This window comes from Amaranthus tricolor, chromosome 1, assembly GCF_026212465.1.
Source record: "Amaranthus tricolor cultivar Red isolate AtriRed21 chromosome 1, ASM2621246v1, whole genome shotgun sequence".
In the NCBI taxonomy this organism is placed as follows: Eukaryota; Viridiplantae; Streptophyta; class Magnoliopsida; order Caryophyllales; family Amaranthaceae; genus Amaranthus; species Amaranthus tricolor.
The window spans coordinates 37,367,697-37,511,875 of record NC_080047.1 but is presented as its reverse complement, the minus strand read 5'-3'; the positions used below and the strand labels follow the sequence as shown (position 1 = coordinate 37,511,875).

Sequence of the window (144,179 nt, the reverse complement as noted above, 5' to 3'; positions counted from 1 at the left end):
AAAGATACAGGTTTCCATTTTTCTTATCTTTTCTGGGTTTTCAGTTTCATGCTAGTTCTTTGCCGAATTCCTGTTGGTTTTGATTTTGTGCCCAATTGAATTCATTGCTTCTGTTGCTCTGTGGTGTTGTTTGATTTAGGTCTGATCTTTCAAAATTTGTTCTATGTTTGATTGAATGAACAAGAAGGTCATGCATGAATTGTTCCAACATTTTTTTTGCTGATTTCAATTTTGGGGGTTCTGAAGTAGGATCAGTTACTGCATATCTGAGAATCAGAGATCTATTTTCCCTCCATCACACGAAATTTACCCCACTTTTCTTTTTAATCTATCCCACCCAATTTATTCAATTTCATATCACAATAACTCAAGCTAAAGATGGGAGGATGAGGTGTACGAAAAGTCCCTCTAATCCATGGTGTAAAATCAAGGCTGCACTGCATTGCGTCGGCCGCGTTGTTGAGGTTTTTAAAAAATAGGAGATATTTCTCTTGTTGTGAAGGCGTAAAAATCACATTTTGAGCCGTATCAAGGGGATATTTTATGTTTTCGACCAATATTTAGGCATTACAATAACCACGTCACTCCCGTTACTGCATCATCGTTGTGTTACAACGATTGTGACCATTATCGCATTTTTACGCTATGCTCCAAGCCTCCCATGACTATGTGAGACAAATGAACATTAGAAAAGTTTTTGGAGCCTTCTCTCCCGCAGTTAGCATATCCTCTCTGTTAAGATATAGATGAGTAATGACTAGCAATGCATAAAGGCGTAGTGAAATAACAAAACTTTAAGGGAAAAGGACATATTGCGCTCTTGGGAAACACAACTAATGAGTAAAAAAAAATACTCTGGGAGTTAAGCTTCCGCTACTACAAAATGTAGATCGAAACAATAAAAAGATTTGTGGTAGCCTGGAACTGTCATTTGTCAAGAATTAAATTCCCTATTTTCAAATGAATTCTATGTTGCCAAACACTACTTTAAGTAATTATCACTTATGTACACACTATCATCCTTGTGATAACAAAGAGATTATTTCTTAATAATTCTTGGTAGCAAACACCATATGGAACTTCACATAAATTAAAAGTGGACATGAATTATTGAGCTATTTACCATAGATTTGTCCATCATAACCCTTTCCACTACCCACCTTTTATCTCTCTGTTTCACTTTCATATTTTCTGTCTTTCTTTACACCCTCTTCGTCCTCTCTCTCCAATGGAGAACCCACCATTGATGAATAAGAACTTCCAATTACAAAATCTTACCCTACCCAAATCTCTCTCCTTCATTCTCCTCTTTCTTTCAGGGTTTCCATTCTTTCCCATTTATATACTTTTCTCATTGTCATCTTGGCAAACCATTGATGAAATGCAAATTCCTTACCTCCAATTCACTCTTTTTATAGTTGTATGGTGATTTGCTCCATCAACGCAAGTGAACATGTCATAGGTGAATTTTGTAGTTGTGGAGATTTTAGACATTGGTTTATCAAGTTATGAAAACTTTGAGAATATCACATTACTCTACGCCATAGTGCAAAAATAAGGTAACGGTTGTAGTCACGGTTACGGGTAGGAATGTAGGATGATGCGGTATTGGGAGTAAATATTGGCCGAAAGTGTGAGATATCCCTCGAAACAATACAAAACACGTTTTTTACACCTTTACCACGCGGGCAACTTTGATTCTTTTTAATTTGAAACCCTTTACGAAGCGCTCTATGCTATGCAATGTGATCTTATTTTGAACTATGCTCTACGCATGCCTTCTTATCTGCATACGTATCCTCTTCCACGACTTTTGAATTGTTGTAGAACTTTACCGGTCCAATGTTGTGCAAAGGGTGACAGTGTCCATAAAATGTCAATTCACCATATTATGGAAAATTTGGACCGGATTTCTAATGGACCTAGGATATTTGGTTAAAGAGTTGATGTTTTTTTAAGTCATAGTTGACATTCTTTTTTTTCCTGTCAGTTTTACAAAATGAGTTGCTTGATTTCTTTTGAAATACTCAAGATTTGAAGTAATGACATGGATGTCAAATTTTTAGATTATAGAGGAATGATGGGATTTGGAGAGAATGAAGAGTTAGGATAGATTGCGGTTAGAGAGAGGAAGAAGGAGCTTGATGAGATAGGGGGGTGTGGAAAGAGGAGTGAATCAGAAGGAAAGAAAGAGGAGATGAGGTTGTGACTCATGCAAGGGAGAGAAGGGAAAGTGGTGGTTAAAGCTCTGGTGCCTCTCCCCTTCTCAAACCCAAAAAAATTTCTCTATCCAATGTTTTTAAATTAAAACCCATCAACGTGTTCCTCATGTTTTCTTGTGAATGTTGTTGGTCATGTCATATATGCATGTTTCAATGTACTACCAAGAAAAACATTTCTTTCATCCAAATTCAACAATATGACTGCGAAATCTCTTTGCCAATGACATTTGGACATTTCATCATCCACAAAGGTTGCAAGCTCTGCCTACTTCCAGATATGGTGCTTTTTTTTACAAGACCTGCTTGCAAAACCAGACTCCCAACCTGACTTAGTAGAGAAACATCCTCAAATTTGTAGATGTGCAAAATCAACTATAGAAAAGAATCTGGCATTATAAATTTTTACTTCGAGCTGTTAGAAAGACCATACTATAAACTGACTGGAACAGAATGAATTCAGACACCATTTGAAACTATTTTTGCACAATGAACAGAATTTCAGAAAGTTGTTAACTGGTGCCTGTATCACTCTCAGGTAAATTGTCATTGAGTTTGCACTACATGTGTTTTCTCCCCTTCTTTTGTGTGATTTTTGCAAAAAGTAACTCATGTCATTCGAGTTTTGTCGTTTAATATGCCTTCTACCACCAAATAGATGCAACTTTTGACCAATAAAGTTCTCATATATAAAGTCGAATGTAGCATCAATTTGATGACAAGACATACATGTTATCACGCTTTCATCTCCGAATCTCTCAAGCACGCACTATAGTATAATGGTATATATACTTTTGCACGAGTTCACCCTTCACTAGAGTATTATTGTTGTTGATTGCTTCTTTAGCATTTTCCATTATGGTAGCTTGATCAGGTTCCATATCATTTAGACGATAAGTTATGACTTATGTCTTTGAATTAAATGTTGGAAGATTTTTTGTACTAAAGTCATGGGGACATTCCATGTCGGTGTAACAGATCAGTCGGACCCGTTACCGAAACTTGATAGTTTGGACAATTTGAGTCTGCCCAATGACTCCCAAAAGATACTTCCTTATTTTTATTATTTCCAAAGCTAATTATTATTACAAAGGGTGGCCCTTTATATAGCCTAAGCCCCAAGAGACAACTACAAAGAATAACAACTAATCTAATCGACACAATACAAAGACTAATAATAGTGAAAAGACAATAATGCCCTTGGACCCTTTGACCTAAGTTATCATAGTTGGATATCACTAATGAATGTCTAATTACTTAAGTATTTCTATAAAAGAAGAGCATGATGAGCTATAAGTTGATTTAGGTCTATGCTTTTTTTGGTGCCATATTTTCTTTTTTTTATTTATATTACTTACTTAAAAGTTTTGCACTTTGTTGTACCACAGGAACCTTTCAGATGTTTTATGGGAAGCCATACATAATGGTCAAGTTCTTTCTCTATATCAGGGTTTAGGGACAAAGAACTTGCAATCTGTTATACAACAGTTTGTTTATTTTTATGGATACAGCTTTCTAAAGAGGCTTTACCTGAAGAGAAGTAATTCTAAGTCTATGGGCACAGTGGCAAACTTGATTGTTGCTGCTGCTGCAGGGGCTTGCACCAGTATTATTACACAGGTTAATTTCTCATATTTCTAGTTGATGAATAACCTTTATCATGTGCTACGTTATTTTAATTTTCTTGAGTTTCGTATGCATTCATGACATGTTGATCTAGAAGGCCTCTCGGGCTTCTTTTTTTTTCGCAGGGGGTGTATGATGTCAAAACTCTACTGAATTTTAGTTTGTTGCATAATTATCTAATGTTTATACTACATATCTAACCTTAGTCTAGAAGCTTCTATATATAAGTTACACCTTTTAATTAAAAAGAATTTCAATTCAAATGGAGAATAAGGCTTTGTTAAATACTTAGTTTTAAAAGGCGCAAAGCACACCGAGAAATAGAGGTGTTAGAGCCTAGAGGCTAAGCGCAAGGTGAAAACTCAAGCTTTTCGTAGGCAAGGATCACTTATTTGCTTAAATGCTTATAAAAAAGTATATTTGATATATTGCTTAAAGATTTGAAATTTTTTTCCATTGCACTATGCCACTAATATAGTGCAAAATGGTACTAGAGGGTACCTAAAACCCCATTTTAAAGCATTTTGCCTAATTGTTCTGTGTTTTATTGTGCCCTTTTGTGGGTTCCACATCGTTTTTCTCTTTGTGTTCTTTGATAACAATGTGATAAAAAACTAAGTGGTTTGATTCTCAACACCCACACGAATGATTGATTCCCTATTCCCCTTACTTGTATGGGTTTTCTAGCCTATTCTCAAATAAAAAAAACAATGTGATAAAACTAGAACTCTAGAAGAATTTAAAAAAAAAAGAGATAGAATTTATGAAATAAACTAGCTGAAAGCTGGAAAAACAAGAACAGGAAAATTGACAGAAGAAAAAACCAGAAGAAAGAAAACACTCAAAGTTTAAGTTGACAAAGGAAGAAAAGACAAGGTAATGAAGAATCTAGAAGGAAATAAAAAAAATGAAAAATCTTTTGCAAGACATTCTTGATATGGTTTACTCCTTGGCAAGTCTCTATTGCAATTGTGCGTTTGCAACTTGATCTAACAACTACATTCCTAATGTGATAATTGAAGTATAAAGTTGAGTAAAAATCGGATGATTTTTTAGTCATGTAGTTATTGAAACCACTATCAATTAACTATTTATTTGTTAATTCTTGGCCATCTTCATGCACACCAACCTACTTCTTCTGAAACTTGTGCTTGTGCTTGTGCTTGTTCTTGATTCCGCTTCCTTTTGCAAACTTTCTTTGTATGACCAAACCACTTGCAATGGTTGCATTGAGGCATACCTATTCCTCTACGATCACTTTCTAGGTGATTAGTTCTCTTACAAATTCCAAATGGAGGAAACTTACCTTTCTTTTCCAATTGCATTTCCTCCTTTTGCAGAATTACACTTGAAAATGTTTTTGACTTCTTGCTTCTCGTCATCTTGCTTTTATGACTGGTCTAAAATGATCCTTCTAGACTATAGTGCAAAAATACGGTCGCAGTAACAGGCGCGAAACAAATTTCACGACCAATATGGATGATTTGATTTCGCAATCAATTCGGCCAATATTTCAGCCGCTGTAAACTCAAAAACCTTTACGATACGGTCGCGATATGGTGATGCGGCCTTGTTTTTGCACTATTTGAATCCAGACTTGTGTTTGTTCTTTCGTTCAATCTTTCTTGTCATTCTTGCTTTTGTGGCCAAACCACCTTTGTGCTTTCAATCACACCAGTGCTCTATCATTTACTTCTGCGACGAGATTCAAGATTTTGTTGACAACATCTACTTCTTTATTTTAATCTCTTTACATCTTCATTTGATTAATTAAATTTGTGTCTTGTGTAATAATTGTTGATGTTTTCCTTAGACTCTTACTTAGATTTTCATAATTTCGTCTCACGTTGTAAGTATGATGGTTTTGATTTTCCCACTTCCTTGAAACTCTCTTTGCAAAGTACCTCATGCTTCTTTTGATGAAATTGCAATAATCATTCTCAGAAAAATGGTATTTGTCACAGATGATCTCCTCAGATGGAGCTGCACTTCTTGACGGTGTTAGCAACCTGAGAAAATGTTGCTTTGGCTTTCGAAGCGTTTTCTACTACTTCCCATAAATCTTTGTCTCTTAAGCTAATCTTTAATTAGCATCCAAAAATCACAATTTTCTCCATCAAATATGTGAATTATTTCTGGTTGAAGGTCCTTATTTGTAGAAGATGCATAAGCCATGTGTTTGGGGTTTTTGTATTTGGGTATTTTTTGCAGATATATGTGGAATTTATGCCTTGAACTTATGACTCTTGATACTAATTGTTGGAAGGGGAAGTAGGAAAAATTTGTGAGATGCTAGGAGAGATAAAGTAAGAGAACTTAATATTTTGCTTGTATATCTCTTTATTGATGTGGTATTACTCTCTTACAAATGATGAGTACAACCTTTGGTTTTTCACCTAATCATAACTCGTAACTATTCATACTTTCCAACTAAACTAGACTTAATACATGAACCTATTAGTTAAGCATACTAAAAGTTTTCTACCTTACAATGGTCTCATCAACTACGATGGGATTGTTTAGAATTAATTTTTCCATACCTAAAAAGTTTAGGTGAAGGTTTTTGTTGGATATGGCGATATAGCAAGGGTATGTTCTTGTCAGAGGGAAAACTGAAATTTGATTATACTTAACTGTCACATCTAAGTATTCCAAAGTAAATGAAGCATTTTTTTCCTCTCTCCTTTACTTGTATTGCATCGAACCTTTGGCTGATTGCTTTATTTCTGCTTTGAGTTTACAGCCTTTAGATACAGCATCATCCAAAATGCAAACGAGCGAGTTTGGTAAGTCTAAAGGGCTCTGGAAGACCCTCACTGAAGGCAAATGGAGTGATTCCTTTGATGGACTTGGCATCTCTCTTCTGTTGACCGCAAATCCGTCTATCCAGGTATGTGATTTCAACTCCTGTACCCTTGTCTGGTAAATTTCATGTTATAGATCTTTCTAGCGAACAGCTAAAAAAACTGACTTTGTTTTGTCTTGCTAGTACACAATTTTTGATCAACTCAAAAACAGACTCCTAAAAACCAATAGCAGAAAGTCGGACTCATCCCCACAAGCTCTATCTGCTTCTGCTGCATTTTTACTGGGAGCTCTCTCCAAGACTATTGCCACCTGCTTGACATATCCAGCAATTAGGTACGTGGTTCTTTTGTTCCTCAAAAACAGACACCTGAAAAAACATGTTGAATTGTCGTCCTCAAACTCGTGTAGTTGTGTCAAGGTGAGCCTTTGACAACTTCCCACCGCTACTTTTATGATTCTGCGAATTTCCTTAAAAAAAATACCCATGTTGAAATGTCAAGGTGCCAATAGGCAGACACAAGTACGTGTGTAATAGAATCCGAGTAATATAGGTCATGAACAAAATACCTATAATAATACAGTCTTTCATTAATTTCCCTACAGGCTACAATATACCAATTTTTGATTAACCATGAATAATACTATCTTAGGGGTTTTTTTTCTAGAATAATACCAACTTTAGTTTATCAACTAATTTCCTATTTTTTTTGTCATATAATCTTCTATAGTTTGATTTTTAGCATGTTAGGGGTATTTTAGGGATATTCTAGGGAAATACCCCTAAGTTAGTATTATTCATGGTTAATCAAAAATTGGTATTATTGTAGGAAAATAAGCAAAAGGTTGTATTATTCCTGATAATTTTCCTTAAATCAAATGGTTTAAGTTTTGTGCAGGTGTAAAGTTGTGATTCAGGCAGCAGAGACAGAAGAAGAGAAGCTGCCAGAAACACAAAAGAAAGCTCGTAAAACAATCTCGAAAGTATTCTACAACATTTGGAAATATGAAGGAATATCGGGATATTATAAAGGTTTACAGGCGCAGATTTTGAAGACTGTTTTGAGCTCTGCCTTACTTCTGATGATAAAAGAGAAGATTACAAAGAGTACTTGGGTTATAATGCTTGCTCTTAGAAGATACTTCTCCAAAACTAGTCCAAGATTGAAAAGCTCATAATTCTATCGCTCAATCATCGAAGTTTTTATCCGCTGGGATTATCGTGTAAAGAAAGATTATATTAGGTTTGCTATGCTCTGAAGAATTTTGTCAATAATGCAAAAAGAGCTTGCTTAAAGTAGGAGAGATTATCCTACTGGTCTTAGATTACATGAAGGGATTGATTGTTTGTTTTTCCTATACCTATAAATGAAATTGTATTTCTAGTTGTCATTTTTTTCCTTTGTATTTTATGGTAATGTCAAAATCAGTATGTATGCTTAAGAACAAGTGTTCATTCGGGTCATGGGTTGATTTCGGGTCATGGGTTTTGAGTTGGTTTAATATAGAGTCTTGTGTCCGCATTAATTTATGTAAATTTAATTGCATTTTAAAGTCGGATTAAGTCGAATTCGATTACAAAGTCGGGTAAATATTGGATCGTTGAATCTATTTTGAATAAACACGATAAATGAGCAATTGTCTTAAGTAATTACTGCTTTTCATAAAAGATCCTTTGTTAGATTTATTAACAATGTTATTTGCAACTGTCAAAACATTTATAATATCAACCAGGGGTGGATCTATGTATAGGCCTCCCCGGGCACATGCCCTATGCGAATTTTTTTAAAAAAATTTTTTAAAAAATAAAATTTCTGAATTTTGGGAATTAGGGGTCAGTTTTCTACCGCACCGCCTCATGCCCTCACCCCGCGGAGCCACCTCAGACGCTCACGGATGCTGTCTGCCTGCCGCTGCTGCTCGTTGCCTGCTGTGGGCTGTGGCTGCTCACAGCCTCTCTTCACAAAAACCCTAAAAAATCAAAATTTTGATTTTTTTTTTTTAGGTATTTTCACTCTTTATCTTAATCTTTATCTTGTAATCTTTAATTTTAATCTTAATCTTTATTCTTAATCTTGATTCTTGAATTTGTTAGAATGTTGTTTCTTGATTTTTTTTGTTTATGTTCTTTGAATAATTGAATATTTGTTAATGTTAATTTGTTTGTTTATCTTGAATAGTTAAATTTAAATCAAAATTTAAGAAACTAAATAATGAGAAAACCCAATTAATTCTACAATATTATTGAATTTTAGGAAGAAGCTGAGAGAAATAACTTCAAGAACAACAAATTTCTGAAATTATAATCACACAAAAGAATTTTTTTGTAGGATAAAGAACAAAATTTGTATTGAATAGAAAACATGAATGTTATAGAAGAAAACAGAGTTAATCTATAAAAAGGGGAGGGAAGAAGCACAGAGACTGTTGAAACAAACAAACATGATGAAAAACTACTTTTGTTTCATCAAATGGAATTTAAATACCACCAAACAAGAAAAGAATCTAAATTAAGTTATAAAAAATCTTAAACAAGAAATCAATTTTAGCTTCAGAATCTCTCGAATACCCATGAATTCTCATTTCGAACTTGTTTCTCTTCTTCAGGTGTAAAATCATTCTTGATTTGGAAATCTTCCCTGATTTTCTCCACAGACATACCTTTAATCATGTCGGCCACTGTTCGGCAAGTCAAATCAATCAAAGAATCCATAAGAAGATAATTAGCAGCCATAGTCAGATCAAACAAGATACTCCAATTACATTTGATGAATTCTTCATCCCATTTCTTGAGTTCTTCATCATTTATAGGTGGATCCTGTTTGGCGTGTTTTTTGCAGTAATCGAGAATGTGCGGCAGAATATCTGCATGAACTTTAAGCGGAGTAACACCATTGGTGAAGTTGTGACCCTTGATAAGGCTCTTGATCATCAGACTTTGCGATTCGACGATGTCGGATTCCACATCGAATGTCTGTCCATCCGAACTCATTAGGGTTATTATCTTCTCGGATGAAGACGATGCCATTGTTATGAAACATTGAGAAAACTAAGAAAACCAGAGACAGAGAATTGTATTGCGTTCTTCAGAAGGAGAACTGTAAATTGTTTCAAAAGAAATACGCTAGGAGAAAGAAATAGACTGAGAAAGTTCTTCAGAAGACAGAAAGAAACCAATTCATTTTTTTTATTTCATTATTTATTTTGACTTCAAAATTGAATTATATTTGTTCAATATACTCTTGTCAATATAAATATTAAAAAAATGAAATTACAATTTAAGTACAATGTAGAAAGAAAAAAATGCAAATGAAATTCAAAATATAACTTTATTTTTAATTTATTTTTAGAAGGAGAAATATATATAAATATAAAATAGAATAATATATTTTACTAATATATATATATATATATATATATATATATATATATATATATATATTTACACACACACACACACACACACACACACACACACACACACACACACACACACACACACACACACACACACACATATATATATATATATATATATATATATATATATATATATATATATATATATATATACATATATATATATATACATATATATATATATATACATATATATACATATATACATATATATATATATATATATATATATATATATATATATTTAAGATTTTAATTATTATTAACGTAATTATTACTATTAAAGTAATTAATATATAAAATATATAGAGAGATTTTCGTTAGTTATTAGTTAATAGAATAATTTTATTATTATTATTATTATTATTTTATAGTATTATTAATATTAAAATTATAGAAATATGATAGTGTATATATCGTATTTTAAAAGCGAAGTACAAACAAAAGGGATACGATGATCCCGTCGGATCTCACATAGGGGACTATTAAATTAACCGGCAGTTGAGTCACGCTAGCTAATCATAATATAATACTTTCTCTCTCTTCCTTTAAAATTACTGGTTCTGTTCTTCCTTTTCTCTCTTATAAATTCGCCTCTCTCATAACTTTATTTATGGGTCTTTTCTTGATTTGGGTAATCCATAGCTAAGTTTAATAGTGATGCAAGTTGAAGGTAATTGGCTATGGAGGCTGAAGAGCGACTATTAATGGTGGATATTAGGTTTTTATTGTGGAACTTTGGTGAGATAATGATGACAAACGAGTGAAAAAGTGTTGACCTTCATATCAAAGGATGAGTCTTTGAGTGAGTTGAATTGATAGGAAAGGAAAGGAGCAAAAAGATGTTTAAGCTATAGTAGTGGATTTAGAGTTTTGACAATGGAGGTTGTAATTGTGGGTTGATAATGGTCGTTTTGTTCTTGATGATTATAAATTGAAGTGATATAATTTTTGTGTCTATTAACCTAATCAAAATTGCTGCGATTTTTTGTTTCTCTCACTTAAATTTTAGAGATTGATTTCACCATTGTTTATCTGAGTTTTGTTGTTTTTTGTAACTGAGAAAATAGGAGAAGAATGTAAAATTTCACTAAAAAGGGAAGAAAGCCGAGTACATAACAAAGTTAAACAATAACAAATTAGAGACATGTGTCATTGTCCTACATGCTATTGGATCCTCTTGGAATATTATAAACTACTTCAAACAGATTTCTTCACTGTTTAAAATAGAGAAAAATCCATTTATCTTTTTGACCAAAATCCTTGTGCGCTCTTCATAACAACGAACAAACACTTGATTATTTTTAACCTACTCAATTGTTTGTTGTTATTAACAGCGAACAAACTCCAAACCTAGCATTGGAGCAACAAGTGCTTATTTTTGGAACAAAGTTTCCTCGAACCTTTTTTAAAATTTTTTTTGTCAATAAAGCTTATATTTTTCAAATTTTCGACAAGAAAGGAGTACAAAACTTGCTAAGAGTGGGGTAGAAGTACACATTGGAGATTAAGCAAAATTTGATGTTATGACAATTGGGACTATTAGTTCATCTTTGACTTCTAGTTTGATATTAGAGCTTAATAAATGTTATCATGTTCCCATTATTCATAAAATGTTATTTTATTTCTATGTTGGATGATGAAGGATATTTTATAAACATATTTTAGTTGGTCATCATGAAATGTTCTAAAACCCTTTTATGCAAAAGAAATTTATAAAAACAAATCATTCTCTACGAGTATTATATCAAGTAAGGGTCATCTTCACAAGGTCTGTTAGATTTGAGCTGGTGTAATGCTGTAAGGTAAAAAGGGTTAAGAAAGAGAGGCAAACAGATAAGTCAGAGCAAGCAAGCACAAAAAAAAAAAAAAAAAAAAAAGAACCACTAAGATAAGCAAGCAAGAATAAAAAGATTAGGATTTAAGCCTTAGGTTCTCTTAACATAATCAGAGGGCTAGTAATAAGGCCTCATGTAAACATTGTGAAAGGGAAAGTCAATTTAAGGATACATGATAGATCCTAATAACTCAAACTAGGTTTGACTCCATGGCAAATAGTTCTTTGGTCGGTGGAATCGACTTTATAGTTATCAAATGTTTTTTGGTCGATAAAACGATTACGTAGCTACCACCATTAGCTTGCCAACTATAATTAAATCTACCAATGCATTTGGTCGGTATGAGGTTTGATAAATTAGGCTGGACTTATTATGAATACCAACATATTAACGAGGAGACACGAGGTGCACACACTTTATAAGCCAAGGAGATACTTACCATCCCAAAACCATATGGCTATGGGAAAAAGGTCTCCAATAACTTATAAAGCGTGGACGCCATTTTCAATTTGTCGATGTGGGATAACCCATCCCAACACCCCCCTTACATCCGAACCCCCGTCAAGTTCGCATGTGAAAGTAATCAGTTAGGGTCAGAACGCCATTTTTTTCGGACCTACCATTTTAAAATCTTGATCGAACTATCGACTCTGATACCATGAAAAATAGAACTCAAGAGAGATTTCTGATTTTTAGAATTATATTCACATTACTAAGAAAAGAAATAACAAGCTCTAATTATACAAAACATAACTTAAAGAAAAAACTAGCTTTCCTAAAAATAATCTAATCCTAAAAATACCCTAATAATCTTCCTTAATAATAGGAAGTTATTAGTAAAAAAATCTAAATATTAACTGTTATTTTCTACAAGGTTGGTTTATTATCTAACCCTATCAATATCATAAATCGATTTCAATCTTGGTTGGGAACTCATTGTTTCTATAGTGATTGAAAAAAGAGAAGTGATATATAACCAGAATGCAAATGATTTTTTTGTCAAGTGTAATAATTAAATATAAACAACACGAATAATTGAGATATATCGATTATTTTAGGTGAATATAACGTTTTACTGGAAATCAACTTTGATCTATAAATTACCATCAATTATAATAGAGAAATTACACATATTAAGTATTGATCAGACAAAATTATGTCAAATAATATAAGATGCTCATTGGTATTATGGTGTGAGTTTTGTTGCATAGATTTGAGTATAGTATGAATGATAAATATGGTAAATAATACAGAAAGAAAGGAGTTGAGAGAATTTTGAAGGGAGAGGGGTAAACAAAAAAGTTTATAATAAAGGAAAAATAACATTAACGCTGTTGTTGCAAATAATCTCATCATTAGATTATTTTTTAATAATTTAATTTTTACCTTTAGTTCGATGTGAATAATCCAATATTTGGCTTAATTTACTACCAATATACCTTATTATTACACATTACTAATAATATGGTATGTTGTGGGCAAATGTATGAAAAATATTAGATTATTAGACAATCCAAAGTAGGATTATAATAAAAAAAATGGCTATACAATAATTAACAAATAAAGACAAATAAGAAGTGAAATAGTTTTTATTATAGGCAAAGGTGTTCAAATAGACTCGATGATCTGGTATTCCCCCGACTTTATAATCGAACGTCACAATTATGTCAAAACCAAACATGAACACAAGATTCAATTTTGAACCAACCCGAAATACCTAACCCAAAATCGATCCGATAACTCGAATGAATACTTCTAGGATAGATCGAGGGTTTTGAAAGGACTTGATGAAATCGAATCCAAGTGGTATTTGCTCTTCAACGAGTACACAATGCAATCCTCAAGAAGTATGTTTGTAAGATTTGGCTTCATTAGGGCATTATTTTGGCGTAAAATGGAAAGAAAGAAGTTTAGAATCCAAACCTCAGATTATTGAATGACTATTGAGAAGACCATGAGCCAGATAGGAGTCGTTGGTGGTGATTGAAGAACATCTAAAATCTGGAAAAACAATTCCAAATCTGAAAACGATGCGAAAATGACAGCAAAACCATGTGGGTACTGGGTGGGTCACTCTAATACTATTGCCTCTACTCCTTTGTCCTTCTTATTCAATTCCCTTCATTTTCTTCCATTCTCGATCGAACCCAAATCACAAATCACATCTGCCCTCCAACTTTCTCTGTTTTTTGTGAATGTTCTTTCTTGATTAATGTAATTTTCATAAACTAAGATTTGGGTTCTTTTTGTTTTATGTGTATCTCTAGATGGCTTTAAATTTCGAATCATTAACTGAGGCAACATCTGGAGCCATTGGTGCTTTGGTTAGCACCACTGTGTTGTACCCTTTAGACACTTGTAAAACCAAGTATCAAGCTGAAGCTCGTTCTCGACATCAACAAAGATACAGGTTTCCATTTTTCTTATCTTTTCTGGGTTTTCAGTTTCATGCTAGTTCTTTGCCGAATTCCTGTTGGTTTTGATTTTGTGCCCAATTGAATTCATTGCTTCTGTTGCTCTGTGGTGTTGTTTGATTTAGGTCTGATCTTTCAAAATTTGTTCTATGTTTGATTGAATGAACAAGAAGGTCATGCATGAATTGTTCCAACATTTTTTTTGCTGATTTCAATTTTGGGGGTTCTGAAGTAGGATCAGTTACTGCATATCTGAGAATCAGAGATCTATTTTCCCTCCATCACACGAAATTTACCCCACTTTTCTTTTTAATCTATCCCACCCAATTTATTCAATTTCATATCACAATAACTCAAGCTAAAGATGGGAGGATGAGGTGTACGAAAAGTCCCTCTAATCCATGGTGTAAAATCAAGGCTGCACTGCATTGCGTCGGCCGCGTTGTTGAGGTTTTTAAAAAATAGGAGATATTTCTCTTGTTGTGAAGGCGTAAAAATCACATTTTGAGCCGTATCAAGGGGATATTTTATGTTTTCGACCAATATTTAGGCATTACAATAACCACGTCACTCCCGTTACTGCATCATCGTTGTGTTACAACGATTGTGACCATTATCGCATTTTTACGCTATGCTCCAAGCCTCCCATGACTATGTGAGACAAATGAACATTAGAAAAGTTTTTGGAGCCTTCTCTCCCGCAGTTAGCATATCCTCTCTGTTAAGATATAGATGAGTAATGACTAGCAATGCATAAAGGCGTAGTGAAATAACAAAACTTTAAGGGAAAAGGACATATTGCGCTCTTGGGAAACACAACTAATGAGTAAAAAAAAATACTCTGGGAGTTAAGCTTCCGCTACTACAAAATGTAGATCGAAACAATAAAAAGATTTGTGGTAGCCTGGAACTGTCATTTGTCAAGAATTAAATTCCCTATTTTCAAATGAATTCTATGTTGCCAAACACTACTTTAAGTAATTATCACTTATGTACACACTATCATCCTTGTGATAACAAAGAGATTATTTCTTAATAATTCTTGGTAGCAAACACCATATGGAACTTCACATAAATTAAAAGTGGACATGAATTATTGAGCTATTTACCATAGATTTGTCCATCATAACCCTTTCCACTACCCACCTTTTATCTCTCTGTTTCACTTTCATATTTTCTGTCTTTCTTTACACCCTCTTCGTCCTCTCTCTCCAATGGAGAACCCACCATTGATGAATAAGAACTTCCAATTACAAAATCTTACCCTACCCAAATCTCTCTCCTTCATTCTCCTCTTTCTTTCAGGGTTTCCATTCTTTCCCATTTATATACTTTTCTCATTGTCATCTTGGCAAACCATTGATGAAATGCAAATTCCTTACCTCCAATTCACTCTTTTTATAGTTGTATGGTGATTTGCTCCATCAACGCAAGTGAACATGTCATAGGTGAATTTTGTAGTTGTGGAGATTTTAGACATTGGTTTATCAAGTTATGAAAACTTTGAGAATATCACATTACTCTACGCCATAGTGCAAAAATAAGGTAACGGTTGTAGTCACGGTTACGGGTAGGAATGTAGGATGATGCGGTATTGGGAGTAAATATTGGCCGAAAGTGTGAGATATCCCTCGAAACAATACAAAACACGTTTTTTACACCTTTACCACGCGGGCAACTTTGATTCTTTTTAATTTGAAACCCTTTACGAAGCGCTCTATGCTATGCAATGTGATCTTATTTTGAACTATGCTCTACGCATGCCTTCTTATCTGCATACGTATCCTCTTCCACGACTTTTGAATTGTTGTAGAACTTTACCGGTCCAATGTTGTGCAAAGGGTGACAGTGTCCATAAAATGTCAATTCACCATATTATGGAAAATTTGGACCGGATTTCTAATGGACCTAGGATATTTGGTTAAAGAGTTGATGTTTTTTTAAGTCATAGTTGACATTCTTTTTTTTCCTGTCAGTTTTACAAAATGAGTTGCTTGATTTCTTTTGAAATACTCAAGATTTGAAGTAATGACATGGATGTCAAATTTTTAGATTATAGAGGAATGATGGGATTTGGAGAGAATGAAGAGTTAGGATAGATTGCGGTTAGAGAGAGGAAGAAGGAGCTTGATGAGATAGGGGGGTGTGGAAAGAGGAGTGAATCAGAAGGAAAGAAAGAGGAGATGAGGTTGTGACTCATGCAAGGGAGAGAAGGGAAAGTGGTGGTTAAAGCTCTGGTGCCTCTCCCCTTCTCAAACCCAAAAAAATTTCTCTATCCAATGTTTTTAAATTAAAACCCATCAACGTGTTCCTCATGTTTTCTTGTGAATGTTGTTGGTCATGTCATATATGCATGTTTCAATGTACTACCAAGAAAAACATTTCTTTCATCCAAATTCAACAATATGACTGCGAAATCTCTTTGCCAATGACATTTGGACATTTCATCATCCACAAAGGTTGCAAGCTCTGCCTACTTCCAGATATGGTGCTTTTTTTTACAAGACCTGCTTGCAAAACCAGACTCCCAACCTGACTTAGTAGAGAAACATCCTCAAATTTGTAGATGTGCAAAATCAACTATAGAAAAGAATCTGGCATTATAAATTTTTACTTCGAGCTGTTAGAAAGACCATACTATAAACTGACTGGAACAGAATGAATTCAGACACCATTTGAAACTATTTTTGCACAATGAACAGAATTTCAGAAAGTTGTTAACTGGTGCCTGTATCACTCTCAGGTAAATTGTCATTGAGTTTGCACTACATGTGTTTTCTCCCCTTCTTTTGTGTGATTTTTGCAAAAAGTAACTCATGTCATTCGAGTTTTGTCGTTTAATATGCCTTCTACCACCAAATAGATGCAACTTTTGACCAATAAAGTTCTCATATATAAAGTCGAATGTAGCATCAATTTGATGACAAGACATACATGTTATCACGCTTTCATCTCCGAATCTCTCAAGCACGCACTATAGTATAATGGTATATATACTTTTGCACGAGTTCACCCTTCACTAGAGTATTATTGTTGTTGATTGCTTCTTTAGCATTTTCCATTATGGTAGCTTGATCAGGTTCCATATCATTTAGACGATAAGTTATGACTTATGTCTTTGAATTAAATGTTGGAAGATTTTTTGTACTAAAGTCATGGGGACATTCCATGTCGGTGTAACAGATCAGTCGGACCCGTTACCGAAACTTGATAGTTTGGACAATTTGAGTCTGCCCAATGACTCCCAAAAGATACTTCCTTATTTTTATTATTTCCAAAGCTAATTATTATTACAAAGGGTGGCCCTTTATATAGCCTAAGCCCCAAGAGACAACTACAAAGAATAACAACTAATCTAATCGACACAATACAAAGACTAATAATAGTGAAAAGACAATAATGCCCTTGGACCCTTTGACCTAAGTTATCATAGTTGGATATCACTAATGAATGTCTAATTACTTAAGTATTTCTATAAAAGAAGAGCATGATGAGCTATAAGTTGATTTAGGTCTATGCTTTTTTTGGTGCCATATTTTCTTTTTTTTATTTATATTACTTACTTAAAAGTTTTGCACTTTGTTGTACCACAGGAACCTTTCAGATGTTTTATGGGAAGCCATACATAATGGTCAAGTTCTTTCTCTATATCAGGGTTTAGGGACAAAGAACTTGCAATCTGTTATACAACAGTTTGTTTATTTTTATGGATACAGCTTTCTAAAGAGGCTTTACCTGAAGAGAAGTAATTCTAAGTCTATGGGCACAGTGGCAAACTTGATTGTTGCTGCTGCTGCAGGGGCTTGCACCAGTATTATTACACAGGTTAATTTCTCATATTTCTAGTTGATGAATAACCTTTATCATGTGCTACGTTATTTTAATTTTCTTGAGTTTCGTATGCATTCATGACATGTTGATCTAGAAGGCCTCTCGGGCTTCTTTTTTTTTCGCAGGGGGTGTATGATGTCAAAACTCTACTGAATTTTAGTTTGTTGCATAATTATCTAATGTTTATACTACATATCTAACCTTAGTCTAGAAGCTTCTATATATAAGTTACACCTTTTAATTAAAAAGAATTTCAATTCAAATGGAGAATAAGGCTTTGTTAAATACTTAGTTTTAAAAGGCGCAAAGCACACCGAGAAATAGAGGTGTTAGAGCCTAGAGGCTAAGCGCAAGGTGAAAACTCAAGCTTTTCGTAGGCAAGGATCACTTATTTGCTTAAATGCTTATAAAAAAGTATATTTGATATATTGCTTAAAGATTTGAAATTTTTTTCCATTGCACTATGCCACTAATATAGTGCAAAATGGTACTAGAGGGTACCTAAAACCCCATTTTAAAGCATTTTGCCTAATTGTTCTGTGTTTTATTGTGCCCTTTTGTGGGTTCCACATCGTTTTTCTCTTTGTGTTCTTTGATAACAATGTGATAAAAAACTAAGTGGTTTGATTCTCAACACCCACACGAATGATTGATTCCCTATTCCCCTTACTTGTATGGGTTTTCTAGCCTATTCTCAAATAAAAAAAACAATGTGATAAAACTAGAACTCTAGAAGAATTTAAAAAAAAAAGAGATAGAATTTATGAAATAAACTAGCTGAAAGCTGGAAAAACAAGAACAGGAAAATTGACAGAAGAAAAAACCAGAAGAAAGAAAACACTCAAAGTTTAAGTTGACAAAGGAAGAAAAGACAAGGTAATGAAGAATCTAGAAGGAAATAAAAAAAATGAAAAATCTTTTGCAAGACATTCTTGATATGGTTTACTCCTTGGCAAGTCTCTATTGCAATTGTGCGTTTGCAACTTGATCTAACAACTACATTCCTAATGTGATAATTGAAGTATAAAGTTGAGTAAAAATCGGATGATTTTTTAGTCATGTAGTTATTGAAACCACTATCAATTAACTATTTATTTGTTAATTCTTGGCCATCTTCATGCACACCAACCTACTTCTTCTGAAACTTGTGCTTGTGCTTGTGCTTGTTCTTGATTCCGCTTCCTTTTGCAAACTTTCTTTGTATGACCAAACCACTTGCAATGGTTGCATTGAGGCATACCTATTCCTCTACGATCACTTTCTAGGTGATTAGTTCTCTTACAAATTCCAAATGGAGGAAACTTACCTTTCTTTTCCAATTGCATTTCCTCCTTTTGCAGAATTACACTTGAAAATGTTTTTGACTTCTTGCTTCTCGTCATCTTGCTTTTATGACTGGTCTAAAATGATCCTTCTAGACTATAGTGCAAAAATACGGTCGCAGTAACAGGCGCGAAACAAATTTCACGACCAATATGGATGATTTGATTTCGCAATCAATTCGGCCAATATTTCAGCCGCTGTAAACTCAAAAACCTTTACGATACGGTCGCGATATGGTGATGCGGCCTTGTTTTTGCACTATTTGAATCCAGACTTGTGTTTGTTCTTTCGTTCAATCTTTCTTGTCATTCTTGCTTTTGTGGCCAAACCACCTTTGTGCTTTCAATCACACCAGTGCTCTATCATTTACTTCTGCGACGAGATTCAAGATTTTGTTGACAACATCTACTTCTTTATTTTAATCTCTTTACATCTTCATTTGATTAATTAAATTTGTGTCTTGTGTAATAATTGTTGATGTTTTCCTTAGACTCTTACTTAGATTTTCATAATTTCGTCTCACGTTGTAAGTATGATGGTTTTGATTTTCCCACTTCCTTGAAACTCTCTTTGCAAAGTACCTCATGCTTCTTTTGATGAAATTGCAATAATCATTCTCAGAAAAATGGTATTTGTCACAGATGATCTCCTCAGATGGAGCTGCACTTCTTGACGGTGTTAGCAACCTGAGAAAATGTTGCTTTGGCTTTCGAAGCGTTTTCTACTACTTCCCATAAATCTTTGTCTCTTAAGCTAATCTTTAATTAGCATCCAAAAATCACAATTTTCTCCATCAAATATGTGAATTATTTCTGGTTGAAGGTCCTTATTTGTAGAAGATGCATAAGCCATGTGTTTGGGGTTTTTGTATTTGGGTATTTTTTGCAGATATATGTGGAATTTATGCCTTGAACTTATGACTCTTGATACTAATTGTTGGAAGGGGAAGTAGGAAAAATTTGTGAGATGCTAGGAGAGATAAAGTAAGAGAACTTAATATTTTGCTTGTATATCTCTTTATTGATGTGGTATTACTCTCTTACAAATGATGAGTACAACCTTTGGTTTTTCACCTAATCATAACTCGTAACTATTCATACTTTCCAACTAAACTAGACTTAATACATGAACCTATTAGTTAAGCATACTAAAAGTTTTCTACCTTACAATGGTCTCATCAACTACGATGGGATTGTTTAGAATTAATTTTTCCATACCTAAAAAGTTTAGGTGAAGGTTTTTGTTGGATATGGCGATATAGCAAGGGTATGTTCTTGTCAGAGGGAAAACTGAAATTTGATTATACTTAACTGTCACATCTAAGTATTCCAAAGTAAATGAAGCATTTTTTTCCTCTCTCCTTTACTTGTATTGCATCGAACCTTTGGCTGATTGCTTTATTTCTGCTTTGAGTTTACAGCCTTTAGATACAGCATCATCCAAAATGCAAACGAGCGAGTTTGGTAAGTCTAAAGGGCTCTGGAAGACCCTCACTGAAGGCAAATGGAGTGATTCCTTTGATGGACTTGGCATCTCTCTTCTGTTGACCGCAAATCCGTCTATCCAGGTATGTGATTTCAACTCCTGTACCCTTGTCTGGTAAATTTCATGTTATAGATCTTTCTAGCGAACAGCTAAAAAAACTGACTTTGTTTTGTCTTGCTAGTACACAATTTTTGATCAACTCAAAAACAGACTCCTAAAAACCAATAGCAGAAAGTCGGACTCATCCCCACAAGCTCTATCTGCTTCTGCTGCATTTTTACTGGGAGCTCTCTCCAAGACTATTGCCACCTGCTTGACATATCCAGCAATTAGGTACGTGGTTCTTTTGTTCCTCAAAAACAGACACCTGAAAAAACATGTTGAATTGTCGTCCTCAAACTCGTGTAGTTGTGTCAAGGTGAGCCTTTGACAACTTCCCACCGCTACTTTTATGATTCTGCGAATTTCCTTAAAAAAAATACCCATGTTGAAATGTCAAGGTGCCAATAGGCAGACACAAGTACGTGTGTAATAGAATCCGAGTAATATAGGTCATGAACAAAATACCTATAATAATACAGTCTTTCATTAATTTCCCTACAGGCTACAATATACCAATTTTTGATTAACCATGAATAATACTATCTTAGGGGTTTTTTTTCTAGAATAATACCAACTTTAGTTTATCAACTAATTTCCTATTTTTTTTGTCATATAATCTTCTATAGTTTGATTTTTAGCATGTTAGGGGTATTTTAGGGATATTCTAGGGAAATACCCCTAAGTTAGTATTATTCATGGTTAATCAAAAATTGGTATTATTGTAGGAAAATAAGCAAAAGGTTGTATTATTCCTGATAATTTTCCTTAAATCAAATGGTTTAAGTTTTGTGCAGGTGTAAAGTTGTGATTCAGGCAGCAGAGACAGAAGAAGAGAAGCTGCCAGAAACACAAAAGAAAGCTCGTAAAACAATCTCGAAAGTATTCTACAACATTTGGAAATATGAAGGAATATCGGGATATTATAAAGGTTTACAGGCGCAGATTTTGAAGACTGTTTTGAGCTCTGCCTTACTTCTGATGATAAAAGAGAAGATTACAAAGAGTACTTGGGTTATAATGCTTGCTCTTAGAAGATACTTCTCCAAAACTAGTCCAAGATTGAAAAGCTCATAATTCTATCGCTCAATCATCGAAGTTTTTATCCGCTGGGATTATCGTGTAAAGAAAGATTATATTAGGTTTGCTATGCTCTGAAGAATTTTGTCAATAATGCAAAAAGAGCTTGCTTAAAGTAGGAGAGATTATCCTACTGGTCTTAGATTACATGAAGGGATTGATTGTTTGTTTTTCCTATACCTATAAATGAAATTGTATTTCTAGTTGTCATTTTTTTCCTTTGTATTTTATGGTAATGTCAAAATCAGTATGTATGCTTAAGAACAAGTGTTCATTCGGGTCATGGGTTGATTTCGGGTCATGGGTTTTGAGTTGGTTTAATATAGAGTCTTGTGTCCGCATTAATTTATGTAAATTTAATTGCATTTTAAAGTCGGATTAAGTCGAATTCGATTACAAAGTCGGGTAAATATTGGATCGTTGAATCTATTTTGAATAAACACGATAAATGAGCAATTGTCTTAAGTAATTACTGCTTTTCATAAAAGATCCTTTGTTAGATTTATTAACAATGTTATTTGCAACTGTCAAAACATTTATAATATCAACCAGGGGTGGATCTATGTATAGGCCTCCCCGGGCACATGCCCTATGCGAATTTTTTTAAAAAAATTTTTTAAAAAATAAAATTTCTGAATTTTGGGAATTAGGGGTCAGTTTTCTACCGCACCGCCTCATGCCCTCACCCCGCGGAGCCACCTCAGACGCTCACGGATGCTGTCTGCCTGCCGCTGCTGCTCGTTGCCTGCTGTGGGCTGTGGCTGCTCACAGCCTCTCTTCACAAAAACCCTAAAAAATCAAAATTTTGATTTTTTTTTTTTTAGGTATTTTCACTCTTTATCTTAATCTTTATCTTGTAATCTTTAATTTTAATCTTAATCTTTATTCTTAATCTTGATTCTTGAATTTGTTAGAATGTTGTTTCTTGATTTTTTTTGTTTATGTTCTTTGAATAATTGAATATTTGTTAATGTTAATTTGTTTGTTTATCTTGAATAGTTAAATTTAAATCAAAATTTAAGAAACTAAATAATGAGAAAACCCAATTAATTCTACAATATTATTGAATTTTAGGAAGAAGCTGAGAGAAATAACTTCAAGAACAACAAATTTCTGAAATTATAATCACACAAAAGAATTTTTTTGTAGGATAAAGAACAAAATTTGTATTGAATAGAAAACATGAATGTTATAGAAGAAAACAGAGTTAATCTATAAAAAGGGGAGGGAAGAAGCACAGAGACTGTTGAAACAAACAAACATGATGAAAAACTACTTTTGTTTCATCAAATGGAATTTAAATACCACCAAACAAGAAAAGAATCTAAATTAAGTTATAAAAAATCTTAAACAAGAAATCAATTTTAGCTTCAGAATCTCTCGAATACCCATGAATTCTCATTTCGAACTTGTTTCTCTTCTTCAGGTGTAAAATCATTCTTGATTTGGAAATCTTCCCTGATTTTCTCCACAGACATACCTTTAATCATGTCGGCCACTGTTCGGCAAGTCAAATCAATCAAAGAATCCATAAGAAGATAATTAGCAGCCATAGTCAGATCAAACAAGATACTCCAATTACATTTGATGAATTCTTCATCCCATTTCTTGAGTTCTTCATCATTTATAGGTGGATCCTGTTTGGCGTGTTTTTTGCAGTAATCGAGAATGTGCGGCAGAATATCTGCATGAACTTTAAGCGGAGTAACACCATTGGTGAAGTTGTGACCCTTGATAAGGCTCTTGATCATCAGACTTTGCGATTCGACGATGTCGGATTCCACATCGAATGTCTGTCCATCCGAACTCATTAGGGTTATTATCTTCTCGGATGAAGACGATGCCATTGTTATGAAAGATTGAGAAAACTAAGAAAACCAGAGACAGAGAATTGTATTGCGTTCTTCAGAAGGAGAACTGTAAATTGTTTCAAAAGAAATACGCTAGGAGAAAGTTGTATTTATAGTGAGGAAAAAACAAGGGCTACGGAATTTTTTTTTTTTTTTTCGAAGTAACACAAATTTTCGAGAGACCGGTGTCTTTGATAAACTATCTTTAATTGAGTTGATCCAATGGATTAAGGGTCGGGTCACATTTTAATAGGTCATTAGCGGGTCACGTTAATTGCAAAAAAAAATTTACCCCTTTTTTTTATTATATTTTTAAATGATATTAATATTTACATAAGTGGGTCGATCCAAAAGGCCATAAAGTATAATAAAAAAAAATATTTTATGAACTTTTAAACATCGGGTCAAAGTGGGTCAAACGGGCTTTGCTTTGCCTCGACCCGTTTAAGATTTGACATGACCCACCCCTACCCTACCCGCCTCGACCCGCCCCAACCCGTTGAACACCTCTAGATAGGAATAGTTGGAGACACCAAATTCAGACTCTAGACTAATAATACTTTTTTTAGTTGTCTTTCTTGTCCTCATGTCTTGTTGTTTAATTACCTACCCTTTTCTACTTTTTCCTCAACTAGTCTATTATATCATCTCATTCATTATTTCGGCTGTGTTAAAAGGTAGGGAGAATATAAGGAGAAAAGTAGTATAAGAGATAAACTTATATCGGTTTATCTTCTATTGCATTCACTATCAAAGTATTGTGGAACTTGCACATATGTATAGTGCAAGATGATAAAGGGATACAAAAGTGTTACTATTAAAAGGGATAGAAAAACCCACAATCCAATGCATTCAATGTGTTGTCCCATTAATCACAATACTCCCCCTTGAATGCATTACATATATGTAGAAATTTTATTATGACATTTATGATCCTAAAACTGTCTCATTAAAACCCTTTATCAGGAAAAACCCGGTGGGAAAAAAAAAACTAATTAAAGGAAAAAAGAGTACAGTGATCATATTTCTCCCCCTGAAGTTAACATATGTCTCGAAATCGTCACATTCCAATCTTGCGTACCAAATATTCGAATTGCTTTGACGGGAGTGACTTTGTGAATAAATCAGCAGGGTTTTCACATGATTGAATTTCTTGGACTTTTATCTTTTTATCTTTCTGCAAATCATGTGTGAAGAATAATTTTGGTGACAAGTGTTTTGTTTTATCTCCCCTGATGTATCCTTTTCTGAATTGGTTGATACATGCATCATTATCTTCATAAATTGTAGTTGGTACCCTAGTTGTATCGTTTAAGCCACAATCCTTTTGGAGTTGGCTGATCATGGATTTCAACCATACACACCCTCGGCTGGCTTCATATAAAGCTATCAGTTTTGCATGATTTGAGGATGTAGCTGTTAGAGTTTGTTTTGTTGATTTCCAAGATATTACGGTTCCTGCATATGTAAATGCATATCTAGTTTGTGACTTGGCCGTATGTGGATCAGATAGATACCCTGCAACAGCATATCCAGTGAGTATGGCATCATTTCCTGACTGGAAAAATAATCCAAGGTCTATAGTTCCCTTTAGGTATCGAAATAGATGTTTTATCCCATTCCAATGTCTTTCTGTTGGTGCATTGCTATACCTAGCTAATAAATTTACAGAAAATGCTATATCAAGTCTTGTATTATTTGCTAAGTAAATTAAAGCACCAATGGCACTCAAGTATGGCACTTCCGGACCTAAAATTTCTTCGTCTTCTTCTTGTGGGCGGAACGGGTCATCTTTTATATTTAGTGATCGTACCACCATTGGAGAACTTAGTGGATGAGCCTTGTCCATGTAAAATCGTTTCAAAACTTTCTCAGTATAATTGCTCTGATGGACAAATATTCCACTTTTCAAATGTTCAATTTGTAGACCAAGACAGAATTTAGTTTTTCCTAAATCCTTCATCTCAAATTATCTCATCAAATATTTAGCTGTTATCTCAATTTCTCTTGGGGTTCCAATCAGATTTAAGTCATCTACATACACAGCAATTATTACGAAACCGAATTGAGATCGTTTGATGAATACACATGGGCTAATTTGGTCGTTTTTGAATCCTGCTTTCACAAGGTATTCACTCAAACGATTATACCCCATTCGCCTGGATTGCTTTAATCCATACAATGATTTCTTTAATTTTATAGAAAACATCTCTCTACGTACATTCTTTATTGGTAAGTTTAGTCCTTCAGAGACCTTCATATAGATGTCTGTGTCGAGTGACCCATATATATACGCAGTTAGGACATCCATCAATCTCATGTGTAGGCGTTGAGAAACTGTTAAACTTACCAGAACTGAGTGTGGTTGCATCAACTACTGGGGAATATGTTTCTTCATAATCAATTCCTGACATTTGAGAAAAACCTTGAGCTACAAGTCTTGCCTTGTATTTGACAATTTCATTTTTCTCATTTCTTTTTCTTACAAATACCCATTTGAAGCCTACGGGTTTTATGCCGTTTAAAGTTTGTAAAATTTGCCCAAAAACTTTCCTTTTTTCTAATGATTTTAATTTGCCTCAATTGCTTCTTTCCATCTTAGTCAATTAGGTCTTTTTCTGCATTCATTTATCGATATTGGCTCAAGATCATTTTCATCATTAATTATTTCAATAGCTACGGAATAGGCAAAGGATTCATTTGGAATGATTCCTTTCGATTCCATTTTTTCTTGAAGAAAATATAATTCATTGAGATTTCATAATTTTCATCCTTTTCATTATCGGAGATGTCTTGATTTTCTCCTTTATTTTCATTTACATTTTGAATATTATTTGGTGCACCTTCTAGTTTTCTCAATTTTCTTGGTTTTAAATCTTTTGATCCAAGTGGCCTTCCACGCTTTTTTTGCACAACAATTTCATCACTTTTTGCCTTTTCATCAGGAATTTCTATTTGAGCTGGAGTATTTGCTGCTGGTATATGTGATTTTGTAACTCTCTTAGTATCTGTGAATGCATCAGGTAATTGGTTAGCAACACTTTGAAGGTGAAAAATTCGTTGTACTTCTTGTTCACATGATTTTTTTTTTGGTCTAAATATTCTAAATGTGTTGCTTTCCAAATAAGTTCAATATTTTTTTTCTGTAAGTCCACATTCTCCCCCTAAGGATGGGAATATTGTCTCATTAAAGTGGCAATCAGCAAATCTAGCTTGAAATTGATCACCAGTTAATGGTTCAAGATACCGAATGATTGATGGAGATTCAAAACCGACATATATTCTCATTCTTCTTTGTGGACTCATTTTTGTATGTTGAGGGGGAGCAATGGGTACATATACAGCGCATCCAAAAATTTTCAAATGTGAAATATTTGGTTCATGACCAGCTACTAATTGCATTGACGAATATTTATAGTGAGGAAAAAACAAGGGCTACGGATTTTTTTTTTTTTTTGAAGTATCACAAATTTTTGAAAGAGATCGGTGTCTTTGACAAAATATCTCTAATTGAGTTGATCTAATGGATCAAGGGTCGGATCACATTTTAATAGGTCATTAGCGGATCATATAAAATGCAAAAAAAAAAAATTTACCCCTTTTTTTATTATATTTTTAAATGATATTAATATATACATAAGTAGGTTGATCCAAAAAGCCATAAAGTATAATAAAAAAACTATTTTATAAACTTTAAAAAATCTGGTCAAAGTGGGTCGGATTTAAACGTGCTCTAATCTGCCCCAACCCGTTTAAGATTTGACATGACCCACCCCTACCCTACCCGCCCCAACCCGTTGAGCACCTCTAGATAGGAATAGTTGGAGACACCAGATTCAGACTCTAGACTAATAATACTTTTTTAAGTTGTCTTTCTTGTTAAATGTCTTGTTGTTTAATTACCTGCCGTTTTCTACTTTTTCCTCAACTAGTCTATTATATTGTCCCATCCATTGTTTTGGCTGATGTTATTTTTCTAAAAGGTAGTTTTGATCTTGAGGCAACGTTAATCACATTCTTCTCTATGCACGGCTTTATCTATTAGGGTAAAATTAACCGTTTTTCTCTAGTACTCCCTCTCAAAAAAATACGAGTATGGATTGAGCGTCACCTTCCCTCCCCCAGACCTAGTTTTCGAGCAGGATATTGGGTTGATGATGATGAACAAAAAAAAAATTCATAATATCAAGATCCAATATATCAAAACAAAACCATTTCTATATACAGAGAGAATTGAATTTTATTGTGACAATCAGACATGAATCTTGCATTTATTAACAAGAACAAGAAATCAATCTTAGCTAGAATCTACTAATTCGATTACCCAATCAACAAGAACTGGAAACCAATCTTGGCTACAAAATCAACTAATTCAATCACCCAATTCACAAGAACTAGAAATCAATCTTACCTACAGAATAAACTAATTCAATTACCCAATTCACAAGAACTAGAAATCAATCGTAGCTACAGAATCCACTAATTCATTTACCCAATTGATAAGAACAAGAAATCTATCTTAGCTTCAGAATCACTCGAATACCCATGAATTCTCATTTCGAACTTGTACCTCTTCTTCAGGTTTAAAATCATTCTTGATTTGGAAAACTTCCCTGATTTCCTCCACAGACTTATCTTTAATCATGTCAGCCACTGTTTGGCAAGTCAAATCAATCAAAGAATCCATAAGAAGATAGTTAGCAGCCATAGTCAGATCAAACAGATACTCTGATTACATTTGATGAATTCTTCGTCCCATTTCTTGAGTTCTTCATCATTTATAGGTGGATCCTGTTTTGCGTGTTTTTTGCAGTAATTGATAATGTGCGGCAGAATGTCTGCACGAACTTTAAGCGGTGTAACACCAAATTGGAGTCGATGTGATTCTCGATAAGGTTCTTCATCAATGGACTTTGCGATCTGACGATGTTTGCTTCCACATCAAATGTCTTTCCATCTAAACTCCTTAGGGTTATTACCTTCTCGGATGAAGGCGATGCCATTGTTATGAAAGATTGCCAAAGTTGAGAAAACGAAAGAACATTAGAGACAGAACTGTATTGTTTATCTTCAGAGGGAAAACTGTAAAATGTTTCAAAGAAAAAAGTAAGAGAAAGTTGTATTTATAGTGAGGAAAAAACAAGGGCTACAGGATTTTTTTTTTATTTTGTATAAAGTAATACAAATTAAGAAATGGTTTGTTTGAGAGTCCGTCTCTAATTGGGTGTAAGAGTATACATTTGAGCTGTGCCTGAGAGACGTTTCTAGAGATAAGGTCTCTCAAAAGACTGGCTAATTTTATCCTGAACAATGCATAGCAACGAAATCTATCTAACGATCCGCTAATTGAGTAAACTAATAAATTCATTTAATTTATATTAAAAAATAAAATAAAATCAAGAAATAAACACCGATATTTTAAAGTTGCATTCTCTTCAAGTGTATGAGTTGTCACCTTCTTTTCCTCCTTAGACCCTAATCATAGTTTATATGAACGAAATACATAGGATATAATGATAGAGATGAATTGTGATATTTTGAAAAATTACAATGGATTTGTATGCTTATCAATGATCATGAAACAAATACTTGATTGATAATAAAAAAAATATCAAATTTATTTGAAAAATGATGTATACATACACTAAAGTCAACTACAAAAGTTGCTTTGATTTATATTTCGATGATTGCAAACAATGCAAAATTGAGATAAAGTTTTGCACCAAATTGAACCCAAAGATCAGGCCAATGAATTCGAGAATTCAATTTAGGTAATTGTTAATAAGAAATGAAAAGATATGATCAGATTTTACTAATCTCAAACACGACTCTAAATAGCTTCACTCACCTTCAAGCTATTGTCCTCCTACCCTTAATCAAAGCTTCACTCACTTTGATCTTAGTAGAATCTTGCTATGATCTTTTCTTGTTTCACTTACAAGGGAAGAACATAGGAAAAAAAAATGCGAAAGCATTTTCTCTTAGAAATCTTATTAATCATCAAAAGTCAAATACAACTGAGCCTAGATGCCTCCTTATATAAGAGGACATAGAAAGATAAGCACATGACTAACACATGACGTTTTAATATAATTAGCTCATGTGTCTAAGTAACTCCTAACAATACCTTACGATTTATTTATCAAACAACAAAGTAAATAAACAAACATAACACGATTATGTTTGTATTATTAACTACTGTGTGTCCTCATATAATTGTCAAAATGAGAGTCTTCACACCAAGACTTGTAGTTGATCGTACATATCATTGTAAACCAACAAGCATATATGAATCCTCCATCTTAATTTGCATTATGAGCCATAACCATATATTAAACAAGCTCACCGAGTTCGGTAGTTTGAGACTGTTTTCATTACCCCATTCAACCTATTGCAAGTTTGCACCAGGTTGTGCTTAATAGATGAGGTGAATTTCATACCAGTTTGATATTAATCGAGCTACTATTTTGTCGAGCTAATTACGATTGATACTCTCGAGCTCAAAGTGTAGTGACAAACATGTTATCAAGAAGGAAAAAAAGACAGAGACAAGATATGACAATAAACACTTCCTACATTAAGAAAAAATTAGAGGAAAAGCTCTTCACATTGAAACTTCAGTTCATGTTGAAAGCGTTTTAAGACAAATTGTTCCTCACGAACTATTAAACTCGTCACAAAGCATTTGTCTTCTGAGAACGGCTTCCTACCTGTCCTCCCAGCTCGATGTAGATAGTGAACGGCACTTTTTGGCAAATCAATGTTGTAAATATGAGTCGTCTCCGCTAGGTCGACTCCTCTTGCTGCTAGATCCGTTGACACAAGAAGATACCGCCTTTTCTTTCTAACCTCCTATATTTCATATATGAATACTTTCATCAGTTTCACATCAGAACATGGAAAACTTAAACTGAGCAAAAATGTTATGAGCATGTGTTTGGTAACATTGACTTATTCCCAATACTACAGCCGATCTTGTTTTGGTTATTAACGGATTTAAATAGCCTACTGTACTGTCTTTCTGAGGTCGTGAAATAAGATTGCCAGTTTTTAGTGTCTTCAAAGTTTGTAGTTCGACCACAATATCAGACCACCATATACGGCAGATTTTGGTTTTTTGAGTGGCTTTTCTTTTGATATCTCAAGACACTAATTCAACAGAACAGATAAAATCATAAAATACATAGATTATAAATTTACTAGAGTAACCAGGTACATGTCTAACCAAACAAAACTTAATAGACGTTGGAATATACCAAGAGAGAAGCTGCTCGCGAATTGAAATTCTGATCTTCCTCTAGAAGTGCAATATCGGAAAATCCTTCACAAGAGCTTTTTAAAAAGTCAATTAGCAGAGTAGTTGTTGGCGTATCCCCTGCCCTTTTTGACTTCTCTGACTGTGGACAAAAATTCAGCACCTTAGAAACCTCGATACATCATAGATATCTATCTCATTTGCAACAAAACCATGTATCAACTCACTTCATAAGGGCAAATAATTTTCCAAACTTCTACAGCATTACATCAAAAAAATAAGATTAAAATTTCTCATATCTATTGCAGCGTAATAACAATAAAACTGATATTAGTTTTTATTTTTATTATCAAAGTAACAATTAAAATCCAATCTAACACAGTCCTTCGCAGCACAACTATCACACAAATCTGACGAGTTAAAGCAGAACTCTGTCTTGGCGCGGGTGGGCAAAGACTAGTGAGCCATATCAGCTAGGCTCAAATGAGGGCAGCAACAAAGACCCAAGAAACAATCCAAGAAAAATGGAATACAACAACAACAAGAGCAACAAACACCACCATGTTGATGATTCTGATGGAGTTTGTATGGATTCTGACTTTATGCATTCTACACATAATGATGAATCAAGTACAAGCCAAAACAATAAAGAAGAGAAGCAATTAATTATGGGAAAGCAAGAACAAAAGCTTAGAAACAAAGAAGACCAGCAGCAAGCCAAGATCAGAGGCATTCAAGGCCATCAGCAGCCCCTGAACAGCTCCACTGACCAGGCCACCTTGGCGGGCCTACCCAGACATGACCTGAGCCCAAGGAATGACGTGGAGGGCATATTTGGAATCTCCACACTAGGACCTAGCTACCATGGTCCAAGGGTCCTACTCATGATCATTGAAAGCACATGGAAAAGTAAGGAAAAGGTTGCACAGTCATCATGGACAGCAAGCCAAAACATACAGCAGCCTCTGACCACTGACCAGGCCATCTTGGCAAGCTCGCCCAGACGTGATCCGAACCCATTGGATGACGTGGAGGGAAGGGCTGGAATCTCTGCACATGGACCTAGCTACCATGACCCAAGAGCCCTCCTGGAAGTCAACGGAGGTGGACTGAAAACAGAAGCTAAGGTCACCCAGTTGACAGAAGAACCAACAGCTGCTGCATAGTTTGATTGTTCTGTAAGTTTCTTAGGCGCGTGTATAGGCACGTGTTTGTAAATAGCCGTTAATAACCGTTAGGCATTCATATAGATAGCCTGCCTCTCATTCCTAACTCTATATATAGTTGATTCATTCATTGTAAAAGTCGTTGATTGTTGAATAAAATTCCAAATTTCAGAAAACTTCAAGAGTTTGAATTTTTCTTCAATTGCTTGCAATTGGGTTACTTGGGCCAGTTTGCCCTCCATTGATTGTGCAACCTCTTGATCAGCCTTCAAGATTGCACTTCATCCTATCCAAGAACATTGATAATTCCATTGATTAATCAAAGGAACTCTTCATTGTTGCGTTGAAAAGGGGCTTGGCAGTCCACCCTTTGACAAGGCACTGTGTTTCAGTCTTGGAATATCCTCCTTTATAAGCCTCTGTGTTTCAGTTTCAATCCATTCCCATCACTTTGCTTGGCGCACATACATCAACTAGGCACAAAGTTTGTCCAGAGTTTTCCCAGCTTTATTGCTGCTTATTGCCTGGCAACAAGTTGACGTTTATAATGCAATGACTCGGTCCGTAGTATGTCTAATCCAAGCAGCTCTTCACTACTTTATGCCCCACTTTACTTGCTGGCTCTTCCTTGTGCACTCCTTCATGCATGAGCTTGCTCACATGACCACTCTGGTACGCAAGGTCCAGTACATTTTCATTGCACTCAGTCATACTAGCCATTAACAAGTATTGCGCAACTCGAATGAAAATTTGAGAAGAACAAACATATCCTTACTTTGGGTTAATCAATGAAGGGCAAAAGTATGCACTCATGACCTCTGTTGGTAAAATTTTTAAATTACCATCAAGCCAACTATCATATGATTTGAGAGGGTGTCATTATATAAAATGAGAATACATACAAAAATTGAAACCCCCTCCTGCCCTAGCCATCTTTCGCCACTGTTCAGCATTTACGACCCATCTTATGTGCAAATTTATACCCATAGATTGTACTATTGTATACTAGAGAATGACCAAATCCATGCACCATTTCACGTGTACCCTCTTTCCATGCACCCATGAAATTCGTTGCATAACGTTACAAAAAAAGTGTATCCAAAAAAGTAAACAATGAATCACAAACAGCTACTCTGCCTATTGATAGCTCCCATTTAACAAGGATCATATCATTCATTTTGTGTCCTTAAAACACAGCATGCAACACAAGATGAAAAATCTACAACTAAAGTCAGTAAATATATGTAGCTCACTGTTACAATTTACATAACACAAACACAGACAGAAAGTAAAAACACCAACCTGTTCATTGACAAAAAGTATTGCAGAATCAGGCTTATCCAATTGTAACAAGGATAAAATAGCTTGAAATTTCTGGTTTCTCGAACAAATCTATAAAAACATAGAGATTTAAATCACATACTTGAAAAGGTAAATCAATGCACAAAGCAGAAAACGAGAAAAGTAGATACAAAATAGAAGGATTCCACATGTTCAGTAAGGCGTGGTCTAGTGGTTAGGTTTGTTACTCAATTATTCTCCAAAGCTCAAGGTTGAGGGATCAAGCATCAATAGAGGCGACGGGGTTCCTCTTACCCTTCTACCTACTTCTAAAGAACCTTGCCCATTGTAACTGAGTCACGTCTAAGCAAGGTTTCTACCCGATACATGTATCCACTAATCGCTAGTCATAGTATAGTTCTTATTTTATTCTATAGTCATTTGACTTTAGCATCAGCATGTAAAAGTCATTCACTACTGACAAGCCGAAACAATATGAGGTAACTATCATTACAAAGAAATATATAAATTAAAATAAGTGACACTATTGTTTTTATGTAAACACCTAATTCAGGTGCATTGTGGAGACTTCTAACTAAAATTAACAAATTTTGTAATTTTTAGGCTTAAGAATAACAAGATTCTTTCTTTTTATATGTATATCTTCATTTACCTACAAATAACAAGGGTCCTCTTTTTCTCCCTCTTTCTTTCTCCAATCTCTGATTATCGAGAAAATTCATGTGTTCAAAGTTTAAATTTAAACCTTCAAAATCCAATTTACCTCCCTTGATACTTTGTCACATGTCTTCATTGAATCAACGAGAACCACGTGCAGGTTGTCGCCACATCAGATAAATTGTTTTCTTCTTCCATATTTTTATGGTGTGGCTCATAAGCTTAATACGGAAGTACTATAGTATTTATTATACTTCAGAAAATCCTAATTTATCACGTCATTCTTAACTCACGATATCCATGTCATCTTCGGCCTATCTTTTCCTCTTCCATCTCCTTAAAGTTCCAACCTCTAACTATTCCAATGGTGCATTTTTTAATTTTTGCACATGATGAAACCCAAGTAAAATCTTTCTATGTACATGACCAAACCAATGTGAACCTAGTAGCTAAAATAATATTTCTTTCTTATTGTTTTGTCATGCCCAAGGTCTATCACAACAATTTTGAGCTAGAATTCTAAATTTGTTCTTGTATATGTAAGTTTGCATGTAATGTGTGTTTGTGCATATGGTCCTTTTGCCTCATGAGAAGTTTACCCACCATCATACTATAAGTTATAACATATACATATAGATAGCATATTGATAGTGCATAACATATAAAGGGCCTCTTTTCGTTTAGTTGGTTCCTTGACATGGTATCAGGTTATGAGTTCAAGAAACCAACTCAACCAAAGCTTATGATGTTGCTTGAGGCCCTAGCGTATGTTATATACTCTACCACATATCTTTTATGAAAGTTGCATCCCTCCATGAAATTTCAGACTATTGATCATCACATTATTGGCTATTATCACAATAGAAGCAGTGAAGCACCACACAGCTTAGTTGAACAAATGACTAAACTATCACCACATTAATTAACTGTATTCCATTCTGCTTATCCCACGGAGAACACAAAAGAAAATGTTTGTCATTACCATAAATCTATGATGCAGGCGTGCAGGCATCGGTTCAACTGGATTAACATGGACATGGACAACATTGCTCTGCTTACAAGAAAAACCCGAAAAAGGAGATACGTTAACTGTAGCTGTTAGATCAATTTTTAAATCAGAAGAGTGTAAATCTAGAGTAATTCACATGGATTACAGAAACTAGATTTGCATACTTTGGTCCATTTCTGCTGTACACACTCATGCAGAAAGTGCCTATGCTGAGGAATCGATGCACTGGCAAATACAGTTTGGCGAGATTGACATGATGAATAAGATGTTAGCAATTTTCGCAGGGAACTAACTTGTCTGGCGGAATTAAACATGAAGTCAACCTGAGATAATATATATATGTATATATATATATAAGCAACTATTTGGAAGATAAAAAACAATTCAACAACTGAAATAAGCAGAAAGCATTCTCAATCACGTTACAATATATAAGAAAATTGTAGCATTAAAGTATTGCTGCATTTTAATGCATGAGAACATCACTGTTTTATACGTACCACTAGGGGGTTGAAGTGATTCAAAATAAGGTAGGCTGGTCCAACAATGGTATCAATCATGGATGTCCAAATACTGTCAAACTAATTAATGTATCGCCAGAAGACTACAGCAAATGCATTATTGAAATATATGGTGGAATCAATAGTTCAATTCCAAACTTCATTATGGCAGCTCATTAAATGTGATAATCAGTAATCAACAGTCCCGATAAGCTTCCTGCAGTTTATGACTAGTTGACAACTAAAACAAGGCATTAATTTTTTGGGAACTCAGAAGAATGTAATTATGGTAATGGCAAGTGGCAACTGATTATTTCCACAAGCCTAGATTAAAAAACTACAGGTTATAGAAGTTAAAAAAAATATCATCCACTGAGTTCCAGACCTGTGCAAAAGAGGGAAGAATAAATTTTTAAAAAATCAATTACCTCATCAATTACGAGAACTCTCATTGCGCCAAGATCTAAAGCATGTTTCTCAAGCATTTGACACAAACTTGTCACAGTAGCCACCACAATGATTGGAGGATCTGCCTAAAATACAGAAAGATATAAGACCTTTTGCTACCAAACCATATACATAATGTTTTTTTTGTTGTAGGAAGTAAACATACAATTGAAAAATCAAGTCACAAAACTGAATACCACCATTCAATATATACCAATGCTTAATAGAAATACGTCAATGAAAAATTTTTCTGTTATGCTCAAATGTAAAATGGTTAACCAAAAATGTGGATAGAACCTTTAGCCACATTCTGTGCCTTTTCAACATTCCTCCATCTAATAGGGCCATGACCGTGCATGATTTCTGCTGCTCTGATCCATTATCTGTGGGCTTTGCTGCCAACATTCGTGCAACTTTTGTAACCTTAATTATCAACAAAAAGCAAAATCAGCAAAGCCCAAAAGGAATAGGTAGGTAAACATCATCATGAAACCACATCTACTTCCTCTTCTTGGACAAACAGATATTGTGTAACAAAAGAGTAAGCGTAAAAAACTTCTTACTTGCATACCAAGTTCCCTTGTTGGCACCACAATTAATGCTTGAACAGAAGCTTTTTGGGTATTGATTGTTGAATATACTAAAAGTAGATATGTCAAGGTCTTCCCAGAGCCTGTCTAGAGACAAACAAAGATATTAAGTTTTTTTTTGTTTTTTGAATAGAAGATATTAAGATAATTGATCTAAATATCAACAGATAAATATATGAATTTTCTGTAACGAAGATGATAACTACTTGCTGGTTGAAGAAATTCAACAGTTACTGCAAGGTTAAGGGAAAAATTCCCTTTATGTGAGAGATTTTCTAGAGCATCATTGAAATTACAAAATAAAAACGAGGGTAATATTTTAGACACATAAAATAGGTTATCTTAGCTTTGTTCTTAATATAAAACTCCCAACATAGATCTGGTTATAGGTACACGGTACACAGTACACGGTACACCTCACAATAACATCTCTGCTGCTTAATAACTTATAGAAACAGTCTAGTGATAGAATATTAAAAATAGCGATATTTTGTTTGTAATTATGGCCATAACAAGAGCAAATCTATTAGTTTCCACGGCCTTCTATCTTAACTGTGCTTGTAACATAATCCATAAGAAATGAAACTTACTTTCAATATGTGAGTTTATACAATTATGATATGAATATAGTTTGAAGTAATTAATGGAAGTCAATAATATCAGTATCAGAATACATGATATCAATATTTTGTAAAATCGATAATTATATCACTAAGCCACTTCCCCGGCAATAAAAGTGAAGTAGATTGTCAAGATTGATATCGAATTGAAGATATGACAAGGCTAAATAGTGACCTGAGCATGCAGCACACAATCACATCCGGAAAAAAGTACTGGAAGACCTTGTTGCTGCACCTCTGCTGGTGTGTGGAATCCAATTTCTTCCATCCTTGGACATTCAGAAGAAAAATCAAGTCAAGCAACAATAAATGAGTGATGGTACACAGAAAAAATATTTCGTTCTCCTACTGGTCTCAGTGACCCAAAAGGATAATGTAGGACACATAATAATAGTAGCTTGGTTGCGTACCCAAAATTAGATCATTTTTCCATCACCTTTCTGAAGGGTATGGTTTTCACTTTCAATAAAAAGTTAATAAGCAAACTTGATATAACCATATCAAAAGATTACAAGCAACATAAATTTCAAATTCAAAAACCCTGACTTAGCAAAGGGATCCTAACAAGTTCTAATAGTATAAGTATAGTATAAGGTACTTATTAAGTAATAGTCCTTCTTCATGCTCTCTTATTCTGTGTATTTTTGGTGCGTTGATTTCCAAGCCTAAGGTCCCCTTCTTATTGTCTTCTAGTTTTGACACCTTCCCTAGGATCCTTTCCATGTACATTTCTGCTATGCATTATGCTTTATGCTTTTGTCTTCTAGTAAAAGGAACATGAGTCCTCTTGTTAGTGGTTAAGGTTTTGTCCTTCCCCTTGTATATATTGCACAACTGCCGCCTCTTGCTTGATAGAATTAATGAATACCATTTCCTCTACATTTGCGTAAATTATTATGGTATCGAAGCCATTGATGTAAATTGCAGCAACTTTGAAATTTTTAACCCTAAAAAGTTCATCTCTTCCCCTCTTCTCTCATCCATTTCTTTTCTCTACTTTCTTCCTTTCTTTCTAACTTTCTTGATGGAAAAAATAAATAAACCCTCAAAACCCTCTTTTATCTTCATGCATCTAATGGTCAAAACATTGTAAGTGTAGAAAACCTTGAAGGAATCAGTAATTATAGTAGATGGAAAAGGTCATTGGAAATACCTCTATCTTTAAAAAAAAAGATAGGTTTCATAAAAGGGACACTAGTGAGAGATAAAGTAGACAAGTTGGTATAAGCATCATTGAGTATTATATGATAATAAGAAGAAAATGGGAAGAACTAGAATCCTTGAACCCACTCCCTCAAATCATATTCACCGGATAGAGGAGAAAAAGTTGTTTCAGTTTCCGAATGGTGTGGATGAAATTTATGGACCGCTATTGTTAATGATGCCTACTCTTCCTACTGTTGAAGTTGCTTAAAGTAGTGTATTAAATGATCAACAGCAACAAACATTGGAGTCTTCAGCAGATGATTAAATGATGTTGAGGTGTGCTCAGCACGTGGTGTAAAAGGGCACACAAATGAGAGATGTTGGTCAGTTATTGGATACCCTAAATGGCATCCCATACACAAGAAACCATTCAAAGGAAGCGGAGGAGGAATAGGGTTCACTACCAGCAAGAGAAGCAATCAATCCTTCAATAACTAGGGAAGGAACAGAAGATATGTTCCAAACAAAGCAGCAGTAAATCCCCAAGGTGATAGTGAATCTCTAAATGCATCAGGAATCATAGTACAACAACTAGAGCACCTCCTAAAGAATCTTCCAGGAGGCTCAAATGGTGGCAAACAAACAACCACAGAGACAAATGCTGAGTTTTACAATGCTATGATGACATGTTATAATGTTTATGCTAAAAATCCGAAATGGATCATAGATTCAAGAGCCTTGGACCATATGTGTGGTAAGGTAAATAGAATGGTGAATGTTGTAAATGTAGACAAGGAACTAAAATCAACGTCCGATATTAAAAAACATCAAATATTTCTACATTTGGGAATGTTGCTCTTCAAACTAGGATGTGTTTGAGTGATTTTTCAATTTTTCTGGAGTTTAAGCATAACTTACTCTTTGCGAGTAAACTTACTCTCTGAGTAATTTGGCTAAAAATGATAAATGTAAAGTAAATTTTTATGATGGCTATTGTGTGATTCAAGATAACGTGACTCAAAAAATAAGGGGGTTAGGAGAAAGCAAAGATGCGTTGTACTATCTCCTTGATGGAAAAATTAATGTCACCATCAAAACGTTGAGTGAAATCTCAAGACAATTTTCTACAGTACAATCTTTGAAAATAGAAAATGGTGTGGTGCAGCAACACACTCTCAGTAACAATACCCTATGGCATAATGACTTGGGCATGCTCCATTAAAAAAGTTGAAACAGATAGGTTGTGTAAAGCAAGATGGTACATAGAATACTTGCTTGATATGTCCAATGAGCAAAATGACCAAACAACCATACCCTATCAGTACGTCACATGCTACCTATCCCTTTAAACTCTTGTATATAAATATATGAGCCCCTGCTGAGTGGAAACAAAGGGGATGTATAGTTTTTTCCAAATAGTTGTAGATGACAATATAAGAACAACTTGGGTAACTCTTTATAGACACAAGTTATATGCATTTCAAGCACCGCAGAATTTTGTGAAAATTACTCACACTTAGTTTGGAATGCATGTGAATATGGTGAGATCAGATAATGCCTCGAGTTTAGGAATGATCAATGCAAAACACTCCTTACAGATTATGGCGTTGTCACCAAACATCTTGGCGGATAGGCCTTAGCAAAATGAAAGGGTTAAGAGGAAGCACAAAAATGTGTTCGAGATGACTAGGTGCCTCAGGTTTCAAACAAGATTTCCAAAAAACTTTTTGGAGAGATTGTGTTCTTACACATGCCTATATCATATAAAAAAAATAAAAAAATAAAAAAATAAATAAAACTTACCTACCCCAATCCTAGCCAATAAAACACCTTTTGAAACCTTACACCACAAACGTCCAAACCACAACACTATGAAAACCTTTGGTTGCTTTAGTCTTGCTTACAATCCTCAAACCAACATAGATAAACTAAGCCCCAGGGAGCGCCATGCATCTTTCTTGGATATCCTTCTCACAAAAAAGCTTATAAATTCCTCAACCTTTTCACCAATCAAGTCTTTACTTCTAAGGATGCGAAGTTCTATGAACATATATTCCCATACACTCTCTCCAACGAACTCTTATCAACTCATTCCTCCCTCTCAAGAACACAAAATCACTCATCCAACTATATGATGATGAAGAAGCCTCACCCGCAAACTCACCTATTTTCCCACCATTATCTACAACATCAATTGCATCACCAACAACTTTACCCTCCCAGCCACAAATTAAAACCTTTCCTTCTCAAACCCAAAGAAAATTTAATAGGCCCCCTCAACTTCCAACTTGGCTACAAGATTACATCACAGACTCACCGCCTAGCCCAACAAACACAATTACAAATCTGTCCAAAACAGCCTACCAAATAAATAACAAGATTCTTACCTCTGTCAACCCTCAATTCTCCAATTTTATGATTAACCTTCATCATAATCGAGATTCTCAAATGTTCAAAGAAGCTATTGCATATCCTCATTGGATTATAGCTATGAATGAAAAGCCTGCCTCACTGCTCGAAATCAGAAATGGGAAATAACCAACCTTCCAGCTGGTTAAAAGCCTATTGGTACTAAACGGTTGTTTGAAACCAAGTACCAACCGGATGGGAGCATTGAAAGGAAACAGACAAACTCAAGACATTGATTATAAAGAGACATTTGCCTCAGTTGCTAAACTCACCACCATCATACCTCTCCTTGCCATTGCAACAATCAGTATATGGGAATTGTCATAAATGGATATTAAAAATGCCTTCCTCCATGGAGAAATTGATGAAACCGTCTACACAAAAACCCCTACTAGTTATATTGGGTCAGGCATTCCTATTTTTGCCCATGAACCAGACAACAATCCTCAAACCTTTAAAGTATGCAAACTCAAAAAACCTTGTATGGCCTCAAACAAGCACCAAGAAAGTGGTTCTCCAAACTTTTTCTTGCCCTCAAATCATTTGGCCACACCCGATCCAAAAATGATTACTCTCTCTTCTACAACCACACAACTCATTCACATATACTGTTGCTTATCTATGTTGATGACCTTATTCTTGCTAGTAGTGATTCACTCGTCATCCAAAAAACCAAGCAATTTCTCTCCTCTAGGCTTCATATAAATAATTTGGGGATTCTAAGATATTTCTTGGGGCTAGAGATCGATCACAATGCAACAGGAATATTCCTCTCTCCGCATAAATATCAATATCTCACTGACCTTGTGCAAGAATGCCACAAGTCTACATCCAAACCTCTAAAACTACCCCTAGACTCCAACATCAAGCTTAAAACTAACAAAGGAGACCCTCTTCTAGCTCAGCCCATTGGCTAGCTAATATATGTCACAATCACTCGCCCAAATCACTTACAGTGAGTTCATGCACAAGCCAACCACCGCGGGCGGCAAAACAGCTCTTGAAGCACCTCAAGAAAAATAAAGCACATATCCTTCTTGCCTCAAATACATCACCGACTCTAGCAGCATATTGTGATAGTGACTCGAGAGGTTGTCCTTTCACTTGGAAAAGCACCACTAGTTTTTGCAATCTGCCTAGATCTTCTCCTATCTCCTGGAAGTCCAAGAAACAGTCTGTGAGTTGCTTGCTCATCTGCAAAAGCTGAGTATCGAGCTCTTGCTCTTACTACTACGTGAAGTTTTGTGGTTAAGGAAACTCTTAAAAGACCTAGGCTTATGAACATTGGGTCCTAGACTTATTTGATTTGATAATAAGGTTGAACTCTCTAATGTTGCTAACCCTGTGCACCATGAGCGAATCAAGGATGTGGACTTGGATAGTCATTTCTCATTTCAGGAGGGAAAGCAATCCACTGGTGCCATCAAGAAGACATACATTCCCTTGAAGCAACAAATTGCAGTTATCTTTATCAAACAGCTCTCAGTCAATCAGCACAATCATCTTCATATTAAGCTTGGAGTTCACTCTAACACTCCACTCCAAGTTTGAGGGGGAGTATTGAGGAATATTCCCTCTTCATGCTCTTTTATTTTGTGTATTTTTTGGTGCCTTGCTCTCGAAGCCTATGGTCCCTTTCTTATTGTCTTCTGGTCTTGACACCCTTTTTAGGATCCTTTCCATGTATATTTTTGTTACGCTTTATGATTTTGTCTTCTAGTAAAATGGGCATGTTTCCTCTTGGTATTGGTCAAGGTTTGGTGCTTTTCCTTGTATATATTACACAGTTTCCTCCTCTTGCTTGATAGAATGAATGAAACATTGAAAGAATCATTCTCTACCATTTCCTCAGCATTTGCATGAATCATCGGTACTCCTTAGATGTGTTCATTCCAATCATGGAATGGTTTCAGGTCAGGTGTTTCGAATTGGGCAAAAAATAAGTCTTGTGTCCACGTTGGTTTTTACATTATTGTAAATCTATTTTTAAAGCGAGTAAAATAGAATTTGGTTATGTAAGTTCAGGTATATGTCAACTCGGATCCTTACGACCGAGAAAATGGTTATAAGTGGCTTTTTATGACATTCAGGAAAAATTATAATTGCCTTTGGCATTCCAAGCAGAAAACACCCATGTTGTTGAGTATGGTGACTCCAACTAGTAGCACCATTGAGTGGTGAAGCACATGAATCAAGAGAAGAGTCATGAAAGAGCTGCAGTGTGAGTCCGCAAGGCGGAGGGGATGCTATCCAGGTCCGCAGGGCGCGGAGTGCGTTCTGTCTTCATTTCGCGGCTCGCGTAGTTGTACACGGCTCGCGAAATGGCGGTTTATTTTCACGGGAGGTGTCTTTTGGGCAGGTTACTTTGTGTTTATTATGTAATAACTTCCTTTTATTGGGAATTAGTATATAAACTCTCATTTTAGGGTCAATACATTATGATTTACAAATTGAGAGAGATCACAAAAGAGCCATTATAATTTGGGAGTGTGATTGTAATTCATCTTGTAAATTCTTTACGATCATAGTGAAATTATTCATTCTCGGTGCCGGTGGACGTAGCTATCACATTGATAGTAAACCACGTTAAATCTCTTGTGTCATTTTCTTATTGTTTGCATTAAATTTCTTATTGTTTCATTATTGTTCATCAACCTTGCTTCCGCTGTCGCACAACAATTGACATCAAGAGCTCAGGTTTAAGTCCTTAGAGAGTTTTTGAGTGAAACAATGGCTGGAGATTCTACAATAAGAATCAAGAAATTTACCGGGAAAATAGCTTCGTGCTATGGCAAAAGATGAAGGCTCTGTTGAAACAGCAGCAAATCTGGCGTCCGGTGGCTCCAAAGACTACTACTGCGGGGTCAGAAGACGGATTAACTGACGGGCAATTAGCAGTAATGGAGGAAAAGGTTCATTCTACCATTTTTCTATGTTTGGATGATCATATCATCACGGAGTTCGCTGATCAGGCTACAGTTACGGAATTATGGATGAAATTGGAGTCATTGTATATGACTAAGTCACTGACCAACAAATTATCGCTGAAGCAGCGGTTGTTCAGCCTCCGAATGCAGTCAGGTACTCCCTTACGGGAACATCTTGAAAAACTTAACTCTAGTTTACTGGATTTGCGTAACTTAGATGTCAAAATAGATGATGAGGATGCTGCGTTGATTTTACTTGTGTCTCTTCCGTCTAGCTATGAGGATTTTGTTGAGTCTTTTGTTGTTGATAAAGACTCTCTGACCCTAGAAGAAATGAAGGCAGCACTTCATACTAGCGAACTTCGTCAGAAAGCTATAGGTGACAACGGGGAGTGGCAGTGGGTTGTTTGTTAAGTCCGAGAAATCTAAAAGGAAGAAGGGGGTTAACAAGGGCAACTATACTGGGTCGGGTGCTGGAAACGGCAATGAGGGATCTGGTAGGACTGCGGGGAAGACCTGTTATTACTGTAAGGAACCGGGTCATTTTAGGGCTAATTGTCCGATGAGGAAGGGCAAGTCCCAAGCTGCTGTAGTTGAAGAAAAACCGAAGGAGAACTATAATTCAGAGGAAGACTTGGCATTAGTGAGTTCTGCTAACTCTAAGGATCTTTCTAATGATTGGGTTCTAGATTCGGGGTGTTCGTTCCATATGAGTCCGTGTCGAGACTGGTTTGACACATATGAGTCTAGCAATGGGGGTAAAGTTATTGTAGGTAACAATGCACCTTGTAAGATTACCGGTATTGGGTCCATGAGATTGAGGACTAGTGATGGGCGAAAGTTGACATTGACTAGGGTGCGGCATGTCCCTGCTTTGGAGAAGAATCTGATTTCATTAGGTACCTTGGATGATTTGGGGTACAACGGAGTGTTTTCGGATGGGGAGCTGCCCATTTATCGAGGTTCGGAGCTGGTACATAAGAGTATCAAGAGGAACACCCTTTATGTCTTTGAGGGTGTCACACTGTCTAATTCTGCGATTTGCGCATCGATGTCTCACCAGAAGATGACCAAGATTTGGCACATGAGGCTTGATCATATGCGAGAGAAGGGGATGCAACAATTGTCTAAGAAGGGTCTACAATCCGAGATCAAGGTTGCCAACCTTGAATTTTGTGAGCATTGTGTCTTTAGGAAGAAACACATGTCAAAGTTCAGCAAGGGTGCTCACATTACTGATGATTGCTCGATTATATCCATTCAGATTGCTGAGGTTCATCTAGGGTTGAAGGTATGGGAGGTTTTCACTACTTTGTGTCATTTGTAGATGACAAGTCCCGATACACATTGCTTGGGTTGCTTAAGTCAAAGGATGAGGCCTTCAAAGCTTTTAAGCAATGGAAAGCTTTGGTGGAGAATAGACAGGGTAGAAAGATTAAGAACCTACAAACAGACAATGGGCTAGAGTTTTACAAAGAGGAGTTTAATCAGTTCTGTGCAGATGAGGGTATTGGTCGGGATCATACCGTCAGGATGACACCACAGCAGAACGGTGTTGCAGAGCGGGTTAATCAGACACTGCTTAAGAGGTTCGATGCATGCTCTCTAATGCAGGGCTTGGGAGGAGGTATTGGAGTAAAGCTGTGATGACAGCTTGTTATATCATCAATAGAGGTCCTTATTCGGGAATTGAATTCAAAATCCCATTTGAGATCTAGAGTGGTAGGTTGCCTAGTTTCTCTAATTTGAAGATTTTTGGCTGTGTTGCTTATTATCATGTTAGTGAGGGTAAGCTGGATCCACGAGCCAAGACGAAGTGTTTTGTTGGGTACGATGATGGTGTGAAGGGGTTTAGGATCTATTCACCTTCGAAGGGTCGGGTCATTCTTAGTAGGAATATCACTTTTGATAAGAGCAACATGTATTCCTAGAAGAGCTCGAAGTCTTCTAATATGGGGAAGGAAGAGGAGAACATACTACAGACAGATAGGGTGCTTGAGGTACATCAGTCATCCATTGCTAATTTACCTCGAGTACAGTTTATCGATGATGATGCTGAGGTTCTAGTGCCGAGTACTCCTGAACCTAAGGTTGTTCCATCTTCTCCTAACTCTAAGAGGAGGTGGAGCAGTCTAATCAGGGGTCATCTAGTCAATCTGACACCATTCTTGAGAGACCTAGACGAGTTATCAAGAAGCCTGTTAGGTTGATTGAAGAGATGGAAGGAAGAAATTGCTTTGTTGAGAATTTAGCAGGTTATGCATTGAGTGTAGCTGATGATGTAGAGTCATATGAACCTGCCACGTATAAACAAGCAATTAGTAGTAGTGAGTCGGCGCAATGGCGTGCTACAATGGGTGAAGAGATGTAGTCTCTTTATAAGAACAGAGTGTGGGAACTTGTGAAGGTACCAGAGGGGAGGAAGCTTGTAGGGTGCAAGTGGATTTTTAAGAAGAAAGAAGGGTCATCTGAATCTGAGAAAGTACGATTTAAGGCTAGGCTAGTTGCAAAGGGGTTCAGTCAGGTAGAAGGGGTTGACTTTGTGGAGATATTCTCACCGGTGGTTCGACATACTTCTATTCGTGTGCTATTGTCAATTGTAGCACATTATGACCTTGAGCTGGAGCAGCTGGATGTTAAGACGACTTTCCTCCATGGTGATTTGGAGGAGGAGATTTTGATGAAGCAGCCCGAGGGATACGAAATTCCAGGGAAAGAGCACTATGCATGCAGATTGCTAAAGTCATTGTATGGACTTAAGCAATCCCCTCGGCAGTGGTACAAGAGGTTTGATTCTTTTATGGTTTCGCATTGCTTTGATAGGAACTCGTATGATTGCTGTGTGTATCATAGTAAGTAAGATAACAGTTCCATGATTTTTCTGTTGTTATATGTTGATGACATGCTTGTTGCCACAAAGAATAAATTCGATGTTGCTAGACTTAAAGAGTTGCTTAGCTCGGAATTTGACATGAAAGATTTGGGTCCAGCTAAAAAGATTTTAGGTATGGAGATCTATAGAGATCGAGCTAGGGGTAAGCTTTTCTTGACTCAGAAAAGTTACATCGAAAAGATTTTGTCTCGTTTTGGGATGGAGAAACCTAAGCCTATAAGTACACCAACATCTGTAAGCTGCAAATTATCTTTGTCTATGTCACCTCAAACTGAAGAGTTGGCGTATATGTCTAGGGTCCCTTATTCCAACGCAGTTGGTTGTTTGATGTATGCTATGGTCTGTACTAGGCCGGATATTGCGCACGTTATTAGAGTTGTGAGTAGGTTCATGGCTCGACCTAGGAGAGAGCACTGGCAGGGGGATTTTTCGCTATTTGAGAGGGACAACTGATATTGGTCCTATGTATGGGAATGGTAAGGAGTGTTTGGTAACTGGGTATAGTGATTCTGATTATGCAGCTGATGTAGATACCAGGAGGTCGGTGACGGGGTATGTGTTTACTTTGGGTGATTCTGTAGTTACTTGGAAGTCTACATTGTAGTCTTCGGTTACGTTGTCAAAGGCCTTGTAGGAGAACTGGGTATTGCGCTACGGTGTATTGTAATAATCTAACTGTCATTTGCTTAGCTAAAGACCAAGTACACCATGATCGGACAAGCATATTGATGTCAGTTATCATTTCTTGCGTACTGACAAGAGAATAAAAGTAAAGAAGTTCGGGACCGCTGACAACCCAGCTGATTTCTTTACTAAGTCTGTTCGATTTAGTAAGTTTAAACATTGCTTAGACTTGCTAAATATTGATTGCTATGTGATGTAGTAGGCACTTAGGGGCCGTGTTGGGGAGCCCCTGTTGTAGGCATGTTGGCCTTAAGGTGGAGCTTGCCCGGGGCTTGTGATGCAGGTGGAGCATTATGAGTTGTTATACTTGGTGATGAGTATGTGATGGGTCTTGGTCGGAGAGTTGTCGGGATGAGTCTTGGTTGAAGACTTATCGGAATGTACGGCTTATGCATGAGCTTTGCATCGGGTTTTGGCTTGAGATATGTTCACTATGTGTTGGTGAGATCGTTTGTTGTGGAGATTGTTGAGTATGGTGACTCCAACTAGTAGCACTATTGAGTGGTGAAGAAGATGAATCAAGAGACAAGTCATGGAAGAGCTGCAGTGTGAGTCCACAGGGCGGGCGCGGAGTGCGTTCTGTCTTCATTTCGCGGCTCGCGTAGTTGTACACGGCTTGCAAAATGGCGATTTCTTTTCACGGGAGGTGTCTTTCGGGCCGGTTACTTTGTGTTTATTATGTAATAACTTCCTTTTATTGGGCATTAGTATATAAACTCCCATTTTCGGATTAATACATTATGAGTCACAAATTGAGAGAGATCACAAGAGAGCCATTATAATTTGTGAGTGTGATTGAAATTCATCTTGTAAATTCTTTGCGATTATAGTGAAATTATTTGATCTCGGTGACGGTGGACATAGCTATCACATTGACAATGAACCACATTAATTCTCTAGTGTCATTTTCTTATTGTTTGCATTGAATTTCTTATTGTTTCATTATTGTTCATCGATGTTGCTTCTGCTGTCACACAACACATGTAGTCATATACTATATGCACAATCAAGTAATGGGAAAAATGAAATGGTCCAAGAAATATGAAGATAGCATGTCCCTAAGGCTCGGATTGATAGTGGGTCATAAATGGTGGTAATTAGAATGAATTTAAACATCAATTTCATAAAAATGTGTCATCTTTAAACATGTGTGAAACCATGCATGAAGAAATTAGGTTAAATTTTATATCAGTTTTATCATTTAAAACCCATAAACAAACGGACTGTAAATATGTAGAGCTGGAAGAGCATGGAAAATGATATTCAGTGGAAGAACAGAAACAACAAAAAATTATGCAACTCTAAAAAGAAATCAGTGGAGCCATACATAGAAATAAACTTTTTAAAATTCAAAAAATGAAATTGAAGATATTTTTAGAATGGAAGTATTACTCCTAAAAAGAATAGTGAAAACATACCTTTGGAGGACGTGGTCAGGTACATGACCTTCACACAATTGACGAAGTGTTGCTGAAGTCCGGAGTTGAGCAACAAAAGATCCAATGGCGGTGAAAGCATTAACAAATTTAGAATGATTTGTTGGAAAGAATTGATTGGATCTAAGCTTAAGGCTACCATTTTGAAAGGAAAGACTTGGTGAAAAAGAAAATTGTAAAAGTAGATGAGATGAAGAGAAAAAAGCAGCCATTGTTAGAGCTTGAAGAAGGATAAGACTTAAGAGAGCCAGGCAAATCTTAGAAAGTTTACAAGAAGGATATACAAGGGAGGACACAAGGCCTCATAACAAAGCATATACAATCAAAGTTTACAAAAGATAAACAAGAGCTACAAAATCGAAAGATAACGGTATGACACGGGTTATGCTTCACCTTCATCACTCTCCCCCAATGCAATGTAATGCAAAAGGAGCTCCAAAACCTGCTACGCTTGTTTATGATCTTCCTGCTGCTCGACATTAGACCAAAGGTCAATGTGTCATAGCAGGACAATCATAGAAAGTCATCAACAATCAAACATAAACACAAACACGTACACGTCAGTAACTAGCATCAAATATAATAAGGCCAACTAGTAGATAACATTATGTTATACAACAACATAAGATAATTTCATAAGACACAAGCACATATAGTAACCATTTATCGTCCACTTGTACTTCTTAATCTCATTACATCATTTCCAACCCGAACCATGTGTTCTTGGGTAGAATGCAGGTCTTCACACTCCTCTTCTCAAAACATAAACTCTTGCAAAACACGCGTAGTATCAATTCAACCAAGGCATTAACAGACTACCTAACACATGACCTTATAGAGCTTGTCTATCTTAAAGTAAGTGTGATCATAGTTTATCTTTGGGACTGGTAACTCCCTTGAGGTAACTTAACTTAGGCGCACTTCTCACTAGCATAAACTACTCTATCATTGAATAAATTTTCTATCAATGAGTAAACGTTTCATCAATGTGTAAGCTTTCTATGAATGAATAAACTTTCTATCAATAAGTAACATTCTATCATTTCACCACTTCATGGCATAGTGACATGACCATAAGCGTTATCGGCCACCCCGCACCCATGGCAAAGTATGAGCTCATACCCCCTCCAGCTGACCCTCTCGGGTCCTACCTTCGAGAAAAACTAACACATTGGGGTACCAATCCAGAAGAGGCCACCATATTGGGATTTGCAAGGCCCGGACGGTAACACCTCGGTCAAGGGGCGGTATCAGCCACCCAGCGCCCAATGACAAAAGTATGCTCATACCGAAAAAGAGATATGTTATGTAGATACAATCGAGATAAAAATAAAATGAATTGGAATCAAAACTTTGAATTAGCAAGAAATCGAAACAAAAGTTGCTAATTGAGTCAGAACTTAAAACCAACCAGATCCGATGACAATACAAAAATATTTTAGAGAAAATACATTTTTAAAACAAATATTCTCCATTTTTTGGATACAAATTATATATCGCAAAAAATTCAACCTATTTATTGGGCGGAAGACAGAAAGAAACCATTTCATTTTTTTATTTCATTATTTATTTTGACTTCAAAATTGAATTATATTTGTTCTATATACTCTTGTCAATATAAATATTAAAAAAATGAAATTACAATTTAAGTAAAACGTAGAAAGAAAAAAATGCAAATGAAATTCAAAATATAACTTTATTTTTAATTTATTTTTAGAAGGAGAAATATATATAAATAGGAAATAGAATAATATATTTTACTAATATATATATATATATATATATATATATGTATGTATGTATATATATATATATTTTAAGATTTTAATTATTATTAACGTAATTAATATTATTAAAGTAATTAATATATAAAATATATAGAGATTTTCGTTAAATATTAGTTAATAGAATAATTTTATTATTATTATTATTTTATAGTATTATTAATATTAAAATTATAGAAATATGATATTGTATATATCGTATTTTAAAAGCGAAGTACAAACAAAAGGGATACGGTGATCCCGTCGGATCTCACATAGGGGACTATTAAATTAACCGGCAGTTGAGTCACGCCAGCTAATCATAATATAATACTTTATCAAATGGGAATAACTCCCGCTTTCGACTATTAAAGAGTGCCCTGGGATAGTAGAACGCCGAAACTCATTGAGCAAATCACACAAAATATGAAATTTACATATAAAGGAGTCATTCTAACTCCAAGTAAGGCATAATCCAATTCTTAAATAAGTAAGGGGGTGGTTTCAGCCTTCTACTAACACTCTCATTCTCCAAACTATTCTAAGCGCAAGGATTTCATAGTCGATAACTCTTCATATAAAGTGTATTCACTATACCTCATAGTTTTGATACAATGCATATTATCACAATAAACAATAATGTCTTAAAGCAAATTATATATAAGGGTTAGTTACTGCGTGTACGTACCTGTAAGCGTCACTGCACGACCAAAATGTCACAAAAATCACCCAATTAAAGTTCTACCTTCCTCTTATGAAATGGGCACCTATATAAATAGAAATAATAAGTTCACTTATCTACTTTGTCATACCAACTAAATGCCAAACCACTTTCATCCATTCAAGATAAGTCTCTCATTACTCTAGCACGCAGACATCTCATTCAACATAATCATAATCATCAACTTAACAAAGACGCAAGTCTTTCCATGACTTTAAGAATAGAAGTATTATGTGAATCGTTCCTTTACATCAACTAAATGGGAGTTATATGATTCACGTTACTTTAAAAACATAAAAATTCACACTTAAATCTTACAATGTTAATATGACACTAGTATGACGATAATGACAAATCTTAAGTTATCGAATCGCGAAATCATTCGCTACATTCCCCATGGTTAGAAAAACTACCATCAAAGAATCACAACAAGTAACTTTAGCAACCATCAACAATAAGTTGACACAATACGCATGATCTTATTTATAACTTTAATAACAACCTAACAAGAGTAGTTGTAATTAACAACAATCAAACAACAACCATTAACAACTATTACTCTTAATTAACAACCAAAATTACTCCCATAGTCAACTACAATCATAACCATACCAACTATCACTGTAATAAAAATAATCAACCAAACTAAGCCTTAAAACAACTTGTAAGGTTATCCAATCAATCATCACACCACCAAAATATAGCATAAGAACACACACCATTAATAATTTCAACTCTAAATCAAACCCTAATCCATTCATGTTCAAAGACAACACCTTTAACTACATTCATAATAAGATTCATTAGAAAAAAAATAATATACAAGCAACACAAAGCTCATAAACTTTATAAAATTTCAATTAGAAACTAGAAAAATTAATTAGGGTGGAAGAAAATAGCTTACAATGGTGAAACTACTAAAGGGGGTGAAAGACAAGGGGTTGATATGGTAGCCGTGACCCAAGGACCGTGTGGAATGGTGGAGGAAGCACCGAGTGCGGCTGCTACTGCTGGCGGCACAAAGCAGCCAGGCTGCTGATGGGAGGAGAACACGCAGCCAGCTGTTGTGAGGAGGCAACGCAGGCTGCTGCTACTTGTGGCTGCTCGTCGGGTGGCTTGTACTGCTCATAGGTGACTGGTGCTGCTCGTGGAGGCGCCAAAACAGTGGGCTACTTTTGTGGAGGCGCAAAAACAGTGAGGGAGAATGGAAAAAAGGGAAAACGTGATATTTGTGAAGTGAAGGCAATGAGTGGTCTCAACTTAAAAACCCTAATTTCTCTTTTCCTAGGGTGAATTTTCTAGTTTGGCCAAAATAAAATAAAATAAAAACCCCATTTTATTGTGCTCAATAATTTTTAATGCAAGTATAACTTTAATTTGAACCTCTTTATTTTAGTAATAGCAAATCGATTTTTAATATAAATTTGTTAGCCTTTTTAAATTTATATATATAAGTAATCAATTTAACTGATTTTAAATAATTTAATATAATTATAAAATTTTCAAAAATTATTATGATAGTAAATAATAATGTCATAAAATGACATGGTGTTACACTTATCCCTCTCCTCATCATATTCATCTTCCTCTTCTTCAACACCGAGATCACATTCATTTTGACTAATGCTCAAACCTCCTACAAGTGTTGAAGCCCTAACATGAGGTAAATAACGATCAAACTGCATACCCCAACTGCTAGGTTCATATTTTCCCATTTGAGAAATTCCGTACCCTGCAGAATAGTGAGAATTTTGAGGGTTTTGGGACATTTGAAGCCATTGCATAGAATAATTTGGTCGATATATCTGTTGAGTCATGGGAATTTGAGTGTTTGGGATGTTTTGTGGATATGGTTGGGGTGAAATTGTGTTATAAATAAATTGTGGCTTTGGTAACCAATTATGTGGATTAATTTGAGGGATTTATAGTGGATTTGTGATGTTTTGAGCTTGTTTTTTCTTATTTTTTCTCCTTAATTGAGGATTATTACAATAATTTTGATTTTTAGAATCCTTATTTATATTTTGAGAAATTTATGGAACTTTTTAGATTTTTAATGAATTATTTTTGAATAAATTGAAAATAGCTTAAATAATGATGGATTTTTTTTGTGATAAAATGTATCAAAATTGGTCCCTATTTATAGAGAAAAAAAATTCTGGAATTTTGGTGAATTTTTTTAATATAAATTATCAATTTTTTGTATGCTCCATATTAAATTAGTAGTAAAAAGTAGAAGGGTCACTATCACAACACTGCCGTTGCGACACGTGTCTTAGCAGTGGCAGATAGATTTCTGTTTTTTTACTGTTCCTGTTGCAAACGCCATCATTTAGCTTGTTTTTAGAGCTGTTCATGGGCGGGCTACCCGCCAGGCCCGACTCGAAAAACGGGCGGGCATGGACAGCGTTTTTTTAAAAAAATTTAAGTTTGGACGGGTAGTACCCGCCCGCCAAGATAAATTGGGCGGGTAGCGACACTAAAAAAATACCCGCGGGTATCCCCGTCCGCCCGCTTAGTTTAATATATATTAAATTTTTAATAATTAATTATATTAAGTTACCCAAAAGAAAAAATAAAAAAGGAAGTAAGGAACCGCCTCTTTTAATGTTTTAAGTTACCTTAAAATTTCAAAACCTGCTTTTCAGTTCTTGCCTTCTTCATTTTTCCCTCACGGGCACACGGCTTCACAGTTCTTCATTCCTCCCTCACGGCTTGTGTTACCATTGACCAAGTTTTTTGAAACTTTTTATGTATTTTTATATACATGTAATTCGAGTATTTTGAAACTTTTTATGTATTTGGAGTATTTTGGACAATGTATTGTATTTTAATTATTATCAAAACCCAACTTTATATTTTGTATTATATTTTTGATATTTATGTAATAAATACCCGCGGGTTCCGCCCGCTTTAAAAATGGGCGGGTAGCGACAAAAAAGTTATGCCCTCAAATGCGGGCGCGGTTTTGTATATTTGTGCCCGCGGGTAGATTTTATAGCAAATACCCGATCCAATACCCGCCCAAGCCCGCCCATGAACAGCTCGACTTGTTTTTGTTCTGATTTGCATTGTTTTATCTTGTTTTTTGCCAACTCATTTGTTCAAGAAAATATTGTTGTCAAGCTTATTTTAAATGAACATGCTCTTGGTGAACAACTTTTTACCACCATTAAGAGCATTTATTTGTATTTCATGGATTGATGAACAAGTAAAATAACTCTATTAAGGATACTCTAAGGTCAGTGTTAGTTCGTTGTTATTAAAAGCGAACAAGAGAAAAAAAATATATCACAGCTTTGTTTGCTATACTAACGGCGAACAAAAGAAGAAATTGTCATAACGGTCGAATGGACAAAAAAATAAAAATAATGTTTATTCGTTGTTGATAACGGCGAACATACTATTTGATTTTTTTGTCTCTTTAAATGTTATAATATTTGTCGTTAGTAACAGCAAACAACGTCGTGGTAATAGAGATACTTATTTTGGAAATAAAAATTTACCGAAACATATTTTGGAATTTTTTTTAAATGGCTACTATATTCCATTTTTCGAAATGTGCAAAGGAGCAAGAAAATAAATAGGCGTATCGTGGGGCTATTGGATGTGTGGGTTGAGTTTGGGAGTCTATAGTCGCTAAATATGGAAGGACTAAAAAGAAAATTTGAAACAAATAAGCTTTATTGACAAAAAAAAATTAAAAAATAAGCTTCGGAGAAACTTTGTTCCAAAAATAAGCGCTTGTTACTCCAAAGCTAGGTTTGGAGGTTGTTCGCTGTTAGTAACAACAAACAATGAGCAGGTCAAAAATAGTCAAGTGTTTATTCGCCATTAATAACAGCGCACAAAGACTTTGGTCCAAAAAAAAATAAATGGGTTGTTCGCTGTTTTAAATAGAAAACCAAGTTATGTGGTGTTTGTGGAGTACTATTCAACAGCTTTATATGTGGATGGCAACAAAACTGATTAAATACTTATGTGCTTTACTGTAATTGTGTAAGCTTTTAATTAATTTTGCTTTATTGCATAATTCTTATTTTTACTTTCTCATTACTGGTTCTGTTCTTCCTTTTCTCTCTTATAAATTTGCCTCTCTCATAACTGTATTTATGGGTCTTTTCTTGATTTGGATAATCCATAGCTAAGTTTAATAGTGATGCAAGTTGAAGGCAATTGGCCATGGAGGCTGAAGAGCGACTATTGATGGTGGATATTTGTAACGGTCCGGTTTAAGCGACCCGGAAATCCATATAAAGATACAAATTCCGGTTCACTCTTTGGACTCTAGAGAAGACTTCTCTGTAGGACCGTCAAACGTTTCGTCGATAAAGAAATACAGTTAAAGTAGAAACAGTACCAATGGAAAAAGGTAATAAGTCAGCGGAAGCTCTAACGTACAACTCGAGAGCCTAAAGGCCTCTTAACAAAACTAATTGAAATAGCGGAAGCGAAAAGAAAACTACACTATCTCTTGTTACTTAATTACAGAGATTCTGTCTATTCATAATCTAATATAAAAGATAATACATAGTCTTACTTATTATGGGTTCTACGTCGAGATCTCACTCCAGACCCCACTTGCAATCAACCTACTAGTCGTCATAAGACAACACACAGTAGGTTCTAAAGAAACAAACCAATACACGTCAGAGACTTCATACAAATATCAAACAGGTTAAATACAAGCAGAATGTTCATCCTAACATGCATAGGCTCTAATACATTTATTATTAATTAATCCCAACTTGTAAAGTTGCCCGTCCTGTTCGGGTCGCTCAAGTATAAACCATTCTTTATTAGATAATTCCAACTTGTAACGTTGCCCGTCCTGTTCGGATCGTTCAAGTATAAATCCAAATCTTTTGGAGGAATACACTTGGGAGAGCTAATCCCAAGGCAACCACCGACCTAAGACGTTGCCCGTCCTGTTCGGGTCGCCAAAGGCTAAAGTATGCATACCCCCATGGTGACCGTAATGATCCAAAACTGTCATGGGAACAATAATTGTAATAATCCAAACCAATACGTTAACCCCTTTGGGTAACAGAATCTAACCAAACGTCAACCCCTTTGGGTGACAAACACATAAATTCTCAATTTCCAATTAATTTCTTTCAAATTATTTGAAGTGTCTAATCCTTATGTGATTTACAATGCCTTGATTAGAAATAAAACAACACTACTTGCACAACCACATAAACAGTATGGTCTAAGCGTGTACCTTTAAGCGCTGCAAACAACAATGCTCAAGCACAACTGAAATTTCGCCCTCTTATAAATTGAGGTCCTAAATAACACACACACAAAACGATCACGTATTAGGACGTGTTTACACATTTAATCCACTCCATATGCCAAAATAACACTAAGACTAGATAATTTTTAATTGTTTACATCCAATTCCCAAAGGTTCCAAATTTCACATTCTGACCAGAAACTTTAAGGGCCATTTCGGACATATTAGAAAATTCAAATGAAAAATCCGACTTCGCCATTGCGTTCGGAACGCGTCAATTACCTTGGGTACCAATTTTCGTAATTTCTAACCTTCATTTACTATTTTTAATTATTTTAAGCGTTTAACGAGTTTTTAACGCAACGGTGCTCAAAACAACGGAAAACAACTAACGTTTCCGAGTCGGCACCTTTAACGAGGCAGATCAGCCGCTGCCCGAATACATATACATATATATTTTTTTAAAATCCTCATTATTATTATTATTTTATATATACATTATCAACCCCCTTTTCTTTTAAAACTCATGACCAAAATAATTCTAACAAGAACACATCCACAAAATCCTTCAAGAGACTTGAAATTTCATAAATTATGATAACTAAATTAAATAACTTAATTCTCTTAGCAAATTAAATTTTGTAGAGAATTATAAAACCAAATCACCCTTTAAAAAAATATCAAGACACATATATATATAAATATAACACAATCCTTCTAACAAATCAAATTTTGCTAAAGGATTATTAAACCCTTGGATGACTACATAACCTAATCCATACCAACTTAATTTCTACTAACAAATTGAAATTTAGTTAGAGAAATTTAAACCATAAAAGAAATTTATTTGAATATAACAAAACTCAATTCTTATAACAAATTTAAACTTTGCTACAGAATATAAATCAAGAACATAACTTAATCCTTTTAACAAAATTAAGGTTTATTAAAGGATTGTTAAAGAAAATTACATAAAAAAAATATATACTCAATCCTCCTCAAAGTCATAGGATATCATCATACATAAAAATATAATTCATCTTAGAAAACCTTGTATATAAAATCTATAACTAGCAATTTCAATTAAACTTACCCCTTTAATCAAAAGATTGAATGGAAGAACAAGAGAACAATTTTTTTTTTCGCTTTGAAATGTCGAACCAAAGAGGCAAAGGTTCAATTGGAAGCTTAGAAGAGTGAAGAATTCAAATGGTGTTCAAAAGGATTAATAGGCAATTAAGGAGTAAGCTTAATGTGTCATAATACCCACTTATGAGAGGAGTTACAAGACTCCTCCCGTTACACTACCTAACCGGCCACCCTTCCTTTTCCCTATTTTTTTTGTTAATTAATTAATTAATTAAGTGATTGTTTTATTTTTTTATTTTATTTTTTTGAAAACAGAAAAGAAACGCTACATGACAACAGCGTACGCGATAAAACGCGTTACCGTTAAAATTTTAACTTACTTTATTTCTTATAATTAACTATGTATAATAGTATAATTCAATATTACTTATTTATTTTATTTTATTATACTCTATTTTATTATATTTTATTTATTTTCAATCCCGATAAATTACGGGGTGTTACAATATTAGGTTTTTGTTGTGGAACTTTGGTGAGATAATGATCACAAATGAGTGAAAAAAGTGTTGACCTTCATATCAAAGGATGAGTCTTTGAGTGAGTTGATTGATAGGAAAGGAAATGAGCAAAAAGATGTTTAAGCTATAGTAGTGGATTTAGAGTTTTGACAATGGAGGTTGTAATTGTGGGTTGATAATGGTCGTTTTGTTCTTAATGGTTATAAATTGAAGTGATATAATTTCTGTGTCTATTAACCTAATTAAAATTGCTGCGATTTTTTTTCTCTCACTTAAATTTTAGAGATTGATTTCACCATTGTTTATATGAGTTTTGTTGTTTTTTGTAATAGAGAAAATAGAGGAAGAATGTATAATTTTACTGAAAAGGGAAGAAAGCCGAGTACATAACAAAGCTGAACAATAACAAATTAGAGACATGTGTCATGGTCTTACATGGTATTGGATACTCTTGGAATATTATAAACTACTCCAAACAGATTTCTTACTTGGTTCACTGTTTAAAACAGCGAACAATCCATTTATCTTTTTGACCAAAATCCTTGTGCGCTCTTACTAACAACGAACAAACACTTGATTATTTTTAACCTACTCAATTGTTTGTTGTTATTAACAGCGAACAAACTCCAAACCTAGCATTGGAGCAACAAGTGCTTATTTTTGGAACAAAGTTTCCTCGAACCTTTTTTTTAATTTTTTTTGTCAATAAAGCTTATATTTTTCAAATTTTCGACTAGAAAGGAGTACAAAACTTGCTAAGAGTGGGGTAGAAGTGCACATTGGAGATTAAGCAAAATTTGATGTTATGACAATTGGGACTATTAGTTCATCTTTGACTTCTAGTTTGATATTAGAGCTTAATAAATGTTATCATGTTCCCATTATTGATAAAACGTTATTTTATTTCTATGTTGGATGATGAAGGATATTTTATAAACATATTTTAGTTGGTCATCATGAAATTTTCTAAAACCCTTTTATGCAAAAGAAATTTATAAAAACAAATTATTTTCTACGAGTATTATATCAAGTAAGGGTCATCTTCACAAGGTCTGTTAGATTTGAGCTGGTGTAATGCTGTAAGGTAAAAAGGATTAAGAAAGAGAGGCAAACAGATAAGTAAGGGTAAGGGCAAGCAAGCACAAAAAAAAAAAGAACCACTAAGATAAGCAAGCAAGAATAAAAAGATTAGGATTTGAGCCTTAGGTTCTCTTAACATAATCAAAGGGCTAGTAATAAGGCATCATGTAAACATTGTGAAAGGAAAAGTCAATTTAAGGATACATGATAGATCCTAATAACTCAAACTAGGTTTGACTCCATGGCGAAAAGTTCTTTGGTCGGTAGAATCGACTTTATAGTTATCAAATGTTTTTTGGTCGATAAAACGATTACGTAGCTACCACCATTAGCTTGCCAACAATAATTAAATCTACCTATGCATTTGGTCGGTATGAGGTTTGATAAATTAGGCTGGACTTATTATGAATACCAACATATTAACGAGGAGACACGAGGTGCACACACTTTATAAGCCAAGGAGATACTTACCATCCCAAAACCATATGGCTATGGGAAAAAGGTCTCCAATAACTTATAAAGCGTGGACACCATTTTCAATTTGTCGATGTGAGATAACCCATCCCAACACCCCCCTCACATTTGAACCCCTGTCTAGTTCGCATGTAAAAGTAATCAGTTAAGGTAGGAACACCATTTTTTTCGGACCTGCCATTTTAAAATTTTGATCGAACTATCAACTCTGATACCATGAAAAATAGAACTCAAGAGAGATTTCTGATTTTTAGAATTATATTCACATTACTAAGAAAAGAAATAATAAGCTCTGATTATACAAAAAATAACTTAAAGAAAAAACTAGCTTTCCTAAAAATAACCTAATCCTAAAAATACCCTAATAATCTTCCTTAATAATAGGAAGTTATTAGTAAAAAACTCTAAATATTAACTGTTATTTTCTACAAGGTTGGTTTATTATCTAACCCTATCATAAATCGATTTCAATCTTGGTTGGGAACTCATTGTTTCTATAGTGATTGAAAAAAGAGAAGTGATATATAACCAGAATGCAAATGATTTTTTTGTCAAGTGTAATAATTAAATATAAACAACACGAGATATATCGATTATTTTAGGTGAATATAACGTTTTACTGGAAATCAACTTTGATCTATAAACTAATAAGATTATTTTACCATCAATTATAATAGAGAGGTTACACATATAAGTATTGATCAGACAAAATTATGCCAAATAATATAAGATGCTCATTGGTATTATGGTGTGAGTTTTGTTGCATAGATTTGAGTATAGTATGAATGATAAATATGGTAAATAATACAGAAAGAAAGGAGATGAGAGAATTTTGAAGGGAGAGGGGTAAACAAAAAATTTTATAATAAAGGAAAAATTAACATTAACGCTCGTTGTTGCAAATAATCTCATCATTAGATTATTTTTTAATAATTTAACTTTTACCTTTAGTTCGATGTGAATAATCCAATATTTGACTTAATTTGCTACCAATATACCTTATTATTACACATTACTAATAATATAGTATGTTGTGGGCAAATGTATGAAAAATATTAGATTATTAGACAATAATCCAAAGTAGGATTATGATAAAAAAAAAAATGGCTATACAATAATTAACAAATAAAGACAAAAAAGAAGTGAAATAGTTTTTATTATAGGTAAAGGTGTTCAAATAGACTCGATGATCTGGTATTCCCCCGACTTTATAATCGAACGTCACAATTATGTCAAAACCAAACATGAACACAAGATTCAATTTTGAACCAACCCGAAATATCTGACCCAAAATCGACCCGATAATCCGAATGAACACTTCTAAAATAGACTGACTTGATGAAATCGAATCCAAGTGGTATTTGCTCTTCAACGAGTACACAATGCAATCCTCAAGAAGTATGTTTGTAAGATTTGGCTTCGTTAGGGCATTATTTTGGCGTAAAATGGAAAGAAAGAAGTTTAGAATCCAAACCTCAGATTATTGAATGACTATTGAGAAGACCATGAGCCAGATAGGAGTCGTTGGTGGTGATTGAAGAACATCTAAAATCTGGAAAAACAATTCCAAATCTGAAAACGATGCGAAAATGACAGCAAAACCATGTGGGTACTGGGTGGGTCACTCTAATACTATTGCCTCTACTCCTTTGTCCTTCTTAATCAATTCCCTTCATTTTCTTCCATTCTCCATCGAACCCAAATCACAAATCACAAATCACATCTGCCCTCCAACTTTCTCTGTTTTTTGTGAATGTTCTTTCTTGATTAATGTAATTTTCATAAACTAACATTTGGGTTCTTTTTGTTTTATGTGTATCTCTAGATGGCTTTAAATTTCGCATCATTAATTGAGGCAACATCTGGAGCCATTGGTGCTTTGGTTAGCACCACTGTGTTGTACCCTTTAGACATTTGTAAAACCAAGTATCAAGCTGAAGCTCGTTCTCGTCATCAACAAAGATACAGGTTTCCATTTTTCTTATCTTTTCTGGGTTTTCAGTTTCATGCTAGTTCTTTGCCGAATTCCTGTTGGTTTTGATTTTGTGCCCAATTGAATTCATTGCTTCTGTTGCTCTGTGGTGTTGTTTGATTTGGGTCTGATCTTTCAAAATTTGTTCTATGTTTGATAGAATGAACAAGAAGGTCATGCATGAATTGTTCCAACATTTTTTTTGCTGATTTCAATTTTGGGGGTTTTGAAGTAGGATCAGTTACTGCATATCTGAGAATCAGAGATCTATTTTCCCTCCATCACACGAAAGTTACCCCACTTTTTTTTTTTAATCTATACCACCCAATTTATTCAATTTCATATCACAATAACTCAAGCTAAAGATGGGAGGATGAGGTGTACGAAAAGTCCCTCTAATCCATGGTGTAAAATCAAGGCTGCACTGCATTGCGTCGGCCGCGTTGTTGAGGTTTTTAAAAAAATAGGAGATATTTCTCGTGTTGTGAAGGCGTAAAAATCACATTTTGAGCCGTATCAAGGGGATATTTTATGTTTTCGACCAATATTTAGGCATTACGATAACCACGTCACTCCCGTTACTGCATCATCATTGTGTTACAACGATTGTGACCATTATCCCATTTTTACACTATGCTCCGAGCCTCCCATGACTATGTGAGACAAATGAACATTAGAAAAGTTTTTGGAGCCTTCTCTCCAGCAGTTAGCATATCCTCTCTGTTAAGATATAGATGAGTAATGACTAGCAATGCATAAAGGCGTAGTGAAATAACAAAACTTTAAGGGAAAAGGACATATTGCGCTCTTGGGAAACACAACTAATGAGTAAAAAAAATACTCTGGGAGTTAAGCTTCCGCTACTACAAAATGTAGATCGAAACAATAAAAAGATTTGTGGTAGCCTGGAACTGTCATTTGTCAAGAATTAAATTCCCTATTTTCAAATGAATTCTATGTTGTCAAACACTACTTTAAGTAATTATCACTTATGTACGCACTATCATCCTTGTGATAACAAAGAGATTATTTCTTAATAATTCTTGGTAGTAAACGCCATATGGAACTTCACATAAATTAAAAGTGGACATGAATTATTGAGCTATTTACCATAGATTTGTCCATCATAACCCTTTCCACTACCCACCTTTTTTCTCTCTGTTTCACTTTCATATTTTCTGTCTTTCTTTACACCCTCTTCGTCCTCTCTCTCCATAATGGAGAACCCACCATTGATGAATAAGAACTTCCAATTACAAACTCTTACCCAACCCAAATCTCTTTCTCCTTCATTCTCCTCTTTCTTTCAGGGTTTCCATTCTTTCCCATTTATATACTTTTCTCATTGTCATCTTGGCAAACCATTGATGAAATGCAAATTCCTTACCTCCAATTCACTCTTTTTATAGTTGTATGGTGATTTGCTCCCATCAACGCAAGTGAACATGTCATAGGTGAATTTTGTAGTTGTGGAGATTTTAGACATTGGTTTATCAAGTTGTGAAAACTTTGTGAATATCACATTACTCTACGCCATAGTGCAAAAATAAGGTAACGGTTGTAGTCACGGTTACGGGTAGGAATGTAGGATGATGCGGTATTGGGAGTAACTATTGGCCGAAAGTGTGAGATATCCCTTGAAACAATACAAAACACGTTTTTTACACCTTTACCACGCGGGCAACTTTGATTCTTTTTAATTTGAAACCCTTTACGAAGCGCTCTATGCTATGCAATGTGATCTTATTTTGAACTATGCTCTACGCATGCCTTCTTATCTGCATACGTATCCTCTTCCACGACTTTTGAATTGTTGTAGAACTTTACCGGTCCAATGTTGTGCAAAGGGTGACAGTGTCCATAAAATGTCAATTCACCATATTATGGAAAATTTGGACCGGATTTCTAATGGACCTAGGATATTTGGTTAAAGAGTTGATGTTTTTTTAAGTCATAGTTGACATTCTTCTTTTTCCTGTCAGTTTTACAAAATGAGTTGCTTGATTTCTTTTGAAATACTCAAGATTTGAAGTAATGACATGGATGTCAAATTTTTAGATTATAGAGGAATGATGGGATTTGGAGAGAATGAAGAGTTAGGATAGATTGCGGTTAGAGAGAGGAAGAAGGAGCTTGATGAGATAGGGGTGTGTGGAAAGAGGAGTGAATCAGAAGGAAAGAAAGAGGAAAGGAGGTTGTGACTCATGCAAGGGAGAGAAGGGAAAGTGGTGGTTAAAGCTCTGGTGCCTCTCCCCTTCTCAAACCCAAAAAAATTTCTCTATCCAATGTTTTTAAATTAAAACCCATCAACGTGTTCCTCATGTTTTCTTGTGAATGTTGTTGGTCATGTCATATATGCTATGTTTCAATGTACTACCAAGAAAAAAAAACATTTCTTTCATCCAAATTCAACAATATGACTGCAAAATCTCTTTGCCAATGACGTTTGGACATTTCATCATCCACAAAGGTTGCAAGCTCTACCTACTTCCAGATATGGTGCTTTTTTTTTACAAGACCTGCTTGCAAAACCAGACTCCCAACCTGACTTTGTAGAGAAACATCCTCAAATTTGTAGATGTGCAAAATCAACTATAGAAAAGAATCTGGCATTATAAATTTTTACTTCGAGCTGTTAGAAAGACCATACTATAAACTGACTGGAAATGAACGAATTCAGACACCATTTGAAACTATTTTTGCACAATGAACAGAATTTCAGAAAGTTGTTAACTTGTGCCTGTATCATTCTCAGGTAAATTGTCATTGAGTTTGCACTACATGTGTTTTCTCCCCTTCTTTTGTGTGATTTTTTGCTAAAAGTAACTCATGTCATTCGAGTTTTGTCGTTTAATATGCCTTCTACCACCAAATAGATGCAACTTTTGACCAATAAAGTTCTCATATATAAAGTCGAATGTAGCATCAATTTGATGACAAGACATACATGTTATCACGCTTTCATCTCCAAATCTCTCAAGCACGCACTATAGTATAATGGTATATATACTTTTGCACGAGTTCACCCTTCACTAGAGTATTATTGTTGTTGATTGCTTCTTTAGCATTTTCCATTATGGTAGCTTGATCAGGTTCCATATCATTTAGACGATAATTTATGACTTATGTCTTTGAATTAAATGTTGGAAGATTTTTTGTACTAAAGTCATGGGGACATTCCATGTCGGTGTAACAGATCAGTCGGACCCGTAACCGAAACTTGATAGTTTGGACAATATGAGTCTGCCCAATGACTCCCAAAAGATACTTCCTTATATTTATTATTTCCAAAGCTAATTATTATTACAAAGGGTGGCCCTTTATATAGCCTAAGCCCCAAGAGACAACTACAAAGAATAACAACTAATCTAATCGACACAATACAAAGACTAATAATAGTGAAAAGACAATAATGCCCTTGGACCCTTTGACCTAAGTTATCATAGTTGGATATCACTAATGAATGTCTAATTACTTAAGTATTTCTATAAAAGAAGAGCATGATGAGCTATAAGTTGATTTAGGTCTATGCTTTTTTTGGTGCCATATTTCCTTTTTTTTTATTTATATTAGTTACTTAAAAGTTTTGCTTTGTTGTACCACAGGAACCTTTCAGATTTTTATGGGAAGCCATACAATATGGTCAAGTTCTTTCCCTATATCAGGGTTTAGGGACAAAGAACTTGCAATCTGTTATACAACAGTTTGTTTATTTTTATGGATACAGCTTTCTAAAGAGGCTTTACCTGAAGAGAAGTAATTCTAAGTCTATGGGCACAGTGGCAAACTTGATTGTTGCTGCTGCTGCAGGGGCTTGCACCAGTATTATTACTCAGGTATTTCTCATATTTCTAGTTGATGAATAACCGTTATCATGTGCTACGTTATTTTAATTTTCTTGAGTTTCGTATGCATTCATGACATGTTGATCTAGAAGGCCTCTCGGGCCTTTTTTTTTTTCCCAGGGGGTCTATGATGTCAAAAATCTACTGAATTTTAGTTTGTTGCATAATTATCTAATGTTTATACTACATATCTAACCTTAGTCTAGAAGCTTCTATATATAAGTTACACCTTTTAATTAAAAAGAATTTGAATTCAAATGGAGAATAAGGCTTTGTTAAATACTTAGTTTTAAAAGGCGCAAAGCACACCGAGAAATAGAGGTCTGAGAGCCTAGAGGCTAAGCGCAAGGTGAAAACTCAAGCTTTTCGTAGGCAAGGATCACTTATTTGCTTAAATGCTTATAAAAAAGTATATTTGATATATTGCTTAAAGATTCGAAATTTTTTTCCATTGCACTATGCCACTAATATAGTGCAAAATGGTACTAGAGGGTACCTAAAACCCCATTTTAAAGCATTTTGCCTAATTGTTCTGTGTTTTATTGTGCCCTTTTGTGGGTTCCACATCGTTTTTCTCTTGTGTTCTTTGATAACAATGTGATAAAAAACTAAGTGGTTTGATTCTCAACACCCACACGAATGATTGATTCCCTATTCCCCTTACTTGTATGGATTTTCTAGCCTATTCTCAACTAAAAAAAACAATGTGATAAAACTAGAACTCTAGAAGAATTTAAAAAAAAAGAGATAGAATTTATGAAATAAACTAGCTGAAAGCTGGAAAAACAAGAACAGGAAAATTGACAGAAGAAAAAACCAGAAGAAAGAAAACACTCAAAGTTTAAGTTGACAAAGGAAGAAAAGACAAGGTAATGAAGAATCTAGAAGGAAATAAAAAAAATGAAAAATCTTTTGCAAGACATTCTTGATATGGTTTACTCCTTGGCAAGTCTCTATTGCAATTGTGCGTTTGCAACTTGATCTAACAACTACATTCCTAATGTGATAATTGAAGTATAAAGTTGAGTAAAAATCGGATGATTTTTTAGTCATGTAGTTATTGAAACCACTATCAATTAACTATTTATTTGTTAATTCTTGGCCATCTTCATGCACACCAACCTACTTCTTCTGAAACTTGTGCTTGTGCTTGTGCTTGTTCTTGATTCCGCTTCCTTTTGCAAACTTTCTTTGTATGACCAAACCACTTGCAATGGTTGCATTGAGGCATACCTATTCCTCTACAATCACTTTCTAGGTGATTAGTTCTCTTACAAATTCCAAATGGAGGAAACTTACCTTTCTTTTCCAATTGCATTTCCTCCTTTTGCAGAATTACACTTGAAAATGTTTTTGACTTCTTGCTTCTCGTCATCTTGCTTTTATGACTGATCTAAAATGATCCTTCTAGACTATAGTGCAAAAATACGGTCGCAGTAACAGGCGCGAAACAAATTTCACGACCAATATGGATGATTTGATTTCGCAATCAATTCGGCCAATATTTCAGCCGCTGTAAACTCAAAAACCTTTACGATACGGTCGCGATATGGTGATGCGGCCTTGTTTTTGCACTATTTGAATCCAGACTTGTGTTTGTTCTTTCGTTCAATCTTTCTTGTCATTCTTGCTTTTGTGGCCAAACCACCTTTGTGCTTTCAATCACACCAGTGCTCTATCATTTACTTCTGCGACGAGATTCAAGATTTTGTTGACAACATCTACTTCTTTATTTTAATCTCTTTACATCTTCATTTGATTAATTAAATTTGTGTCTTGTGTAATAATTGTTGATGTTTTCCTTAGACTCTTACTTAGATTTTCATAATTTCGTCTCACGTTGTAAGTATGATGGTTTTGATTTTCCCACTTCCTTGAAACTCTCTTTGCAAAGTACCTCATGCTTCTTTTGATGAAATTGCAATAATCATTCTCAGAAAAATGGTATTTGTCACAGATGATCTCCTCAGATGGAGCTGCACTTCTTGACGGTGTTAGCAACCTGAGAAAATGTTGCTTTGGCTTTCGAAGCGTTTTCTACTACTTCCCATAAATCTTTGTCTCTTAAGCTAATCTTTAATTAGCATCCAAAAATCACAATTTTCTCCATCAAATATGTGAATTATTTCTGGTTGAAGGTCCTTATTTGTAGAAGATGCATAAGCCATGTGTTTGGGGTTTTTGTATTTGGGTATTTTTTGCAGATATATGTGGAATTTATGCCTTGAACTTATGACTCTTGATACTAATTGTTGGAAGGGGAAGTAGGAAAAATTTGTGAGATGCTAGGAGAGATAAAGTAAGAGAACTTAATATTTTGCTTGTATATCTCTTTATTGATGTGGTATTACTCTCTTACAAATGATGAGTACAACCTTTGGTTTTTCACCTAATCATAACTCGTAACTATTCATACTTTCCAACTAAACTAGACTTAATACATGAACCTATTAGTTAAGCATACTAAAAGTTTTCTACCTTACAATGGTCTCATCAACTACGATGGGATTGTTTAGAATTAATTTTTCCATACCTAAAAAGTTTAGGTGAAGGTTTTTGTTGGATATGGCGATATAGCAAGGGTATGTTCTTGTCAGAGGGAAAACTGAAATTTGATTATACTTAACTGTCACATCTAAGTATTCCAAAGTAAATGAAGCATTTTTTTCCTCTCTCCTTTACTTGTATTGCATCGAACCTTTGGCTGATTGCTTTATTTCTGCTTTGAGTTTACAGCCTTTAGATACAGCATCATCCAAAATGCAAACGAGCGAGTTTGGTAAGTCTAAAGGGCTCTGGAAGACCCTCACTGAAGGCAAATGGAGTGATTCCTTTGATGGACTTGGCATCTCTCTTCTGTTGACCGCAAATCCGTCTATCCAGGTATGTGATTTCAACTCCTGTACCCTTGTCTGGTAAATTTCATGTTATAGATCTTTCTAGCGAACAGCTAAAAAAACTGACTTTGTTTTGTCTTGCTAGTACACAATTTTTGATCAACTCAAAAACAGACTCCTAAAAACCAATAGCAGAAAGTCGGACTCATCCCCACAAGCTCTATCTGCTTCTGCTGCATTTTTACTGGGAGCTCTCTCCAAGACTATTGCCACCTGCTTGACATATCCAGCAATTAGGTACGTGGTTCTTTTGTTCCTCAAAAACAGACACCTGAAAAAACATGTTGAATTGTCGTCCTCAAACTCGTGTAGTTGTGTCAAGGTGAGCCTTTGACAACTTCCCACCGCTACTTTTATGATTCTGCGAATTTCCTTAAAAAAAATACCCATGTTGAAATGTCAAGGTGCCAATAGGCAGACACAAGTACGTGTGTAATAGAATCCGAGTAATATAGGTCATGAACAAAATACCTATAATAATACAGTCTTTCATTAATTTCCCTACAGGATACAATATACCAATTTTTGATTAACCATGAATAATACTATCTTAGGGGTTTTTTTTCTAGAATAATACCAACTTTAGTTTATCAACTAATTTCCTATTTTTTTTGTCATATAATCTTCTATAGTTTGATTTTTAGCATGTTAGGGATATTCTAGGGAAATACCCCTAAGTTAGTATTATTCATGGTTAATCAAAAATTGGTATTATTGTAGGAAAATAAGCAAAAGGTTGTATTATTCCTGATAATTTTCCTTAAATCAAATGGTTTAAGTTTTGTGCAGGTGTAAAGTTGTGATTCAGGCAGCAGAGACAGAAGAAGAGAAGCTGCCAGAAACACAAAAGAAAGCTCGTAAAACAATCTCGAAAGTATTCTACAACATTTGGAAATATGAAGGAATATCGGGATATTATAAAGGTTTACAGGCGCAGATTTTGAAGACTGTTTTGAGCTCTGCCTTACTTCTGATGATAAAAGAGAAGATTACAAAGAGTACTTGGGTTATAATGCTTGCTCTTAGAAGATACTTCTCCAAAACTAGTCCAAGATTGAAAAGCTCATAATTCTATCGCTCAATCATCGAAGTTTTTATCCGCTGGGATTATCGTGTAAAGAAAGATTATATTAGGTTTGCTATGCTCTGAAGAATTTTGTCAATAATGCAAAAAGAGCTTGCTTAAAGTAGGAGAGATTATCCTACTGGTCTTAGATTACATGAAGGGATTGATTGTTTGTTTTTCCTATACCTATAAATGAAATTGTATTTCTAGTTGTCATTTTTTTCCTTTGTATTTTATGGTAATGTCAAAATCAGTATGTATGCTTAAGAACAAGTGTTCATTCGGGTCATGGGTTGATTTCGGGTCATGGGTTTTGAGTTGGTTTAATATAGAGTCTTGTGTCCGCATTAATTTATGTAAATTTAATTGCATTTTAAAGTCGGATTAAGTCGAATTCGATTACAAAGTCGGGTAAATATTGGATCGTTGAATCTATTTTGAATAAACACGATAAATGAGCAATTGTCTTAAGTAATTACTGCTTTTCATAAAAGATCCTTTGTTAGATTTATTAACAATGTTATTTGCAACTGTCAAAACATTTATAATATCAACCAGGGGTGGATCTATGTATAGGCCTCCCCGGGCACATGCCCTATGCGAATTTTTTTAAAAAAATTTTTTAAAAAATAAAATTTCTGAATTTTGGGAATTAGGGGTCAGTTTTCTACCGCACCGCCTCATGCCCTCACCCCGCGGAGCCACCTCAGACGCTCACGGATGCTGTCTGCCTGCCGCTGCTGCTCGTTGCCTGCTGTGGGCTGTGGCTGCTCACAGCCTCTCTTCACAAAAACCCTAAAAAATCAAAATTTTGATTTTTTTTTTTTAGGTATTTTCACTCTTTATCTTAATCTTTATCTTGTAATCTTTAATTTTAATCTTAATCTTTATTCTTAATCTTGATTCTTGAATTTGTTAGAATGTTGTTTCTTGATTTTTTTTGTTTATGTTCTTTGAATAATTGAATATTTGTTAATGTTAATTTGTTTGTTTATCTTGAATAGTTAAATTTAAATCAAAATTTAAGAAACTAAATAATGAGAAAACCCAATTAATTCTACAATATTATTGAATTTTAGGAAGAAGCTGAGAGAAATAACTTCAAGAACAACAAATTTCTGAAATTATAATCACACAAAAGAATTTTTTTGTAGGATAAAGAACAAAATTTGTATTGAATAGAAAACATGAATGTTATAGAAGAAAACAGAGTTAATCTATAAAAAGGGGAGGGAAGAAGCACAGAGACTGTTGAAACAAACAAACATGATGAAAAACTACTTTTGTTTCATCAAATGGAATTTAAATACCACCAAACAAGAAAAGAATCTAAATTAAGTTATAAAAAATCTTAAACAAGAAATCAATTTTAGCTTCAGAATCTCTCGAATACCCATGAATTCTCATTTCGAACTTGTTTCTCTTCTTCAGGTGTAAAATCATTCTTGATTTGGAAATCTTCCCTGATTTTCTCCACAGACATACCTTTAATCATGTCGGCCACTGTTCGGCAAGTCAAATCAATCAAAGAATCCATAAGAAGATAATTAGCAGCCATAGTCAGATCAAACAAGATACTCCAATTACATTTGATGAATTCTTCATCCCATTTCTTGAGTTCTTCATCATTTATAGGTGGATCCTGTTTGGCGTGTTTTTTGCAGTAATCGAGAATGTGCGGCAGAATATCTGCATGAACTTTAAGCGGAGTAACACCATTGGTGAAGTTGTGACCCTTGATAAGGCTCTTGATCATCAGACTTTGCGATTCGACGATGTCGGATTCCACATCGAATGTCTGTCCATCCGAACTCATTAGGGTTATTATCTTCTCGGATGAAGACGATGCCATTGTTATGAAACATTGAGAAAACTAAGAAAACCAGAGACAGAGAATTGTATTGCGTTCTTCAGAAGGAGAACTGTAAATTGTTTCAAAAGAAATACGCTAGGAGAAAGTTGTATTTATAGTGAGGAAAAAACAAGGGCTACGGAATTTTTATTTTTTTTTTCGAAGTAACACAAATTTTCGAGAGACCGGTGTCTTTGATAAACTATCTTTAATTGAGTTGATCCAATGGATTAAGGGTCGGGTCACATTTTAATAGGTCATTAGCGGGTCACGTTAATTGCAAAAAAAAATTTACCCCTTTTTTTTATTATATTTTTAAATGATATTAATATTTACATAAGTGGGTCGATCCAAAAGGCCATAAAGTATAATAAAAAAAAATATTTTATGAACTTTTAAACATCGGGTCAAAGTGGGTCAAACGGGCTTTGCTTTGCCTCGACCCGTTTAAGATTTGACATGACCCACCCCTACCCTACCCGCCTCGACCCGCCCCAACCCGTTGAACACCTCTAGATAGGAATAGTTGGAGACACCAAATTCAGACTCTAGACTAATAATACTTTTTTTAGTTGTCTTTCTTGTCCTCATGTCTTGTTGTTTAATTACCTACCCTTTTCTACTTTTTCCTCAACTAGTCTATTATATCATCTCATTCATTATTTCGGCTGTGTTAAAAGGTAGGGAGAATATAAGGAGAAAAGTAGTATAAGAGATAAACTTATATCGGTTTATCTTCTATTGCATTCACTATCAAAGTATTGTGGAACTTGCACATATGTATAGTGCAAGATGATAAAGGGATACAAAAGTGTTACTATTAAAAGGGATAGAAAAACCCACAATCCAATGCATTCAATGTGTTGTCCCATTAATCACAATACTCCCCCTTGAATGCATTACATATATGTAGAAATTTTATTATGACATTTATGATCCTAAAACTGTCTCATTAAAAACCTTTATCAGGAAAAACCCGGTGGGAAAAAAAAAACTAATTAAAGGAAAAAAGAGTACAGTGATCATATTTCTCCCCCTGAAGTTAACATATGTCTCGAAATCGTCACATTCCAATCTTGCGTACCAAATATTCGAATTGCTTTGACGGGAGTGACTTTGTGAATAAATCAGCAGGGTTTTCACATGATTGAATTTCTTGGACTTTTATCTTTTTATCTTTCTGCAAATCATGTGTGAAGAATAATTTTGGTGACAAGTGTTTTGTTTTATCTCCCCTGATGTATCCTTTTCTGAATTGGTTGATACATGCATCATTATCTTCATAAATTGTAGTTGGTACCCTAGTTGTATCGTTTAAGCCACAATCCTTTTGGAGTTGGCTGATCATGGATTTCAACCATACACACCCTCGGCTGGCTTCATATAAAGCTATCAGTTTTGCATGATTTGAGGATGTAGCTGTTAGAGTTTGTTTTGTTGATTTCCAAGATATTACGGTTCCTGCATATGTAAATGCATATCTAGTTTGTGACTTGGCCGTATGTGGATCAGATAGATACCCTGCAACAGCATATCCAGTGAGTATGGCATCATTTCCTGACTGGAAAAATAATCCAAGGTCTATAGTTCCCTTTAGGTATCGAAATAGATGTTTTATCCCATTCCAATGTCTTTCTGTTGGTGCATTGCTATACCTAGCTAATAAATTTACAGAAAATGCTATATCAAGTCTTGTATTATTTGCTAAGTAAATTAAAGCACCAATGGCACTCAAGTATGGCACTTCCGGACCTAAAATTTCTTCGTCTTCTTCTTGTGGGCGGAACGGGTCATCTTTTATATTTAGTGATCGTACCACCATTGGAGAACTTAGTGGATGAGCCTTGTCCATGTAAAATCGTTTCAAAACTTTCTCAGTATAATTGCTCTGATGGACAAATATTCCACTTTTCAAATGTTCAATTTGTAGACCAAGACAGAATTTAGTTTTTCCTAAATCCTTCATCTCAAATTATCTCATCAAATATTTAGCTGTTATCTCAATTTCTCTTGGGGTTCCAATCAGATTTAAGTCATCTACATACACAGCAATTATTACGAAACCGAATTGAGATCGTTTGATGAATACACATGGGCTAATTTGGTCGTTTTTGAATCCTGCTTTCACAAGGTATTCACTCAAACGATTATACCCCATTCGCCTGGATTGCTTTAATCCATACAATGATTTCTTTAATTTTATAGAAAACATCTCTCTACGTACATTCTTTATTGGTAAGTTTAGTCCTTCAGAGACCTTCATATAGATGTCTGTGTCGAGTGACCCATATATATACGCAGTTAGGACATCCATCAATCTCATGTGTAGGCGTTGAGAAACTGTTAAACTTACCAGAACTGAGTGTGGTTGCATCAACTACTGGGGAATATGTTTCTTCATAATCAATTCCTGACATTTGAGAAAAACCTTGAGCTACAAGTCTTGCCTTGTATTTGACAATTTCATTTTTCTCATTTCTTTTTCTTACAAATACCCATTTGAAGCCTACGGGTTTTATGCCGTTTAAAGTTTGTAAAATTTGCCCAAAAACTTTCCTTTTTTCTAATGATTTTAATTTGCCTCAATTGCTTCTTTCCATCTTAGTCAATTAGGTCTTTTTCTGCATTCATTTATCGATATTGGCTCAAGATCATTTTCATCATTAATTATTTCAATAGCTACGGAATAGGCAAAGGATTCATTTGGAATGATTCCTTTCGATTCCATTTTTTCTTGAAGAAAATATAATTCATTGAGATTTCATAATTTTCATCCTTTTCATTATCGGAGATGTCTTGATTTTCTCCTTTATTTTCATTTACATTTTGAATATTATTTGGTGCACCTTCTAGTTTTCTCAATTTTCTTGGTTTTAAATCTTTTGATCCAAGTGGCCTTCCACGCTTTTTTTGCACAACAATTTCATCACTTTTTGCCTTTTCATCAGGAATTTCTATTTGAGCTGGAGTATTTGCTGCTGGTATATGTGATTTTGTAACTCTCTTAGTATCTGTGAATGCATCAGGTAATTGGTTAGCAACACTTTGAAGGTGAAAAATTCGTTGTACTTCTTGTTCACATGATTTTTTTTTTGGTCTAAATATTCTAAATGTGTTGCTTTCCAAATAAGTTCAATATTTTTTTTCTGTAAGTCCACATTCTCCCCCTAAGGATGGGAATATTGTCTCATTAAAGTGGCAATCAGCAAATCTAGCTTGAAATTGATCACCAGTTAATGGTTCAAGATACCGAATGATTGATGGAGATTCAAAACCGACATATATTCTCATTCTTCTTTGTGGACTCATTTTTGTATGTTGAGGGGGAGCAATGGGTACATATACAGCGCATCCAAAAATTTTCAAATGTGAAATATTTGGTTCATGACCAGCTACTAATTGCATTGACGAATATTTATAGTGAGGAAAAAACAAGGGCTACGGATTTTTTTTTTTTTTTGAAGTATCACAAATTTTTGAAAGAGATCGGTGTCTTTGACAAAATATCTCTAATTGAGTTGATCTAATGGATCAAGGGTCGGATCACATTTTAATAGGTCATTAGCGGATCATATAAAATGCAAAAAAAAAAAATTTACCCCTTTTTTTATTATATTTTTAAATGATATTAATATATACATAAGTAGGTTGATCCAAAAAGCCATAAAGTATAATAAAAAAACTATTTTATAAACTTTAAAAAATCTGGTCAAAGTGGGTCGGATTTAAACGTGCTCTAATCTGCCCCAACCCGTTTAAGATTTGACATGACCCACCCCTACCCTACCCGCCCCAACCCGTTGAGCACCTCTAGATAGGAATAGTTGGAGACACCAGATTCAGACTCTAGACTAATAATACTTTTTTAAGTTGTCTTTCTTGTTAAATGTCTTGTTGTTTAATTACCTGCCGTTTTCTACTTTTTCCTCAACTAGTCTATTATATTGTCCCATCCATTGTTTTGGCTGATGTTATTTTTCTAAAAGGTAGTTTTGATCTTGAGGCAACGTTAATCACATTCTTCTCTATGCACGGCTTTATCTATTAGGGTAAAATTAACCGTTTTTCTCTAGTACTCCCTCTCAAAAAAATACGAGTATGGATTGAGCGTCACCTTCCCTCCCCCAGACCTAGTTTTCGAGCAGGATATTGGGTTGATGATGATGAACAAAAAAAAAATTCATAATATCAAGATCCAATATATCAAAACAAAACCATTTCTATATACAGAGAGAATTGAATTTTATTGTGACAATCAGACATGAATCTTGCATTTATTAACAAGAACAAGAAATCAATCTTAGCTAGAATCTACTAATTCGATTACCCAATCAACAAGAACTGGAAACCAATCTTGGCTACAAAATCAACTAATTCAATCACCCAATTCACAAGAACTAGAAATCAATCTTACCTACAGAATAAACTAATTCAATTACCCAATTCACAAGAACTAGAAATCAATCGTAGCTACAGAATCCACTAATTCATTTACCCAATTGATAAGAACAAGAAATCTATCTTAGCTTCAGAATCACTCGAATACCCATGAATTCTCATTTCGAACTTGTACCTCTTCTTCAGGTTTAAAATCATTCTTGATTTGGAAAACTTCCCTGATTTCCTCCACAGACTTATCTTTAATCATGTCAGCCACTGTTTGGCAAGTCAAATCAATCAAAGAATCCATAAGAAGATAGTTAGCAGCCATAGTCAGATCAAACAGATACTCTGATTACATTTGATGAATTCTTCGTCCCATTTCTTGAGTTCTTCATCATTTATAGGTGGATCCTGTTTTGCGTGTTTTTTGCAGTAATTGATAATGTGCGGCAGAATGTCTGCACGAACTTTAAGCGGTGTAACACCAAATTGGAGTCGATGTGATTCTCGATAAGGTTCTTCATCAATGGACTTTGCGATCTGACGATGTTTGCTTCCACATCAAATGTCTTTCCATCTAAACTCCTTAGGGTTATTACCTTCTCGGATGAAGGCGATGCCATTGTTATGAAAGATTGCCAAAGTTGAGAAAACGAAAGAACATTAGAGACAGAACTGTATTGTTTATCTTCAGAGGGAAAACTGTAAAATGTTTCAAAGAAAAAAGTAAGAGAAAGTTGTATTTATAGTGAGGAAAAAACAAGGGCTACAGGATTTTTTTTTTATTTTGTATAAAGTAATACAAATTAAGAAATGGTTTGTTTGAGAGTCCGTCTCTAATTGGGTGTAAGAGTATACATTTGAGCTGTGCCTGAGAGACGTTTCTAGAGATAAGGTCTCTCAAAAGACTGGCTAATTTTATCCTGAACAATGCATAGCAACGAAATCTATCTAACGATCCGCTAATTGAGTAAACTAATAAATTCATTTAATTTATATTAAAAAATAAAATAAAATCAAGAAATAAACACCGATATTTTAAAGTTGCATTCTCTTCAAGTGTATGAGTTGTCACCTTCTTTTCCTCCTTAGACCCTAATCATAGTTTATATGAACGAAATACATAGGATATAATGATAGAGATGAATTGTGATATTTTGAAAAATTACAATGGATTTGTATGCTTATCAATGATCATGAAACAAATACTTGATTGATAATAAAAAAAATATCAAATTTATTTGAAAAATGATGTATACATACACTAAAGTCAACTACAAAAGTTGCTTTGATTTATATTTCGATGATTGCAAACAATGCAAAATTGAGATAAAGTTTTGCACCAAATTGAACCCAAAGATCAGGCCAATGAATTCGAGAATTCAATTTAGGTAATTGTTAATAAGAAATGAAAAGATATGATCAGATTTTACTAATCTCAAACACGACTCTAAATAGCTTCACTCACCTTCAAGCTATTGTCCTCCTACCCTTAATCAAAGCTTCACTCACTTTGATCTTAGTAGAATCTTGCTATGATCTTTTCTTGTTTCACTTACAAGGGAAGAACATAGGAAAAAAAAATGCGAAAGCATTTTCTCTTAGAAATCTTATTAATCATCAAAAGTCAAATACAACTGAGCCTAGATGCCTCCTTATATAAGAGGACATAGAAAGATAAGCACATGACTAACACATGACGTTTTAATATAATTAGCTCATGTGTCTAAGTAACTCCTAACAATACCTTACGATTTATTTATCAAACAACAAAGTAAATAAACAAACATAACACGATTATGTTTGTATTATTAACTACTGTGTGTCCTCATATAATTGTCAAAATGAGAGTCTTCACACCAAGACTTGTAGTTGATCGTACATATCATTGTAAACCAACAAGCATATATGAATCCTCCATCTTAATTTGCATTATGAGCCATAACCATATATTAAACAAGCTCACCGAGTTCGGTAGTTTGAGACTGTTTTCATTACCCCATTCAACCTATTGCAAGTTTGCACCAGGTTGTGCTTAATAGATGAGGTGAATTTCATACCAGTTTGATATTAATCGAGCTACTATTTTGTCGAGCTAATTACGATTGATACTCTCGAGCTCAAAGTGTAGTGACAAACATGTTATCAAGAAGGAAAAAAAGACAGAGACAAGATATGACAATAAACACTTCCTACATTAAGAAAAAATTAGAGGAAAAGCTCTTCACATTGAAACTTCAGTTCATGTTGAAAGCGTTTTAAGACAAATTGTTCCTCACGAACTATTAAACTCGTCACAAAGCATTTGTCTTCTGAGAACGGCTTCCTACCTGTCCTCCCAGCTCGATGTAGATAGTGAACGGCACTTTTTGGCAAATCAATGTTGTAAATATGAGTCGTCTCCGCTAGGTCGACTCCTCTTGCTGCTAGATCCGTTGACACAAGAAGATACCGCCTTTTCTTTCTAACCTCCTATATTTCATATATGAATACTTTCATCAGTTTCACATCAGAACATGGAAAACTTAAACTGAGCAAAAATGTTATGAGCATGTGTTTGGTAACATTGACTTATTCCCAATACTACAGCCGATCTTGTTTTGGTTATTAACGGATTTAAATAGCCTACTGTACTGTCTTTCTGAGGTCGTGAAATAAGATTGCCAGTTTTTAGTGTCTTCAAAGTTTGTAGTTCGACCACAATATCAGACCACCATATACGGCAGATTTTGGTTTTTTGAGTGGCTTTTCTTTTGATATCTCAAGACACTAATTCAACAGAACAGATAAAATCATAAAATACATAGATTATAAATTTACTAGAGTAACCAGGTACATGTCTAACCAAACAAAACTTAATAGACGTTGGAATATACCAAGAGAGAAGCTGCTCGCGAATTGAAATTCTGATCTTCCTCTAGAAGTGCAATATCGGAAAATCCTTCACAAGAGCTTTTTAAAAAGTCAATTAGCAGAGTAGTTGTTGGCGTATCCCCTGCCCTTTTTGACTTCTCTGACTGTGGACAAAAATTCAGCACCTTAGAAACCTCGATACATCATAGATATCTATCTCATTTGCAACAAAACCATGTATCAACTCACTTCATAAGGGCAAATAATTTTCCAAACTTCTACAGCATTACATCAAAAAAATAAGATTAAAATTTCTCATATCTATTGCAGCGTAATAACAATAAAACTGATATTAGTTTTTATTTTTATTATCAAAGTAACAATTAAAATCCAATCTAACACAGTCCTTCGCAGCACAACTATCACACAAATCTGACGAGTTAAAGCAGAACTCTGTCTTGGCGCGGGTGGGCAAAGACTAGTGAGCCATATCAGCTAGGCTCAAATGAGGGCAGCAACAAAGACCCAAGAAACAATCCAAGAAAAATGGAATACAACAACAACAAGAGCAACAAACACCACCATGTTGATGATTCTGATGGAGTTTGTATGGATTCTGACTTTATGCATTCTACACATAATGATGAATCAAGTACAAGCCAAAACAATAAAGAAGAGAAGCAATTAATTATGGGAAAGCAAGAACAAAAGCTTAGAAACAAAGAAGACCAGCAGCAAGCCAAGATCAGAGGCATTCAAGGCCATCAGCAGCCCCTGAACAGCTCCACTGACCAGGCCACCTTGGCGGGCCTACCCAGACATGACCTGAGCCCAAGGAATGACGTGGAGGGCATATTTGGAATCTCCACACTAGGACCTAGCTACCATGGTCCAAGGGTCCTACTCATGATCATTGAAAGCACATGGAAAAGTAAGGAAAAGGTTGCACAGTCATCATGGACAGCAAGCCAAAACATACAGCAGCCTCTGACCACTGACCAGGCCATCTTGGCAAGCTCGCCCAGACGTGATCCGAACCCATTGGATGACGTGGAGGGAAGGGCTGGAATCTCTGCACATGGACCTAGCTACCATGACCCAAGAGCCCTCCTGGAAGTCAACGGAGGTGGACTGAAAACAGAAGCTAAGGTCACCCAGTTGACAGAAGAACCAACAGCTGCTGCATAGTTTGATTGTTCTGTAAGTTTCTTAGGCGCGTGTATAGGCACGTGTTTGTAAATAGCCGTTAATAACCGTTAGGCATTCATATAGATAGCCTGCCTCTCATTCCTAACTCTATATATAGTTGATTCATTCATTGTAAAAGTCGTTGATTGTTGAATAAAATTCCAAATTTCAGAAAACTTCAAGAGTTTGAATTTTTCTTCAATTGCTTGCAATTGGGTTACTTGGGCCAGTTTGCCCTCCATTGATTGTGCAACCTCTTGATCAGCCTTCAAGATTGCACTTCATCCTATCCAAGAACATTGATAATTCCATTGATTAATCAAAGGAACTCTTCATTGTTGCGTTGAAAAGGGGCTTGGCAGTCCACCCTTTGACAAGGCACTGTGTTTCAGTCTTGGAATATCCTCCTTTATAAGCCTCTGTGTTTCAGTTTCAATCCATTCCCATCACTTTGCTTGGCGCACATACATCAACTAGGCACAAAGTTTGTCCAGAGTTTTCCCAGCTTTATTGCTGCTTATTGCCTGGCAACAAGTTGACGTTTATAATGCAATGACTCGGTCCGTAGTATGTCTAATCCAAGCAGCTCTTCACTACTTTATGCCCCACTTTACTTGCTGGCTCTTCCTTGTGCACTCCTTCATGCATGAGCTTGCTCACATGACCACTCTGGTACGCAAGGTCCAGTACATTTTCATTGCACTCAGTCATACTAGCCATTAACAAGTATTGCGCAACTCGAATGAAAATTTGAGAAGAACAAACATATCCTTACTTTGGGTTAATCAATGAAGGGCAAAAGTATGCACTCATGACCTCTGTTGGTAAAATTTTTAAATTACCATCAAGCCAACTATCATATGATTTGAGAGGGTGTCATTATATAAAATGAGAATACATACAAAAATTGAAACCCCCTCCTGCCCTAGCCATCTTTCGCCACTGTTCAGCATTTACGACCCATCTTATGTGCAAATTTATACCCATAGATTGTACTATTGTATACTAGAGAATGACCAAATCCATGCACCATTTCACGTGTACCCTCTTTCCATGCACCCATGAAATTCGTTGCATAACGTTACAAAAAAAGTGTATCCAAAAAAGTAAACAATGAATCACAAACAGCTACTCTGCCTATTGATAGCTCCCATTTAACAAGGATCATATCATTCATTTTGTGTCCTTAAAACACAGCATGCAACACAAGATGAAAAATCTACAACTAAAGTCAGTAAATATATGTAGCTCACTGTTACAATTTACATAACACAAACACAGACAGAAAGTAAAAACACCAACCTGTTCATTGACAAAAAGTATTGCAGAATCAGGCTTATCCAATTGTAACAAGGATAAAATAGCTTGAAATTTCTGGTTTCTCGAACAAATCTATAAAAACATAGAGATTTAAATCACATACTTGAAAAGGTAAATCAATGCACAAAGCAGAAAACGAGAAAAGTAGATACAAAATAGAAGGATTCCACATGTTCAGTAAGGCGTGGTCTAGTGGTTAGGTTTGTTACTCAATTATTCTCCAAAGCTCAAGGTTGAGGGATCAAGCATCAATAGAGGCGACGGGGTTCCTCTTACCCTTCTACCTACTTCTAAAGAACCTTGCCCATTGTAACTGAGTCACGTCTAAGCAAGGTTTCTACCCGATACATGTATCCACTAATCGCTAGTCATAGTATAGTTCTTATTTTATTCTATAGTCATTTGACTTTAGCATCAGCATGTAAAAGTCATTCACTACTGACAAGCCGAAACAATATGAGGTAACTATCATTACAAAGAAATATATAAATTAAAATAAGTGACACTATTGTTTTTATGTAAACACCTAATTCAGGTGCATTGTGGAGACTTCTAACTAAAATTAACAAATTTTGTAATTTTTAGGCTTAAGAATAACAAGATTCTTTCTTTTTATATGTATATCTTCATTTACCTACAAATAACAAGGGTCCTCTTTTTCTCCCTCTTTCTTTCTCCAATCTCTGATTATCGAGAAAATTCATGTGTTCAAAGTTTAAATTTAAACCTTCAAAATCCAATTTACCTCCCTTGATACTTTGTCACATGTCTTCATTGAATCAACGAGAACCACGTGCAGGTTGTCGCCACATCAGATAAATTGTTTTCTTCTTCCATATTTTTATGGTGTGGCTCATAAGCTTAATACGGAAGTACTATAGTATTTATTATACTTCAGAAAATCCTAATTTATCACGTCATTCTTAACTCACGATATCCATGTCATCTTCGGCCTATCTTTTCCTCTTCCATCTCCTTAAAGTTCCAACCTCTAACTATTCCAATGGTGCATTTTTTAATTTTTGCACATGATGAAACCCAAGTAAAATCTTTCTATGTACATGACCAAACCAATGTGAACCTAGTAGCTAAAATAATATTTCTTTCTTATTGTTTTGTCATGCCCAAGGTCTATCACAACAATTTTGAGCTAGAATTCTAAATTTGTTCTTGTATATGTAAGTTTGCATGTAATGTGTGTTTGTGCATATGGTCCTTTTGCCTCATGAGAAGTTTACCCACCATCATACTATAAGTTATAACATATACATATAGATAGCATATTGATAGTGCATAACATATAAAGGGCCTCTTTTCGTTTAGTTGGTTCCTTGACATGGTATCAGGTTATGAGTTCAAGAAACCAACTCAACCAAAGCTTATGATGTTGCTTGAGGCCCTAGCGTATGTTATATACTCTACCACATATCTTTTATGAAAGTTGCATCCCTCCATGAAATTTCAGACTATTGATCATCACATTATTGGCTATTATCACAATAGAAGCAGTGAAGCACCACACAGCTTAGTTGAACAAATGACTAAACTATCACCACATTAATTAACTGTATTCCATTCTGCTTATCCCACGGAGAACACAAAAGAAAATGTTTGTCATTACCATAAATCTATGATGCAGGCGTGCAGGCATCGGTTCAACTGGATTAACATGGACATGGACAACATTGCTCTGCTTACAAGAAAAACCCGAAAAAGGAGATACGTTAACTGTAGCTGTTAGATCAATTTTTAAATCAGAAGAGTGTAAATCTAGAGTAATTCACATGGATTACAGAAACTAGATTTGCATACTTTGGTCCATTTCTGCTGTACACACTCATGCAGAAAGTGCCTATGCTGAGGAATCGATGCACTGGCAAATACAGTTTGGCGAGATTGACATGATGAATAAGATGTTAGCAATTTTCGCAGGGAACTAACTTGTCTGGCGGAATTAAACATGAAGTCAACCTGAGATAATATATATATGTATATATATATATAAGCAACTATTTGGAAGATAAAAAACAATTCAACAACTGAAATAAGCAGAAAGCATTCTCAATCACGTTACAATATATAAGAAAATTGTAGCATTAAAGTATTGCTGCATTTTAATGCATGAGAACATCACTGTTTTATACGTACCACTAGGGGGTTGAAGTGATTCAAAATAAGGTAGGCTGGTCCAACAATGGTATCAATCATGGATGTCCAAATACTGTCAAACTAATTAATGTATCGCCAGAAGACTACAGCAAATGCATTATTGAAATATATGGTGGAATCAATAGTTCAATTCCAAACTTCATTATGGCAGCTCATTAAATGTGATAATCAGTAATCAACAGTCCCGATAAGCTTCCTGCAGTTTATGACTAGTTGACAACTAAAACAAGGCATTAATTTTTTGGGAACTCAGAAGAATGTAATTATGGTAATGGCAAGTGGCAACTGATTATTTCCACAAGCCTAGATTAAAAAACTACAGGTTATAGAAGTTAAAAAAAATATCATCCACTGAGTTCCAGACCTGTGCAAAAGAGGGAAGAATAAATTTTTAAAAAATCAATTACCTCATCAATTACGAGAACTCTCATTGCGCCAAGATCTAAAGCATGTTTCTCAAGCATTTGACACAAACTTGTCACAGTAGCCACCACAATGATTGGAGGATCTGCCTAAAATACAGAAAGATATAAGACCTTTTGCTACCAAACCATATACATAATGTTTTTTTTGTTGTAGGAAGTAAACATACAATTGAAAAATCAAGTCACAAAACTGAATACCACCATTCAATATATACCAATGCTTAATAGAAATACGTCAATGAAAAATTTTTCTGTTATGCTCAAATGTAAAATGGTTAACCAAAAATGTGGATAGAACCTTTAGCCACATTCTGTGCCTTTTCAACATTCCTCCATCTAATAGGGCCATGACCGTGCATGATTTCTGCTGCTCTGATCCATTATCTGTGGGCTTTGCTGCCAACATTCGTGCAACTTTTGTAACCTTAATTATCAACAAAAAGCAAAATCAGCAAAGCCCAAAAGGAATAGGTAGGTAAACATCATCATGAAACCACATCTACTTCCTCTTCTTGGACAAACAGATATTGTGTAACAAAAGAGTAAGCGTAAAAAACTTCTTACTTGCATACCAAGTTCCCTTGTTGGCACCACAATTAATGCTTGAACAGAAGCTTTTTGGGTATTGATTGTTGAATATACTAAAAGTAGATATGTCAAGGTCTTCCCAGAGCCTGTCTAGAGACAAACAAAGATATTAAGTTTTTTTTTGTTTTTTGAATAGAAGATATTAAGATAATTGATCTAAATATCAACAGATAAATATATGAATTTTCTGTAACGAAGATGATAACTACTTGCTGGTTGAAGAAATTCAACAGTTACTGCAAGGTTAAGGGAAAAATTCCCTTTATGTGAGAGATTTTCTAGAGCATCATTGAAATTACAAAATAAAAACGAGGGTAATATTTTAGACACATAAAATAGGTTATCTTAGCTTTGTTCTTAATATAAAACTCCCAACATAGATCTGGTTATAGGTACACGGTACACAGTACACGGTACACCTCACAATAACATCTCTGCTGCTTAATAACTTATAGAAACAGTCTAGTGATAGAATATTAAAAATAGCGATATTTTGTTTGTAATTATGGCCATAACAAGAGCAAATCTATTAGTTTCCACGGCCTTCTATCTTAACTGTGCTTGTAACATAATCCATAAGAAATGAAACTTACTTTCAATATGTGAGTTTATACAATTATGATATGAATATAGTTTGAAGTAATTAATGGAAGTCAATAATATCAGTATCAGAATACATGATATCAATATTTTGTAAAATCGATAATTATATCACTAAGCCACTTCCCCGGCAATAAAAGTGAAGTAGATTGTCAAGATTGATATCGAATTGAAGATATGACAAGGCTAAATAGTGACCTGAGCATGCAGCACACAATCACATCCGGAAAAAAGTACTGGAAGACCTTGTTGCTGCACCTCTGCTGGTGTGTGGAATCCAATTTCTTCCATCCTTGGACATTCAGAAGAAAAATCAAGTCAAGCAACAATAAATGAGTGATGGTACACAGAAAAAATATTTCGTTCTCCTACTGGTCTCAGTGACCCAAAAGGATAATGTAGGACACATAATAATAGTAGCTTGGTTGCGTACCCAAAATTAGATCATTTTTCCATCACCTTTCTGAAGGGTATGGTTTTCACTTTCAATAAAAAGTTAATAAGCAAACTTGATATAACCATATCAAAAGATTACAAGCAACATAAATTTCAAATTCAAAAACCCTGACTTAGCAAAGGGATCCTAACAAGTTCTAATAGTATAAGTATAGTATAAGGTACTTATTAAGTAATAGTCCTTCTTCATGCTCTCTTATTCTGTGTATTTTTGGTGCGTTGATTTCCAAGCCTAAGGTCCCCTTCTTATTGTCTTCTAGTTTTGACACCTTCCCTAGGATCCTTTCCATGTACATTTCTGCTATGCATTATGCTTTATGCTTTTGTCTTCTAGTAAAAGGAACATGAGTCCTCTTGTTAGTGGTTAAGGTTTTGTCCTTCCCCTTGTATATATTGCACAACTGCCGCCTCTTGCTTGATAGAATTAATGAATACCATTTCCTCTACATTTGCGTAAATTATTATGGTATCGAAGCCATTGATGTAAATTGCAGCAACTTTGAAATTTTTAACCCTAAAAAGTTCATCTCTTCCCCTCTTCTCTCATCCATTTCTTTTCTCTACTTTCTTCCTTTCTTTCTAACTTTCTTGATGGAAAAAATAAATAAACCCTCAAAACCCTCTTTTATCTTCATGCATCTAATGGTCAAAACATTGTAAGTGTAGAAAACCTTGAAGGAATCAGTAATTATAGTAGATGGAAAAGGTCATTGGAAATACCTCTATCTTTAAAAAAAAAGATAGGTTTCATAAAAGGGACACTAGTGAGAGATAAAGTAGACAAGTTGGTATAAGCATCATTGAGTATTATATGATAATAAGAAGAAAATGGGAAGAACTAGAATCCTTGAACCCACTCCCTCAAATCATATTCACCGGATAGAGGAGAAAAAGTTGTTTCAGTTTCCGAATGGTGTGGATGAAATTTATGGACCGCTATTGTTAATGATGCCTACTCTTCCTACTGTTGAAGTTGCTTAAAGTAGTGTATTAAATGATCAACAGCAACAAACATTGGAGTCTTCAGCAGATGATTAAATGATGTTGAGGTGTGCTCAGCACGTGGTGTAAAAGGGCACACAAATGAGAGATGTTGGTCAGTTATTGGATACCCTAAATGGCATCCCATACACAAGAAACCATTCAAAGGAAGCGGAGGAGGAATAGGGTTCACTACCAGCAAGAGAAGCAATCAATCCTTCAATAACTAGGGAAGGAACAGAAGATATGTTCCAAACAAAGCAGCAGTAAATCCCCAAGGTGATAGTGAATCTCTAAATGCATCAGGAATCATAGTACAACAACTAGAGCACCTCCTAAAGAATCTTCCAGGAGGCTCAAATGGTGGCAAACAAACAACCACAGAGACAAATGCTGAGTTTTACAATGCTATGATGACATGTTATAATGTTTATGCTAAAAATCCGAAATGGATCATAGATTCAAGAGCCTTGGACCATATGTGTGGTAAGGTAAATAGAATGGTGAATGTTGTAAATGTAGACAAGGAACTAAAATCAACGTCCGATATTAAAAAACATCAAATATTTCTACATTTGGGAATGTTGCTCTTCAAACTAGGATGTGTTTGAGTGATTTTTCAATTTTTCTGGAGTTTAAGCATAACTTACTCTTTGCGAGTAAACTTACTCTCTGAGTAATTTGGCTAAAAATGATAAATGTAAAGTAAATTTTTATGATGGCTATTGTGTGATTCAAGATAACGTGACTCAAAAAATAAGGGGGTTAGGAGAAAGCAAAGATGCGTTGTACTATCTCCTTGATGGAAAAATTAATGTCACCATCAAAACGTTGAGTGAAATCTCAAGACAATTTTCTACAGTACAATCTTTGAAAATAGAAAATGGTGTGGTGCAGCAACACACTCTCAGTAACAATACCCTATGGCATAATGACTTGGGCATGCTCCATTAAAAAAGTTGAAACAGATAGGTTGTGTAAAGCAAGATGGTACATAGAATACTTGCTTGATATGTCCAATGAGCAAAATGACCAAACAACCATACCCTATCAGTACGTCACATGCTACCTATCCCTTTAAACTCTTGTATATAAATATATGAGCCCCTGCTGAGTGGAAACAAAGGGGATGTATAGTTTTTTCCAAATAGTTGTAGATGACAATATAAGAACAACTTGGGTAACTCTTTATAGACACAAGTTATATGCATTTCAAGCACCGCAGAATTTTGTGAAAATTACTCACACTTAGTTTGGAATGCATGTGAATATGGTGAGATCAGATAATGCCTCGAGTTTAGGAATGATCAATGCAAAACACTCCTTACAGATTATGGCGTTGTCACCAAACATCTTGGCGGATAGGCCTTAGCAAAATGAAAGGGTTAAGAGGAAGCACAAAAATGTGTTCGAGATGACTAGGTGCCTCAGGTTTCAAACAAGATTTCCAAAAAACTTTTTGGAGAGATTGTGTTCTTACACATGCCTATATCATATAAAAAAAATAAAAAAATAAAAAAATAAATAAAACTTACCTACCCCAATCCTAGCCAATAAAACACCTTTTGAAACCTTACACCACCAACGTCCAAACCACAACACTATGAAAACCTTTGGTTGCTTTAGTCTTGCTTACAATCCTCAAACCAACATAGATAAACTAAGCCCCAGGGAGCGCCATGCATCTTTCTTGGATATCCTTCTCACAAAAAAGCTTATAAATTCCTCAACCTTTTCACCAATCAAGTCTTTACTTCTAAGGATGCGAAGTTCTATGAACATATATTCCCATACACTCTCTCCAACGAACTCTTATCAACTCATTCCTCCCTCTCAAGAACACAAAATCACTCATCCAACTATATGATGATGAAGAAGCCTCACCCGCAAACTCACCTATTTTCCCACCATTATCTACAACATCAATTGCATCACCAACAACTTTACCCTCCCAGCCACAAATTAAAACCTTTCCTTCTCAAACCCAAAGAAAATTTAATAGGCCCCCTCAACTTCCAACTTGGCTACAAGATTACATCACAGACTCACCGCCTAGCCCAACAAACACAATTACAAATCTGTCCAAAACAGCCTACCAAATAAATAACAAGATTCTTACCTCTGTCAACCCTCAATTCTCCAATTTTATGATTAACCTTCATCATAATCGAGATTCTCAAATGTTCAAAGAAGCTATTGCATATCCTCATTGGATTATAGCTATGAATGAAAAGCCTGCCTCACTGCTCGAAATCAGAAATGGGAAATAACCAACCTTCCAGCTGGTTAAAAGCCTATTGGTACTAAACGGTTGTTTGAAACCAAGTACCAACCGGATGGGAGCATTGAAAGGAAACAGACAAACTCAAGACATTGATTATAAAGAGACATTTGCCTCAGTTGCTAAACTCACCACCATCATACCTCTCCTTGCCATTGCAACAATCAGTATATGGGAATTGTCATAAATGGATATTAAAAATGCCTTCCTCCATGGAGAAATTGATGAAACCGTCTACACAAAAACCCCTACTAGTTATATTGGGTCAGGCATTCCTATTTTTGCCCATGAACCAGACAACAATCCTCAAACCTTTAAAGTATGCAAACTCAAAAAACCTTGTATGGCCTCAAACAAGCACCAAGAAAGTGGTTCTCCAAACTTTTTCTTGCCCTCAAATCATTTGGCCACACCCGATCCAAAAATGATTACTCTCTCTTCTACAACCACACAACTCATTCACGTATACTGTTGCTTATCTATGTTGATGACCTTATTCTTGCTAGTAGTGATTCACTCGTCATCCAAAAAACCAAGCAATTTCTCTCCTCTAGGCTTCATATAAATAATTTGGGGATTCTAAGATATTTCTTGGGGCTAGAGATCGATCACAATGCAACAGGAATATTCCTCTCTCCGCATAAATATCAATATCTCACTGACCTTGTGCAAGAATGCCACAAGTCTACATCCAAACCTCTAAAACTACCCCTAGACTCCAACATCAAGCTTAAAACTAACAAAGGAGACCCTCTTCTAGCTCAGCCCATTGGCTAGCTAATATATGTCACAATCACTCGCCCAAATCACTTACAGTGAGTTCATGCACAAGCCAACCACCGCGGGCGGCAAAACAGCTCTTGAAGCACCTCAAGAAAAATAAAGCACATATCCTTCTTGCCTCAAATACATCACCGACTCTAGCAGCATATTGTGATAGTGACTCGAGAGGTTGTCCTTTCACTTGGAAAAGCACCACTAGTTTTTGCAATCTGCCTAGATCTTCTCCTATCTCCTGGAAGTCCAAGAAACAGTCTGTGAGTTGCTTGCTCATCTGCAAAAGCTGAGTATCGAGCTCTTGCTCTTACTACTACGTGAAGTTTTGTGGTTAAGGAAACTCTTAAAAGACCTAGGCTTATGAACATTGGGTCCTAGACTTATTTGATTTGATAATAAGGTTGAACTCTCTAATGTTGCTAACCCTGTGCACCATGAGCGAATCAAGGATGTGGACTTGGATAGTCATTTCTCATTTCAGGAGGGAAAGCAATCCACTGGTGCCATCAAGAAGACATACATTCCCTTGAAGCAACAAATTGCAGTTATCTTTATCAAACAGCTCTCAGTCAATCAGCACAATCATCTTCATATTAAGCTTGGAGTTCACTCTAACACTCCACTCCAAGTTTGAGGGGGAGTATTGAGGAATATTCCCTCTTCATGCTCTTTTATTTTGTGTATTTTTTGGTGCCTTGCTCTCGAAGCCTATGGTCCCTTTCTTATTGTCTTCTGGTCTTGACACCCTTTTTAGGATCCTTTCCATGTATATTTTTGTTACGCTTTATGATTTTGTCTTCTAGTAAAATGGGCATGTTTCCTCTTGGTATTGGTCAAGGTTTGGTGCTTTTCCTTGTATATATTACACAGTTTCCTCCTCTTGCTTGATAGAATGAATGAAACATTGAAAGAATCATTCTCTACCATTTCCTCAGCATTTGCATGAATCATCGGTACTCCTTAGATGTGTTCATTCCAATCATGGAATGGTTTCAGGTCAGGTGTTTCGAATTGGGCAAAAAATAAGTCTTGTGTCCACGTTGGTTTTTACATTATTGTAAATCTATTTTTAAAGCGAGTAAAATAGAATTTGGTTATGTAAGTTCAGGTATATGTCAACTCGGATCCTTACGACCGAGAAAATGGTTATAAGTGGCTTTTTATGACATTCAGGAAAAATTATAATTGCCTTTGGCATTCCAAGCAGAAAACACCCATGTTGTTGAGTATGGTGACTCCAACTAGTAGCACCATTGAGTGGTGAAGCACATGAATCAAGAGAAGAGTCATGAAAGAGCTGCAGTGTGAGTCCGCAAGGCGGAGGGGATGCTATCCAGGTCCGCAGGGCGCGGAGTGCGTTCTGTCTTCATTTCGCGGCTCGCGTAGTTGTACACGGCTCGCGAAATGGCGGTTTATTTTCACGGGAGGTGTCTTTTGGGCAGGTTACTTTGTGTTTATTATGTAATAACTTCCTTTTATTGGGAATTAGTATATAAACTCTCATTTTAGGGTCAATACATTATGATTTACAAATTGAGAGAGATCACAAAAGAGCCATTATAATTTGGGAGTGTGATTGTAATTCATCTTGTAAATTCTTTACGATCATAGTGAAATTATTCATTCTCGGTGCCGGTGGACGTAGCTATCACATTGATAGTAAACCACGTTAAATCTCTTGTGTCATTTTCTTATTGTTTGCATTAAATTTCTTATTGTTTCATTATTGTTCATCAACCTTGCTTCCGCTGTCGCACAACAATTGACATCAAGAGCTCAGGTTTAAGTCCTTAGAGAGTTTTTGAGTGAAACAATGGCTGGAGATTCTACAATAAGAATCAAGAAATTTACCGGGAAAATAGCTTCGTGCTATGGCAAAAGATGAAGGCTCTGTTGAAACAGCAGCAAATCTGGCGTCCGGTGGCTCCAAAGACTACTACTGCGGGGTCAGAAGACGGATTAACTGACGGGCAATTAGCAGTAATGGAGGAAAAGGTTCATTCTACCATTTTTCTATGTTTGGATGATCATATCATCACGGAGTTCGCTGATCAGGCTACAGTTACGGAATTATGGATGAAATTGGAGTCATTGTATATGACTAAGTCACTGACCAACAAATTATCGCTGAAGCAGCGGTTGTTCAGCCTCCGAATGCAGTCAGGTACTCCCTTACGGGAACATCTTGAAAAACTTAACTCTAGTTTACTGGATTTGCGTAACTTAGATGTCAAAATAGATGATGAGGATGCTGCGTTGATTTTACTTGTGTCTCTTCCGTCTAGCTATGAGGATTTTGTTGAGTCTTTTGTTGTTGATAAAGACTCTCTGACCCTAGAAGAAATGAAGGCAGCACTTCATACTAGCGAACTTCGTCAGAAAGCTATAGGTGACAACGGGGAGTGGCAGTGGGTTGTTTGTTAAGTCCGAGAAATCTAAAAGGAAGAAGGGGGTTAACAAGGGCAACTATACTGGGTCGGGTGCTGGAAACGGCAATGAGGGATCTGGTAGGACTGCGGGGAAGACCTGTTATTACTGTAAGGAACCGGGTCATTTTAGGGCTAATTGTCCGATGAGGAAGGGCAAGTCCCAAGCTGCTGTAGTTGAAGAAAAACCGAAGGAGAACTATAATTCAGAGGAAGACTTGGCATTAGTGAGTTCTGCTAACTCTAAGGATCTTTCTAATGATTGGGTTCTAGATTCGGGGTGTTCGTTCCATATGAGTCCGTGTCGAGACTGGTTTGACACATATGAGTCTAGCAATGGGGGTAAAGTTATTGTAGGTAACAATGCACCTTGTAAGATTACCGGTATTGGGTCCATGAGATTGAGGACTAGTGATGGGCGAAAGTTGACATTGACTAGGGTGCGGCATGTCCCTGCTTTGGAGAAGAATCTGATTTCATTAGGTACCTTGGATGATTTGGGGTACAACGGAGTGTTTTCGGATGGGGAGCTGCCCATTTATCGAGGTTCGGAGCTGGTACATAAGAGTATCAAGAGGAACACCCTTTATGTCTTTGAGGGTGTCACACTGTCTAATTCTGCGATTTGCGCATCGATGTCTCACCAGAAGATGACCAAGATTTGGCACATGAGGCTTGATCATATGCGAGAGAAGGGGATGCAACAATTGTCTAAGAAGGGTCTACAATCCGAGATCAAGGTTGCCAACCTTGAATTTTGTGAGCATTGTGTCTTTAGGAAGAAACACATGTCAAAGTTCAGCAAGGGTGCTCACATTACTGATGATTGCTCGATTATATCCATTCAGATTGCTGAGGTTCATCTAGGGTTGAAGGTATGGGAGGTTTTCACTACTTTGTGTCATTTGTAGATGACAAGTCCCGATACACATTGCTTGGGTTGCTTAAGTCAAAGGATGAGGCCTTCAAAGCTTTTAAGCAATGGAAAGCTTTGGTGGAGAATAGACAGGGTAGAAAGATTAAGAACCTACAAACAGACAATGGGCTAGAGTTTTACAAAGAGGAGTTTAATCAGTTCTGTGCAGATGAGGGTATTGGTCGGGATCATACCGTCAGGATGACACCACAGCAGAACGGTGTTGCAGAGCGGGTTAATCAGACACTGCTTAAGAGGTACGATGCATGCTCTCTAATGCAGGGCTTGGGAGGAGGTATTGGAGTAAAGCTGTGATGACAGCTTGTTATATCATCAATAGAGGTCCTTATTCGGGAATTGAATTCAAAATCCCATTTGAGATCTAGAGTGGTAGGTTGCCTAGTTTCTCTAATTTGAAGATTTTTGGCTGTGTTGCTTATTATCATGTTAGTGAGGGTAAGCTGGATCCACGAGCCAAGACGAAGTGTTTTGTTGGGTACGATGATGGTGTGAAGGGGTTTAGGATCTATTCACCTTCGAAGGGTCGGGTCATTCTTAGTAGGAATATCACTTTTGATAAGAGCAACATGTATTCCTAGAAGAGCTCGAAGTCTTCTAATATGGGGAAGGAAGAGGAGAACATACTACAGACAGATAGGGTGCTTGAGGTACATCAGTCATCCATTGCTAATTTACCTCGAGTACAGTTTATCGATGATGATGCTGAGGTTCTAGTGCCGAGTACTCCTGAACCTAAGGTTGTTCCATCTTCTCCTAACTCTAAGAGGAGGTGGAGCAGTCTAATCAGGGGTCATCTAGTCAATCTGACACCATTCTTGAGAGACCTAGACGAGTTATCAAGAAGCCTGTTAGGTTGATTGAAGAGATGGAAGGAAGAAATTGCTTTGTTGAGAATTTAGCAGGTTATGCATTGAGTGTAGCTGATGATGTAGAGTCATATGAACCTGCCACGTATAAACAAGCAATTAGTAGTAGTGAGTCGGCGCAATGGCGTGCTACAATGGGTGAAGAGATGTAGTCTCTTTATAAGAACAGAGTGTGGGAACTTGTGAAGGTACCAGAGGGGAGGAAGCTTGTAGGGTGCAAGTGGATTTTTAAGAAGAAAGAAGGGTCATCTGAATCTGAGAAAGTACGATTTAAGGCTAGGCTAGTTGCAAAGGGGTTCAGTCAGGTAGAAGGGGTTGACTTTGTGGAGATATTCTCACCGGTGGTTCGACATACTTCTATTCGTGTGCTATTGTCAATTGTAGCACATTATGACCTTGAGCTGGAGCAGCTGGATGTTAAGACGACTTTCCTCCATGGTGATTTGGAGGAGGAGATTTTGATGAAGCAGCCCGAGGGATACGAAATTCCAGGGAAAGAGCACTATGCATGCAGATTGCTAAAGTCATTGTATGGACTTAAGCAATCCCCTCGGCAGTGGTACAAGAGGTTTGATTCTTTTATGGTTTCGCATTGCTTTGATAGGAACTCGTATGATTGCTGTGTGTATCATAGTAAGTAAGATAACAGTTCCATGATTTTTCTGTTGTTATATGTTGATGACATGCTTGTTGCCACAAAGAATAAATTCGATGTTGCTAGACTTAAAGAGTTGCTTAGCTCGGAATTTGACATGAAAGATTTGGGTCCAGCTAAAAAGATTTTAGGTATGGAGATCTATAGAGATCGAGCTAGGGGTAAGCTTTTCTTGACTCAGAAAAGTTACATCGAAAAGATTTTGTCTCGTTTTGGGATGGAGAAACCTAAGCCTATAAGTACACCAACATCTGTAAGCTGCAAATTATCTTTGTCTATGTCACCTCAAACTGAAGAGTTGGCGTATATGTCTAGGGTCCCTTATTCCAACGCAGTTGGTTGTTTGATGTATGCTATGGTCTGTACTAGGCCGGATATTGCGCACGTTATTAGAGTTGTGAGTAGGTTCATGGCTCGACCTAGGAGAGAGCACTGGCAGGGGGATTTTTCGCTATTTGAGAGGGACAACTGATATTGGTCCTATGTATGGGAATGGTAAGGAGTGTTTGGTAACTGGGTATAGTGATTCTGATTATGCAGCTGATGTAGATACCAGGAGGTCGGTGACGGGGTATGTGTTTACTTTGGGTGATTCTGTAGTTACTTGGAAGTCTACATTGTAGTCTTCGGTTACGTTGTCAAAGGCCTTGTAGGAGAACTGGGTATTGCGCTACGGTGTATTGTAATAATCTAACTGTCATTTGCTTAGCTAAAGACCAAGTACACCATGATCGGACAAGCATATTGATGTCAGTTATCATTTCTTGCGTACTGACAAGAGAATAAAAGTAAAGAAGTTCGGGACCGCTGACAACCCAGCTGATTTCTTTACTAAGTCTGTTCGATTTAGTAAGTTTAAACATTGCTTAGACTTGCTAAATATTGATTGCTATGTGATGTAGTAGGCACTTAGGGGCCGTGTTGGGGAGCCCCTGTTGTAGGCATGTTGGCCTTAAGGTGGAGCTTGCCCGGGGCTTGTGATGCAGGTGGAGCATTATGAGTTGTTATACTTGGTGATGAGTATGTGATGGGTCTTGGTCGGAGAGTTGTCGGGATGAGTCTTGGTTGAAGACTTATCGGAATGTACGGCTTATGCATGAGCTTTGCATCGGGTTTTGGCTTGAGATATGTTCACTATGTGTTGGTGAGATCGTTTGTTGTGGAGATTGTTGAGTATGGTGACTCCAACTAGTAGCACTATTGAGTGGTGAAGAAGATGAATCAAGAGACAAGTCATGGAAGAGCTGCAGTGTGAGTCCACAGGGCGGGCGCGGAGTGCGTTCTGTCTTCATTTCGCGGCTCGCGTAGTTGTACACGGCTTGCGAAATGGCGATTTCTTTTCACGGGAGGTGTCTTTCGGGCCGGTTACTTTGTGTTTATTATGTAATAACTTCCTTTTATTGGGCATTAGTATATAAACTCCCATTTTCGGATTAATACATTATGAGTCACAAATTGAGAGAGATCACAAGAGAGCCATTATAATTTGTGAGTGTGATTGAAATTCATCTTGTAAATTCTTTGCGATTATAGTGAAATTATTTGATCTCGGTGACGGTGGACATAGCTATCACATTGACAATGAACCACATTAATTCTCTAGTGTCATTTTCTTATTGTTTGCATTGAATTTCTTATTGTTTCATTATTGTTCATCGATGTTGCTTCTGCTGTCACACAACACATGTAGTCATATACTATATGCACAATCAAGTAATGGGAAAAATGAAATGGTCCAAGAAATATGAAGATAGCATGTCCCTAAGGCTCGGATTGATAGTGGGTCATAAATGGTGGTAATTAGAATGAATTTAAACATCAATTTCATAAAAATGTGTCATCTTTAAACATGTGTGAAACCATGCATGAAGAAATTAGGTTAAATTTTATATCAGTTTTATCATTTAAAACCCATAAACAAACGGACTGTAAATATGTAGAGCTGGAAGAGCATGGAAAATGATATTCAGTGGAAGAACAGAAACAACAAAAAATTATGCAACTCTAAAAAGAAATCAGTGGAGCCATACATAGAAATAAACTTTTTAAAATTCAAAAAATGAAATTGAAGATATTTTTAGAATGGAAGTATTACTCCTAAAAAGAATAGTGAAAACATACCTTTGGAGGACGTGGTCAGGTACATGACCTTCACACAATTGACGAAGTGTTGCTGAAGTCCGGAGTTGAGCAACAAAAGATCCAATGGCGGTGAAAGCATTAACAAATTTAGAATGATTTGTTGGAAAGAATTGATTGGATCTAAGCTTAAGGCTACCATTTTGAAAGGAAAGACTTGGTGAAAAAGAAAATTGTAAAAGTAGATGAGATGAAGAGAAAAAAGCAGCCATTGTTAGAGCTTGAAGAAGGATAAGACTTAAGAGAGCCAGGCAAATCTTAGAAAGTTTACAAGAAGGATATACAAGGGAGGACACAAGGCCTCATAACAAAGCATATACAATCAAAGTTTACAAAAGATAAACAAGAGCTACAAAATCGAAAGATAACGGTATGACACGGGTTATGCTTCACCTTCATCACTCTCCCCCAATGCAATGTAATGCAAAAGGAGCTCCAAAACCTGCTACGCTTGTTTATGATCTTCCTGCTGCTCGACATTAGACCAAAGGTCAATGTGTCATAGCAGGACAATCATAGAAAGTCATCAACAATCAAACATAAACACAAACACGTACACGTCAGTAACTAGCATCAAATATAATAAGGCCAACTAGTAGATAACATTATGTTATACAACAACATAAGATAATTTCATAAGACACAAGCACATATAGTAACCATTTATCGTCCACTTGTACTTCTTAATCTCATTACATCATTTCCAACCCGAACCATGTGTTCTTGGGTAGAATGCAGGTCTTCACACTCCTCTTCTCAAAACATAAACTCTTGCAAAACACGCGTAGTATCAATTCAACCAAGGCATTAACAGACTACCTAACACATGACCTTATAGAGCTTGTCTATCTTAAAGTAAGTGTGATCATAGTTTATCTTTGGGACTGGTAACTCCCTTGAGGTAACTTAACTTAGGCGCACTTCTCACTAGCATAAACTACTCTATCATTGAATAAATTTTCTATCAATGAGTAAACGTTTCATCAATGTGTAAGCTTTCTATGAATGAATAAACTTTCTATCAATAAGTAACATTCTATCATTTCACCACTTCATGGCATAGTGACATGACCATAAGCGTTATCGGCCACCCCGCACCCATGGCAAAGTATGAGCTCATACCCCCTCCAGCTGACCCTCTCGGGTCCTACCTTCGAGAAAAACTAACACATTGGGGTACCAATCCAGAAGAGGCCACCATATTGGGATTTGCAAGGCCCGGACGGTAACACCTCGGTCAAGGGGCGGTATCAGCCACCCAGCGCCCAATGACAAAAGTATGCTCATACCGAAAAAGAGATATGTTATGTAGATACAATCGAGATAAAAATAAAATGAATTGGAATCAAAACTTTGAATTAGCAAGAAATCGAAACAAAAGTTGCTAATTGAGTCAGAACTTAAAACCAACCAGATCCGATGACAATACAAAAATATTTTAGAGAAAATACATTTTTAAAACAAATATTCTCCATTTTTTGGATACAAATTATATATCGCAAAAAATTCAACCTATTTATTGGGCGGAAGACAGAAAGAAACCATTTCATTTTTTTATTTCATTATTTATTTTGACTTCAAAATTGAATTATATTTGTTCTATATACTCTTGTCAATATAAATATTAAAAAAATGAAATTACAATTTAAGTAAAACGTAGAAAGAAAAAAATGCAAATGAAATTCAAAATATAACTTTATTTTTAATTTATTTTTAGAAGGAGAAATATATATAAATAGGAAATAGAATAATATATTTTACTAATATATATATATATATATATATATATATATGTATGTATATATATATATTTTAAGATTTTAATTATTATTAACGTAATTAATATTATTAAAGTAATTAATATATAAAATATATAGAGATTTTCGTTAAATATTAGTTAATAGAATAATTTTATTATTATTATTATTTTATAGTATTATTAATATTAAAATTATAGAAATATGATATTGTATATATCGTATTTTAAAAGCGAAGTACAAACAAAAGGGATACGGTGATCCCGTCGGATCTCACATAGGGGACTATTAAATTAACCGGCAGTTGAGTCACGCCAGCTAATCATAATATAATACTTTATCAAATGGGAATAACTCCCGCTTTCGACTATTAAAGAGTGCCCTGGGATAGTAGAACGCCGAAACTCATTGAGCAAATCACACAAAATATGAAATTTACATATAAAGGAGTCATTCTAACTCCAAGTAAGGCATAATCCAATTCTTAAATAAGTAAGGGGGTGGTTTCAGCCTTCTACTAACACTCTCATTCTCCAAACTATTCTAAGCGCAAGGATTTCATAGTCGATAACTCTTCATATAAAGTGTATTCACTATACCTCATAGTTTTGATACAATGCATATTATCACAATAAACAATAATGTCTTAAAGCAAATTATATATAAGGGTTAGTTACTGCGTGTACGTACCTGTAAGCGTCACTGCACGACCAAAATGTCACAAAAATCACCCAATTAAAGTTCTACCTTCCTCTTATGAAATGGGCACCTATATAAATAGAAATAATAAGTTCACTTATCTACTTTGTCATACCAACTAAATGCCAAACCACTTTCATCCATTCAAGATAAGTCTCTCATTACTCTAGCACGCAGACATCTCATTCAACATAATCATAATCATCAACTTAACAAAGACGCAAGTCTTTCCATGACTTTAAGAATAGAAGTATTATGTGAATCGTTCCTTTACATCAACTAAATGGGAGTTATATGATTCACGTTACTTTAAAAACATAAAAATTCACACTTAAATCTTACAATGTTAATATGACACTAGTATGACGATAATGACAAATCTTAAGTTATCGAATCGCGAAATCATTCGCTACATTCCCCATGGTTAGAAAAACTACCATCAAAGAATCACAACAAGTAACTTTAGCAACCATCAACAATAAGTTGACACAATACGCATGATCTTATTTATAACTTTAATAACAACCTAACAAGAGTAGTTGTAATTAACAACAATCAAACAACAACCATTAACAACTATTACTCTTAATTAACAACCAAAATTACTCCCATAGTCAACTACAATCATAACCATACCAACTATCACTGTAATAAAAATAATCAACCAAACTAAGCCTTAAAACAACTTGTAAGGTTATCCAATCAATCATCACACCACCAAAATATAGCATAAGAACACACACCATTAATAATTTCAACTCTAAATCAAACCCTAATCCATTCATGTTCAAAGACAACACCTTTAACTACATTCATAATAAGATTCATTAGAAAAAAAATAATATACAAGCAACACAAAGCTCATAAACTTTATAAAATTTCAATTAGAAACTAGAAAAATTAATTAGGGTGGAAGAAAATAGCTTACAATGGTGAAACTACTAAAGGGGGTGAAAGACAAGGGGTTGATATGGTAGCCGTGACCCAAGGACCGTGTGGAATGGTGGAGGAAGCACCGAGTGCGGCTGCTACTGCTGGCGGCACAAAGCAGCCAGGCTGCTGATGGGAGGAGAACACGCAGCCAGCTGTTGTGAGGAGGCAACGCAGGCTGCTGCTACTTGTGGCTGCTCGTCGGGTGGCTTGTACTGCTCATAGGTGACTGGTGCTGCTCGTGGAGGCGCCAAAACAGTGGGCTACTTTTGTGGAGGCGCAAAAACAGTGAGGGAGAATGGAAAAAAGGGAAAACGTGATATTTGTGAAGTGAAGGCAATGAGTGGTCTCAACTTAAAAACCCTAATTTCTCTTTTCCTAGGGTGAATTTTCTAGTTTGGCCAAAATAAAATAAAATAAAAACCCCATTTTATTGTGCTCAATAATTTTTAATGCAAGTATAACTTTAATTTGAACCTCTTTATTTTAGTAATAGCAAATCGATTTTTAATATAAATTTGTTAGCCTTTTTAAATTTATATATATAAGTAATCAATTTAACTGATTTTAAATAATTTAATATAATTATAAAATTTTCAAAAATTATTATGATAGTAAATAATAATGTCATAAAATGACATGGTGTTACACTTATCCCTCTCCTCATCATATTCATCTTCCTCTTCTTCAACATCGAGATCACATTCATTTTGACTAATGCTCAAACCTCCTACAAGTGTTGAAGCCCTAACATGAGGTAAATAACGATCAAACTGCATACCCCAACTGCTAGGTTCATATTTTCCCATTTGAGAAATTCCGTACCCTGCAGAATAGTGAGAATTTTGAGGGTTTTGGGACATTTGAAGCCATTGCATAGAATAATTTGGTCGATATATCTGTTGAGTCATGGGAATTTGAGTGTTTGGGATGTTTTGTGGATATGGTTGGGGTGAAATTGTGTTATAAATAAATTGTGGCTTTGGTAACCAATTATGTGGATTAATTTGAGGGATTTATAGTGGATTTGTGATGTTTTGAGCTTGTTTTTTCTTATTTTTTCTCCTTAATTGAGGATTATTACAATAATTTTGATTTTTAGAATCCTTATTTATATTTTGAGAAATTTATGGAACTTTTTAGATTTTTAATGAATTATTTTTGAATAAATTGAAAATAGCTTAAATAATGATGGATTTTTTTTGTGATAAAATGTATCAAAATTGGTCCCTATTTATAGAGAAAAAAAATTCTGGAATTTTGGTGAATTTTTTTAATATAAATTATCAATTTTTTGTATGCTCCATATTAAATTAGTAGTAAAAAGTAGAAGGGTCACTATCACAACACTGCCGTTGCGACACGTGTCTTAGCAGTGGCAGATAGATTTCTGTTTTTTTACTGTTCCTGTTGCAAACGCCATCATTTAGCTTGTTTTTAGAGCTGTTCATGGGCGGGCTACCCGCCAGGCCCGACTCGAAAAACGGGCGGGCATGGACAGCGTTTTTTTAAAAAAATTTAAGTTTGGACGGGTAGTACCCGCCCGCCAAGATAAATTGGGCGGGTAGCGACACTAAAAAAATACCCGCGGGTATCCCCGTCCGCCCGCTTAGTTTAATATATATTAAATTTTTAATAATTAATTATATTAAGTTACCCAAAAGAAAAAATAAAAAAGGAAGTAAGGAACCGCCTCTTTTAATGTTTTAAGTTACCTTAAAATTTCAAAACCTGCTTTTCAGTTCTTGCCTTCTTCATTTTTCCCTCACGGGCACACGGCTTCACAGTTCTTCATTCCTCCCTCACGGCTTGTGTTACCATTGACCAAGTTTTTTGAAACTTTTTATGTATTTTTATATACATGTAATTCGAGTATTTTGAAACTTTTTATGTATTTGGAGTATTTTGGACAATGTATTGTATTTTAATTATTATCAAAACCCAACTTTATATTTTGTATTATATTTTTGATATTTATGTAATAAATACCCGCGGGTTCCGCCCGCTTTAAAAATGGGCGGGTAGCGACAAAAAAGTTATGCCCTCAAATGCGGGCGCGGTTTTGTATATTTGTGCCCGCGGGTAGATTTTATAGCAAATACCCGATCCAATACCCGCCCAAGCCCGCCCATGAACAGCTCGACTTGTTTTTGTTCTGATTTGCATTGTTTTATCTTGTTTTTTGCCAACTCATTTGTTCAAGAAAATATTGTTGTCAAGCTTATTTTAAATGAACATGCTCTTGGTGAACAACTTTTTACCACCATTAAGAGCATTTATTTGTATTTCATGGATTGATGAACAAGTAAAATAACTCTATTAAGGATACTCTAAGGTCAGTGTTAGTTCGTTGTTATTAAAAGCGAACAAGAGAAAAAAAATATATCACAGCTTTGTTTGCTATACTAACGGCGAACAAAAGAAGAAATTGTCATAACGGTCGAATGGACAAAAAAATAAAAATAATGTTTATTCGTTGTTGATAACGGCGAACATACTATTTGATTTTTTTGTCTCTTTAAATGTTATAATATTTGTCGTTAGTAACAGCAAACAACGTCGTGGTAATAGAGATACTTATTTTGGAAATAAAAATTTACCGAAACATATTTTGGAATTTTTTTTAAATGGCTACTATATTCCATTTTTCGAAATGTGCAAAGGAGCAAGAAAATAAATAGGCGTATCGTGGGGCTATTGGATGTGTGGGTTGAGTTTGGGAGTCTATAGTCGCTAAATATGGAAGGACTAAAAAGAAAATTTGAAACAAATAAGCTTTATTGACAAAAAAAAATTAAAAAATAAGCTTCGGAGAAACTTTGTTCCAAAAATAAGCGCTTGTTACTCCAAAGCTAGGTTTGGAGGTTGTTCGCTGTTAGTAACAACAAACAATGAGCAGGTCAAAAATAGTCAAGTGTTTATTCGCCATTAATAACAGCGCACAAAGACTTTGGTCCAAAAAAAAATAAATGGGTTGTTCGCTGTTTTAAATAGAAAACCAAGTTATGTGGTGTTTGTGGAGTACTATTCAACAGCTTTATATGTGGATGGCAACAAAACTGATTAAATACTTATGTGCTTTACTGTAATTGTGTAAGCTTTTAATTAATTTTGCTTTATTGCATAATTCTTATTTTTACTTTCTCATTACTGGTTCTGTTCTTCCTTTTCTCTCTTATAAATTTGCCTCTCTCATAACTGTATTTATGGGTCTTTTCTTGATTTGGATAATCCATAGCTAAGTTTAATAGTGATGCAAGTTGAAGGCAATTGGCCATGGAGGCTGAAGAGCGACTATTGATGGTGGATATTTGTAACGGTCCGGTTTAAGCGACCCGGAAATCCATATAAAGATACAAATTCCGGTTCACTCTTTGGACTCTAGAGAAGACTTCTCTGTAGGACCGTCAAACGTTTCGTCGATAAAGAAATACAGTTAAAGTAGAAACAGTACCAATGGAAAAAGGTAATAAGTCAGCGGAAGCTCTAACGTACAACTCGAGAGCCTAAAGGCCTCTTAACAAAACTAATTGAAATAGCGGAAGCGAAAAGAAAACTACACTATCTCTTGTTACTTAATTACAGAGATTCTGTCTATTCATAATCTAATATAAAAGATAATACATAGTCTTACTTATTATGGGTTCTACGTCGAGATCTCACTCCAGACCCCACTTGCAATCAACCTACTAGTCGTCATAAGACAACACACAGTAGGTTCTAAAGAAACAAACCAATACACGTCAGAGACTTCATACAAATATCAAACAGGTTAAATACAAGCAGAATGTTCATCCTAACATGCATAGGCTCTAATACATTTATTATTAATTAATCCCAACTTGTAAAGTTGCCCGTCCTGTTCGGGTCGCTCAAGTATAAACCATTCTTTATTAGATAATTCCAACTTGTAACGTTGCCCGTCCTGTTCGGATCGTTCAAGTATAAATCCAAATCTTTTGGAGGAATACACTTGGGAGAGCTAATCCCAAGGCAACCACCGACCTAAGACGTTGCCCGTCCTGTTCGGGTCGCCAAAGGCTAAAGTATGCATACCCCCATGGTGACCGTAATGATCCAAAACTGTCATGGGAACAATAATTGTAATAATCCAAACCAATACGTTAACCCCTTTGGGTAACAGAATCTAACCAAACGTCAACCCCTTTGGGTGACAAACACATAAATTCTCAATTTCCAATTAATTTCTTTCAAATTATTTGAAGTGTCTAATCCTTATGTGATTTACAATGCCTTGATTAGAAATAAAACAACACTACTTGCACAACCACATAAACAGTATGGTCTAAGCGTGTACCTTTAAGCGCTGCAAACAACAATGCTCAAGCACAACTGAAATTTCGCCCTCTTATAAATTGAGGTCCTAAATAACACACACACAAAACGATCACGTATTAGGACGTGTTTACACATTTAATCCACTCCATATGCCAAAATAACACTAAGACTAGATAATTTTTAATTGTTTACATCCAATTCCCAAAGGTTCCAAATTTCACATTCTGACCAGAAACTTTAAGGGCCATTTCGGACATATTAGAAAATTCAAATGAAAAATCCGACTTCGCCATTGCGTTCGGAACGCGTCAATTACCTTGGGTACCAATTTTCGTAATTTCTAACCTTCATTTACTATTTTTAATTATTTTAAGCGTTTAACGAGTTTTTAACGCAACGGTGCTCAAAACAACGGAAAACAACTAACGTTTCCGAGTCGGCACCTTTAACGAGGCAGATCAGCCGCTGCCCGAATACATATACATATATATTTTTTTAAAATCCTCATTATTATTATTATTTTATATATACATTATCAACCCCCTTTTCTTTTAAAACTCATGACCAAAATAATTCTAACAAGAACACATCCACAAAATCCTTCAAGAGACTTGAAATTTCATAAATTATGATAACTAAATTAAATAACTTAATTCTCTTAGCAAATTAAATTTTGTAGAGAATTATAAAACCAAATCACCCTTTAAAAAAATATCAAGACACATATATATATAAATATAACACAATCCTTCTAACAAATCAAATTTTGCTAAAGGATTATTAAACCCTTGGATGACTACATAACCTAATCCATACCAACTTAATTTCTACTAACAAATTGAAATTTAGTTAGAGAAATTTAAACCATAAAAGAAATTTATTTGAATATAACAAAACTCAATTCTTATAACAAATTTAAACTTTGCTACAGAATATAAATCAAGAACATAACTTAATCCTTTTAACAAAATTAAGGTTTATTAAAGGATTGTTAAAGAAAATTACATAAAAAAAATATATACTCAATCCTCCTCAAAGTCATAGGATATCATCATACATAAAAATATAATTCATCTTAGAAAACCTTGTATATAAAATCTATAACTAGCAATTTCAATTAAACTTACCCCTTTAATCAAAAGATTGAATGGAAGAACAAGAGAACAATTTTTTTTTTCGCTTTGAAATGTCGAACCAAAGAGGCAAAGGTTCAATTGGAAGCTTAGAAGAGTGAAGAATTCAAATGGTGTTCAAAAGGATTAATAGGCAATTAAGGAGTAAGCTTAATGTGTCATAATACCCACTTATGAGAGGAGTTACAAGACTCCTCCCGTTACACTACCTAACCGGCCACCCTTCCTTTTCCCTATTTTTTTTGTTAATTAATTAATTAATTAAGTGATTGTTTTATTTTTTTATTTTATTTTTTTGAAAACAGAAAAGAAACGCTACATGACAACAGCGTACGCGATAAAACGCGTTACCGTTAAAATTTTAACTTACTTTATTTCTTATAATTAACTATGTATAATAGTATAATTCAATATTACTTATTTATTTTATTTTATTATACTCTATTTTATTATATTTTATTTATTTTCAATCCCGATAAATTACGGGGTGTTACAATATTAGGTTTTTGTTGTGGAACTTTGGTGAGATAATGATCACAAATGAGTGAAAAAAGTGTTGACCTTCATATCAAAGGATGAGTCTTTGAGTGAGTTGATTGATAGGAAAGGAAATGAGCAAAAAGATGTTTAAGCTATAGTAGTGGATTTAGAGTTTTGACAATGGAGGTTGTAATTGTGGGTTGATAATGGTCGTTTTGTTCTTAATGGTTATAAATTGAAGTGATATAATTTCTGTGTCTATTAACCTAATTAAAATTGCTGCGATTTTTTTTCTCTCACTTAAATTTTAGAGATTGATTTCACCATTGTTTATATGAGTTTTGTTGTTTTTTGTAATAGAGAAAATAGAGGAAGAATGTATAATTTTACTGAAAAGGGAAGAAAGCCGAGTACATAACAAAGCTGAACAATAACAAATTAGAGACATGTGTCATGGTCTTACATGGTATTGGATACTCTTGGAATATTATAAACTACTCCAAACAGATTTCTTACTTGGTTCACTGTTTAAAACAGCGAACAATCCATTTATCTTTTTGACCAAAATCCTTGTGCGCTCTTACTAACAACGAACAAACACTTGATTATTTTTAACCTACTCAATTGTTTGTTGTTATTAACAGCGAACAAACTCCAAACCTAGCATTGGAGCAACAAGTGCTTATTTTTGGAACAAAGTTTCCTCGAACCTTTTTTTTAATTTTTTTTGTCAATAAAGCTTATATTTTTCAAATTTTCGACTAGAAAGGAGTACAAAACTTGCTAAGAGTGGGGTAGAAGTGCACATTGGAGATTAAGCAAAATTTGATGTTATGACAATTGGGACTATTAGTTCATCTTTGACTTCTAGTTTGATATTAGAGCTTAATAAATGTTATCATGTTCCCATTATTGATAAAACGTTATTTTATTTCTATGTTGGATGATGAAGGATATTTTATAAACATATTTTAGTTGGTCATCATGAAATTTTCTAAAACCCTTTTATGCAAAAGAAATTTATAAAAACAAATTATTCTCTACGAGTATTATATCAAGTAAGGGTCATCTTCACAAGGTCTGTTAGATTTGAGCTGGTGTAATGCTGTAAGGTAAAAAGGATTAAGAAAGAGAGGCAAACAGATAAGTAAGGGTAAGGGCAAGCAAGCACAAAAAAAAAAAGAACCACTAAGATAAGCAAGCAAGAATAAAAAGATTAGGATTTGAGCCTTAGGTTCTCTTAACATAATCAAAGGGCTAGTAATAAGGCATCATGTAAACATTGTGAAAGGAAAAGTCAATTTAAGGATACATGATAGATCCTAATAACTCAAACTAGGTTTGACTCCATGGCGAAAAGTTCTTTGGTCGGTAGAATCGACTTTATAGTTATCAAATGTTTTTTGGTCGATAAAACGATTACGTAGCTACCACCATTAGCTTGCCAACAATAATTAAATCTACCTATGCATTTGGTCGGTATGAGGTTTGATAAATTAGGCTGGACTTATTATGAATACCAACATATTAACGAGGAGACACGAGGTGCACACACTTTATAAGCCAAGGAGATACTTACCATCCCAAAACCATATGGCTATGGGAAAAAGGTCTCCAATAACTTATAAAGCGTGGACACCATTTTCAATTTGTCGATGTGAGATAACCCATCCCAACACCCCCCTCACATTTGAACCCCTGTCTAGTTCGCATGTAAAAGTAATCAGTTAAGGTAGGAACACCATTTTTTTCGGACCTGCCATTTTAAAATTTTGATCGAACTATCAACTCTGATACCATGAAAAATAGAACTCAAGAGAGATTTCTGATTTTTAGAATTATATTCACATTACTAAGAAAAGAAATAATAAGCTCTGATTATACAAAAAATAACTTAAAGAAAAAACTAGCTTTCCTAAAAATAACCTAATCCTAAAAATACCCTAATAATCTTCCTTAATAATAGGAAGTTATTAGTAAAAAACTCTAAATATTAACTGTTATTTTCTACAAGGTTGGTTTATTATCTAACCCTATCATAAATCGATTTCAATCTTGGTTGGGAACTCATTGTTTCTATAGTGATTGAAAAAAGAGAAGTGATATATAACCAGAATGCAAATGATTTTTTTGTCAAGTGTAATAATTAAATATAAACAACACGAGATATATCGATTATTTTAGGTGAATATAACGTTTTACTGGAAATCAACTTTGATCTATAAACTAATAAGATTATTTTACCATCAATTATAATAGAGAGGTTACACATATAAGTATTGATCAGACAAAATTATGCCAAATAATATAAGATGCTCATTGGTATTATGGTGTGAGTTTTGTTGCATAGATTTGAGTATAGTATGAATGATAAATATGGTAAATAATACAGAAAGAAAGGAGATGAGAGAATTTTGAAGGGAGAGGGGTAAACAAAAAATTTTATAATAAAGGAAAAATTAACATTAACGCTCGTTGTTGCAAATAATCTCATCATTAGATTATTTTTTAATAATTTAATTTTTACCTTTAGTTCGATGTGAATAATCCAATATTTGACTTAATTTGCTACCAATATACCTTATTATTACACATTACTAATAATATAGTATGTTGTGGGCAAATGTATGAAAAATATTAGATTATTAGACAATAATCCAAAGTAGGATTATGATAAAAAAAAAAATGGCTATATAATAATTAACAAATAAAGACAAAAAAGAAGTGAAATAGTTTTTATTATATGTAAAGGTGTTCAAATAGACTCGATGATCTGGTATTCCCCCGACTTTATAATCGAACGTCACAATTATGTCAAAACCAAACATGAACACAAGATTCAATTTTGAACCAACCCGAAATATCTGACCCAAAATCGACCCGATAATCCGAATGAACACTTCTAAAATAGACTGACTTGATGAAATCGAATCCAAGTGGTATTTGCTCTTCAACGAGTACACAATGCAATCCTCAAGAAGTATGTTTGTAAGATTTGGCTTCGTTAGGGCATTATTTTGGCGTAAAATGGAAAGAAAGAAGTTTAGAATCCAAACCTCAGATTATTGAATGACTATTGAGAAGACCATGAGCCAGATAGGAGTCGTTGGTGGTGATTGAAGAACATCTAAAATCTGGAAAAACAATTCCAAATCTGAAAACGATGCGAAAATGACAGCAAAACCATGTGGGTACTGGGTGGGTCACTCTAATACTATTGCCTCTACTCCTTTGTCCTTCTTAATCAATTCCCTTCATTTTCTTCCATTCTCCATCGAACCCAAATCACAAATCACAAATCACATCTGCCCTCCAACTTTCTCTGTTTTTTGTGAATGTTCTTTCTTGATTAATGTAATTTTCATAAACTAACATTTGGGTTCTTTTTGTTTTATGTGTATCTCTAGATGGCTTTAAATTTCGCATCATTAATTGAGGCAACATCTGGAGCCATTGGTGCTTTGGTTAGCACCACTGTGTTGTACCCTTTAGACATTTGTAAAACCAAGTATCAAGCTGAAGCTCGTTCTCGTCATCAACAAAGATACAGGTTTCCATTTTTCTTATCTTTTCTGGGTTTTCAGTTTCATGCTAGTTCTTTGCCGAATTCCTGTTGGTTTTGATTTTGTGCCCAATTGAATTCATTGCTTCTGTTGCTCTGTGGTGTTGTTTGATTTGGGTCTGATCTTTCAAAATTTGTTCTATGTTTGATAGAATGAACAAGAAGGTCATGCATGAATTGTTCCAACATTTTTTTTGCTGATTTCAATTTTGGGGGTTTTGAAGTAGGATCAGTTACTGCATATCTGAGAATCAGAGATCTATTTTCCCTCCATCACACGAAAGTTACCCCACTTTTTTTTTTTAATCTATACCACCCAATTTATTCAATTTCATATCACAATAACTCAAGCTAAAGATGGGAGGATGAGGTGTACGAAAAGTCCCTCTAATCCATGGTGTAAAATCAAGGCTGCACTGCATTGCGTCGGCCGCGTTGTTGAGGTTTTTAAAAAAATAGGAGATATTTCTCGTGTTGTGAAGGCGTAAAAATCACATTTTGAGCCGTATCAAGGGGATATTTTATGTTTTCGACCAATATTTAGGCATTACGATAACCACGTCACTCCCGTTACTGCATCATCATTGTGTTACAACGATTGTGACCATTATCCCATTTTTACACTATGCTCCGAGCCTCCCATGACTATGTGAGACAAATGAACATTAGAAAAGTTTTTGGAGCCTTCTCTCCAGCAGTTAGCATATCCTCTCTGTTAAGATATAGATGAGTAATGACTAGCAATGCATAAAGGCGTAGTGAAATAACAAAACTTTAAGGGAAAAGGACATATTGCGCTCTTGGGAAACACAACTAATGAGTAAAAAAAATACTCTGGGAGTTAAGCTTCCGCTACTACAAAATGTAGATCGAAACAATAAAAAGATTTGTGGTAGCCTGGAACTGTCATTTGTCAAGAATTAAATTCCCTATTTTCAAATGAATTCTATGTTGTCAAACACTACTTTAAGTAATTATCACTTATGTACGCACTATCATCCTTGTGATAACAAAGAGATTATTTCTTAATAATTCTTGGTAGTAAACGCCATATGGAACTTCACATAAATTAAAAGTGGACATGAATTATTGAGCTATTTACCATAGATTTGTCCATCATAACCCTTTCCACTACCCACCTTTTTTCTCTCTGTTTCACTTTCATATTTTCTGTCTTTCTTTACACCCTCTTCGTCCTCTCTCTCCATAATGGAGAACCCACCATTGATGAATAAGAACTTCCAATTACAAACTCTTACCCAACCCAAATCTCTTTCTCCTTCATTCTCCTCTTTCTTTCAGGGTTTCCATTCTTTCCCATTTATATACTTTTCTCATTGTCATCTTGGCAAACCATTGATGAAATGCAAATTCCTTACCTCCAATTCACTCTTTTTATAGTTGTATGGTGATTTGCTCCCATCAACGCAAGTGAACATGTCATAGGTGAATTTTGTAGTTGTGGAGATTTTAGACATTGGTTTATCAAGTTGTGAAAACTTTGTGAATATCACATTACTCTACGCCATAGTGCAAAAATAAGGTAACGGTTGTAGTCACGGTTACGGGTAGGAATGTAGGATGATGCGGTATTGGGAGTAACTATTGGCCGAAAGTGTGAGATATCCCTTGAAACAATACAAAACACGTTTTTTACACCTTTACCACGCGGGCAACTTTGATTCTTTTTAATTTGAAACCCTTTACGAAGCGCTCTATGCTATGCAATGTGATCTTATTTTGAACTATGCTCTACGCATGCCTTCTTATCTGCATACGTATCCTCTTCCACGACTTTTGAATTGTTGTAGAACTTTACCGGTCCAATGTTGTGCAAAGGGTGACAGTGTCCATAAAATGTCAATTCACCATATTATGGAAAATTTGGACCGGATTTCTAATGGACCTAGGATATTTGGTTAAAGAGTTGATGTTTTTTTAAGTCATAGTTGACATTCTTCTTTTTCCTGTCAGTTTTACAAAATGAGTTGCTTGATTTCTTTTGAAATACTCAAGATTTGAAGTAATGACATGGATGTCAAATTTTTAGATTATAGAGGAATGATGGGATTTGGAGAGAATGAAGAGTTAGGATAGATTGCGGTTAGAGAGAGGAAGAAGGAGCTTGATGAGATAGGGGTGTGTGGAAAGAGGAGTGAATCAGAAGGAAAGAAAGAGGAAATGAGGTTGTGACTCATGCAAGGGAGAGAAGGGAAAGTGGTGGTTAAAGCTCTGGTGCCTCTCCCCTTCTCAAACCCAAAAAAATTTCTCTATCCAATGTTTTTAAATTAAAACCCATCAACGTGTTCCTCATGTTTTCTTGTGAATGTTGTTGGTCATGTCATATATGCTATGTTTCAATGTACTACCAAGAAAAAAAAACATTTCTTTCATCCAAATTCAACAATATGACTGCAAAATCTCTTTGCCAATGACGTTTGGACATTTCATCATCCACAAAGGTTGCAAGCTCTACCTACTTCCAGATATGGTGCTTTTTTTTTACAAGACCTGCTTGCAAAACCAGACTCCCAACCTGACTTTGTAGAGAAACATCCTCAAATTTGTAGATGTGCAAAATCAACTATAGAAAAGAATCTGGCATTATAAATTTTTACTTCGAGCTGTTAGAAAGACCATACTATAAACTGACTGGAAATGAACGAATTCAGACACCATTTGAAACTATTTTTGCACAATGAACAGAATTTCAGAAAGTTGTTAACTTGTGCCTGTATCATTCTCAGGTAAATTGTCATTGAGTTTGCACTACATGTGTTTTCTCCCCTTCTTTTGTGTGATTTTTTGCTAAAAGTAACTCATGTCATTCGAGTTTTGTCGTTTAATATGCCTTCTACCACCAAATAGATGCAACTTTTGACCAATAAAGTTCTCATATATAAAGTCGAATGTAGCATCAATTTGATGACAAGACATACATGTTATCACGCTTTCATCTCCAAATCTCTCAAGCACGCACTATAGTATAATGGTATATATACTTTTGCACGAGTTCACCCTTCACTAGAGTATTATTGTTGTTGATTGCTTCTTTAGCATTTTCCATTATGGTAGCTTGATCAGGTTCCATATCATTTAGACGATAATTTATGACTTATGTCTTTGAATTAAATGTTGGAAGATTTTTTGTACTAAAGTCATGGGGACATTCCATGTCGGTGTAACAGATCAGTCGGACCCGTAACCGAAACTTGATAGTTTGGACAATATGAGTCTGCCCAATGACTCCCAAAAGATACTTCCTTATATTTATTATTTCCAAAGCTAATTATTATTACAAAGGGTGGCCCTTTATATAGCCTAAGCCCCAAGAGACAACTACAAAGAATAACAACTAATCTAATCGACACAATACAAAGACTAATAATAGTGAAAAGACAATAATGCCCTTGGACCCTTTGACCTAAGTTATCATAGTTGGATATCACTAATGAATGTCTAATTACTTAAGTATTTCTATAAAAGAAGAGCATGATGAGCTATAAGTTGATTTAGGTCTATGCTTTTTTTGGTGCCATATTTCCTTTTTTTTTATTTATATTAGTTACTTAAAAGTTTTGCTTTGTTGTACCACAGGAACCTTTCAGATTTTTATGGGAAGCCATACAATATGGTCAAGTTCTTTCCCTATATCAGGGTTTAGGGACAAAGAACTTGCAATCTGTTATACAACAGTTTGTTTATTTTTATGGATACAGCTTTCTAAAGAGGCTTTACCTGAAGAGAAGTAATTCTAAGTCTATGGGCACAGTGGCAAACTTGATTGTTGCTGCTGCTGCAGGGGCTTGCACCAGTATTATTACTCAGGTATTTCTCATATTTCTAGTTGATGAATAACCGTTATCATGTGCTACGTTATTTTAATTTTCTTGAGTTTCGTATGCATTCATGACATGTTGATCTAGAAGGCCTCTCGGGCCTTTTTTTTTTTCCCAGGGGGTCTATGATGTCAAAAATCTACTGAATTTTAGTTTGTTGCATAATTATCTAATGTTTATACTACATATCTAACCTTAGTCTAGAAGCTTCTATATATAAGTTACACCTTTTAATTAAAAAGAATTTGAATTCAAATGGAGAATAAGGCTTTGTTAAATACTTAGTTTTAAAAGGCGCAAAGCACACCGAGAAATAGAGGTCTGAGAGCCTAGAGGCTAAGCGCAAGGTGAAAACTCAAGCTTTTCGTAGGCAAGGATCACTTATTTGCTTAAATGCTTATAAAAAAGTATATTTGATATATTGCTTAAAGATTCGAAATTTTTTTCCATTGCACTATGCCACTAATATAGTGCAAAATGGTACTAGAGGGTACCTAAAACCCCATTTTAAAGCATTTTGCCTAATTGTTCTGTGTTTTATTGTGCCCTTTTGTGGGTTCCACATCGTTTTTCTCTTGTGTTCTTTGATAACAATGTGATAAAAAACTAAGTGGTTTGATTCTCAACACCCACACGAATGATTGATTCCCTATTCCCCTTACTTGTATGGATTTTCTAGCCTATTCTCAACTAAAAAAAACAATGTGATAAAACTAGAACTCTAGAAGAATTTAAAAAAAAAGAGATAGAATTTATGAAATAAACTAGCTGAAAGCTGGAAAAACAAGAACAGGAAAATTGACAGAAGAAAAAACCAGAAGAAAGAAAACACTCAAAGTTTAAGTTGACAAAGGAAGAAAAGACAAGGTAATGAAGAATCTAGAAGGAAATAAAAAAAATGAAAAATCTTTTGCAAGACATTCTTGATATGGTTTACTCCTTGGCAAGTCTCTATTGCAATTGTGCGTTTGCAACTTGATCTAACAACTACATTCCTAATGTGATAATTGAAGTATAAAGTTGAGTAAAAATCGGATGATTTTTTAGTCATGTAGTTATTGAAACCACTATCAATTAACTATTTATTTGTTAATTCTTGGCCATCTTCATGCACACCAACCTACTTCTTCTGAAACTTGTGCTTGTGCTTGTGCTTGTTCTTGATTCCGCTTCCTTTTGCAAACTTTCTTTGTATGACCAAACCACTTGCAATGGTTGCATTGAGGCATACCTATTCCTCTACAATCACTTTCTAGGTGATTAGTTCTCTTACAAATTCCAAATGGAGGAAACTTACCTTTCTTTTCCAATTGCATTTCCTCCTTTTGCAGAATTACACTTGAAAATGTTTTTGACTTCTTGCTTCTCGTCATCTTGCTTTTATGACTGATCTAAAATGATCCTTCTAGACTATAGTGCAAAAATACGGTCGCAGTAACAGGCGCGAAACAAATTTCACGACCAATATGGATGATTTGATTTCGCAATCAATTCGGCCAATATTTCAGCCGCTGTAAACTCAAAAACCTTTACGATACGGTCGCGATATGGTGATGCGGCCTTGTTTTTGCACTATTTGAATCCAGACTTGTGTTTGTTCTTTCGTTCAATCTTTCTTGTCATTCTTGCTTTTGTGGCCAAACCACCTTTGTGCTTTCAATCACACCAGTGCTCTATCATTTACTTCTGCGACGAGATTCAAGATTTTGTTGACAACATCTACTTCTTTATTTTAATCTCTTTACATCTTCATTTGATTAATTAAATTTGTGTCTTGTGTAATAATTGTTGATGTTTTCCTTAGACTCTTACTTAGATTTTCATAATTTCGTCTCACGTTGTAAGTATGATGGTTTTGATTTTCCCACTTCCTTGAAACTCTCTTTGCAAAGTACCTCATGCTTCTTTTGATGAAATTGCAATAATCATTCTCAGAAAAATGGTATTTGTCACAGATGATCTCCTCAGATGGAGCTGCACTTCTTGACGGTGTTAGCAACCTGAGAAAATGTTGCTTTGGCTTTCGAAGCGTTTTCTACTACTTCCCATAAATCTTTGTCTCTTAAGCTAATCTTTAATTAGCATCCAAAAATCACAATTTTCTCCATCAAATATGTGAATTATTTCTGGTTGAAGGTCCTTATTTGTAGAAGATGCATAAGCCATGTGTTTGGGGTTTTTGTATTTGGGTATTTTTTGCAGATATATGTGGAATTTATGCCTTGAACTTATGACTCTTGATACTAATTGTTGGAAGGGGAAGTAGGAAAAATTTGTGAGATGCTAGGAGAGATAAAGTAAGAGAACTTAATATTTTGCTTGTATATCTCTTTATTGATGTGGTATTACTCTCTTACAAATGATGAGTACAACCTTTGGTTTTTCACCTAATCATAACTCGTAACTATTCATACTTTCCAACTAAACTAGACTTAATACATGAACCTATTAGTTAAGCATACTAAAAGTTTTCTACCTTACAATGGTCTCATCAACTACGATGGGATTGTTTAGAATTAATTTTTCCATACCTAAAAAGTTTAGGTGAAGGTTTTTGTTGGATATGGCGATATAGCAAGGGTATGTTCTTGTCAGAGGGAAAACTGAAATTTGATTATACTTAACTGTCACATCTAAGTATTCCAAAGTAAATGAAGCATTTTTTTCCTCTCTCCTTTACTTGTATTGCATCGAACCTTTGGCTGATTGCTTTATTTCTGCTTTGAGTTTACAGCCTTTAGATACAGCATCATCCAAAATGCAAACGAGCGAGTTTGGTAAGTCTAAAGGGCTCTGGAAGACCCTCACTGAAGGCAAATGGAGTGATTCCTTTGATGGACTTGGCATCTCTCTTCTGTTGACCGCAAATCCGTCTATCCAGGTATGTGATTTCAACTCCTGTACCCTTGTCTGGTAAATTTCATGTTATAGATCTTTCTAGCGAACAGCTAAAAAAACTGACTTTGTTTTGTCTTGCTAGTACACAATTTTTGATCAACTCAAAAACAGACTCCTAAAAACCAATAGCAGAAAGTCGGACTCATCCCCACAAGCTCTATCTGCTTCTGCTGCATTTTTACTGGGAGCTCTCTCCAAGACTATTGCCACCTGCTTGACATATCCAGCAATTAGGTACGTGGTTCTTTTGTTCCTCAAAAACAGACACCTGAAAAAACATGTTGAATTGTCGTCCTCAAACTCGTGTAGTTGTGTCAAGGTGAGCCTTTGACAACTTCCCACCGCTACTTTTATGATTCTGCGAATTTCCTTAAAAAAAATACCCATGTTGAAATGTCAAGGTGCCAATAGGCAGACACAAGTACGTGTGTAATAGAATCCGAGTAATATAGGTCATGAACAAAATACCTATAATAATACAGTCTTTCATTAATTTCCCTACAGGCTACAATATACCAATTTTTGATTAACCATGAATAATACTATCTTAGGGGTTTTTTTTCTAGAATAATACCAACTTTAGTTTATCAACTAATTTCCTATTTTTTTTGTCATATAATCTTCTATAGTTTGATTTTTAGCATGTTAGGGATATTCTAGGGAAATACCCCTAAGTTAGTATTATTCATGGTTAATCAAAAATTGGTATTATTGTAGGAAAATAAGCAAAAGGTTGTATTATTCCTGATAATTTTCCTTAAATCAAATGGTTTAAGTTTTGTGCAGGTGTAAAGTTGTGATTCAGGCAGCAGAGACAGAAGAAGAGAAGCTGCCAGAAACACAAAAGAAAGCTCGTAAAACAATCTCGAAAGTATTCTACAACATTTGGAAATATGAAGGAATATCGGGATATTATAAAGGTTTACAGGCGCAGATTTTGAAGACTGTTTTGAGCTCTGCCTTACTTCTGATGATAAAAGAGAAGATTACAAAGAGTACTTGGGTTATAATGCTTGCTCTTAGAAGATACTTCTCCAAAACTAGTCCAAGATTGAAAAGCTCATAATTCTATCGCTCAATCATCGAAGTTTTTATCCGCTGGGATTATCGTGTAAAGAAAGATTATATTAGGTTTGCTATGCTCTGAAGAATTTTGTCAATAATGCAAAAAGAGCTTGCTTAAAGTAGGAGAGATTATCCTACTGGTCTTAGATTACATGAAGGGATTGATTGTTTGTTTTTCCTATACCTATAAATGAAATTGTATTTCTAGTTGTCATTTTTTTCCTTTGTATTTTATGGTAATGTCAAAATCAGTATGTATGCTTAAGAACAAGTGTTCATTCGGGTCATGGGTTGATTTCGGGTCATGGGTTTTGAGTTGGTTTAATATAGAGTCTTGTGTCCGCATTAATTTATGTAAATTTAATTTCATTTTAAAGTCGGATTAAGTCGAATTCGATTACAAAGTCGGGTAAATATTGGATCGTTGAATCTATTTTGAATAAACACGATAAATGAGCAATTGTCTTAAGTAATTACTGCTTTTCATAAAAGATCCTTTGTTAGATTTATTAACAATGTTATTTGCAACTGTCAAAACATTTATAATATCAACCAGGGGTGGATCTATGTATAGGCCTCCCCGGGCACATGCCCTATGCGAATTTTTTTAAAAAAATTTTTTAAAAAATAAAATTTCTGAATTTTGGGAATTAGGGGTCAGTTTTCTACCGCACCGCCTCATGCCCTCACCCCGCGGAGCCACCTCAGACGCTCACGGATGCTGTCTGCCTGCCGCTGCTGCTCGTTGCCTGCTGTGGGCTGTGGCTGCTCACAGCCTCTCTTCACAAAAACCCTAAAAAATCAAAATTTTGATTTTTTTTTTTAGGTATTTTCACTCTTTATCTTAATCTTTATCTTGTAATCTTTAATTTTAATCTTAATCTTTATTCTTAATCTTGATTCTTGAATTTGTTAGAATGTTGTTTCTTGATTTTTTTTGTTTATGTTCTTTGAATAATTGAATATTTGTTAATGTTAATTTGTTTGTTTATCTTGAATAGTTAAATTTAAATCAAAATTTAAGAAACTAAATAATGAGAAAACCCAATTAATTCTACAATATTATTGAATTTTAGGAAGAAGCTGAGAGAAATAACTTCAAGAACAACAAATTTCTGAAATTATAATCACACAAAAGAATTTTTTTGTAGGATAAAGAACAAAATTTGTATTGAATAGAAAACATGAATGTTATAGAAGAAAACAGAGTTAATCTATAAAAAGGGGAGGGAAGAAGCACAGAGACTGTTGAAACAAACAAACATGATGAAAAACTACTTTTGTTTCATCAAATGGAATTTAAATACCACCAAACAAGAAAAGAATCTAAATTAAGTTATAAAAAATCTTAAACAAGAAATCAATTTTAGCTTCAGAATCTCTCGAATACCCATGAATTCTCATTTCGAACTTGTTTCTCTTCTTCAGGTGTAAAATCATTCTTGATTTGGAAATCTTCCCTGATTTTCTCCACAGACATACCTTTAATCATGTCGGCCACTGTTCGGCAAGTCAAATCAATCAAAGAATCCATAAGAAGATAATTAGCAGCCATAGTCAGATCAAACAAGATACTCCAATTACATTTGATGAATTCTTCATCCCATTTCTTGAGTTCTTCATCATTTATAGGTGGATCCTGTTTGGCGTGTTTTTTGCAGTAATCGAGAATGTGCGGCAGAATATCTGCATGAACTTTAAGCGGAGTAACACCATTGGTGAAGTTGTGACCCTTGATAAGGCTCTTGATCATCAGACTTTGCGATTCGACGATGTCGGATTCCACATCGAATGTCTGTCCATCCGAACTCATTAGGGTTATTATCTTCTCGGATGAAGACGATGCCATTGTTATGAAAGATTGAGAAAACTAAGAAAACCAGAGACAGAGAATTGTATTGCGTTCTTCAGAAGGAGAACTGTAAATTGTTTCAAAAGAAATACGCTAGGAGAAAGTTGTATTTATAGTGAGGAAAAAACAAGGGCTACGGAATTTTTATTTTTTTTTTCGAAGTAACACAAATTTTCGAGAGACCGGTGTCTTTGATAAACTATCTTTAATTGAGTTGATCCAATGGATTAAGGGTCGGGTCACATTTTAATAGGTCATTAGCGGGTCACGTTAATTGCAAAAAAAAATTTACCCCTTTTTTTTATTATATTTTTAAATGATATTAATATTTACATAAGTGGGTCGATCCAAAAGGCCATAAAGTATAATAAAAAAAATATTTTATGAACTTTTAAACATCGGGTCAAAGTGGGTCAAACGGGCTTTGCTTTGCCTCGACCCGTTTAAGATTTGACATGACCCACCCCTACCCTACCCGCCTCGACCCGCCCCAACCCGTTGAACACCTCTAGATAGGAATAGTTGGAGACACCAGATTCAGACTCTAGACTAATAATACTTTTTTTAGTTGTCTTTCTTGTCCTCATGTCTTGTTGTTTAATTACCTACCCTATTCTACTTTTTCCTCAACTAGTCTATTATATCATCTCATCCATTATTTCGGCTGTGTTAAAAGGTAGGGAGAATATAAGGAGAAAAGTAGTATAAGAGATAAACTTACATCGGTTTGTCTTCTATTACATTCACTATCAAAGTATTGTGGAACTTGCACATATGTATAGTGCAAGATGATAAAGGGATACAAAAGTGTTACTATTAAAAGGGATAGAAAAACCCACAATCCAATGCATTCAATGTGTTGTCCCATCAATCACAATACTCCCCCTTGAATGCATTACATATATGTGGAAATTTTATTATGACATTCATGATCCTAAAACTGTCTCATTAAAAACCTTTATCAGGAAAAACCTGGTGGGAAAAAAAAACTAATTAAAGGAAAAAAGAGTACAGTGAGCATATTTCTCCCCCTGAAGTTAACATATGTCTCGAAATCGTCACATTCCAATCTTGCGTACCAAATATTCGAATTGCTTTAACGGGAGTGACTTTGTGAATAAATCAGCAGGGTTTTCACATGATTGAATTTCTTGGACTTTTATCTTTTTATCTTTCTGCAAATCATGTGTGAAGAATAATTTTGGTGACAAGTGTTTTGTTTTGTCTCCCCTGATGTATCCTTCTCTGACTTGGTTGATACATGCATCATTATCTTCATAAATTGTAGTTGGTGCCCTAGTTGTATCGTTTAAGCCACAATCCTTTTGGAGTTGGCCGATCATGGATTTCAACCATACACACTCTCGGCTGGCTTCATATAAAGCTATCAGTTCTGCATGATTTGAGGATGTAGCCGTTAGAGATTGTTTTGTTGATTTCCAAGATATTACGGTTCATATGTAAATACATATCTAGTTTGTGACTTGGCCGTATGTGGAACAGATAGATACCCTGCATCAGCATATCTAGTGAGTATGGCATCATTTCCTGACTGGAAAAATAATCCAAGGTCTATAGTTCCCTTTAGGTATCGAAATAGATGTTTTATCCCATTCCAATGTCTTTCTGTTGGTGCATTGCTATACCTAGCTAATAAATTTACAGAAAATGCTATATCAAGTCTTGTATTATTTGCTAAGTACATTAAAGCACCAATGGCACTCAAGTATGGCACTTCCGGGCCTAAAATTTCTTCGTCTTCTTCTTGTAGATTTCTTCGAGTATTGCTTTGAAACTGATAAGATTTCTTCGAGATTTACTCGAGTATAGTGCATCATTTATTTCTATTTTTGTCCCCATAGGGAGTATGATGCATGCCTTCGATTAATTTTGCTGTTTCTGATATGGTATTGACATTTGCCTCAAGCAATGTTAGGTTTGAAAAATATTCTCGATTTTTCAATATCGTATGTGTTGCTCCACTGTCCAGGAGGCAATGAAATGTTGATCCATTTACTGACATTTCCTTTTCTAAGATTAGAGGAAAAAAATTATATTATTAATATAAAGCTAGAATACTCAATACAAAAACATAAGTAGAGAATTACAACATATTTCTTTCATAAACGTGGCTACGTCTACGGCCACGACTAAGTCCATGACCACGACCACGACCACGGCCATAGAAATTTCCTTGTTCAAAAGTATTCATGTCGCTCTTTTCGTGATATTTTCTATGACCTCTGCTTCTTATGAAATAGTTCCCACGACCTCAACGGCGCACATTCCTTTCAATTATATTTGTCTCATTAAAGGGCATAGTCCCAACAGGTCTCCTATTGTGCTTTTTTAATAATAGTTCATTATTTTGCTTCGCAACAAGAAGTGTTTTCAGCAATTTATGATATTTCTTAAAATGCCTTTCACGATATTGTTGTTGTAACAAAATGCTATTTACGTGAAAGGTTGATAATGTTTTTTCTATCATTTTTTCATCTGTTATTATTTGTCCACAATAGACTAATTTTGATTTTATCAAATGAAGGGATGAATTATAATCACTAATTGACTTGAAATCTTGAAATCTTAACTCTCGCCATCCATCGATGGCCTTTGAGAGAAGTACACTTTTATTATGGCCAAATCTTTCATTTAGCTCATCCCAAAGTAATTTTGGGTCCTCATAATTGGTGTATTCATGTTTGAGACTGTCGGTTAAATGATGTCTTAAAATTAATGCAGCTTTTGCCTTATCTTCCTCAATTTTATGGGATCTCTTTCAATACCCTTTCCTTTGTCGATGGGATTAAGTTAAATTATTGTGCATAATAAACTTTTTCCTTTTAGATATAATTTGACATCTGAAGCCCATTGTATAAAATTGTTTCCTGTTAATTCCAGGGCACTGAATTCTCTCTTTTTGAGATCAGCCATTATTTTCTACAATTGAGAAAATGACAAGGTTATTTAATGATTTTGTGTATCATTAGAGATATTAAAGCATATTAGTCTTATCTCCCCCTGATTTAATATCTCAAACATAATATGCACAATATAATCATAAATAAAAATAAAATAGATAGTATTAATAGATGATAAAACAAACAAAAAATATACATATTGCTAAACAAATGCAAGATTTATAATTTATTTTTGGATAATTAGGTAGAGCATTAACGCTACGAGTAATACAATTAAACCCATAATAATAAGGAATGCTTCTAGTATTTTATTTATATTATCGGAAATTGAATTGATGTGGGTGTTTGTAGATGTATTGTTTGCCATGGATGGTTGAAGGAAGAAGGAGATGAGAAAAAAAAATTATTTATTGTGTTTGGGATAAGGTGTGAGTGGTGGGTGTGTATTTGTGACGGGTAGAAGTCCCTATTTATAGGGGGTAAAAAGGTAAATTATTTATTTATTTATTTATTTATTATTATTATTTTTTTCAGAATCGAACTCTTGACGATTTACTTGAATTATAATTTTCGGACCACTATGGCATTCATCCCAGGGTGATACTTTTACAATTAGAAAAGGGTTTTATGTTGTGTAGAAATAATGTATTCATGTGTGCTAAAATCTGTGTTATAGGTAAATTAAGACAATTTATTATTATAATGTTAAACAAAATGGAATCAATAAAATCGTTATTTATTATTATTTGAAGGTGAAATTTAATTTTATGAGTTTGTTAAGTGATTATATAATTTATAGACTAAAATAACCAAATGCATATGCACATAATATGATGACATGATCAGATAAATAGAGATAAAACCGTCTATAAAGGCGATAACAATGCTAAATTAGCCAGTCCATAAAGGCGGTCATTACAAAATAATATTAGCCAGTCCATATAGGCGGCTGAAAAAGTAAAAACGAACATAAAAATTAAACGACATTATTAAAGTAAATTATTTATGGGTTAATAGTTTGAAAACGTTTACTACTAGTTTCTTCGCCTTCGTCATTTTTTCTTTTATTACTTTCTTGTGGGACTGTAGGATCATTAGTAGGCTGGACTGATGGGTTATCAGTAGATTGTGGTGGCTGATTAGTAGATGGTTGTGATGGTGGATTAGCTGCATTATTGGGACTTGGCATTGAGTTTTCATTTATATGGGTATTATTTGAATTATGTCTTCGCAGTTGGTTTGAATCACTATTAGCTGGGTTGGTAGTAACAGATATACAATTTTCTTCAAGGATAAAGTATAGAACGGTGTTAGTAACACCTTGAATAATAATATTGATACCGTTTGATTGTTGGTTCATATTGTGGCTAAAAAAAATGTTATAGTGTTTGAAAAAAAAATTACCTTCTTGGATTTTTGAGAGCAAAAAATGGTGTTGATAACGTGTTAAAAGATACGGAGAATATAAAGAGAAAAGTAGTATAAAATATAAACTTATATCGGTTTATCTTCTATTACATTCACTATCAAAGTATTCTGGAACTTGCACATATATATAGTGTAAGATGATAAAGGGATACAAAAGTGTTACTATTGAAAGGATAGAAAAACCCACAATCCAATGCATTCAATGTGTTATCCCATCAATCACAATAGGCTGATGTTATTTTTCTAAAAGGTAGTTTTGATCTCGAGGCAACGTTAATCACATTCGTCTCTATGCAGGGCTCTATCTTTTGAGGAAAAATTGACCATATTGGGTTGATGATAATGAACAATGGTTATTTGCAGCTGTCAAAAAATTCATAATATCAAGATCCAATATATCAAAACAAAACCATTTCTATATACAGAAAGAGAATTGAATTTTATTGTGACAATCAGACATGAATCTTGCATTTATTAACAAGAACAAGAAAACAATCTTAGCTACAGAATCTACTAATTCAATTACCCAATCAACAAGAACTGGAAACCAATCTTGGCTACAAAATCAACTAATTCAATTACCCAATTCACAAGAACTAGAAATCAATCTTAACTACAGAATAAACAAATTCAATTACCTAATTCACAAGAACTAGAAATCAATCGTAGCTACAGAATCCACTAATTCGTTTACCCAATTGGCAAGAACAAGAAATCAATCTTAGCTTCAGAATCACTCGAATACCCATGAATTCTCATTTCGTACTTGTTCCTCTTCTTCAGGTTTAAAATCATTCTTGATTTGGAAAACTTCCCTGATTTCCTCCACAGATTTATCTTTAATCATGTCGGCCACTGTTTGGCAAGTCAAATCAATCAAAGAATCCATAAGAAGATAGTTAGCAGCCATAATCAGATCAAACAAGATACTCTGATTACATTTGATGAATTCTTCGTCCCATTTCTTGAGTTCTTCATCATTTATAGGTGGATCCTGTTTTGCGTGTTTTTTGCAGTAATTGAGAATGTGCGTCAGAATGTCTGCACGAACTTTAAGCGGTGTAACACCATTGGTGTCGATGTGATTCTCGATAAGGTTCTTAATCAATGGACTTTGCGATCCGACGATGTTTGCTTCCACATCAAATGTCTGTCCATCTGAACTCCTTAGAGTTATTACCTTCTCGGATGAAGGCGATGCCATTGTTATGAAAGATTGCCAAAGTTGAGAAAACGAAAGAAAATTAGAGACAGAACTGTATTGTTTATCTTCAGAGGGAAAACTGTAAATTGTTTCAAAGAAAAAAAGTAAGAGAAAGTTGTTTTATAGTGAGGAAAAAACAAGGGCTACAGATTATTTATTTATTTTTTTTTTGTTTAAAGTAATACAAATTAAGAAATGGTTTGTTTGAGAGTCCGTCTTTAATTGGGTCGGTTTATAAAAAAAAATATAGAGTAAGAATATACATTTGGGCTGTGCCTGAGAGATGTTTCTCAGAGAGACAGTCTCTCAAAAGACTGGCTGATTTTATCCTGAACAATGCATAGCAGCGGAATCTATCTAATGATCCGCTAATTGAGTAAACTAACAAATTCATTTAATTTATATTAAAAAATAAAATAAAATCAAGAAATAAACACCTTATTTGTGATCTTTTAAAGTTGCATTCTCTTTAAAGGTATGAGTTGCCGCCTTCTTTTCCTCCTTAGACCCTAATCATAGTTCATATGAACGAAATACACTGAATATAATGGTGTAGATCAATTGTGATATTTTAAAAAATTTACAACGGATTTAACAATAGAGGCGACGGGGTTTCCTGTTACCCTTCTACATACTTCTAAAGAACCTTGCCCGTTGTAACTGAGTCACGTCTAAGCAAGGTTTCTACCCGATACATGTATCCACTAATCGCTAGTCATAGTATAGTTCTTATTTTATTCTATAGTCATTTGACTTTAGCATGAGCATGTAAAAGTCATTCACTACTGACAAGCCGAAAAAATATGATGTAACTATCATTACAAAGAAATATATAAATTAAAATAAGTGACACTATTGTTTTTATGTAAACACCTAATTCAGGTGCATTGTGGAGACTTCTAACTAAAATTAACAAATTTGGTAATTTTTAGGCTTAAGAATAACAAGATTCTTTCTTTTTATATGTATATCTTTATTTACCTAAAAATAACAAGGGTCCTCTTTTTCTCCCTCTTTCTTTCTCCAATCTCTGATTATCGAGAAAATTCATGTGTTCAAAGTTTAAATTTAAACCTTCAAAATCCAATTTACCTCCCTTGATACTTTGTCACATGTCTTCATTGAATCAATGAGAACCATGTGCAGGTTGTCGCCACATCAGATAAATTGTTTTCTTCTTCCATATTTTTATGGTGTGGCTCATAAGCTTAATATGGAAGTACTATAGTATTTATTATACTTCAGAAAATCCTAATTTATCACGTCATTCTTAACTCATGATATCCATGTCATCTTCGGCCTATCTATTCCTCTTCCATCTCCTTAAAGTTCCAACCTCCAACTATTCCAATGGTGCATTTTTTAATTTTTGCACATGATGAAACCCAAGTAAAATCTTTCTATGCACATGACCAAACCAATGTGAACCTAGTAGCTAAAATAATATTTCTTTCTTATTGTTTTGTCATGCCCAAGGTCTATCACAACAATTTTGAGCTATAATTCTAAATTTGTTCTTGTATATGTAAGTTTGCATGTAATGTGTGTTTGTGCATATGGTCCTTTTGCCTCATGAGAAGTTTACCCACCATCTACTATAAGTTATAACATATACATATAGATAGCATATTGATAGTGCATAACATATATTAGGGCCTCAAACATCAGGTTGAGCTTTTCGTTTAGTTGGTTCCTTGACATGGTATCAGGTTATGAGTTCAAGAAACCAACTCAACCAAAGCTTATGATGTTGCTTGAGGCCCTAGCGTATGTTATATACTCTACCACATATCTTTTATGAAAGTTGCATCCCTCCATGAAATTTCAGACTATTGATCATCACATTATTGGCTATTATCACAATAGAAGCAGTGAAGCACCACACAGCTTAGTTGAACAAATGACTAAACTATCACCACATTAATTAACTGTATTCCATTCTGCTTATCCCACGGAGAACACAAAAGAAAATGTTTGTCATTACCATAAATCTATGATGCAGGCGTGCAGGCATCGGTTCAACTGGATTAACATGGACATGGACAACATTGCTCTGCTTACAAGAAAAACCCGAAAAAGGAGATACGTTAACTGTAGCTGTTAGATCAATTTTTAAATCAGAAGAGTGTAAATCTAGAGTAATTCACATGGATTACAGAAACTAGATTTGCATACTTTGGTCCATTTCTGCTGTACACACTCATGCAGAAAGTGCCTATGCTGAGGAATCGATGCACTGGCAAATACAGTTTGGCGAGATTGACATGATGAATAAGATGTTAGCAATTTTCGCAGGGAACTAACTTGTCTGGCGGAATTAAACATGAAGTCAACCTGAGATAATATATATATGTATATATATATATATATATATATATATATATATATATATATATATATATATATATATATATATATATATATATATATATATATATATATATATATATATATATATATATATATATATATATATATATATATATATATATATATATAAGCAACTATTTGGAAGATAAAAAACAATTCAACAATTGAAATAAACAGAAAGCATTCTCAATCACGTTACAATATATAAGAAAATTGTAGCATTAAAGTATTGCTGCATTCTAATGCATGAGAACATCACTGTTTTATACGTACCACTAGGGGGTTGAAGTGAATCAAAATAAGGTAGGCTGGTCCAACAATTGTATCAATCATGGATGTCCAAATACTGTCAAACTAGTTAATGTATTGCCAGAAGACTACAGCAAATGCATTATTGAAATATATGGTGGAATCAATAGTTCAATTCCAAATTTCATTATGGCAGCTCATTAAATGTGATAATCAGTAATCAACAGTCCCGATAAGCTTCCTGCAGTTTATGACTAGTTAACTACTAAAACAAGGCATTAATTTCTTGGGAACTCTGAAGAATGTAATTATGGTAATGGCAAGTGGCAACTGATTATTTCCACAAGCCTAGATTAAAAAACTACAGGTTATAGAAGTTAAAAAAATATATCATCCACTGAGTTCCAGACCTATGCAAAAGAGGAAAGAATAAATTTTTAAAAAATCAATTACCTCATCAATTACGAGAACTCTCATTGCGCCAAGATCTAAAGCATGTTTCTCAAGCATTTAACACAAACTTGTCATAGTAGCCACCACAATGATTGGAGGATCTGCCTAAAATACAGAAAGATATAAGACCGTTTGCTACTAAACCATATACAAAATGTTTTTTTTTGTTGTAGGAAGTAAACATACAATTAAAAAATCAAGTCACAAAACTGAATACCACTATTCAATATATACCAATGCTTAATAGAAATTCGTCAATGAAAGATTTTTCTGTTATGCTCAAATGTAAAATGGTTAACCAAACTAGTGGATATGGAACCTTTAGCCACATTCTGTGCCTTTTCAACATTCCTCCGTCTAATAGGGCCATGACCGTGCATGATTTCTGCTCCTCTGATCCATTATCTGTGGGCTTTGCTGCCAACATTCGTGCAACTTTTTTAACCTTAATTATCAACACAAAGCAAAATCAGCAAAGCCCAAAAGGAATAGGTAGGTAAACATCATCATGAAACCACATCTACTTCCTCTTCTTGGACAAACAGATATTGTGTAACAAAAGAGTAAGCGTAAAAAACTTCTTACTTGCATACCAAGTTCCCTTGTTGGCACCACAATTAATGCTTGAACATAAGCTTTTTGGGTATTGATTGTTGAATATACTAAAAGTAGATATGTCAAGGTCTTCCCAGAACCTGTCTAGAGACAAACAAAGATATTAATTTTTTTTTTTGTTTTTTGAATAGAAGATATTAAGATAATTGATCTAAATATCAAAAGATAAATATATGAATTTTCTGTAACGAAGATGATAACTACTTGCTGGTTGAAGAAATTCAACAGTTACTGTAAGGTTAAGGGAAAAATTCCCTTTATGTGAGAGATTTTCTAGAGCAACATTGAAATTACAAAATAAAAACGAGGGTAATATTTTAGACACATAAAATAGGTTATCTTAGCTATGTTCTTAATATAAAACTCCCAACATAGATCTGGTTATAGGTACACGGTACACAGTACACGGTACACCTCACAATAACATCTTTGCTGCTTAATAACTTATAAATACAGTCTAGTGATAGAATATTAAAAATAGCGATATTTTGTTTGTAATTATGGCCATAGCAAGAGCAAATTGATTAGTTTCCACGGCCTTCTATCTTAACTGTGCTTGTAACATAATCCATAAGAAATGAAACTTAACACTTTCAATATGGTACACTGAAAAAATATTCCGTTCTCCTACTGGTCTCAGTGACCCAAAAGGATAATGTAGGACACATAATAGTAGTAGCTTGGTTGCGTACCCAAAATTAAATCATTTTTCCATCACCTTTCTGAAGGGTATGGTTTTCACTTTCAATAAAAAGTTAATAAGCAAACTTGATATAACCATATCAAAAGATTACAAGCAACATAAATTTCAAATTCAAAAACCCTGACTTAGCAAAGGGATCCTAACAAGTTCTAATAGTATACGTATAGTATAAGGTACTTATTAAGTAATAGTCCTTTTTCATGCTCTCTTATTCTGTATATTTTTGGTGCGTTGATTTCCAAGCCTATGGTCCCCTTCTTATTGTCTTCTAGTTTTGACACCTTCCCTAGGATCCTTTCCATGTATATTTCTGCTATGCATTATGCTTTATGCTTTTGTCTTCTAGTAAAAGGAACATGAGTCCTCTTGTTAGTGGTTAAGGTTTTGTCCTTCCCCTTGTATATATTGCACAACTACCGCCTCTTGCTTGATAGAATTAATGAATACTACCATTTCCTCTACATTTGCGTAAATTATTATGGTATCAGAGCCATTGATGTAAATTGCAGCAACTTTGAAATTTTTAACCCCAAAAAGTTCATCTCTTCCCCTCTTCTCTCATCCATTTCTTTTCTCTACTTTCTTCCTTTCTTTCTAACTTTCTTGATGGAAAAAATAAATAAACCCTCAAAACCCTCTTTTATCTTCATGGATCTAATGGTCCAAACATTGTAAGTGTAGAAAACCTTGAAGGAATCAGTAATTATAGTAGATGGAAAAGGTCATTGGAAATACCTCTATCTTTAAAAAAAAGATAGGTTTCATGAAAGGGACACTAGTGAGAGATAAAGTAGACAAGTTGGTATAAGCATCATTGAGTATTATATGATAATGAGAAGAAAATGAGAAGAACTAGAATCCTTGAACCCACTCCCTCAAATCATATTCACCGGATAGAGGAGAAAAAGTTGTTTCAGTTTCCGAATGGTGTGGATGAAATTTATGGACCGCTATTGTTAATGATGCCTACTCTTCCTACTGTTAAAGTTGCTCAAAGTAGTGTATTAAATGATCAACAGCAGGAAACATTGAAGTCTTTAGCAGATGATTAAATGATGTTGAGGTGTGCTCAGCACGTGGTGTAAAAGGGCACACAAATGAGAGATGTTGGTCAGTTATTGGATACCCTAAATGGCATCCCATACACAAGAAACCATTCAAAGGAAGCGGAGGAGGAATAGGGTCCACTACCAGCAAGAGAAGCAATCAATCCTTCAATAACTAGGGAAGGAACAGGAGATATGTTCCAAACAAAGCAGCAGCAAATCCCCAAGGTGATAGTGAATCTCTAAATGCATCAGGAATCATAGTACAACAACTAGAGCACCTCCTAAAGAATCTTCCAGGAGGCTCAAATGGTGGCAAAAAAACAACCATAGAGACAAATGCTGAGTTTTATAATGCTATGATGACATGTTATAATGTTTATGCTAAAAATCCGAAATGGATCATAGATTCAAGAGCCTTGGACCATATGTGTGGTAAGGTAAATAGAATGGTGAATGTTGTAAATGTAGACAAGGAACTAAAATCAACGTCCGATATTATAAAACATCAAATATTTCTACATTTGGGAATGTTGCTTTTCAAACTAGGATGTGTTTGAGTGATTTTTCAATTTTTCTGGAGTTTAAGCATAACTTACTCTTTGCGAGTAAAATTACTCTGAGTAATTTGGCTAAAAATGATAAATGTAAAGTGCATTTTTATGATGGCTATTGTGTGATTCAAGATAACGTGACTCAAAAAATAAGGGGGTTAGGAGAAAGAAAAGATGCGTTGTACTATCTCCTTGATGGAAAAATTAATGTCACCATCAAAACGTTGAGTGAAATCTCAAGACAATTTTCTACAGTACAGTCTTTGAAATAGAAAATGGTGTGGTGCAGCAACACACTCTCAGTAACAATACCCTATGGCATAATGACTTGGGCATGCTCCATTAAAAAAGTTGAAACATATAGGTTGTGTAAAGGAAGATGGTACATAGAATACTTGCTGGATATGTCCAATGAGCAAAATGACCAAACAACCATACCCTATCAGTACATCACATGCTAGCTATCCCTTTAAACTCTTGCATATAAATATATGAGCCCCTGCTGAGTGGAAACAAAGGGAATGTATAGTTTTTTTCCAAATAGTTGTAAATGAAAATATAAGAACAACTTGGGTAACTCTTTATAGACACAAGTTATATGCATTTCAAGCACCACAGAATTTTGTGAAAATTGCTCACACTTAGTTTGGAATGCAAGTGAATATGGTGAGATCTGATAATGCCTTGAGTTTAGGAATGATCAATGCAAAACACTCCTTACAAATTATGGCGTTGTCCACCAAACATCTTGGCGGATAGGCCTTAGCAAAATGAAAGGGTTAAGAGGAAGCACAAAAATGTGTTCGAGATGACTAGGTGCCTCAGGTTTCAAACAAGATTTCCAAAATTTTTTTTGGAGAGATTGTGTTCTTACACTTGCCTATATCATATAAAAAATAAATAAAAACGTAAAAAAATAAAAAACATAAAAAGAAAAAAAAACTTACCTACCCCAATCCTAGCCAATAAAACACCTTTTGAAACCTTACACCACAAACGTCCAAACCACAACACTATGAAAACCTTTGGTTGCTTTAGTCTTGCTTACAATCCTCACACCAACATAGATAACTAAGCCCCAGGGAGTGCCATGCATCTTTCTTGGATATCCTTCTCCCCAAAAAGCTTATAAATTCCTCAACCTTCTCACCAATCAAGTCTTTACTTCTAAGGATGCGAAGTTCTATGAACATATATTCCCATACACTCTCTCCAAAGAACTCTTATCAACTCATTCCTCCCTCTCAAGAACACAAAATCACTCATCCAACTATATGATGATAAAGAAGCCTCACCCCCAAACTCACCTATTTTCCCACCCTTATCCACAACATCAACTGCATCACCAACAACTTTACCCTCCCAGCCACAAATTAAAACCTTTCCTTCTCAAACCCAAAGAAAATTTAGTAGGCCCCCTCAACCTCCAACTTGGCTCCAAGATTACATCACAGACTCACTGCCTAGCCCTACAAACACAATTACAAATCTGTCCAAAATAGCCTACCAAATAAATAACAAGATTCTTACCTATGTCAACCCTCAATTCTCCAATTTTATGATTAACCTTCATCATAATCGAGATTCTCAAATGTTCAAAGAAGCTATTGCATATCCTCATTGGATTATAGCTATGAATGAAAAGCCTGCCTCATTGCTCGAGCAAATAACCAACCTTCCAGCTGGTTAAAAGCCTATTGGTACTAAACGGTTGTTCGAAACCAAGTACCAGCCGGATGGGAGCATTGAAAGGAAACAGACAAACTCAAGACATTGATTATAAAGAGACATTTGCCTCAGTTGCTAAACTCACCACCATCATATCTCTCCTTGCCATTGCAACAATCAGTATATCGGAATTGTCAAAAATGGATGTTAAAAATGTCTTCCTCCATGGAGAAATTGATGAAACCGTCTACACAAAAACCCCTACTAGTTATATTGGGTTAGGCATTCCTATTTTTGCCCATGAACCAGACAATAATCCTCAAACCTTTAAAGTATGCAAACTCAAAAAACCTTGTATGGCCTCAAACAAGCACCAAGAAAATGGTTCTCCAAACTTTTTCTTGCCCTCAAATCATTTGGCCACACCCGATCCAAAAATGATTACTCTCTCTTCTACAACCACACAACTTATTCACATATATTGTTGCTTATCTATGTTGATGACCTTATTCTTGCTGGTAGTGATTCACTCGTCATCCAAAAAAGCAAGCAATTTCTCTCCTCTAGGCTTCATATAAAAGATTTAGGGATTCTAAGATATTTATTGGGGCTAGAGATCGATCACAATGCAACAGGAAATTTCTCTCTCCGCATAAAATTCAATATGTCACTGACCTTGTGCAAGAATGCCACAAGTCTAAATCCAAACCTCTAAAACTACCCTTAGACTCCAACATTAAGCTTAAAACTAACAAAGGAGACCCTCTTCTAGCTCAGCCCATTGGCTAGCTAATATATGTCACAATCACTCACCCAGATCACTTACAGTCAATTCATGCACAAGCCAACCACCTCGGGCGGCAAAACAGCTCTTGAAGCACCTCAAGAAAAATAAAGCACATATCATTCTTGCCTCAAATACATCACCAACTCTAGCAGCATATTGTGATAGTGACTCGAGAGGGTGTCCTTTCACTTGGAAAAGCACCACTAATTTTTGCAATCTACTTAGATCTTCTCCTATCTCCTGGAAGTCCAAGAAACAGTCTATGAGTTGCTCACTCATCTGCGAATGCTGAGTATCGAGCTCTTGCTCTTACTACTACGTGAATTTTTGTGGTTAAGGAAACTCTTAAAAGACCTAGGCTTACGAACATTGGGTCCTAGACTTATTTGATTTGATAATAAGGTTGAACTCTATAATGTTGCTAACCCTGTGCACCATGAGTGAATCAAGGATGTGGACTTGGATAGTCATTTCTCATTTCAGAAGGGAAAGCAATCCACTGGCGCCATCAAGAAAACATACATTCCCTTGAAGCAACAAATTGCAGTTATCTTCATCAAAGAGCTCTCAGTTAATCAGCACAATCATCTCCATATCAAGCTTGGAGTTCACTCTAACATTCCACTCCAAGCTTGAGGGGGAGTATTGAGGAATATTCCCTCTTCATGCTCTTTTATTTTGTGTATTTTTTGATGCCTTGATCTCCAACCCTATGGTCCCTTTCTTATTGTCTTCTGGTCTTGACACCCTTTTTAGGATCCTTTCCATGTATATTTTTGTTACGCTTTATGATTTTGTTTTCTAGTAAAAAGGGCACGTGTCCTCTTGGTAGTGGTCAAGGTTTGGTCCTTTTCCTTGTATATATTACACAATTTCCCCCTCTTGCTTGATAGAATGAATGAAACATTGAAAGAATCATTCTCTACCATTTCCTCTGCATTTGCATGAATCATCGGTACTCCTTAGATGTGTTCATTCCAATCATGGAATGGTTTCAGTTCAGGTGTTTCGAATTGGGTAAAAAATAAGTCTTGTGTCCACGTTGGTTTTTACATTATTGTAAATCTATTTTTAAAGCGAGTAAAATCAAATTTGGTTATGTAAGTTCAGGTATATGTCGACTCGGATCCTTACGACCGAGAAAATGGTTATAAGTGGCTTTTTATGACATTCAGGAAAAATTATAATTGGCTTTTGCATTCCAAGCAGAAAACACCCATGTTGTTGAGTATGGTGACTCCAACTAGTAGCACCATTGAGTGGTGAAGTAGATGAATCAAGAGAAGAGTCATGGAAGAGCTGCAGTGTGAGTCCGCGGGGCGCGGAGGGGCTGCTGTCCAGGTCTGTAGGGTGCGGAGTGCGTTCTATCTTCATTCCGCGGCTCGCAAAATGGCGGTTTCTTTTCACGGGAGGTGTCTTTCGGGCCGGTTACTTTGTGTTTATTATGTAATAACTTCCTTTTATTGGGAACTAGTATCTAAACTCTCATTTTAGGGTTAATACATTAAGATTCACAAATTGAGAGAGATCACAAGAGAGCGATTATAATTTGTGAGTGTGATTGTAATTCATCTTGTAAATTCTTTGCGATCATAGTGAAATTATTTGATCTCGGTGCCGCTGGACGTAGCTATCACATTGATAGTAAACCACGTTAAATCTCTTGTGTCATTTTCTTATTGTTTGCATTTAATTTCTTATTGTTTCATTATTGTTCATCGACCTTGCTTCCGCTGTCGCACAACAATTGGCATCAAGAGCTCAGGTTTAAGTCCTGAGTTTTTGAGTGAAACAATGGCTGGAGATTCTAGAATAAGAATCAAGAAATTTACCGGGAAAAATAGCTTCGGTTATGGAAAATAAAGATGAAGGTTCTGTTGAAACAGCAGCAAATTTGGCGTCCGTTGGCTCCAAAGACTACTACTGCGGGGTCAGAAGACGGATTAACTGACGAGTAATTAGCAGTAATGGAGGAAAAGGCTCATTCTACCATTTTGCTATGTTTGGATGATCATATCATCATGGAGGTCGCTGATCAGGCAAAAGATGCGGAATTATGGATGAAATTGAAGTCATTGTATATAACTAAGTCGCTGACCAACAAATTATTGCTGAAGCAGCGGTTGTTCAGCCTTCGAATGCAGTCAGGTACTCCCTTACGGGAACATCTTGAAAAACTTAACTCTATGTTACTGGATTTACGTAACTTAGATGTCGAAATAGATGATGAGGATGTAGCGTTGATTTTACTTGTGTCTCTACCGTCTAGCTATAAGAATTTTGTTGAGTCTTTTGTTGTTGGTAAAGACTCTTTGACCCTAGAAGAAGTGAAGGCAGCACTTCATACTAGGGAACTTCGTCGGAAAGCTATAGGTGATAACGGGGAGAGTGGCAGTGGGTTGTTTGTTAAGTCTGGGAAATCTAAAAGGAAGAAGGGGGTTAACAAGGGAAACAATACTGGGTCGGGTGCTGGAAACGGTAATGAGGGATCTGGTAGGACTACGGGGAAGACATGTTATTACTGTAATGTTAGAGAATGATTGGAATGAACACATCTAAGGAGTACCGATGATTCATGCAAATGCAGAGGAAATGGTAGAGAATGATTCTTTCAATGTTTCATTCATTCTATCAAGCAAGAGGGGGAAACTGTGTAATATATACAAGGAAAAGGACCAAACCTTGACCACTACCAAGAGGACACGTGCCCTTTTTACTAGAAAACAAAATCATAAAGCATAACAAAAATATACATGGAAAGGATCCTAAAAAGGGTGTCAAGACCAGAAGACAATAAGAAAGGGACCATAGGGTTGGAGAGCAAGGCACCAAAAAATACACAAAATAAAAGAGCATGAAGAGGGAATATTCCTCAATACTCCCCCTCAAGCTTGGAGTGGAATGTTAGAGTGAACTCCAAGCTTGATATGGAGATGATTGTGCTGATTGACTGAGAGCTGTTTGATGAAGATAACTGCAATTTGTTGCTTCAAGGGAATGTATGTTTTCTTTATGGCGCCAGTGGATTGCTTTCCCTCCTGAAATGAGAAATGACTATCCAAGTCCACATCCTTGATTCACTCATGGTGCACAGGGTTAGCAACATTAGAGAGTTCAACCTTATTATCAAATCAAATAAGTCTAGGACCCAATGTTCGTAAGCCTAGGTCTTTTAAGAGTTTCCTTAACCACAAAACTTCACGTAGTAGTAAGAGCAAGAGCTCGATACTCAGCATTCGCAGATGAGTGAGCAACTCATAGACTGTTTCTTGGACTTCCAGGAGATAGAGAAGATCTAAGTAGATTGCAAAAATTAGTGGTGCTTTTCCAAGTGAAAGGACACCCTCTCGAGTCACTATCACAATATGCTGCTAGAGTTGGTGATGTATTTGAGGCAAGAATGATATGTGCTTTATTTTTCTTGAGGTGCTTCAAGAGCTGTTTTGCCGCCCGAGGTGGTTGGCTTGTGCATGAATTGACTGTAAGTGTTCTGGGTGAGTGATTGTGACATATATTAGCTAGCCAATGGGCTGATCTAGAAGAGGGTGTCCTTTGTTAGTTTTAAACTTGATGTTGGAGTCTAGGGGTAGTTTTAGAGGTTTGGATTTAGACTTGTGGCATTCTTGCACAAGGTCAGTGAGATATTGAATTTTATGCGGAGAGAGGAATATCCTGTTGCATTGTGATCGATCTCTAGCCCCAAGAAATATCTTAGAATCCCCAAATCTTTTATATGAAGCTTAGAGGAGAGAAATTGCTTGGTTTTTTGGATGACGAGTGAATCACTACCAGCAAGAATAAGGTCATCAACATAGATAAGCAACAATATATGTGAATAAGTTGTGTTGTTATAGAAGAGAGAGTAATCATTTTTGGATCGGGATTGGCCAAATGATTTGAGGGCAAGAAAAAGTTTGGAGAACCACTTTCTTGGTGCTTGTTTGAGGCCTTGGTATAGGAGGGAATGGAAGGAAAAGGAAGGAAAATTAGCGGTTTCCCATCAAATCTCTCCAACTTTGAAGAGATTAAAACCTTAACAAAAAGTATTCATCAAATCCTTTAATTTCCTCCTCCAAATCCCTTCCCTTCCATTTTGCTATATCCAAACAAGGAATTTTTCCTCCCTCCGAATCTCTCCCCTTCCTTTACCTCAATTTCTTTCATCCAAACACACCCAAAGGGATTTGAAGGGAAAGAATTTGTAGGAAACAAATTTTGTTAACACAATCTCTCCTAATTGATTAAAGGGGTTCGATCAAAAATTAAAATGGTAGATTCAAAAAATGGTATTCTTACCCTAATTGATTACTTCTATTGAACGAGATTCGCTACTGAAGGGGGTTTTTGGGATGATTTATCCCACATTGATGAATTAAAGATGGTGTACACACTTTATAAGTCATTACACGATGTTTGACTAGAGAGAAATTGAGGGAAAGGAAGGGAAGAGATTTGGAAGGATAAAGAATCTATTAATTGGATAACAAAAAATGAGGGGATTTGGAGGGGAGGGTATTGGAGGAAAAATATATAAGTTTTGTTAAGAATATAATCTCTCTTAATATGAAAAGATTAAAAGGAAAACACTTCTTCTTCTTCTTTTTTCCTTCCCATCTAAACAAACAAGATGTACTCTCCCTCCTTACCCCTCCCCTTCCTCTCCTTCCTTTCTCTTACCCTTCCCTTCCTTTTTTTTCTCTCCTAATTTGCTATCCAAACATAATGTTAGAGTTTTTTCTCTCATTGTCATATGGTTTTGGCCTTTTGGGATGGTATCTCCTTGGCTAATGGAGTGTTTGCATCTCGTGTTTCTTCGATTATATGCTGACATTCACAATAAGTCAAGCTAACCTTAACGTAATATTAGAGTAGAAGGTGGTTCTTCGATATGATGTGGCTTACATGTAGGGTGACGTGTTGAGAATACTTTACGTGTGAGAAAGATCTTACATTATTAAAATAGTGGGTTGTTGCTTGTATATAATTAATCTTTGGTGGATAATCGTGAACCTCATCAAGTGCGTATGCAAGTGAAAAATTGAAAAGAATAAACTAATTTTAAAAAATTTCCAAAATAAGCTTCGTGAAATTTTAATTTCCAAAATAAGCATCTTTGTGTTCGAGCCTACGGTTGGGTAATTTCGCTGATAATAATAACGAACAAACAAATTGGTGAAAATTCTATGTTCGATGTTACTAACAACAAACAAAAGGGAGACTATGTTCTTTTTAACTTGTTAGTAACAACCAACATACCCAACCTCAACTTTGCTATGGAGATACTTATTTTGGGAATTAAAATTTTTCGAAGCTTATTTTGAAATTTTGTTTATAATTAGCTTATTCTTTTCAATTTTTCTATGCAAGTCAAAGCTCAATTTTCGTGGATTTTTAGGCCTGAGCCTAAGGGTGCCCCCTGGGTTATGTGTGAGTCTTATACGTTTTTTTTCTAACTTTCTCTCTCTTGAAGGTTGGGAATAAGTGAGGAAGTCAAATGATTGAGAATAAGTTATGACTTATGAGAACGAGATTTGCATACGGCTCTAGATTGCATGACTTTGGTATGATATTATTCATCAAATGAACCTATCTATACAAGTTTTAATAATTTCGGTCTACTAATTCAATTTATGGTCTTTACTTATCCGAACCTTATTTTTTCGGTTTTTGAATTTCTAAACCACATTTTTATAATCACCAAACCATATTTATTATTAGGTTTAATCTGGTTCGATTTGCAATTTTAATCCATATAACTTTCCCTCCTACTTTTGCAGGCTAGTCGCCGTGAAGTAACGAGATGATACAATTTTGCTTGTATAGATGGAGTATATGGACCTTAATAACGACATCTAAAACATCCATCACTATGACATAGCAAAACTAGTTTTTTTTTTTTTTATTTATAGAAAAAATAAAACATAAAAATAAAAAGGACTAGTTGAGAGATATATGGAAGTGATAAATTTGTTAATGAGATTAGAAGAAAGAATATGAGACCACGCACAAAAATTAAAAAATAGGAAATGAGGTGTTTGACAATTTGTTGGATCAGTTGACTTGTTTAACCAACGAGTAAAAATGAAAAGTTGGTTAACTTTATTTATCACGTAAGCTAATATCAACCAATAAAATACATTCATCTAATGGGGGCACCATGAAGATGACATATAGAATTTTCCAATCTTTTTATTAAATTGTATGATTAGAATCCATTTTGTTGAAATAGTTGGTGGAACAAATATTCACTTAGTATATACTATAATCCATGATCCAATTCAATTTACAATAGATGATCTGAACATGAGATGTTCTCCAAACATGGATTGAATAGCCCAAGTCATAAAATTATTCATATATGTGCTTTATTTTAAGGTCAGCTCATCGAGAGATAATATTTCACAAGAGTACTCAATTTAATAAAAGTAAGACGAGTACATAATTTATTATTTTCAAATATATTTACTTTATGAACCGTTATAAAATACTGACTCAATAGATAACCGAGCCAAGTTAAACTGGTCCGATTTTTTTTAACATGGCTAGCATTTAGGGATGGTTTTGGGTTTGGTCTGAGTGGGGTCTAGCCGGATCAGGACTCGAAACCTACCCATTAATCTTTGGTGGATCCATACTTGGACCCGAACTCAGACCCAGATAGATCTATGATTCTAAATGGATCTTGATTTAATTATTAATACTTAAACTTTTATATTTTAAATTTTTTATTAGTATTAAAATGGATCTATGAGTTACTTGCGTATAAGTTTAAATTTTGTCCAGATAAATACAAGATACTTGACGGATCTAGTGGGTCTGAGTCTTAATGAGTTCAGAGAGAATGTCCAAGGCAAGTTTGAGTATGAAAATCCAAGACCCAAACCCATTTATTTTGTTACACTAGAATCAAATTTGAATTCGCTGAGTCTGAAGTGAATCTAAAATAAGTGTAATAGAATTATGGACCCATAACTATGTAGCAAATAGATCGAAGTAAGTGGCAGCTTGTCTTGTATGAAACTGTCTCACCATAAAACGGGCCATATAATTAGCCCATTTATTTAATTGATTACTTTATGATTGATCGTTTTAAGGTTATAAGTAATCACTTAAGACTATAAAATATAAATTATTTTAAAAGTGAGTGATCACTTTAACATTATAAGTGATCACTTTAACATTATAAGTGATCACTTTATGACAAAAAATATATATTGGATCAGTTCAATAAAAATAGTCTCACCGTGGAACCGTCTCACTAAAAAACGAAGTGTTGTGGGGGAGAATTATATTCCGTGGCAATATCGCCATTCGCCGCACAAAAAAAAAAAAAAAATAAAACCCCCAAAGTATGGTCTCAGTTAAATACACAGAAGAGCGGTGAGAGAGAAACGAAATGTACTTTGTATTAGAACCCTTATAAGAGAAACTTAGATTTAAACCCCCCGTGGCTCAAATTCTTTGTCAAAAATAAATAAAATTTAATTAAATCGATCCAACAATTGAATAGCCGTTGAAGATTGTTCCCGCCATGGTTACTCAGGTGGTTGATAGCAAATCTCCGTCTTCACAATCACCTTCTTCTCTTAACCATGTTCAGAAGACTAAGACTTTGATTTGTGCTCTTAATCTTCTTTCTCGTGACCTTCCTCTTCCTCCTGAGGTTTTTGATTCCGTTTCTTCCATCTATCATGGAGTTCCAGATGTTGTTTCTCCTTCTTCCATCGACAATTCCCCTAAATCTAATAAAGTAAGTTGGTTGTCTTTCATTTTTCGTTTTTTGTGTTCTTCGTTTTAGTTGAACTGTTGGGTATGTTTTTAATTTGCAATTAAGGTTAATTTTGTTGTTTAAGTTTTGGGTATTGGAGCATTTGGTGATTAATCGAATTGCTGGGTTGATTAATATTCTTTATTTTGTTTTAATTATGGGGTTTTAAAGTGTTTGGTGATTGATCGAGTTATTGGGTTGATTAATATTCTTTTGTGTCACTGTAATGCATGATTTGTGGATTGTTTATTGAATTAGCTTCGAATGAATTGTAGGAATCATCTGGTATTTCAAGTTATGGGGATTTGATAATGGAATTTGAAGATGCTGTGGAAAAGCAACGCCCTAGATGTATGTCCAGCAGTGCATTAGCAGCGTTGAATGAGAGTCGTTTTGAGACTAAGGTTGAGCATCGGTTAGCTGAACTTGAAGGTTGGTTTATGTTTTTAATCTTTAAAGTGTTAGGTTTTGGAGTTTTGGCTTGTAGTTGAGTTTAGTTCATCTTAGCTTGGATTTAAAGGTCCTTGTTAAACCACCAGCAGCCTTATTGTTTCTTTTTCTGAAGGTCTTAATGTTGCTTTTATTACTCCAGGAAACTATTTTTCTAAGGTATTTTGTAATAATTGCTGTTATGCGATGTTATTTGGGTGTAGAGAAGAAAAGGAATGCTTTAAATGGGTCTAAACGTAGAGCAACAATGTGGTTCCGTTTGTGGACATGGTAATGGTCGGTGGCGAATCGGCTTTCTGCGAAAGGTTTTGCATTTGTCGCAACCTATAATTTATGTTGCTGTAAACCTAATGCCATGAAGTGGCTTCCACCTGGGCGGGGTTTGGGGTTTGATGTACGCAACTTTAAACTTATTATCTGATTGGCCCTTGGAAGCAAATATCATGTATAACTTTACATAAATAAGTACACTTAATTAAGGAGTCATTTCATTTTATCCATCATAATCTGAAATCAAAGAATTATAAATCTTTGACCCCATCGAAATAGGGACCTAGTATTTTGCACTATTGTGTGAACTTAATTCTGTTACTGGGCCTGTTCGGCTCATTTGGTGGATGGACATTTTAACATTTCTTTTCAAACACTGACTAGTTACTAGATTATAATTTTCACTGTAGCTGTTATGTAAGCTTGCGTAGCTTGCAACATGTTCTTGGAATTTGTGGATCCACTATGTTCTTGGCCCCCTCATTGACATTATTTATCCTAATTTTGCTTATCCTTTTGTGTTATTTCTGGAAATTCTGTTGAGTTTGGTTTATGTTGACCTACTACTACTAGGATAATATAACAGGTTGATGCAGGCTACAAGTTCTTTCTTTTTCATTTATTCCTATATTTTCTGTTGGTGTCATTCTGTAAAATGGCTACCCATTATTTGTGAAATTGCTGCTGATGATCAATTTGATAAAATAGTGTCTGGTATGACTGTACAGGTTCTAGAAATCCACTTTTAAAAATACTTGCATGATTGAATGCAACGAGCTATGCTTCATCTACTTCTGCAATTATGCTCTTAGCTGATTATGTATTTAAATTTTAAGTGATTCTCTGTTGAACTTTGGACAATATGTTCCATCCTCCGTTTGATGCCTGCTGGCTTAAAGCTTTTCTCTGATTGACTAATGAAATATAATGAAACCAGAATTGCCATCGAGTAGAGGCGAGGATTTGCAAATGAAGTGCATGCTTGAACTCTATGGTCTAAAGGTGAATGCTACCCTATTTCTTTTATACAATATTTGGTAGGTTTATTTTCAAGTTTTCATATGGAAGATAACGCATTATCTGGTCAAAAATATCACCTGGATACGTTTCACCAAAATGTGCCTTATTTAAGAGACGACTAAAGATTGAATCAAGAGCAGAACTATGAACCTCAGTACTGTTTTGCACAGATATGTCAGATGTTATCACAACTTAAAGGGTCTTTGATGCCGTTACAATGATTTTATACACAATGATCCCATTATTGTATGTGCTTTGTTTGTCTGGATTGCTTATCTGTGCGCTTTGTCTATTCAACCAGCTAGCAGAACTGCAAAAGAAGGTTCGATCTGAAGTAAGTGCAGAGTATTGGCTGCGCTTGAAGTGTGTTCACCCTGAGCAGCAGTTATTTGATTGGGGGATGACAAGATTGCGTCGCCCTTTTTACGGCGTGGGAAATCCTTTTGCTGGAGATTCCGATGACCAAATCAGGAAAAAACGAGATGCTGAGGTTAGGGGTGATGCTTGTCTGATTTCTGTCTTTCTTGCTTCCCCTCTCCAGTGTCTATGCAGCTTGCATTTGACATTTCGCTTCCCTCAGCTTAAATTCAACTCTCATTTGATGTGTTCATGCGCATATTAAATTTCTGTCTACTGCTAGAAAAAACTCGTGTATGTTATGAAGATAGTGCTAAGGGATTTGTTTGATGTCTGATGAAATTACTTCCTCCAAAAAGGAAATAGGGAAAGGGCGGTTATGCACTGTAGATCTGCAATAATTGGAACTTTCTACTTTTCATTTTCTGATAGTTATTCTCATAAGGGTTGTAAACTTCTAACTGCTAATTTTTGGTGTAAGATAATGAATTTGTTTATTTGTGGGATTGTTCATTGCAGAGATTATCTAGATTAGAAGAGGAGGAAAAGAATCTTGTGGAAACTAGGAAAAGGAAATTTTTTGCAGATTTGCTCAATGCAGCTCGTGAATTCCAGTTACAAGTTGGTGCTTCTTCAAAGCGACGGAAACAAAGGAATGACGGGGTTTTGGTACATATGTTTCACTCTCACTTTACTAATATGGGATTGAAAAATGATGAGGCTTTCATTCAGTAATAAAAAGCATCTTAATTGTGTGTTATTCAAGGCATGGCATGGAAGGCAGAGGCAACGTGCTACAAGGCAAGAGAAAATGAGGATGGATGCCCTCAAGAAAGATGACCAGGAAGCATACATGAAAATGGTTGAGGAGAGTAAGAATGAGAGACTAACTATGCTTCTAGGAAAAACAAACGAACTTCTCGTCTCTCTTGGAGCTGCGGTTCAACGACAAAAAGATGCAGAGCATTCTGATGGCATCGAGCCATTAGAAGAGTCGGATGCTGACATTCAAGAACTGGATGTCCTGAAAGAGGGAACTCCTATCCCTGATGAAGATATTGACGCAAGCGAAGAAGATTTTGGTAAGGCAGGCAGTTTACTTGAAGGTCAGAGGAAGTATAATTCCGCTGTACACTCCATTCAAGAAAAGGTAAGAATTTAGTTTTATACTTCATCATTTGTTGTTCTATTCCCTGATACATTTTTATGGG

General features: G+C 35.0%; 10 protein-coding genes and 4 pseudogenes across 26 annotated transcripts in view; 5 read left to right on the top strand and 9 right to left on the bottom strand.

Annotated features, from left to right (window-relative positions):
• LOC130816308 (peroxisomal adenine nucleotide carrier 1-like) overlaps positions 1–8,297 on the top strand; it is an 8,876-nt gene extending 579 nt beyond the window's left edge. The window contains exons 2-6 of one of the 2 annotated variants that reach the window (XM_057682843.1): positions 1–10; positions 3,608–3,839; positions 6,589–6,735; positions 6,835–6,986; positions 7,550–8,297. The exon at positions 1–10 is cut by the window's left edge and continues 133 nt beyond it. In XM_057682843.1, the coding sequence (XP_057538826.1) occupies positions 1–10; positions 3,608–3,839; positions 6,589–6,735; positions 6,835–6,986; positions 7,550–7,829 (821 nt within the window). In that variant the 3' untranslated portion in view covers positions 7,830–8,297. Of the gene's footprint in view, positions 11–3,607; positions 3,840–6,588; positions 6,736–6,834; positions 6,987–7,539 lie in introns of both variants that reach the window. The other variant, XM_057682844.1, reaches the window with a different exon arrangement.
• Positions 8,298–8,895: 598 nt separating this feature from the next.
• LOC130816334 (SKP1-like protein 12) lies at positions 8,896–9,678 on the bottom strand. Its single transcript, XM_057682845.1, has one exon. The coding sequence runs from the start codon at positions 9,676–9,678 to the stop codon at positions 9,202–9,204; it is 477 nt and encodes a 158-aa protein (XP_057538828.1). The 3' UTR covers positions 8,896–9,201.
• A 4,051-nt stretch (positions 9,679–13,729) lies between these two features.
• LOC130816266 (peroxisomal adenine nucleotide carrier 1-like) lies at positions 13,730–22,605 on the top strand. Of its 2 annotated transcripts, none has more exons than XM_057682840.1 (6): positions 13,730–13,973; positions 14,176–14,318; positions 17,916–18,147; positions 20,897–21,043; positions 21,143–21,294; positions 21,858–22,605. In XM_057682840.1, the coding sequence occupies exons 1-6, from the start codon at positions 13,947–13,949 to the stop codon at positions 22,135–22,137; spliced, it is 981 nt and encodes a 326-aa protein (XP_057538823.1). In that variant the 5' UTR covers positions 13,730–13,946; the 3' UTR covers positions 22,138–22,605. The 2 variants fall into 2 exon arrangements, with proteins under 2 accessions (XP_057538823.1, XP_057538824.1); XM_057682841.1 differs by having other exon boundaries at positions 13,788–13,973; positions 21,848–21,999.
• Positions 22,606–23,206: 601 nt separating this feature from the next.
• LOC130816292 (SKP1-like protein 12) lies at positions 23,207–24,595 on the bottom strand. The gene has a single exon (XM_057682842.1). The coding sequence runs from the start codon at positions 23,985–23,987 to the stop codon at positions 23,511–23,513; it is 477 nt and encodes a 158-aa protein (XP_057538825.1). The 5' UTR covers positions 23,988–24,595; the 3' UTR covers positions 23,207–23,510.
• A 3,184-nt stretch (positions 24,596–27,779) lies between these two features.
• LOC130816250 (SKP1-like protein 12) lies at positions 27,780–29,800 on the bottom strand (annotated as a pseudogene).
• Positions 29,801–29,943: 143 nt separating this feature from the next.
• Positions 29,944–52,794, bottom strand: LOC130816183 (DEAD-box ATP-dependent RNA helicase 58, chloroplastic-like). 6 transcript variants are annotated; one of them, XM_057682836.1, is made up of 13 exons: positions 52,420–52,766; positions 51,483–51,561; positions 49,425–49,500; positions 49,014–49,065; positions 37,712–37,805; positions 36,890–37,003; positions 36,624–36,749; positions 36,308–36,412; positions 35,544–35,702; positions 35,353–35,421; positions 33,714–33,803; positions 31,247–31,387; positions 29,944–30,842 (listed from the first exon to the last, which is right to left on the bottom strand). In XM_057682836.1, the coding sequence occupies exons 5-13, from the start codon at positions 37,802–37,804 to the stop codon at positions 30,579–30,581; spliced, it is 1,161 nt and encodes a 386-aa protein (XP_057538819.1). In that variant the 5' UTR covers position 37,805; positions 49,014–49,065; positions 49,425–49,500; positions 51,483–51,561; positions 52,420–52,766; the 3' UTR covers positions 29,944–30,578. The 6 variants fall into 6 exon arrangements, with proteins under 6 accessions (XP_057538819.1, XP_057538817.1, XP_057538820.1 ...); XM_057682834.1 differs by having other exon boundaries at positions 49,014–49,500; positions 52,420–52,794; XM_057682837.1 differs by lacking the exon at positions 37,712–37,805 and having other exon boundaries at positions 36,890–36,999.
• Positions 52,795–61,344: 8,550 nt separating this feature from the next.
• On the top strand, positions 61,345–69,911 carry LOC130816162 (peroxisomal adenine nucleotide carrier 1-like; annotated as a pseudogene).
• An 853-nt stretch (positions 69,912–70,764) lies between these two features.
• Positions 70,765–71,694, bottom strand: LOC130816169 (SKP1-like protein 12). Its single transcript, XM_057682830.1, has one exon. The coding sequence runs from the start codon at positions 71,545–71,547 to the stop codon at positions 71,071–71,073; it is 477 nt and encodes a 158-aa protein (XP_057538813.1). The 5' UTR covers positions 71,548–71,694; the 3' UTR covers positions 70,765–71,070.
• A 3,645-nt stretch (positions 71,695–75,339) lies between these two features.
• On the bottom strand, positions 75,340–77,360 carry LOC130816155 (SKP1-like protein 12; annotated as a pseudogene).
• A 143-nt stretch (positions 77,361–77,503) lies between these two features.
• On the bottom strand, positions 77,504–100,350 carry LOC130816124 (DEAD-box ATP-dependent RNA helicase 58, chloroplastic-like). 6 transcript variants are annotated; one of them, XM_057682776.1, is made up of 13 exons: positions 99,976–100,322; positions 99,039–99,117; positions 96,985–97,060; positions 96,574–96,625; positions 85,272–85,365; positions 84,450–84,563; positions 84,184–84,309; positions 83,868–83,972; positions 83,104–83,262; positions 82,913–82,981; positions 81,274–81,363; positions 78,807–78,947; positions 77,504–78,402 (listed from the first exon to the last, which is right to left on the bottom strand). In XM_057682776.1, exons 5-13 carry the CDS (start codon positions 85,362–85,364, stop codon positions 78,139–78,141), a joined length of 1,161 nt encoding a protein of 386 aa, XP_057538759.1. In that variant the 5' UTR covers position 85,365; positions 96,574–96,625; positions 96,985–97,060; positions 99,039–99,117; positions 99,976–100,322; the 3' UTR covers positions 77,504–78,138. The 6 variants fall into 6 exon arrangements, with proteins under 6 accessions (XP_057538759.1, XP_057538743.1, XP_057538768.1 ...); XM_057682760.1 differs by having other exon boundaries at positions 96,574–97,060; positions 99,976–100,350; XM_057682785.1 differs by lacking the exon at positions 85,272–85,365 and having other exon boundaries at positions 84,450–84,559.
• An 8,550-nt stretch (positions 100,351–108,900) lies between these two features.
• On the top strand, positions 108,901–117,467 carry LOC130816112 (peroxisomal adenine nucleotide carrier 1-like; annotated as a pseudogene).
• An 868-nt stretch (positions 117,468–118,335) lies between these two features.
• Positions 118,336–119,208, bottom strand: LOC130816114 (SKP1-like protein 12). Its single transcript, XM_057682750.1, has one exon. It carries the CDS (start codon positions 119,100–119,102, stop codon positions 118,626–118,628), a length of 477 nt encoding a protein of 158 aa, XP_057538733.1. The 5' UTR covers positions 119,103–119,208; the 3' UTR covers positions 118,336–118,625.
• Positions 119,209–123,461: 4,253 nt separating this feature from the next.
• Positions 123,462–131,876, bottom strand: LOC130816097 (SKP1-like protein 12). 5 transcript variants are annotated; one of them, XR_009042701.1, is made up of 7 exons: positions 131,596–131,876; positions 128,316–128,429; positions 127,731–128,175; positions 126,834–126,992; positions 126,643–126,711; positions 124,093–124,634; positions 123,462–123,817 (listed from the first exon to the last, which is right to left on the bottom strand). XR_009042701.1 is itself a non-coding variant. In XM_057682709.1 (7 exons), the coding sequence occupies exons 4-7, from the start codon at positions 127,785–127,787 to the stop codon at positions 124,188–124,190; spliced, it is 732 nt and encodes a 243-aa protein (XP_057538692.1). In that variant the 5' UTR covers positions 127,788–127,835; positions 128,050–128,175; positions 128,316–128,429; positions 131,596–131,876; the 3' UTR covers positions 123,851–124,187. The 5 variants fall into 5 exon arrangements, 4 of the variants coding, with proteins under 4 accessions (XP_057538692.1, XP_057538701.1, XP_057538673.1 ...); XM_057682709.1 differs by lacking the exon at positions 123,462–123,817 and having other exon boundaries at positions 123,851–124,634; positions 127,731–127,835; positions 128,050–128,175; XM_057682718.1 differs by lacking the exon at positions 123,462–123,817 and having other exon boundaries at positions 123,851–124,634; positions 127,731–127,831; positions 128,050–128,175.
• An 8,586-nt stretch (positions 131,877–140,462) lies between these two features.
• LOC130816090 (probable ATP-dependent DNA helicase CHR12) overlaps positions 140,463–144,179 on the top strand; it is a 12,415-nt gene continuing 8,698 nt past the window's right edge. Inside the window, exons 1-6 of the mRNA XM_057682678.1 lie at positions 140,463–140,853; positions 141,147–141,303; positions 142,529–142,593; positions 142,913–143,101; positions 143,488–143,637; positions 143,735–144,118. Of these exons, the coding sequence (XP_057538661.1) occupies positions 140,635–140,853; positions 141,147–141,303; positions 142,529–142,593; positions 142,913–143,101; positions 143,488–143,637; positions 143,735–144,118 (1,164 nt within the window). The 5' untranslated portion in view covers positions 140,463–140,634. The remainder of the gene's footprint in view (positions 140,854–141,146; positions 141,304–142,528; positions 142,594–142,912; positions 143,102–143,487; positions 143,638–143,734; positions 144,119–144,179) is intronic.

Coding starts and splice junctions, on each gene's coding strand:
- LOC130816169 (XM_057682830.1), bottom strand. CDS start 71,547: ATGGCATCGTCTTCATCCGAGAAGATAATAACCCTAATGAGTTCGGAT.
- LOC130816334 (XM_057682845.1), bottom strand. CDS start 9,678: ATGGCATCGTCTTCATCCGAGAAGATAATAACCCTAATGAGTTCGGAT.
- LOC130816097 (XM_057682690.1), bottom strand. CDS start 127,787: ATGCTTGAGAAACATGCTTTAGATCTTGGCGCAATGAGAGTTCTCGTA. Junction 126,993..127,730: donor GAGTTCTCGTAATTGATGAG/GTAATTGATTTT, acceptor ATATTATCTCAG/GTTGACTTCATGTTTAATTC. Junction 126,712..126,833: donor TACAGCAGAAATGGACCAAA/GTATGCAAATCT, acceptor TCTTGTAAGCAG/AGCAATGTTGTCCATGTCCA.
- LOC130816292 (XM_057682842.1), bottom strand. CDS start 23,987: ATGGCATCGTCTTCATCCGAGAAGATAATAACCCTAATGAGTTCGGAT.
- LOC130816114 (XM_057682750.1), bottom strand. CDS start 119,102: ATGGCATCGTCTTCATCCGAGAAGATAATAACCCTAATGAGTTCGGAT.
- LOC130816124 (XM_057682760.1), bottom strand. CDS start 96,803: ATGGCTGCTTTTTTCTCTTCATCTCATCTACTTTTACAATTTTCTTTT. Junction 85,366..96,573: donor CCTGACCACGTCCTCCAAAG/GTATGTTTTCAC, acceptor TGAATGTCCAAG/GATGGAAGAAATTGGATTCC. Junction 84,564..85,271: donor ATTGTGTGCTGCATGCTCAG/GTCACTATTTAG, acceptor GTTTGTCTCTAG/ACAGGCTCTGGGAAGACCTT.
- LOC130816266 (XM_057682840.1), top strand. CDS start 13,947: ATGACAGCAAAACCATGTGGGTACTGG. Junction 13,974..14,175: donor CAAAACCATGTGGGTACTGG/GTGGGTCACTCT, acceptor GTGTATCTCTAG/ATGGCTTTAAATTTCGAATC. Junction 14,319..17,915: donor CGACATCAACAAAGATACAG/GTTTCCATTTTT, acceptor GTTGTACCACAG/GAACCTTTCAGATGTTTTAT.
- LOC130816183 (XM_057682834.1), bottom strand. CDS start 49,243: ATGGCTGCTTTTTTCTCTTCATCTCATCTACTTTTACAATTTTCTTTT. Junction 37,004..37,711: donor ATTGTGTGCTGCATGCTCAG/GTCACTATTTAG, acceptor GTTTGTCTCTAG/ACAGGCTCTGGGAAGACCTT. Junction 35,703..36,307: donor GAGTTCTCGTAATTGATGAG/GTAATTGATTTT, acceptor ATATTATCTCAG/GTTGACTTCATGTTTAATTC.